Here is a 144,179-nt window from a genome sequence, read left to right on the forward strand (position 1 = left end):
TTTGACAAAACCCTGGCTCATTAACTTTTTTTGCTCAGACACCGATGACGTTTTACAAAGTCTGAGTAGCATCTGCGAGCTCTTGAATATCGTATGAGTGGAGAAATGTATAATCCATACGCAGATGAAGTAGGTACATTGCTGCTAAGGTGAGGAAAGTTCATAATTTCAAAATTGAAATCGTCTCGTTTGTCATAGATTCTAGTACTGAGGTGACCATTGTAGTCAAATTCGAGGTATGAAGTTGTATTTATGGTCTCTTTAAACTCTAGTTCAGGAGGATATATTAATAGGACCAATCAGAAAAGTTTTGATTGTTGATGAAAGAACATTATCAATATAGCTATATGTGAAATTAAATGATCTTGATTCTTTGATTTTATTTTTACAAGTGTCGGAAGGAACTCCGAAAATAGGAAAAAGGTCGGTCAGGAGATGTTCACAGTTGATTCCCATAGGAGGGCCGACCACCTCCTGGAAAACTCTACCTCCAAATTTAACAAATATGTTGTCAATGAGAAACTCCAGCATACTGATCACTTGTTTTTCCATGTAGCATGTTTTATTTTCGGGCTTATTTTAAACAAAACTTGCCTAATTATAACACAAAACAATAGATTTGAAGCGTATGGTTCACCTTATATTCAGGAAAGCATTTTGAATAATATCTTTGCAGGAAGGAAACGTTTGCAGGGAAACAGTAAAGAAACGCAAAATGAAGTTGTCAGGGAACCATATCATTTTCCTTCATCAATTTTCCTGTGACGCCGTAAGACGGCAAAACTCATCAAAGATAATGGGCTTATAAAAGGCTTCCTTTGCTTTTTGTGTGTTTTTTTGCTGCACATGTACTGACTTTGTGTCATGGATGGATACCCCATATCCTTTGTTTTTTCTATTATAATTTGTTACGCCCGACGCTTAAACAAAAGCATTTATAAAAATATTGTTTTGCTGCGGCTTATGCCTAAAAACTTTTCAAGATAATTGGCAAAAACGCTTAAATTGGAAAAAAAATGTAATTTAAGGGTTATAACTCCTATAGGGAGTTAAATCGGTGATGGTTTGAACTTTCATATTGTTATTTTTTTTAGAAATTGTATTGATGATCAGTGTTGACGTTTACACCGTTTCTTTCTGTATCACATGTTTAAAGTAAGTAAAAACAACCGCTAAAATTGGTTAAATTTCGACTATAATTAAGCCAATGAGGCGCCTGACAATATTGCTAGAACCGTAAAGTAGTTAGATCATAATATTTTAAATGTGTAGCGTTTTATCATGATTCCGTCCGATTTGTTCGTTATCTATTATGATTATTAAGATAGGCTTGAATTTTACCCTATGACTCTACTGGTTGTCATGGAGATCATGTTGTTTTGTTGGCAAGGATCATTCTGAGTGACAAAGTTTTTTTTTCTTTGAGAAAATTTTAAGTGTAAACGATTACATGAAAGTCTTACTGTAAATCATAATCATTGATAATCAACAGCGTGTTTATTTTAAATTTTCAACTAAAATCTCAATTGACTAGTTGTATAAAGTCATGTAAAGTGGCTGTATGATAACTTGAGTTTGCAAATTAAAACCATATGGGTCAGGCAAAAACGAAATATAACACAGTACAGTGCGAAAACACAATAATTATAGAATATTTAACAAAAAATAGTCATATTAGTGTGTGTGTTTCTTTTATTGACATGGGCCTCATTTTCGTGAACCCAAATATTTCTTATAAAGTCACCAACTGCTGACAAAAGTTTAAATTCAGGATTTAGCTTGAAAAGTGGTTTTTATGACTTTGCATTCTTATTCAATTTTAACGTTTTTATGTTGATATTTTCATTTTACATTTTGTTTCGGACATGCGTTGGGCAGCGCATTGAAAGTAAAAACAGAAAATCTCGTAAAAAGAAGCTGCAAGAAAACAAACAGAAAAAGGCAAATATTGCCCCTGAGATCCGCGGTGGTATGTTATATCAGAGACATATCATCCGTAATACAATGCCGCCTGATTATATGTTTTAAAACTTCCGTTTTATCTCAGATTTTATCTTCTGTAAATAAATGCCTTTGACTCGACTGTCTGTAATAAAATCGGTGTATTCAAGACCTTTTAAGTATAGACGTCAAGTGATATCTGTTTTAATTTCATCCTCAATGATTATTTAATTTTGCTAATGGTTTAGTCATATAAAGTTTCGGAGCAAAATCCTATCTCTTTTAAGGTAGCACAATACAAAGATTGTATACCTCCAACTCCCCAGTTTTAAAATGCTGTAACTTTCTTTATAATGCTTGAAAATTTATAAAAGTGGTATTTATGGATAGCTAACAGATTACTCTTTCAAATTAATGCAATGTTAGTATTATACAACAATTATGTAATTAATTATAATTTTAACTGTGTCTACAAAATTTTACAAAACATTTCCACTTTCAATTGAAATTATCTTCTTCATGGATACCCCGAGAGGGTTGATTTTATAATATATTGTTCCTAGAGCCATTATCTACTAAAGGGTTTCTCAGATTTTGGATAGAATGTATAGATCAAATTTTACACCTAATCAAATAATCTCTACTTTTATGTGGTAAGGATGTTTACACTAATTACAGATTTATGAGAGAATGGAATACGATAGCGATAATTTGAGACACCCTTTTGTAGCTCCTGCTGTGTTGATTAAGATAACGTTAAAATTTCTTGTGTAGTTATAGAGATGTCAGAGCTAAATTTATTCAAGTGAACTGACTAAGATTTTGCCATTAATTGCATAATAATTGATTTCATAATGATTGCATAACAAAAATATTGCATTCATTTAAAAGATTAATCTTTTATCTATCTATATATACCTCTTTTATTAATTTGTATGCAGTCATAAGAAAGTAACATCATTTTAAAGGTTGGAGATTGGAAGTAAAAAAATCTTTGTATTGTGCTACCTTAATATATTCAAAGCAAGTTTATGCATGCTTTAATTAAGCCTTATGTACACCTCTGAGGAGCCAAAAATTTCTAGATGATTAAACTTTTTTTCTTAACCTCATTTTTGGGTTTATATGACTGTTAAAAGATAATTGGTGATGAAAAAAATCATATGGTGGTGCACTTCTTTTTTTGCTACAGCCATTTGAAAGTACCCAATTTTGATGATTTACCCATTTTCATCAATTTTTACCCATTTAATTTTAGGCTATTATCATGAAAAAAATCACAGTTTCACAATTAAACTTTTTTCATACTTTCACTAAAGATGAAGTGGACCAATCTGAATAAATTTAACTTTAAAAAAAACTACAGGTAGGTGTTAATATAAGAAAGTTTTATAAAATTTTGATGCTTTTTCGTGTCAAATTTACCATGTTGTCAATTTTGTAAATTTGGGATTTTTCTCTCTTTTTAGAACAAAAAGCATATTATTTCAACTTCTTTGTTATTAATGATTGAAAAAATACATATCTAAGAAATTTGAAAAGAAAAAATTGATATGAGATGTACATGCATCTGGTAAAATCATTTCTTGTACCCTCACCCATTTTCTCAACATTTTGGCTAATGAGACTGACTTGATTGGTCACTATAAAATTTGAAAATTTTATTACTCAAAAACTACTTATTGTAAATACACAATTTTTTTCACAGAGTTAAGTTTGATTATAATATTTTTAAATTCATTGATTATGATATTTTCCTCTCAGTGTATCACATGTTTTGGAAATAATTCCAGAACGAGATTTCAACGAGACTGAAATGTCAGAAGAATACATCCTTAAGGGTGTAAATTATTGTCCCGTTCCAATTTTCAAAAAGAGTTATTAATCTTAGCGATTTGTTTTTAATATTTGTTTATAGAAAACGAACATTAGACAATATTGTCTGTTAATATTTCACAGCAAATCCGGAAATTAGTCCGGTACGATTTTTGACTTGAACAACCCAAGAGCATTTTATCGTACCCAAGCAGGTGCCATGACGATTGTAAACAATATGGTGGTTTAAATTATCCTTCTGACTCGAGGAGTGCACTTTAACAGATTAATTGAACAAAAATGGCAGACCAAGAAAAGATACTTGAGGCTGCAAAGGCAGAAATACAATCTGCCATGAACAAAGCTTTTGAAAACGTGGCTGGTGATGGGGAACCCAATAAAGCTGCAGAGTCAGGCGGACCATCAGAAGAAAAAGATTACGTTGAACCGATCCAAGATCCTTATGGAAAAGCAATCAAATATCTAGAAAAGCATAACGTTATGCAACTTTTTCAGGTAATTAGACAAGTTTTAATCTAGATAAAAAAATAGATTACCCAACAATTTTACAGTAGCCCATAGCATAGGCATACATAGCTGCTAAACCTTAGCTCATAGGTCTTTATGATATTTTTTGACAATTTGCGGACAAATTAAGGACTTACAATAGTCTTTCTATATAAATCATTGGTAAATATTTTTTTTTTACAACAATAGTTATATGTTTGAAAAGGTTAATACCTGTTTCCAGTCATATATGATATAACGAAAGATTTTGATTGCCAGTTTATAGGATTTTAAAGGAGACTTTGTTTCTTTAGTTATAAAAGAAATGTTCAGTTTCAACAGTTTAGAATGACTCAAATATCAAATCAATGCATGCACTGGTACATAGAAAACCCAAAGACATGCTAAAAAACATGAAAACAATATTTTACGTGGTCTAATATTGTCAACTTTGATTAAAAAAAAAGACAATTATACAGCGATACATGTCAATTTTACTTAATTTGAATAGTATTCTTTTTCTTTCATGAAAACAATTGTTTCTCTTTATGTAGGAACATGACAACATGTAGTAAACAATAGGTAAAATTGATTTTATGATTCATTTAGGAAACAACTAGCTGTGTCAAGCAGCACATACATGTACCTTTTTTTTACTGATTTGTAAACAATCAAGTACATATATTGTAAGTGTTTCTATCTTTTTGTACTTGCAGGCTTTGACAGCTAGCATTGTATACAACAAACCAGACGACCCACTGCAGACAATGATGAAAGAAATAGAAACAATGAAGAAACAATCGGGTTAACAGACTTTTATGGAGAAGTTGTGTGTGTGAAGTGCAATCTGTTTTACAAGAGATTTATACCACTGTCCTTCAGTTGTTGTTTTGGTTCAATATTTCATGTTGTTAGCATAATAATCATTGAATTTATAATTGAACAGTATTATGTAAATGAAAATTACTGCCTTATTTGTATATATGAGTTGATTGTAATTTTAAATACATTGACAATCAAACATCCTGAGTGACGTTTTTAGATGTAAAATTTCAAAGAGTAGTTCAATTAATAGTGTATTGATTTAAAAGTATAAATCATACATGTATTACATTATTTTTTCAACTAAATTTAAAACAAACCAGACTACTATATTTTATACCATGAACAAGACAGGTCAAAATTACATTTCAGTTGTGCAATTTACCTAATTAATTTTTTATAAGTATGCATTTATTCTGTTTTGCATTCTACTCTAAAGACGGTTTTTCTTTATCTATAAATGAGGTCGATACTATAGATCATTATAATTTTTCACAACATTTCTCACATGTGATCATGTGACAGGAGGTTTCAACACTACAATTTTGAAGAATTTTCCAAGCAATAGTTCACTGACCCAATTCAACACTGATGATTTTATTTCATGAAAATAATTAATTTGATCTTGTGGAAAATATTGTGCTATTTTTATGATGCCACAGAAACCTTGCCTAAAGAGATGGTCAAGTAAACAGAAATTAGAAAAAAATCTTGTTTGATATTAAATTATGTGAAGCGAAATCTGTGATATAGTAGAAATTAGTTTTATTTTTATAATCAGCCTTATAAGTACCCAAGCACTTACAAAATTTAAGCTGAAACCAGACTTATGTTGAAATAATTTAATTGAAAAGAAACAGTATTTTCTTTTATCTTCAAGTACTATTTTTAAAATCCATTTCACATTGTTAAAGATTTCTCAACATGATCAGAATAATAAATGGAACATTATTAGATGCTTGTACATGTAACAAATTCAAAAAATTAAGCAATACTATATCAGTGGTGCTTACAGTAGGTGGGATAGAGTGGGTTGGATCCTAGCCTTTTTTGAATGAGATAAAAATTGACAAAATTCAAGGCCTATTCAATAGGCCTTAACCTGGAAACTCTGCTTGGTCAGAATCTAACCATAAGTGAGCTTATGGGTGCTTAATTGATTTTAGACCATAATATAAGTGAAGGAGCTTATTAGGCTGAGTACAATATATAATAATTATGTATTCTGATTTATTTTTGTATATAGTCAACCTTAGTTAAGCATACAGATGTGCCAATATTGTAATGTTGTAAAAATTGTTATTTTTTATATTGTATAAAGTTTGTGTGCATTTGAAAATATATGATCTATACACTATTGTAAAGTTGTTGAATGACATCAGTCTATAGAATAAAATGATATTTTAAACAGATAGTATAATTATTTCCTTTGAAAATTGAAGAAAGAATACATACAGTTCAATACATTAATAAGTTTGGAGGTTGAATTCTTACTTAAGTTTTGTAGAGAGATCTATATGTATTTAATAAAAGTGGAATTTTAGGACCAGTTAATAAGGTGTTTCAGACTTTAAAGGTACATTTTTGGCTTATTGAAGCAAACACCATAGAAAAATGGTTCTTATGCATGAAAAAAAAAATAATTGGCTAAAAGAATAAGCCTTTTATTTTCTCCACATATAAAAGCATTAACCCTTATTTATAAATGAATAATATTTATATACAACGAAGTAGAATACATATGATAACTGGTTGCCACATTAAAGATCAAAAGTGCTGATAGTGGCGTTAAACCCCATACAATCAATTGATCGGTCAAATAATCTGATAAAAAACAGTGAGAAGTATACATTCTAAACTCCTACTACTATGGTAGAGATATTTAATTTCAAATTTCAAATGGATTCAACTGTTGGAAGATTTTCCAATTGCTTTCTAATTTATTCAATGTTGTAGTCAGAAAACCAACTAGTTGTTTGTGTGGTAGAAGGTTCTTCTCAATTGCTGGGAGTGTGAGTTCAACCCCAAAATTTGTACATTTAGTTGCAAGTATGAGCCAATATGGGTTAGTTTGGAGTCAGAATAATGTGACAGAGTAGGGTGGCAGCCCCTAATTTGTATATCTTTGAAACACAGATTCCATTTAGTCATTTTTGCTTGCCCTCCCGAAGCACTTGAGCTCACCCATGGTATTTGAAGTGGTTCATGTTGCTTAGTCTTTAAATTTCTATATTGTGTATTGTAGACTGTTGTTTGTTTTTTCCTGTTTTTTTTTTGTTGCCATGGCATTGTCCGTTTGTTTATACCTTTGGTATTTTTGCCTCTCTTAAAACAAATGTCTTCTTCGCGATAAAGTGAACTCAGTTGACCTTTGCAGGAGTAAACTCATTTGACCTTTGCAGGAGTAAACAGTTACTAATATTTGTTCAAGACTGACTCTTATCAAGATTTTCTTGATAAGAGGTCTGCTACTTACTAGTAAGTTATTGAACCAAGGTTTTTAATGGTTTATTTGAAGCTATCCTTTTGAAAGTTTTACAAACGTAATCAGGGTTTGGTTGACCTTAATTGAAAATTTATGTCACATATGACTTTAATTATGTTTCAATTGTTATAGCCTTTATTGAGATATCATTGAATATACCTTATCACCAGAATTATACTTGCCTTGAGCAACATAACAGGTGCAACTAATGAGGCAGGAACTGCTTAAAACCATTCTGGAGCATGTGAATTTGTCCATGGTTTATAGAAGGGTTCGTGTTGCTCAATCTTTTCTGTGTAGTGTTTTTTGGCCAATTTTTCTTCTTTTTTTCTTTTGCCATGGTATTGTATGTTTTTTATTAAACCTTATTTACTTTTCCTTTTGACAAATTTAGTGGGTGTTTTTTTCAGTTACTGTTTTGAGTGGCTTTTGTCAACATAATAACAAATCGAAACAACTTGAAAGTTTATATTTTAATATAAACATACTAATAAATAAATGTCTGATAAATAACAAGTAACTATATTTTTACTACAACCTCTTAAGTAGCTACAGCTCTATCAAATTGAAATTTTAATTGGTCACATAACATGTAAGAGAATTAACTTTTAAATTGTCAGCAGAAAGTATAACAAAACAAAAATGTTTTGATTTTGCTGTAAAGGTGTGACCTACTTTCAGCATTCCTCAAGTTGAAGGACATAAAAAAGCACTGTTGTTTTGATTTATGATTTTCCAGTACTTTACATGCTTGTTGCCTACTGTATCCTAACCTCATAGCAGTTTTTTTTAACCTATCAAGGATAATTGTGAACTCCTGGATGTTCAAGACATAAAACATAAATGTCTTAAATAAGAAATGAAATATTTTCAAACATGCAAACACTTACTGCAACTAGAAATTTATCTACATTATTCCTTTTTTTTAATATTTGAAAATTGGTTAAAAAGTCCTATTTGATGTACTTTCTTTATTAAATAATTTTCATTTGATATGTGGTCACATAGAAAAAAAATCTTTTTAAACACATGTGATGTTTTAACATTTGGTCTTCTGAAATGCAAAGTTGCCATTTTCATTTTCATTGTATCGCAATGACAAAGTTAAAATATGATACCAAACTTCAATGTTTCAATGGAATTTAAGTACCGGTATTTAATTAATGTTAGGGAAAAAAAGGAAGCACAAATGGTTCATGAAACAGTAATTGGTTATAAAAAGTACAAATCAGCAAGATTAGGAAAAAAAGACAACATATTTTTTTACCGTAAATATGTTTCAAAGATCTACAAAAGCACATATAAATGTTACAGAATTTGCATGGCACATTCATATAGGTGTGCTGATACACATATGTAATAGGTAAGGCTAAATCCTATATAACTGAGACATTCCCAGACAACTAATATACTATTTTCATCTAGATATTCTTAGTAAACAATTAATGCACAATATAAAAGGATAAATATCAGTACAAAAACTAGGCAAAATAAATTAATTGTTTAGATTCTCACCCACCTACTAAGATATGTGATGTAGAGCTTACTTATATTTTGTTGTTGATATATATTCAATCATTAAAATTGCTAAGAATTTTAAATGTATTTGAAAAATAACACAATGGATGAAAATGAAGGAAAAATGAGATGGAGGAGGAATAAAAATCTAAAAATTTAATTCATTTGGCCTTGTAGAAAAAAATGCAATATAAATGTATATGTTGTAAAAATGTATAGAAATTTATCACAGATACTAGAAGAGATTCCTACAAACATACAACCAGTCAAATTTTACCATGAAATAAATCATGGCTATTTCACATAAAATCTATTTATGTAAATATGACATACATACAACCCGTCAAAACTGCCCATGAAATAAAAACAAATTGTAGCTTATTTCAAAACATAGAATTAGTAGGATATATACAACCAGTCAATATTTCATGTATAGAAGAGTATGTTAATAATACAAAACAAAATCCTTTCTGGACAAATATAGGCTTATATACAATCGAGATAGAAAAAAATTCATGATCAAATCAAAACGTTTTGTCATAGTCAACAAATTTTTACTGTAAATGATATATATGATATGGCGAAATCTCAAGTCTGCTTACAACCTGATCGGTGATGACCTTGTATCTGGTCCCAGCTTGAATTCCTAGATATGACTAACAAATTTGGTATGGTATAATTACTTATGGTGGGATGTTTTTATTATCTATTGATGTAAATGTAAAGCCAGTTGAAATTCAGAAGTTGATTCAGTTTACACATAATTCTTAAACCTAAAAATGTCCATACTTTTAATCAATAAATCCTAGCATTTATCAAAGAAATTGTTAAAGTTTGTTTAAACCTTATTTTGACTTATTGAAGTCTTTTAAGTTCTACCATACTTGAGCATACACAGAAAATGATCCTAACAATGTTTAAAAATAACAAGAACAATAATATGCTGCCATAAAGCTATAATTTCAGTTCTTTTATACAAGTCTGTTTAAAAGGCAGTGAATATTTCATATCCCATCAAAAATGCCATTTCTTCACAACCATATGCATTCTGGAAAATAACATCTGGAGGGCAACTTGTTTTTCAGTTTATCCACACTTTTCCTATTGTCTATACACATTTCCATACAAAAATACTGAAAAAATAAGGTTATCTGTGTTATTAACTATTAATATCATTATAACATTTCAAAAATATAATATAGAAAGATAGAATTTATGACACTCTTTTTGCTAGGACTATTCTAGAAGTTATTTGTGGTCTTTTAGGCACTTGGATATAAATTTCCATTGGTGGTTAAGTCTACCATTAATAAACAAACATGCATTTCAATAAGAAATATTAGTAAATGAATCTAAACTATGATTTCTATTTTTTATTTCACTTGTGTTTTGAAATGCAAGACATTTTTACATTGACTTTATAGTGTAAAGTAAAACTTTTTTTCTTTAAAAGATACCAAGGTCTTTCACATCTATATCTCAGATGGTAAATTGCTCTACATTTAAACACCAATATACACTGAGACATTGAGAGACTGGATTTTTTTTGGGTGTCGGCTAACACGGTAGTGATTTGTAGGAAGACTAGTTTTTGTATGTACTTTAAAATGCAGCATGCTTAGTTGGAATTCAGCAATACCAATAACAATCTCCCACACTAAAGACACCATCACAAACACACACAGATGGGAGCAGCTAAATATAAATAAAAGGAGTCGGGGTAAACATCAATGACCCAGCAACCCAATGACACAAAAGATCATATGATCTTCAACAAAAGAATACTGTAAATTCAGAAATTATTGCGATGTTTTTATTATTGCGAAAAATGCAACAGGGTTATAATCGCAATAATTTAAACTCGCATTTTAAATTTTTTGATATGAATTAAACAGGATTTTTATTTAAATCGCATTTTAGTCTAAAATGACAAAATCGCAATAATAAATGCACGCAATAATTTCTGAATTTACAGTAGTGTCTACACAATAGTCAAGCTCTAAATTGCCTCTCAGTTAGTATAGATTTGAATAAATTTTACATCAAAGACCTGACATCAGAACGAAATTCCATAAGTGAAAAAAACCCCACTAAGATATCACAAAGGACAACCAATGACACAGTTCCTGCCATAAATTTGTGGCAGTGTTAATCTTTCAAATGGGAGTAAAATAATTTGATTTCTCACCAGCAATCATCTCCTCCAGTGCTTATGAGATATTTATCATCTGATGTAAATCTCACATTGGTTACATCAGCAGAATGGCCTCCATACTTCTTACACTCAGCCTGTGAAATAAGGAATAATTTGGATATATATTATTCACAAGTCAAATTAACAATTTACAGATCACATTCACAATTTAAATCTATACCTTAATGTAAGAGGGACTATTCTCACCAAAACTGAACTATGAAAATCTGTTTTGATATAAACTGAAAATTAATACTGTCCAATCATTTTTAAAAAGGACCTTTAGTTTAAAATTTGTTGATTATTCAATCATTTCTTTTGGAGAAAAGTTCAATCCAAATATTAAAACAAAAAAATATCAACATTTGAAATATGACAATCATATGTAGAACTGTAACAAGGTGATCATCTAATAAACATACACATATTATAAGCGTATTTAAGAAAATTTCTCAATGAATGATGCCTGATGCAATATGATGACTTATGGAATAAGAGCAATAAAATTACAAGGACATCTATAAATTTTTTTCTAAGTCTTCAAATAATCTCCATTAAATTAAAAGAATTTCCTTGCTAACATGTGCAATTAAAGGATAAACTATTCATGTGTTAAGCATTTTATTACAAGTGGTTTATTCTATTTCAATTGTATGTAACTACCTGCAACTGTTTAACATTTTCTCTGTATTTCAAAAACATTAGTCAGTTGAAACTCAGGTAAAGCTGAAGCAAGAGGTTTTACTTTTGCAATATTGCTTTCATTACCTAACATTTGTTTATTTAGTAGTAGGTTAAAGTTCTGACTGAACTGGCCAGTTTTAAGATATATATGAGTTTGTGTGTAAAAAGAATTAGTTGCAATTGAAAGTCATGCAAAAGAAATTAATGCTTCTTACATGTTTTTCTCTGCAGGGGAATTCAAACAGTTTGACATATCCAAAGTCATCGCCTGTGGCTAGGGCGTTACCATGGTGAGACAGGTGAGCACAATTAACATCAGCATTTGGAGAATCTTTTGGCCAAATTCCAAGTACCTCTGGACCAACCACACTACAAAACAAATAATATATACAATACATTATGATAAAACTTGTCTTCCGTACAGCAAGAAGAAGGGTCAAGGGAGATAACAGTCTCATAAAATATTGGAAAATTACCACTGTTTAGCTATTTCCCTCTTGATTTAAATAAAGCTTATGCAGAAGTTAAAGTTATTCGTATATAGCAAATACCAAGTCTTATATAACACATTAACTCTAATTTCTTTACATAAAATTCTCAATCGGTTATGGATTATAAAGAATATTCAAGGCTAAACATATTTACATTTACACAAAAGTGTTATCATTTATCAGCAAAAAGTTCAGGTTTTGGCAATTAAACCAGAAAAAGACAAGATAGTAGTGATTCATATTGTCATACAAAATCAGTGATAAGGTATCAATTTGATGACAGAAAAATAGAAGCAATTAAGATTTCATTCCAAATCCATAATCACAAAACATCTTCTGAAAGTGTTACTGCATCTGGAAAATTTGAGATAAAGATACTATTCCTGTTTTATCAAAACTAATTGCTCTTTTTAGAACAAGAGAAAAGATAAAATTATTATTTATTACTTCTGGGTAAATCAGATGTAGTTGTCTCATATCTTCTGGGCTGAAGCCCCTCAGATATGAGAAGACTACATCTTATACATTAATAAAAAGCATATAATTTCTAAAATGAAGTGAAATTTTTGTACCTTGTCCAATCAGCCCATGTGATTTTATCTACAATCTCTGGTTTCTCTACTCTTGATCCACTTGGTACAGCAAACACTCTGTGTGTGTAATCTCCTGAACTAACCTTATGTGTAAAAACATATATGATCAGATGCAGATTGTTTTAATAAATGACATTTTTTGTTAGAATTTATCAATTTATTCAATTCCGTAAATTTTACCCATAAAGGATATGTGTCAATAATTTTTTTTAAATATAAATGAAATTCAGATGAAATTACAATATTTCTTGATTTTTACTTTAATTATACAAATATCAGGCCTCTTCTAGGAAAAGATGAATTTGAGGGTTGGGGGTTTAAATGTCACTCCTTTTAATGACCAACCTCAAATACAATTTTCAAAAGTGTAATATATAGGTTTTGCACCCAGTTCCCCATGTATTGTCATGTAAAGTGATGTCCCACATATCCTCGCATAAGTAATCCTAAGTATTCTAAAACTTGATAAGTCTTTTTAAAAATCTTGGAAAAATCATATTTTCAAAAATATGGCCATAACGTCTGCTTCTCTAAATACGAATTAATCTTGTGTGATTAAGAAGTATACAGTACTTTCTTTCTGAAAGTAACTCAAGAAAAATTTAATAATGAATACTAATAAATAAGATATTCAGCTGGTTGTCTCCCCTGATGAAATTTTCACTGGTTTTCCATAATCTTTAAAGTATGTAAATTGAATACAAGATTGGCACTAAAATCTAGACTGGGTCACCTGTCTTTTCTGTATCTAGGCTTTTACATATAAGGGAGGAAATTTAAAAGCCATCTTTCTCCTCTAGAATTTTAAATCATCATTGGGAGCATGACCTGAAAACTTACCCTGATGTATTTGCTATCTGCTGAGAAATCCATCTGGATAACAAAACTTGGTATTCCTTTACAATAGCCAGCTCTATTAAGTGTTGGTCCTTGGGACAGATCATAGAAATCTACTGTATTTTCCTCTGAACCAACGGCTAAATATTTACCATCAGAACTAAATCTAAAAATATGTATAAATAAAGAATAACATAAATTTGCATTCTACCGTAATATGCTATCCCTCGTGATAAAATATTAAACATAAAGACATGAATTATTTCTTACCGTCTTTTGGTGTATATAGTACAGGGGCTTTTACTCTGAAAATAATTTCTGAAAAGGGGGACTCGTATCATGTATGGCTACACTGTTCTTGAGATTTTTTAAAATTATTTTTAACTAACTATTATCATGATGAACATTAAACAGTTGATTCTAACCATTTCAAGTGCTGTTATCTAAGTTAGAAGTACTTTCCTTGTGTTTTATATTATTAAATTACTATTTTCATGATGAGCATTAAACAGTTGATTCTAACCTCAACTTTGAAAAAGGAAAGTCCATTCTGTGTACTTTCAAATATAAATGGACCAGTTCCTTTTTTGATTGTTGTTCTAAATTAATTCAAAAGATTTTCTAGACTCATGCCAATGTATTCCATAAAACGATTGTCTATCATTGACCTCTTAATGTCTTTTGTGAAGTTTTTCTGTTGTTGGGTTGCTCATCAGGAGATAACTATTGTATTTTAAGCTCCGACGGCATCAATTGGTGATTTGATGGTTGCAAATTAAGTTTACTGGCAATGCGTTAGCATTGCCAGTAAACGGGTATTATTGTCAGAATTTTTTCCAGTTTTTCTTTTTAAAATTACACCAACAGAACTGAAGTAAATGTACAATGTAGTAATATTTTATTTTTATGATATCACATTATGTTCAGTGAACAACTTTGCAAGATTATATCATACATACTTGACGTCACTAATGGCACCAGATCTATCTCTCCTCTTTCCCCACATCTTCATTCCATTGACTGTTAACACCATCACTTCACCATTCTTCAAACCTACAGCTACTAATTCTCCATCTCGACTAAACGATGCTGACTTAGCTGCTCCTACTTCTAACCTACCTACCATGGCCTAAATGGAAAAAATAAAACATACATCTGTCTGAATTTAAGCACAAATGCCACTTATAAAAGATAACCATCTGCAAATAAGAAAAAGGATGCAGCTAACATCAGATAAATTGTTTGAATTTAAGGAGACATGCCATCGATGAACTAATAGTAATGATAATTATAATCAATTTTTTTTCTATAGATATTGTCAGTGAGCTCATAAAATTATACCTCTTGCTCTGTTTCCCTTTCAAGATGGGATGTTCAATTATCTCCCTTTAAAGATAACTGACTCTATTTATTTCCCTTCATGCACATCTCCATATGGTGTAGTACCTTTGTGTAAAGTTTCATTGAAATATGACGAATGGTTAAAGAGAAGTTGCACTTACAAGATGCATGGACAAGACAGACCCCAATGACCATGACCTATAGTTGTTTACACCCCCTTCTTTAGGTTACTTGTGTCACTGGCTATCATTACTTGTCTACTTATTCTTATATGGTGGGTGATTCCAATATACCCATTAAAATCATTTGCAGGGGAAGAGGTTTAACAATGAAAATTCTTCAATTTTTTACAGAACTTCCTGCATCAGCACCACATGATTACACAATCCATAGGGTAACAATTAAATACTATAAAATACTAACCTTGTTTGTAAGATCCCACAGTCTAACTGTTCCATCAAAACTGGCTGTAATAAATCTAGGAATAGAAGGATGACTATCCAGACCCCACAACTCTCCTTCAGCATGAGCAGATAATAAAGTCTGAATGTTGCCATCTTTTTCTCCGATCTCTATCACAGAATTCATCTTTGTTCCTACTAATATTTTACCCTAAAACAAAACATTTCATTTCAAAATATACTGACTGTTAATGACATCTTTAATCTAAATCCATTGGATGTTGGATGTGTACTGATTGATATTTAAGTCTTAGATACATGATTATTTTATTAGGTGTTATTGGCTTTGAACTAGCTGTCAGTAACTGCCAGTACTCTCAGATCTGTAATTAGTGTCTTTTTTGTTGTGGTGATGTATAAATACCCTGCCATGTTCGGTCTGTGTTTTTGTTACTTGTTTTCTGCTTTGTATTGATCTGATGAGTTAACTTCTTAATCACACAAGATTAATATGTAACAATAATCTATTTATGGTGATGATTAAAAGTAAAGTTATTTTTCAAAAATGTAAAATTAAAACATTTGTTGTTAAACTTTTTTAAAAGCATCAATGCTTATTTGCCATTTAAAAACATTGTTTGTACCAAAAAGTTGGAAAGCTCAAAATTTTTGTTACTTATTTCATTTACTGTTTTTTCTCTCTAATCTTTCAAAAAAGTATAAATATATCCTGGAACATATCAAAACTTGCAGTTTGGATTTTTATGAAAGGTAGATATATCATGTAGACTATAATGCAAAATAAGGGAAAGTTTTCTTTTCTACCTCACCTAGTGATCTCCCTTGTAAGAACTGTACGTTTGTTTAAAATTTTCTTGTAAAATTTTGATGGACAATTTACAATTTTTTAATTACTTTTTTTATATGGTTAAGATAACAAAGACATGAATGATTTTAAACAAATAAATCTTGAAAAAAGAAACCGTGATAAGAGTAATTACCTTTGTCCTACACACAGATTTAACAACATCTGTTTTTGTCCCTGCCTCATGTAATGGGAAGGCCCTTCTTCTCTTCATTTCCTGGTCCCAGAGTTTAACTGGACCATTGTCTTTAGATCTATAAACATAAATAATAAATTCTAACAGTTGAAAGTGCTAATCCATCTCAGAAATGTTTTTTTTTTTTTTTAGAAAACTCTTTGACCTTGAAGCATTAAGTGTATCAGAATATCTAGGTTGTTGTTGACAGGTAAAACAAGTAAAACTGCGAGCTACTGCTCACTGATATTACCCCCGCCGCAACTGGATAATTTTATTAGTGTAAAAATATGTAAGTGTTCGGATAACAGGAAATTGTTGAGTGATGAATCTGAAAACGCATCACAAGGTATAGCTGATTTATATAGACCCTGAAACCAAATTTCAGAAATCCTTATGATGTAGTTCCTGAGAAAGCTGTGACGAAAAATATTCATGGGACGGATGGACTGACGGATGGACAAATGGAAGGAAGGACGGACGGACGGACAGACAGACAGAGGTAAAACAGTATACCCCCACTTTTTTAAAGCGGGGGTATAATTAAGGCCTGACTTTCTCTTTACACAGGTTTGTGCCATTTATGAAATTTCATGTACTTCAGAAAAGGGTACGGCATTACTTTTTACAAGGCCAACAATTATCATTCTTCAACATTTTGTTTTTGTCATTTTGAGCTTTAATGATATACATTTATCTATTTTTTTATTGGGAAAAAAGTCTAGAAATATTAAGAACTAGTCCTTGGTAAATTGTGTTGATGGTCAAATATTGATGTGCCTAGAATTATGTAAATCAATGCAAGACATCAAAAAGCAACAATTATAGAAATATGTCATTATTATCAGTAGCAATAAGACCACCCCTAACCCAACACACAAATCAGATGGCACATGACAGCCATTTGTAATATTATTTTGATGTCATATTGTATTATCTGAAATAATGTGTGTCCAATTTTCACTAAAGACATTTTACACTGAAATTTTACCCTACATGAATATCAAATTTCTGAAAGGCAAAAAATTAACACAGCAAAAATTAAACTGGTTCTTTTAAAACTTTGTACAAACTGTGAATAAAACCTGACATGAACATAACCTAATATACCATATTATCGCTATTTTACAAAATTTTCCTTTGATCTTACTGACTGATAATTTCCTTTCTCAGCACAGTAGAGTGATGTGAAAAATTACCGCTAGAAACTAAGGGAGCGCATGTGCCATTGTCAATGAAATTAACAACGTTGTCATAGGTAAAATAACGATAAACAGATTATCATTGGTCATCTCAACTTGATTGCTTTTCTCACTTTCGCCGTAGCCGTCAAGCTAGAAAATCAATCCTGTTGAGATGACCAACGATAATCTATAAATACTTACGGAGGATCCTTTCCACCAGTAACAATAAAACCATCCCTGAGTGTAGTAAACATGGAGAACACAGGACCAGTGTGAGCCTTTGGTACAATTCTAACTAATGTTGTTTCCTGCCATACATAGACATCTCCGCTCATTGCGCCAGTGTAGGTTAAGTTGTTCTGAAAACAAAAATTAACTTATTTCATAAATTATCAAATAAAGACCAAAACCTGTGTAAACAACAAAAAAGAAATATCTTGTATTCAAACTTTGGCAAACCTAGAAATAGCTTGTATGCAAACTTCAGCAAACCTAGAAATAGCTTGTATGCCAACTTTGGCAAACCTAGAAATAACTTGTTTGCCAACTTTGTAAAACCTAGAAATCAAGTACCTCTGAACCTACAATTTATTCTCAATCCACAAAATTGGTATCTTTGAAAATGAAATGAAACCACAGTAAGTTTTCTATAGTTATCCAACTTGTGTAAATTGATCTTCTTTTCCATTCCAAAGGTGTTCAGTTTTAAAACGTTGAAGAGATACATCTGAAAACAACTCACCGCACCAAAAGCAACACATAACATAGTCTGCATCTTTTTAGATTCGACTCCTGTTCCAGCACTAGTTAAGATCCCTTTCTTCCCTGTCAATTCACTACCGGTAACAGTCCAAAATTTAACATGTTTCACACCAACAGATACAAATTGACTATCAGAATCTGGACGGAACTCAGCACTAAATATTCTCTGTGTGTGGCCTGGAGCACTGGCAACTTTAGAACCTGAATAAAAAATTGGTTTCTTCTATAAAATTTCATAAATTTAAAAAATAACATATGACTTAGACATTTCTTTTTTTTTATATTTCAACAGCTTTCTCAAGTTATTGAAACACTTCCACAGAGTCATCTCCTCTTAATCAAGGTATCTAAACTTTTGTCAGTTCTATTGTTCCATTGTATAAATACAATAGCTATTGTTCTCTGTGTAGTTTATTCACTGGGATCTTTTAATTTCTTCTCAGAGAAATCAAATACATTCCAAAAAGAAATAATACGTTAGAACTTGAAGAATATCTATCAATTTGAAATCAAATGAAATTCAGCGAAAATACATGAACGATTTTGGCGCTTAAACGGCTAAACGTGACGTCATACAAATGACAACGTTCAAACTGAAGGTTATTTCGTTACTTCTATGATTCAATTTTGGATTAAATCTCATCAAAACGGCATTTTTGGGGTAGGTGTTGTTTTTTACGATTATATTGTAGTAATCAAACATTTGTTAATCCAAACACTTCAATATGGGGACTCACTCCTTAGTTACAACATGTCAACCATGGTATTGGGCTAAATTTTAGCCAATGAAAAAAATGGTTACATAATAATTGCATTAGAATATCTGTCTTGTATCTCTTTTAATAAGGTGAATGTTTTGGAAAGCTTTATTATTATCACTGATATCTAAAACAAACAAGTTGATCTTCAGTCTTTGTATTTGAAGGAAAACAGAAAAACAAGATGTCAGAAACTATAAACAGGTTTTTTTTGTAGCAATACTAACCTTCTTGCCACCTCCAAACAGCAATAATATTATCTAATCCAACAGACAACAAAAATTTCCCTGAGCAGGAGAAATCTAGGGAACACACTCCACGACTGTGACATCCTCGTAGAATAGATTTGGTTTCCTTGGTAACAGCATCCCAGACATGGATTGATGGTGGTTCACCTATCTGGCCTGTAGCTATTATATTGCGTAGTTTTGGATATTGGTTAACAGTTAAACATAAAATATCATCTGTGTGTTTTAGGTAAAAACTTTGTTGTCCTGAAAAATAAAACTTTAATGTTTATCCTATTATTCTTTAAATTTTTATTTTTTTTATATTAGAATTCACAAGTTTTTAAAATTCATAGGCAAAGTATCAATTATGCTTATTCTGTCACATGTACCCAGGAATTATTATACTATTTACGGTTACACATTATTATACTGTACACCTGAAATATTTGTGGCTCATCTTTACAGCTCATTTACATAAATATTGAGATGATGAATATAGTAAAAAAAAACAAATTTCCTTGCTCTGAGTTAAGTCAGCTGCAAAAGCTTTAAAGTTTAAACATAACTAGAGGCTCTAAAGAGCCTGCGTCGCTCACCTTGGTCTATGTGCATATTAAACAAAGGACACAGATGGATTCATGATAAAATTGTGTTTTGGTGATGGTGATGTGTTTGTAGATCTTACTTAACTGAACATTCTTGCTGCTTACAATTATCTCTATCTATAATGAACTTGGCCCAGTAGTTACAGTGGAAAATATTTTGTAAAAATTTACAAAAATTTACAAAATTTATGAAATTGTAAAAAATTTACTATAAAGGGCAATAACTCCTTAAGGGGTCAATTGACAATTTTGGTCATGTTGACTTATTTGTAGATCTTACTTTGCTGTACATTATTGCTGTTTACAGTTTATCTCTATCTATAATAATATTCAAGATAATAACCAAAAGCTGCAAACTTTTCTTAAAATTACCAATTCAGGGTCAGCAACCCAACAACGTGTTGCCTGATTGGTCTGAAATTTTCAGGGCAGATAGATCTTGACCTAATGAACAACTTAATCCTCGTCAGATTTGCTCTAAATGCTTTGGTTTCAGAGATATGAGCCAAAAACTGCATTTTACCCTATGTACTATTTTTTAGCCATGTCGGCCATCTTGGTTCGCGGGCCGGGTCATCGGACACATTTTTTAAACTAGATACCCTAATGATGATTGTGGACAAGTTTGGTCAAATTTGTCTTAGTAGTTTCAGAGGAGAATATTTTTGTAAAAGATTACAAAAATTTACGAAAAATTGTTAAAAATTGACTATAAAGGGCAATAACTCCTTAAGGGGTCAACTGATCATTTTGGTCAAGTTGACTTATTTGTAGATCTTACTTTGCTGAACATTATTGCTGTTTACAGTTTATCTCTATCTATAATAATATTCAAGATAATAACCAAAAACAGCAAAATTTCCTTAAAATTACCAATTCAGGGGCAGCAACCCAACAACGGGGTGTCCGATTCATCTGAAAATTTCAGGGCAGATAGATCTTGACCTTATAAACAATTTTACCCCCATGTCAGATTTGCTCTAAATGCTTTGGTTTCAGAGATATAAGCCAAAATCTACATTTTACCCCTATGTTCTATTTTTAGCCATGGCGGCCATCTTGGTTGGTTGGCGGGGTCACCGGACACATTTTTTAAACTAGATACCCTAATGATGATTGTGGACAAGTTTGGTTTAATTTGGCCAGGTAGTTTCAGAGGAGAAGATTTTTGTAAAAGTTAACGACGACGGACGACGGACGCCAAGTGATGAGAAAAGCTCACTTGGCCCTTTGGGCCAGGTGAGCTAAAAATCAAACATGTGTAATTCATTTTCCACATAAAATTTGATGGGGCTTTTTTAATTTGTTTTATCAAAGTTCAATTCTATACCATCAATCTAATTTAAGGTTTTTTTTACAGAGTATTTCCCTCTTCTTATCATGCTTACCTGAAGACAAATTCTGTACAATTCCTGCACCAGCAGCATGGAAGACAATATCTGTACCATCATTGACATAGTAAAGATTATTACGAGAATCAAAACCACGGTAACCATAGACAAAATCTAATTTCAAATCCTAAAATAGAAAGAATGGAAAATTGGAAAATATAAATTACTCAACCTTTATAATAAGGAATTCTGCATAAGGATTGCACTGAACTATTACACCACTCCTAAAAATAATTAATAAATTGAAAATATCAATTCAAAACAATATTTTTTGTGTATCTTATTTCAGTCAAACCTTCATTAGTTTCAAGAAATTTTATTTGACAAATTGGGAGTAACATGACAGGTGTCAAACATAAAGCAGGATCTGCTATCCCTTCAGGAGCACCTTAGATGTCGTATTTTGTTTTTGCCATGGTATTGTCAGCTTCTCTTTGATTTGTGAGTTTTAAATGTCCCTTTGGTATCTACACACATTTAAAAAAAAAAAAGGTAATCTTAGCATTTTTTATGCATTTTTCTTCTGAACATTATCTTTAGCACTCAATCTCCCAAGATGAGAATTGAAGGTGCCATTCAAACTGAATATCAAGTATATTTAAAAGGAACAACCATAGATAGAAAAATCAAATAGAACTTACAGTAACTTGTGTCATTTTCTTTCTCTTTGATCCAGATGATGGCGGTTCTGCTCTTTTCACTTTAGGAGGTTCTGGAGCATTTCTACTGACACTTGGTCTACAATATAAAATAAAGTTTTGTTACTAAGTATTTCAATTTAATCTTATGAAATAATAACAATTTTACAAGTATCATGAAATCCTTTTTTTATGTTTGGCTCAGACATTTTATATCCAACACATATATACATTTGATCTTTTTAATTCATATCCTGAGAAACATTAAAACAGAAGTCAACTAAGGCATTGTTAAGCAGAGTAACCTCTCAATTTTAAAACATCATATACAATGTTTCCAATACTGCTTCATTTTGTAATTTAACAATCAACATCTGATCCCATTACAATGATCAGGCATAGTACCAAGGCTGAAGAAAGTTTATTGCAAAGTGTAAGCTCTTACCGGTATATGCTTAAAAACTTTTTTCTACTGTGTAAGAAATTTTTTCAATCTCAAAATATCTAGGGACTGTTTAACTGACAGGGAGGCATGAGCTTTTGTTACATGCTGGGATTTTGAAATCACCGATATAATAAATAAAGATCTGTTCCCTTGCTCTGGGTTTTTGTCAGTTGCATGTGGGGATTTTGATGTCATCAACCAATATGCCATATCCCTTTTTTGGGCATTTCAAATAGCATTTTATGCATGAATAGACAAAGAAACGAATGTGCAAGTCTGCAACTTGTTGCCAAAAATGTATCTTAAACTTACTTAGCAACTTGAACTGTTTCTTGTAGATGTGGTTTAACACCGTCTCTTTCTTTATTTGTGTTGGCATATATCTTTTTACCATAGTCCATATTCTTTTCTCTCTCTACATCGCTATCATATCCTGGGTTGAGATACAAGAAGAAAGATATTAGCATGTTTATATTGAAGAATATTATTGGTAAATAAAAAAGTCAATTTTTTTTCCTTCAGTGTGTTATTTGCACAAAATCATCATCAAGACCAGGGTGTTATTTTTAATTTTTCATCTTCCAGGCCAGGGTGTTATTTTCACATTTTCATCATCCAGGCTATGGTGTTATTTTCACATTTTTATCATCCAGGTTAGGGTGTTATTTTCACATTCTCATTATCCAAGCCAGGATGTTATTTTCACATTTTCCTCATTCAGGCCAGGATGTTATTTTCACATTTTCATCACCCAGGCCAGGGTATTATTTTCACTTTTCATCATTCAGGCCCAGGTGTTATTTTTACATTTTCATCATACATACCAGAGTGTTATTTTTACATTTTCATCATCCAGGCCAGGTTGTTATTTTCACAAGCATACCTGAAATTTGTATCATATCTTTATATTCTTAATGATAGTTTACCTCCTTCCTCTTCAGAATCTGTATCAGAGTCATCACTTTCTCCATGTACAAAATGTTTATCTTCTGGAGAGGAACAATTCCACACCATCACTGCAGTATCGGCACCTCCTGTTGATATCAACTTCCTGTCACTAGCCGTCCATCTTACATTAGTCACATGGGCACTGTGTCCAACATATTTTTTGTGTTTGGCAAATTTTCCCTAAATATAAGAAACATATCATAATTTAAAAAGTTTTGGAGAACACAATAATGGAAGAATTTTGACACTAATCAATTTTAAAATACATAAACTTTTGTTTGAGTGCAAAGTTTTTAATGTACTTTATGTTAATCATTAAATGTCTGTAACAAATGCTTTTTGGTTTAATCCTCTTGTTTTGAACTTTACTATTGAAATGACTCTATAAACAAAAAAGTTTTGGATAGCTTATATTTGTAAAATGAAATTATTTTTATATGATACATGCCTTTACTGGATAAACAAATAATTTTACAAATCCAAAGTCATCAGCTGTAGCTAAAAGTTGTCTGTCCTTTGTGAGACAGGTGGCATTAACGTCTGTAATATCACTTTTTGGAGGCCATACACCTTCACATGTGTCACCAAGGACAGAGGTCCATGAACACCAATCAAATTTCTCTATTTCTTGTTTCCTTAATGTGATACGACTGCCTCTTGGTGCCTCATAGAATAATTGTTCTTTGGCTCCTGAATTTACCATCAATACCTTTCCTGAAATTAACAAAATCATGCTCTCAAATATCTTACATAAAAGTTGTCTCCAACATAGAAGAGTCCTTTGATTGTTGCTTACTTAATGTCACATACCTTCGATCGAGTCAATTTAGTGAAAAGGTAACATTCTGAGTTCCCTTTCACTGATTACTGTAAATTCAAAAATTATTGTGTTGTTTTTATTATTGCCAATTATGCAACTGGGTGAGTCTATCAATAACAAAAACTCGCATTCTGATATCGGATACATTATCTTAAAATTTTCCAGAAATCACAACAATAATTAATCTTGCATTTTTGTCCTTACTTCATAAATTGCAATAATACATGCATGTAATAATTTCTGAATTTTCAGTATTTTAGATAATTTTACTTTTAAAAGAGGTGTGTCGCTTGCCGTCTCCAAATAAATTTTAAACAATCCAAATGCCATTAATACAAATACAGGAAAATTCAATCTCAAATAGGGCAACTAATTCAGATTGTACCTGCAATTATGACTTTTTCCTCTAATTTCCTTCACTGAAAGCTAACTGTTTACAAAAGTCTCACGACAAGTCTACAAATATTCTCTTGACCAGATGTTTCTGTTTCATTTGCATTGTGAACAGTTTCTAAACATTGAGTATTCTGAACAGCTAATTCACTTCCTTGTTAATATGTTTAACAGTAAGCATGAAGATTTTATGGCTTGAATACATTGCTTACCATTTTTATCCCAATCAACATGAGTGATATAACTAGATGCTCCTTTACATGTGCCTACTCTTTTCTGAGCTATGACATTGTATATATCTACAAAGTTGTCATGTGATGCTACTGCAAGGTATTTACCAGCATCTGAAAAAGATTTTTATGAAAAATATGAATCAAAAGAAACAAGTGAAACTGCGAGCTACTGCTCACTGATGATACCCCAGCCCAAATATTTCGGTAAACAGGAAGTTTTTGAGTGATGAATCTGAAAACGCATCACACAGTATAGCTGACTTATATAAACCCTGAAACCAAATTTCAGAAATCCTTGTATTGTAGTTCCTGAGAAAGATGCGACGAAAAATATTCATGGGACGGAAGGACGGCCTGACGGATGGATGGACTGACGGATGGAACGACAGAGGTAAAACAGTATACCCCCACTTTTCAAAAGCGGGGGTATAAATATTCTCTTTTGCTCTTAAATGAAATTTTCACACTGTATTCAATTTCCAAAGGATATAGATTTTAACTTATCAAAATTGGAAAACTGCAATCTTGTTCAATTTAAATATTCTTGTATTTGTAATTTATTTGTATTTTTGCAAAAAATAAGTATATGATATATATACACATATGTGAATAAATCTAATTCTTATATGCGTACTGCTAATAATTAACTACTTAATACATCGATTATTTAATACAACATTAAAATGAGTGCATACATTAGTTTTGATTGCAGAAATATGTATATAAGTACATACAAAAAGTACAAATATACAGATACAAAATTTTATGCAAATAATGTAAGTGGAGTAATAAATTGTATTTATCATCAAGTTCTCCCATATCTCTGATAATCATCATTTGGATGGGTATCTAATAAAAGTTAGAACTGGTACCTGGTGACCATTTGATGTCTGAGATTTCCTCCTTCCTGTGATGGAATGATGTAACATCTTCTAATGTATCAGTCTTCATCACAACAAAACTACCTGAAACATTTCAAATACATTTATAATTTACAGAGTTTTTACTTTTATTTGTAAACATCCTCAAGTAGAAACCTTAAAAATCTCATTAATTTATAACTTCCAGCACTTCAAACTTCATTTCAGCAAAAGTTCATACTTCTAAATTATTCATTGTAGTAAATAAACTATTTCCAAGACGTATTGGCCACTGCCATTCATCAGTTTCTCTGTTATTTCTCTTAACTACATGGTAGATCAATCAATTTTCTCAATGCCTTTAGAAGTTAATATTACCAACGAATTTGTGAAAATAACTGATCGACCATGTAGTTTAGAGAAATAACAGAGAAACAGCCAAAGGCCAGTGCAAACAGGTTATGTTCTAGAAATCAGTCTGAATAGATATGGGAAGAAACTGCAGACAACAAATTTAAACAATGTGTGGTGTACCAAAATTTATCAAACTGGTCAGAACCGGTTTCAATGCACACAAAGTTAGAGAAATTTTTTCCAGACTGTTCAAGATGATGATGGATGGCTGCTTAACAACCAGCGGCAAATTAATATGCATATTCAGGATGAGAACATGTAAATGTAATATGAATATTAACCCTGCTTTGTACTAGACCGACACACTGAGCCGGATTTTTAACTTGCTAGTTCACAAAGTAACAGTCCGCAGGAAGACATGTCACCTTACCCAGACATATTATTCTGACTCTGAGACGACCAGTCTATGCTCTTACTCTTTAATACCACGTGCTTAGCAGAGAAGCAGCAAATACCAATTTTAAAGTCTTTGGCTTGACCTGGCTGGGGTTTGAACCCATGACCTCCCACACTCATGGAGAACACGCTACCATGAGTTCTCCGAACCGTTCAAAACTATAATCTGTCATATGTTATTAAACACTAACCATCTTTTAGACCAACTGCTAAATGTTTTCCATCTGTAGAGAAAGTAATACATCTTCCAGCTTGTTTTAATTTCTTGATGCTCAACATTTTATGTTCATCTGTTGTATTCCAAACACGGACAGTTTTATCATCGCTGACAGTGGCAAATATATCCTGTGTTGGGTGGCATGCTAATCCCCAGATTTCACCTTCCATGTGACCCTGTTAAGTAATGTAATTTTAAAAATTGTATTTAATGGTAGTTTTGTAAATAAGCATTCAACTTAAAGTTTTATGGTATGATCAAATGTAGAAATATTTATATTTTATCATTATTCTAATATCTCAAAAAATATGATATAATTTTACAATCTCCCATCTGCATGCCTTATGCTGTATCCCACCCATAACTTATCTTTGTATTTCAAGAGCTCAATTTTTTTTTAAAACAATTTTACCATTCTCCCTTACCCCAAACTGTAATCTGACCATTGCTCACCTGTGTAAGTATACTGAGAGGTCCAGCTTTGTCAATTTCTATAATTTCTCCATTTTTTGTTCCCACCAATATTTTCCCATGTCCCAACACTATAGCCCTGACAGTAGGTGAATCAGCCATTAGCATGCCTCTGGATTCTGGTGACACAGAGTCTTTCTTAATTGAGTAGGTCTTCAGACATTGTTCAAACTGGTCATTCCATAAACCAACCACGCCATCTTTTCCACCTGTTACAAATCCCTGAAATTAATCAAAGCTGGTAATCAATCAACTTATTTTCCTTTTCTATGGCTCATCTTATTCAATTTCTTGAAACTTTTATAAATTTTTCTTCATGGAAAGGTTGAAGGTGCTTATGGTTTGAATATTAACATTAATTCATGCTTCAGTGCTATGGACGAAATGTACATCGTCTTAACCTTTGAAAATTATCAATGACCTAAGGAATAGCCAATGGAAATGTAGTTATATTGTCTCATGATGCTGGATAAGCCAATCAAATTAACACAGTTTTTGTATCACATTTTCGTATCACACTCTGTGCAGTGTAATAAGAGATATATCTCTTTGTGCAAGAAATAGATAACAGGCCATAACCATAAGAGAAATAAACTAAAAATATAGAGAAATATGTTCTAAATATAATTCAAATACCTTATCTAGAGAATGCATGGCAAACAGAGGACCTTCATGTGCTTTTACAGTTTTCTGTAGAGTAGTACCATTCCAAACAAACACATTACCATCACTGCCACCAGAGTAACATATGTCTGCTGCTTTACCATAAGCAATACACAGCATGTCACACAGCTTGGCTATATTACCTAATGTACCTCGTACTGAGGTAAATCCACCTCCTACAGAAGAAATTATTGACATGTAAATTAAAAAATTAACTATAGTACTGAAGGATTCATTTATCTTATATCGATACATTTTAATTAAATGAATTCTGACAACACAAAATTATTAAATCAAATTGTATAACCAATTTCCAAAACGCTGGGTCCAATTGCAGACTTCAAAATCCATGAATAATGCAGCTTTTGGGAGTAAGAGCTGGCTTGTTAGCTAAGATTAGGAATAATATGGACAAGTTCGGCAACATATGTCCTCTGGACCGACTTCTTGTAAGCTAGTATGTTATAATTCTGACTAATATAATAAAGAGTGCATGATACACCCGTCACTTTTTCAATGAATAAAGTTCAATAACTCCTCAATGTCAAATCAGAAATTTATAAAAACCTGAGGGAGATAGATATAAAACAGACACCAAAGTTTCAAGAAAACTGCATAAAGCATTTTTGAGTTATTGTCCGAAAACTGGAAAATCACCCTTTTATTTTTTAATAAAATCACATACATTTGACATAACTCGGAAACATAAAATCTAAAATTAAAAAAAGAAAAAAGGAGGTTACGTCAAAAGATATAAACAATTCACCAAAGTTTCATGAAAATTGGTTAAAGCATTTTTGAGTTATTGTCAAACATGTTGAAGACGGACCTATGGACGGACGGACGGACGGATGGATGGACGGACGTACCGACAGATGGATGGACAACAGTATACCATAATACTTTTGATAAACTGGCATATAAAAATATGGAGATGTTGTCACATTTGTGCTGGACATTTAGCATCAATTATTCTATCAGTCATATGTTATTCTTGAAAAGGTAATTTCCCTCCTATTCTATATGTTTCTACCTGTTTGTGTCCAGAATTTAATGTGTTTCACTCCAACAGTAACAAGCTTGGTATTATCAGAGGGATTCCACTTTATCACAAATATTTTGTCTTTATGACCTCTGAAAAATAAAACATATATATATGCAGATTTAAACCAACTAATTTTTCTTAAAGAAATTTCCTTTCAAAATAAATTTTAACCACAACAAATTACCAAATGCAAAATAATTTCAATAATCAAAATGTGCATTGTCTGGTAATTGAAAAAAAATAACAATGACTTTTCTATTTGTATTGGTACTGTGGATTTGTTATTGTTTCTTGGATAATAATTTTTTGGTAAAGCTGAGCTACAAAATGAAGTTTTCAATGATATAGATATTTCCTTTTATCTTAAGGTGGTTCCAAACACCTTGACTAAAATTAATTTGGCTCGTTTAATATTCATAAAATTTTGACAAAATATTTACTTTGACCGTTTGACAAAAATATAAAAATTTCAAAATACTTGAACCATACCCTTTATCGGAAATATTTTATTGGATATATAGCAGTTTGACAAACACTAATTTTGATCATTGAGAAGCTTTTATATTTCCTTAACAATAGAACGTGATTAAAACATTGAGCTGATTTTTACAGAGTTACCTCCCTGTAGGGTTATGTACCACCTTAATTAAAAGGATAACAACTTTCATATTCCCGCCTTGTCACAGATAATTTCAAAAGAGGAGCCTAAAACAAAGTAGTTGGAAAAAGTCAATCTTTATTTTAAAATGTCCAAAATTATTTTTATGTCCTATGACCTAACATTTGAGCCATTGCCGTTAAATCATGACCTACCAGAGAATTTCTACATGTTGGCAATCCTATGAATTACCCAAATAAATTGTAATCTGACTTTTACCTTGTAGAAGCTAATTTCTCTCCCTTTCTCCAGTCCCAAACTACAATAAGATGGTTGTCATCCAAACCAACTGACGCCAACTTTTTACCGTCACCTAAATAAAAAATATCAAACTTTTAGGCTATTTTCATAAAACAGTCTATTCTTTTATGTTTGAAATTTTACCTTAATAAAAAATGCATATATTGAAAATTAATAAAATGGTTTACAAGTGTAAATGAGTGCTCCCATACAATTTCAGTTTAATGTAGCAAATATGCTTAAGTCCACTTTTCCACATCTACTGACAAAAACTATTTCTTCCCCAGTTAAATTCCTATCCCAAAATACAAATTTTTTTTTTACACTAACATCTTTTATTTTATTCAAGTAAAATGAATAAACATTTACCTGAAAAATCTACAGCACAGACACCTCTCTGATGTTGACCTTTAAGTACTGACAATGTTTTCATGGATTCAGTATCCCAGATATGTATAGTTCCATCTCTACCGACCTGTTGTATAGAAAAATTCAACAATCTATATGGCTAAACAGGTATTGTTGTACATGTATTCCCTTATTCCTGGTTTTAAAAAAAATATATTGATCTTTGAGAAAATTGAGTGTGTTGCAAATCAAATCAATAAATCAGATACATTGTGTAGGGCATTTAAAAATAACAAACAAATTAAAGTACTTCTTTAGCAAATCTTTTTATAAAAATTGAAGAAATTGGCATGTTTCAAAATCACTGTCAAATGAAATCAATTATTCCAAAACAATGAGTTGATCTTTAATTAACTTTCTGTAGAAATCAACATGTTTTAAGTATTGCAGGACAATCAAATTTAAATCTACAAAAAAAAAAATTCAATTGAAATTTACAATACTAAAAATATGCTCCTCTAATATTGTCATAAGTGTTCTTAATCTACTACTATATTGTTTGAATGTATATATGTGCTTAAATACCCTGATAACCCATTTGAATGCCTGTTTTGAGGTGTTCTGTTTATATGATAAAGAATTTCAAAATTCAGGTCAACACCTCTCATGGGGGATATCCCTCATAAATCAGGATAGTTGGCAGGTTTTTTTTCAATTTTAAAACTCAGAGCTAAGTATATGATGTAACATGATATTATTTCCCCATGTCAATAACGTTATAGAACGGGAGACATGAGAATAAGCTGCAAGAAATGTGATCTTCAGTCTGACTTACTGATTGACTGAGAGTCACAATTTCTGTAAAAAGATATGACAACATCACTTTTCAACATAAAATTTGAATTTACAGATAAACAGATGTTTCAATTAAAAATTCTAAAAAACACAAATGCAACAAGTTGAATTGTGAGCTTTTTCTCACTAATTAGTCCCCTTCTATAAGTATACGGACACAGGAAGTTGCACAACAATGAATCTAAAAAAAAATGCATCACACAGTAAAGCATGCCCACATGAAGCTTGATACTAAATTTTAGGATTTTCTGATTTGTAGATTCTGAGAAAATTTAAACCAAATATATCTGGGACAGACGAGAGAACGTAAAACTATTTTTTTTTACCCCCTCCTCCTTTGAATCAGAGTATAACTAGCTTATAAAAGCAATTATTAGAAACTCTTAAAATGTTGTCTACTGCACTCAAACACAAACTGTAAATCTATAACACTGACCTGTCCAGTGGCTACTATATCCTTGATAGGATGCAGACAAAGACATAGTATATCATCAGTATGTCCCAAATAAAACTTCTGCGTTTTCAGTCTGTCAAAAACTATACCCGTGGCTGCTACATGATAAACAATGTCTCCATTCTGGAGATAAAATAAGTTGTTTCTGCAATCATAGCCTCTGTACCTGAAACATAATTAGCAAACATTGCATTTTTTTATTTCAACACTCAGAAATTAATGTTGACAGACTTAACAGCATGTATGGAAAAAGAAGATATTCTAGATTTATCTTTACAGATAAAATTCACCACTTGAAAGTCATTAATTTTTTTTCTTTCACACTTGATAAAAAAATTAATGGAATATCCTTTAGTAAGCAAGCCATGCATAAAGTTGTATTATATCGAAAAATAAAAGCTGTTATAGAGAATGCTTACCCATGAACATATTCCAATTTAAGACTGGATGTTGGGCCATGTTTTCTTTTCTTCCCTCCTGTTACACCCTTCTCTAGCTTCTGTAATTTAGCTGCATCCTCTCTATAAACTTCCCGATCATATCTAACCTGTTTCTCCTGTTCAAGGTCAGAATCAAGGTCACCGACATCAGATATATCTGTATCACTGTCTTCACTGTTAGAATCTAAGAAACCTACAATCAAAAATATAATTTTAGCATGAGTGTAGCTATGGCAAAATAATAAGCAACCCTCTTTCTCAAACACAAATGAATCTGTGAAAAAGATAAGATTTGGCAAACAATAGATAAATGTGCCTGCCTTTTGCTAGACAATAAAAGTTCATATCAGCATTTTGCTATACAATTAAAGTTCATCCCAGCCTTTTGTTAGACAATATAAGTTCATACCAGCCTTTTGCTAGGCAATTAAAGTTCATACCAGCCTTTTGTTAGATAATTAAGTTCAAATCTATATCACTCTGCATGCTTGTAATAAATTCTTAACAACAATACAACATCTCGATAGTTTTCATTTAAAAAAATTGTGAGACATATCTTAAAACACTTTATGAGATTCATCATCCAAAAGTCAGAGTGAGGCTGTCAATATGGAGTAAAAGCTGACTGCAAATTCAAGATGGCCCCTAGCTTCAATTCAAGCAGAACTATTTGCTAGATGTCGATATGTCTACACAACAGTCATTTAGTTTTTGAAATGCTAAATTCATGCATACAGCTCCTGTCATAAATTTTATACCTGATTGAGGATCTGGTAAATCACTAGAGTCTGATGATCCGTCTGGAAGAAATCTCCACTGAAACACAGCATGATCTGCTCCTCCTGTTGATATCACACGATTTCTGTCATGTGAAAATCTGACATTTGTCACATGGGCAGAGTGTCCTATATACTTCCTGAATTTGGCACCTGAATAGAAAAAAAAATGTTGATCAACATATCATTCCTCAAGCTTTGTACTGTATATACCATTTACAGTAAATTCAGAAATTATTTGCGATATTTTTATTATTGGGAAAAATGCAACAGTATCAGGTTTCGCAATTGTAAAAACTCACATTCATAATTTTAGTAGTGATCTTCCTTCACAAAATGTTTGCTATCACATTAATTAAGATTTTGCATTTTTAACCAAAAATCAGTGATTCACAATAATAAATGCACACATTAATATCTGAATTTACAGTATCTGCTTCAATTACACATTTAATTTCTAGCTATATTAGTATTCAATGGCTCTTTACAAAAAAAAATATAGTGTAAATTGAAATGTTCATTACATACGGGTATTTTTTCTCATTAGATTTTGTGTATATGATAGTCACAGCTTAGTAGCACGGAAATTTAGAGCAGTAAATATTTAACTGCACACATTAAATGCATTTGGCATGTCTAAATAACATGAATTATAAACCTGTGTGAAAAATTAACAATGCCTTTTTACTCCACAAATGCAAATCAAAGCTGAATTCCTGATGTATTTTTAGATGAAAAAAAAAAATGGAAATGAAAAGAGGATGAGAATCTAAAAATTATTATTCTGTGCCCTTACATTATACTATTACCTTTTTTGAGAGAAGGAAACTTAAACAATTTGACAAGACCAAAGTCGTCGCCAGTGACAATAACTTCTGAATTATAGTTAGCATCTGTAGCATTGACATCGTTTGTGTCTGTATACTTTTCCCATATACCATTAACTTCAGCTCCTAAAACTCCAGTAAAGGTGCACCATCTAATGTTGGCTTTCTCTTCTTTATTTGTTACCTGTTTTCCACCTATAATATTAAAAATATGTAAATATTGATAATAGTACCCAGGTACTGTGAATATATTGTCTGATTTTTACATCGCGATGACCTTGAGGTCATCCCGATGTATTGCTATCGCCTAGATTTCCATTATGTAAATTAGTTTTGGGTTTGTAACCGATCTATAAACATGATAAATACGCGCACATAAACGAGTGCAAAATAACATTCCTTATCGTTTGATATAAATACATCTCTTCAATGAATACTGATAAAAATATTTTTGTTTACAACATAAATTGATAATATGAAAATGTTTTGTAGTTAGATATATATATATAAGTAAAAAATCATTGATAATATCAATGCACACGTACCGAAAAATTGTGTTAAAGCATGCGGAAGAATATCTCAAAGAACGTTTTGTGAAAATACCGTCAAGGACCGGTAACTCTGTAATTGATTTTGCGGGAAAATATGAATGCCTACTCGTATCCAATCTTAGAAAAATCGAATTTTTACAGAAAAGTGTCCACCATGCACTTGCATTGCACTATTTTTAGAATAGTAGAATAGAATGATATACAAATGGATTCAAATCATATATATATGTAACTGTTATTTTAATGTAATATAAACAACAACTCAGTGTATACTGATTTGTATCACTACAATATAATAGTTATTACGGTGAAGTTGAATTTCCTGTCATTTATTCATCATCCACGCACGAACTTGTCTCAGAAAAAAATATATCTCTACATTAACCTCAGTTTTAGGTAAAGAGATATGTTGTTTTTTTCTGAGACAAGTGCTTTTGACCATCCTCAAGAACTTGTGGTCATCCGATGTTCAGTACTTCAGTACTTTGATTTTTGGCTGTTATAGGAATGGATGCATGAATGGATTGTCATTCACAACAGTGAATGATATCAACTTAAAATTGAAATGAATAAAAGAAAATTTTGGGTAAACCTCGATGAGACAGCAACCTAACAAAAATGCAGATAAAAAAAACAGAGATTCGAGTCTCATGTAAAAGTTTTACTTTATCCTTGACCTTTTTTCTGTGATGTCAATTTATCTAAATATCTCCTCAATTCAAATCCAAATTTCTATTTGAATTTTCTCTATTTTTCTTTTTCTATATTTAGACTCAAGATTCTTATGTGCATTTTTGCAAGTCTTAAAAGCGTCTTTACATAAATTTTATATCTAGGAATTTTCTGGGACTAATACATTTATCTATTGATCCATGGCATTTTGTGAATAAGAAGTGTAGCAGTTCCATTGTTACATTTTAAACACAAAAATATTTCAACCAATAAATGCACTTACTAGGCATCTTATGAATGAGTCGTTCTGCAGCTCCACTATTTGTTTGTAAATATTTACTATCCTCCGACCAATCAATATGTGTTATAAAACTTGAACTACCACTGCATGTACCAACATGCTTGTATCGTTGATCTGCGGCATAAATGTCCACAAAATTGTCATTTGATGCCACTGCTAAAAAATTTCCACAAGGTGAATATTTCATTTCATGTAATACTTCCTTTCTGTCCTTTGTTTGAAATACTTCTGACAAATCCCTGTAAAAGAAAAAATAAAACTAAATAGTTTCAAAAGTTCCAGCAACCTCTATCAGCAATAGATTATATAAGAATAGAAAAGAATATAAACACAGGTACCAATATTATTATAAACCCAAAATCCAAACAGAGGCAACTAATTGAAAGTAAATACATCAAATATCAAAGGGTAAGTTAAAATTTTAAGAAAAACAAATACACATCTGTTTTAACTGTAGTCTCTGATGCATGATTTTTTATTGTTAATTGATTTTGGCTTTTAAATAGCTTGCAGTACTTGCGAGTACTTTTAAATCGTACTTTCATGTTAATTTGACCTGTTGACACAATTTGTAATGCATTTCTGTAATTCAATGTTTACTTATTTTGTGTTATATCTCGTCTCACTATTTTTAATATGTACCACCTTTGATAAGTATTTAGTATTACAATAAATTTTCACTACTGTACTCATACTCTGAACAACATATTAATTTTGTAAAAAATTTTTACTTCCGTACTCCTAACAACAAAATTATTATATTTAAATTCACCTGTGTACGTTTTTTTATTTAACACCATTTTGTCCCAGAGTTGTCTTATTGATACTCTTCCTAAATCTTTTTTATTACTACCTGTAACGTTTATGTTATATAGGCACCTACGTTTCAATATTGTATTTATATTGTGTCATAGATCAAACTTATTCGTTCAGTGTATGTTTACTTGTTTTAGTGTGTCTTTTTATGTTGTAATGTTACACTACTGTCTCAGGTTAGTGTGAAGGTTGGCGCCTGTCCTAATTCAGGAGCCTGTTGTTCAGTTTTGTTGGTGAGATTCATAGGTGTTTCTCGTTTATCGTTTTTTATATAGATTAGAACATTGGTTTTCCTGTTTGAATTGTTTTACACTAGTCATTTTGGGGCCCTTTATAGCTTGCTGTTCGGTGTAAACCAAGGCTCCGTGTTAAAGGCCGTACTTTGACCTATAATTGTTAACTTTTTATACATCCTGACTTGGATGGAGAGTTGTCTCATTGGCACTCATACCACATCTTAATATTTATATCAAATGGATGATAGCCACTCCCGATTGAGTTATTAATCCAGTAATAATTTTTATGAGGAAAAACCATGAAAATTTTCCCTTTTTTAGCAAATATTAATAGTAGCAATTTTCAAGTCACGTTTTTACTCATAAACAAGAGCTTTTTGTTGTAACTAATTAATCTGTTATTTATAAATTCAATATGATGTAAAACTTGATTTAAATTTTCATATTAATGCAACATACCTTGTTTTCAGGACCATGAAAGAGCCATCTGTAAACCCCACAGCTAGATGATTCCCTTCATTGTCAAATGTACAAGATCTGATCTTTTGTTCAAGTGTTGTTTTTGACAAAATTTCAAATTTGTTTAGGTTCCACAACCTATTAAATATAAATGTAAATGAGAGGTCAACATTGAAGCAAATGGAAAAATCATGCATCAGCAAAATTAATGGATAAACACATGTTTCTTAGAGTATTTTCAATGGTTAGCCCTTTCAATTTGACGTTGTTTTGATATGTTTTTGCCGTTTACTAATTTTGTTGACGTATTTATATAAGAGAAGATTCAAATTTGAGATATTCTTGACAATTTATATTTGCATTATAATTCTACTTGCAAAAGTCACTTAAATAATATGATTATGATAATATGATGCTCTATCACCCATAAGTTTTTAATAACTATATATTTTGAGATATTTTTCATTAATATTCTTTCTTTGAAGTGTATCAAATCTTAGGTTGAAGTTAATAGACAATTTACCTTATTCAAGCTTTTTTCAACTTTGAGAAGCAAAACTTGTAGCTACTAAAATATTTCAGCAATATATATAGAATTCAAAAAGAAGCACAAATTGCTTGCTACTTTTTTTTTTTTTTTAATTATAATTTATGTATTGTAATTTGAATGCATGTTATGCAGTTTTTTCCTCAACCAATTTTTGTTAGCTTTCTTCTCTGTACCTTCTGTTTTCCCATTTTAAGTGGAAAGGTTGAATACACAAAATATAAGAATACCGGTAACCTTTCCTTCTATTAATGTGATTGACCAACAATAGGAACTTCATCATCATTTTTGTTTATCTATTTCTTAATGCTTTAAGATACTCAAATCAAGACATTCAAATGTATCAATGACATTGACACAAAACACGTTCATAATCTATATCAGACCCTACCTGACTGTCTGATCATCACTCCCTGTGGCAAATATTGGTTTCTTCGGATGCACTGCCAAGGCCCATAACTCTCCTTCAGCATGTCCTTGCACCAGACAGATAGGTTTGTCTCGATCCCTGACACCAATTTCAAATATCTCGCTGTCCTGTGTCCCTACTAAAACTCTATCTCCTCTCCAACATACACTTCTCACACACAAACCTGACAATATAAAAAAATCATCCATGTTTTATTGACATTTAATTTCAAGGATTACTGTGGAGTTATTTATTTTTCGTGGGTACCAATTTTCGTGGATTGAGGAAAACTTGCATATTCGTGGATATTTAAATTCGTGGTTTTCGCAAAGTCTGCATTCAATCCTTTAGAAAATTTGTATTTCGTTGAACATTTAAATTCGTGGTTCCCCTGTACCCACGAAATCCACGAAAATTGGTATCCAACGAATATTAATGAATCCACAGTAACTTATATTCTTTCATTGTTTCAGAATTCCAATAGGGAACATATCTTACATTATTGTAGTAAATAAACCATTTTTTTAAGACGTTTCGGCCAATTACAGAAGATACATTGAAGCACAGTGGATGCAAAGACTAAATACAATTAGGCCATTTGGCGTCAACATTATTAAAAAAGATTAACTTTCATTAATCTAATTCCATATACTTAAACTTTCATTCATAAAACAACATTACGACGTCATGTTATTGTGATGTCAAATTATTTTGACATCATAACATCACCAAGGAAGTAAATCTATAACATTTTAATAATTGTGAAAGTAAAATGTCTATCATGTAGTGAAAAAGGATAATAAAGAAACTGAAGAAGGCCAGTGGCGGAAACGTCTTAAAAAATGGTTTATTTACTACAATAATATATTCTTTCAGGCAAAACTTTTAAATCTATGATTGATATATTAAGATACATAGTTGAACCAAACATTGTAGAAACCCCATATAAACAACTGTGGATTCATAATTAATCATTAAAATACTAATTAGGTGGATTTCATGGAACCACAAATTAAAGTCTTCATAGAAGTACATGTTTCTTGTATGCTTGCAGGCACAATTAGTCAACCCATGCTATCAGATATCTTTAAAAATACAGTTTTTCATTATTCCAAAAAAACAAAAACAAAAATCCCCAGTTAATGATATCAGTGAGAATCAATACTGTAAATTCAGAAATTAATGCGAGGTTTTTATTAATGCAAATATTTCGACTCCTTGATTATCGCAATAATAAGAACTCACATTCTGATACTGTGGATTCATTTATTTTCATGGATACCAATTTTCGTGGATTGAAGAAAATTTGTATTTCCATGGATATTTGATTTCGTGGTTTAGCAAAAATCAGCATACAAGCCTATAGAGAGTTTGTGATTCGTTGATCATTTAAATTCTTGGTTTACCTGTACCCAACGAATAATAATGAATCCACAGTATATGATACATATATATGTAAGAAACTTTTCCTTAATCAATAATTAAACTCGCTTTTTTGTTAATTCTTCAAAAATCGCAATATAAATGCACGCAGTAATTTCTGAATTACAGTATGCAGACACACAATAGTAATATTTGTTCGGGTGCCCATTCTTAATCAAAGGCAGATAAGTTCTTCAAAAGCAATTATTTCTAAAAATCTAGTTTGTTACAATTTTTTGAAAAAAGGATGAAATTTTTTGTCATATTTTCTTTAAATCCATGTCGATTGTTACTGAAATTTGTATATAAAAAGTAATTTGAAGTCAGAACCCCATTGTCTGACATATTACCTTTGTAGCCCTCAGGACTGTTACCAATATTGATAGAAGTGATACTTTTGAAATCAGGATCCCACAGTTTAACACATCCATCTTTTCCTCCTGTAGCATATCCACTCTCTCCTATATCTAATGTATATATAGCTCCCTGCAAAATAAGTAAAGGTGGGTCAAACGATTATCTCCCTTGTAAAAAGCAGTTAATCCTTTGTTAATTTTTTTTAAAAATAGGAACTACTAATCATAGCTCAGGCTCTCAAGTGAAAGCATTTGATTTTATATGAGGATTTTTTTTAGTTTCAATAAAAACTAAATTGATATTCTAAAATAATTTTAAGGAAAAGAACTTGAATGTGACAAAATATTGAGTATGCATGTTAGATATCAAAATTTAATGATGAATGTCTGACATTCAAGGGGAAAAATAACTAATGCTTACTTATGAGGGGAAACAGTAACATGGTAACAAAGTCCAAATATGTACTTAATAATATTAATTTTGAAGGTTTACCACTCTTATTGCTGTCTTTCATCTTGTAAGATGTTGGAAGATCTGTAATAATGACAGAGACTTTGCACCTTATAGCAAAGTAAAGAAGTCCTTCATCCTCAAAGAATCACGGTTTTCACAGCATTTAAAAAAGATATTTACCGGTATATTTAAATTTAAAAACCTTCTTTAATACTAAATTAATGCCCTTACTTGATGAGCTCCAGCAATAACATTATCCAGATTATTGCCTCTCCATATATAAACATCTCCACTCAGGGTACCAGAATATGTTGTGTCATCAGGACCAAAGGCCAAACACATCATGGTCTGTATCTCACCAACTTTACCAAACACACCTTTCTTAGGAGTGAGAGCATTACCGCACATTGACCAGAACTTGATGTGCTTCACACCACAGCTTACAATTGTGTTATCTTTAAACAGGTGGAATTGTACGTCGAAAACCTGAAAAGTTAAAGAAAAAACATATAAATTAATAAACCATTATGAAGTTTTCTTTGCTTTTATTTCTGTAAGGTTGAACCAATCTTTCAGCACATTTATATCATTGTTAATTTTATCAGTGGAAAAAATCAGAATGCCTAGCATAAAATGTGCTAAGAACATACTAACAGTAAATACCAATCTCTCTTTAACTATTACATTTATTTCTTTCAGTTTGTATAAATTTTACAAATCAGTTTTGCTTTACTACAACAAATTTCTATTCTAAAAATTTGTAAGTAGATACTATCTTTTGATTGTAAGAAGTTTCTGTTCAAGTTTGGTAAAAATCCAAGAAGGTTTATGAATCTAATAAATGTTTTAAAAACTTTAACTGCAGACTGTACGTAATGTTAACTGGAATAAAACTAAAGTTCATTTATAAGTAATATACGGAAAAACAGGAAATAAATTTTTACAAAATTTCCTTCTAGATTCTAGCTAGATCATAAACAAGCTTCTGTCCAAGTTTGGTACAAATCCAGGATAGTTTAAGAAAGTTATTAAAATTATGAAAGCTTTAACCACAGAGTGAATGTAATGTTAACTGGTAGAAAAACTAAGTCCATATATGAGTAAAATACGGATAAACAGGATTTTTTTTTACAAAATTTTCTTCTGGATACTACCTTATGATTATAAAGAAGCTTCTGTCCAAGTTTGGTACAAATCTAGGATAGTTTAAGAAAGTTCTTAAAATTTGAAAAACTTTAACCACAGAGTGAATGTAATATTAACTGGCAGAAAAACTAAGTCCATTTATGAGTAAAATACGGATAAACAGGAATTTTTTTTTTACAAAATTTACTTCTGGATTCTATCTTATGATCATAAACAAGCTTCTGTCCAAGTTTGGTTGAAATGCAGGATAGTTTAAGAAAGTTATTAAAATTTCAAAAACATTAACCACAGAGTGAGTATTTGTGGCCACCGCCGCCGCCGCCGACAGAATGTAGGATTGCTATGTCTCGCTTGTGTGACAAAAGTCGCAGGCTCGACAAAAATAACATATTTGTAATACATGTATCTCCTTTGTTTCAGGTTTTTGCATCTATCATGTCTTTTTAACTTATCTCCCTTGATTTCTTGTGTTTTCTGGGTAACCCTTAAAAAAGTCCTTGTTTGATGTTGCCTACCCATGCCTTGTAGAGTTGGATAGGTAGGTAGGGGTTTTATTTTATTTTTTTGGCCAACAACATAAGTTACATGCTTTAGACAAAGAAAAGGACGTTAAGACATGAAAAAATATGTGAAAAAAAAAATATGAATCTATTTGTGTCATAAAATGTTTATGAGGGTAGGCTGCTGTTTGGGTGGGTAGGTAGGAAAAATCAATCAATTTGAATTTTATTTTTGGCCCTGTAGCAATATACATTGATTACATGTATCTACATGCTTTTTTCTTCTATTTCTGAGTCATCAATTTAATGTGTCAGTTTTTGTTTTAATTATTAGAAGTATGTTTTTTTTCCAGGAAGTATTTAAGATTTATTAACCAGTTAAGAAAGTTGACCAAGTTTTCTTAAAAGAGATTAAAGTACATTATTTCACTTCAAATTTGAGTTAAATTAGTAAAACTATATGCGCAAAAGTCAAAAGTATAAAACTTATCTCATTCATATTTACGACATAATACATTTGTACTTACAAGGATTCATAAGTGTGTACTACATTTTAATACCTTAACAACAACACAGCAGTCAATGGAATGCTGTATAAACACTAAAAGTGTGTATCAAACAATAAAATAAGATTGAGACCATAAATGCGCAACAATTATGATAGAAAATTCTCTGCCTCAAAAATATATATAAAACAAACATAATTTGTTTCACATTTTGTTATGTCAGGGCCATCTATAGCTTGCTATACACTGAGTATGGGTTTTGCTTATTATAGAGAGGTTGTACAGTAAAATATAATTGCTAACATCCACATCATTTGGTCTCTGGTAGATAGTTGTCTCATTGGCAATCCTACCACATTTCCTTATTTCTATAATAATCACAATGATAATGAGTGTTTTTAAACACGAATAAGACAGCAATCAAACAACACACTTTTACCATAAATCTTCAGCAATTAACCAGTGCCCAAAATAATACATTTAACATGACAACCTCTAATTAGTCCTTAGTCTAATCAAGCTGTGAATGAATTCAAGAAGATAACTTACACTATCTGAGTAACCTCTAACTGATACTATTAATCTTAAAAAGATTTGAATAAATTCAAGAAGACTACTTACTCTATCTGAGTGACCTCTAACTGATGCTAGAATCTTTCCTTTCCTCCAGTCCCACACATTTATTGTGGAATGTGTGTCCAGGCCTACAGAAACAACTCTCTAAAAATAGAAATACAATTTTTAAAGGAATAATATTCACACATGATACTGAGAAACAAATGAAAAGAAAATTTTACAAATTTTGGTGGAGGGACGAGGCCATGCCATGATACAAATAGAACTTCTGACAAAATATAAAATACAAAATCACAAACGCATTGTGTATCAGTAAAATGTTTCTGCCTATTTCATATATTACAGTGTCATGAGTGTGGTACATGTATCAGGTAATCTTTGTATCATTCCATAATAATGTATTTTCAGTATTATTTTCTTGTGTTTTTTATTCATACACAGATCTGGCCTATGTAAGACATCCCATACCATGAACACAGTGCTGTCATAATATTTCATTATGTTAATTTCAAAAAAAAGATTATCTGACTCTTTTATCTAGAACTGCACTTTGTACATTTTTAGTGTAGAATTCAGTCATATTCAATAAAGGTGTCACCATAATAATATCATAAAAGTGCTGAATAAAATGGAAAACAATATCTTTATTCTACTTAATTCTTAAATTTACAAAAAAATTGATGAGCAGCAAAATATAAATGAGATATCAAATGGTATACACGTTTTTCCAAAAAAGGGAGAGAAAAAAAGAAAAAGAAGAGGTGTTGTACCCAAATTTATGTAACATTTTTTTAAAATAATTGATGGAATTTTATAATTAGTAACAAGCAAGTTTAAAAACCTAAATAAAAACAAGAAGATATGACCTTCATATAATCATGTCAAGTGATTTTAAGTGTTTCCTTTTTATAATATTTTTACAACACTTTGTCTGTCTGATTACATAATATTATGTTCAAATTATGTCAGGACTAAAATAAGACTCATTACAAACAAAATTATTTCATAAGAAAAAGAATAAATATAACACATGGTTCAATTCAAATTCTAATATGACGTCCTATTATCGTCAACCAGTATAATCACAATATATCTACCTTTAGCGTAAACGCAGTAATACACAAAAACAGCTGTTCCGCGTTACGACCAACTTATTTATACTACCAGATATTCTCAATTTTCTACATCAAAACCCCAAGTTTACGTAGGCCAAGATTCAGATACAATATATTTATCTCTATTCTACAGCAAAATAAACAAATCAGTTGATTTCAATTTATTTTTCATGGTAAAATTTCATAAAACGAAAATTCCGCAAAATGATGTTATTGTCTTGGCATGGCAACGAAACAAGGTGACGTCACAAGTATGTTTTCGTAAACAAAAAATCAAATGTAAATACCGGGCGTTTTAAAGCTTCTTGTATGCCTCAGAACGAATAAAATTACATTGGAAGAAAATATATAAGTGAAAAATGCGATTAAAAAAAAAATAATCATTGAATTATATAATATTACTAATATTATCAAAATTGGGTAAAACGGAACAGCCAAAACAATATTGTATGTATAGGGCTTTCACGGTTAACAAAATTACCGAATTTGTCCTATTAGAATCGAAATAATTCATGGCAGCCGTAGATTTGTTTTCATTTAACCATGGGTTGGGCATTTATATTCGATTATTTTACCCTCAGCTAACGCTAAAGCTGAGGGTAAAATAATCGAATATAAATGCCCAACCCATGGTTAAATGAAAACAAATCTACGGCTGCCATGAATTATTTCTTAAACAATTCAAAACATACATGTATGCTATAATTTTACATACCCCACCATCTTTATCAAAACCAATAGCAGCAATACCATTCTGGTGTCCATCTTTAAGCATGGATAAAGTTTCCATATTGTTTGTGTCCCATACACAGATGAATGGACTCTTTCCTGTCTGTCCTGTGGCAACAATGCTCCTTTCAGGATGCATGGCAAGACTAAAGAAGAATTTAGACAGTGTAAGACATATATGTCTTTTAGGTGCATGAAAACATCATGAACAATTTCCTCAAAGTTTGTAAAGTCAATCATTCATTTAAAGAAGGTTTAAAAGTTCATTATAATTATGGTTTCATAATTATAACAGTGTGTATTTGTGTCAGTAGTCATGATCAAACACAAGCCTTCAACCCAGGGCAGTTAACATCTCTAATCAGGATGACCAATCAAATCAGTGATCTCCAGTAAAAATTCAAAAAGTTTATTTTGGAATTTTAAAAACTTTTATATAGAACCTGTTTCCTGAAATTTAAAGCATCAGAATTTTTTTTTTGTAATCAAACCTCAGTCAGTGCAAAAACGCTCCAACCTTAAAAAAAATCAGTTTGGGAATGTTCAAAATATACGTTAGATGTATGTAAGTATTTTCTTGAGATGGGCTGTGCAGCTAGAAGATTTAAAAGTTTGAAAACAGACTGAAACCTAAGAGAATTTCAAACCTGCTGCTCAAATGCCCTTCTGAGAATATTTTTTGTAATGATGAAATTTAAAAAAAGATATGTAAATTAATTTAAAAAAAACCTTTTTCATCCCCTTAATGGTCTTATTGTCAAACAGGAAAAGTCTAAATGTTCATGACAGAACTTATATACATAAGTCAAATCCTTTAAATGCAGTGGTGCATTTTCTAAAAATAGGATTGTGCAACAACAGAATCACAACTTTATGTTTATGAGGGTATCAATTTGAGGGAGTTAAAAATAAACACGGTGTTGCACAAATTATTCCCAATCCTAGTCAAAAATATATACATAGATATAAGAAGATGTGGTATGAGTGCCAATGAGACAAATCTCCATCCAAGTCAAAATTTATAAAAGTAAACCATTATAGGTCACAGTACGGTCTTCAACACGGAGCCTTGGCTCACACCGAACAGTAAGCTATAAAGGGCCCCAAAAATTACTAGTGTAAAACCATTCAAATGGGAAAACCAACAGTCTAATCTATATAAAAAACGAGAAACGAGAAACACTTATGAACCACATCAACAAACGACAACTACTGAACATCAGATTCCTGACTTAGGACAGGTGCAATCAAATGCAGCAGGTTTAAATGTTTTAATGGTACCAAACCTTCACCCTTTTTCTGAAACAATAGTGTAACATCACAACATAGAAAAACACACTATAAAATATCAACTGAAATAGCTTAACTCAATCAAAGGACATATTAACACCAGTGAACAAACACTGAACAAATAAATTTGACCTATGATACAATGTAAATACAAAATAAATAAACTAAGGGAAGATTAATAAAAGTAACATGATTTATCGGTATGAAATGTTAAACAATTTAAGAAAAACAATAAGCTCGAACAAAAATATAAGCCATTTGCAATAACTTTAAACACAGGTAAATGAAAATAATTTTGTTGTTAGGTATACGTGTACAGTTCCAATAGAGAAAGGAAATATTTTTACAAAATAAATAATTTTGATGTTCATGGTACGAAGTGAAAATTTATAGTAATACCAAACACTTATCAAAGCTGGTATATAGACCAGATATAACCCTGATTACATTAAATAACAAAAAAGCATTACAATTAGTATCAACAGGTCAAATAAACAAGAAAGTACGATGTGAGAGTACTCACAGTTACTGACAGCTAGTTAAAAGCCAAAACAGTTAATAATAAAAAATCATGCATCAGAGACTAAAATCAACTAAAACACATTCCAGGGATTTAGTATTTTAACGTCATGGACAGTCAAAGAAGACATGACTATAGTGCAATGCCAAAAAGAAATGTATCGAATGTATGTATTCTTCGTCTGTTGAAAGGGAGCCTGAGGTAATGGTCTTCCTCCAAAAGAAACTTCATTACAACCAAATTAATATTGCGTAAGGGGACTATGATTCTCCACTCTACTTACTGAAGAATTCTTGGGTATACATGTACATGTAAAATGTATCTGTTGCAATGAACAAGACTGTCTTAAATTTTCCAGATTAATAATATTGACCTGATTCTTGCCAAAAAAACTGGAATTGCTTATTAATTACAGAAAAGTCCAGCTATCAACTGCTAGAATTTGTTTAAAAAAGTAAACATCAGTACGTTGATGGTTTTCTGTAACTGAAGAAGAAGATGCACCAACTTTCAATTAAACTTCTTAGCTTTATGCTGATGCAACTGAATGGCCAGAAGCTATCTGAATTTTTTTTTATTTCTCTTTGATTAATATGAACTGAATTTATGATTTTTTAGAGTACTGTCAACACTTATTAAAAAGTTTTAATACCCTTATTTAAAAAATAACATATATGAGGTATGAAGAGACAAGTCCAAACTTGTTTGATAATTATAATTTTTCACATATTTATTTTAATTGATAAGCAATGCTAAACGGTTATATTATGTGGAAATACTGCATTTGCTGCTATGCTTACCATAAGATATCATCATCGTGACCTAAATAAAACCTTTGCTTGTGTTCTGTTTGGTTGTATACTATGCCAACACCCGCAACAAAATAGACGATATCTTTGCCAACATTGTAAAATAAATTATTTCTGCACTGGTGTCCTCTGTATCCATACACCCATTCAAGGCGCAATTGACTTTTCGGTGCAGTTTTTGATGTCATAGCTGGAAAATGTTGATATCTTAAATTCTAAACAAGTTCCAACAACTTCAAGAGTGTTCAGCCATTTTGGACGAATGCCGCCGACAATCACGTGATACCAACAAACAGAAAGTGAAAGTACACATAAGTTGGGACTTTAGTTTCCGGATTCCCCTATTTCAAGTGGTACATATTCTTTGGGCACAACGGAATGGTTTTCACTATTTAATAAAAATATTTACTAAAAAAAAGAACTTTAACTTTACTTTACACCTGAGACTACGATAACACTGTGTTATGGTAGTCTTACTAGTTTACACCAGAGACATATATATGTCTCTGTTAATTTACACACAATTTTTCATTATGAGGAACGCTAATTTCCATTTCTAAATATGTTTGTGGACAGTTTCTATGTAAGATACCGCGGCGCGTTCGTGTGTGTGTGTGTGTTAGAGGGGAGGGGTGTACGTTAGGCGGCAAGTGCCGGCGTACGTGGTGGTAGTTTTGTAAGTGTTAGTGTTATTGGGTTGCTGTCTCATTGGCCTATATCTACGGCGACAGTTTTATTCTCGTTGATAAAATAAATTCAGAGAAGCGTTCTTACCGCTTAATAATGATATCTTTAGAGTTCATTAAAACAATCTAGCAATGGTTTGTTGTCCAACAATCAAGATCGAGTTACTTGCAACAATGAATCTATTTTCCAGAATGTGTATCCGACAAAGGTTACACTTTTCTTGGACTAGAGTTCTTAACGTCTTTTCACCATTTTCGCTGAAAACGTGATCATTTCTGCGACAACTTTGAAATTTCAGAATTATACTAGCGAACGTGGTTCGATTTTTGATATGTATAACTTTCAAGATTGGTTTTAGCTGGGAACAGTATATCTAACATGTTCCTGGTCTTAGTAATATCAGAATAAGTTAATAAGATTCATTTTCATCATACTGACGAAGGATATCTGTAGCCTGGCATCCTGACCCAATTTAATACTTCGTCGACTGTCGAGCAGTGAGCCAGGATCCCAGGCTAAGGATATCTGTTATCCGAAATATTTATTGATACCTGTTTTTACTGTTTCTTTTTTAATATTGGTGTTGTTTGGTACACTTTTTTATGCGTATATTTTATTTTTCTCACTCAGTATCGTTTTGATTTTCATAACGATCCAGCGCCCTCGTAAGAAATTTGTTGAGTAATATCTAGATGTTTTATATATATAGATATATAAGAGCCTAGAAAATCAACCTAAAAATGTTAGAGTTCTGATTCTTTACTTCCTCCCCGACCGGGGCTGGAGTCTGTACTTTTCACTTCATACTTCTACTATATATATATAAACATTAATATAAGACACACAAAAGCAAAATGTTAATTACAGGATAACTTATCATATGATTTTTTGTTCATTAAATAAGATACATGTCATGAGCGGGATATATTACATTTGAATTAGTCTGTACTGGGCACCGACTTAATATGATATAACCAGTACACGCAGCATTTCTTTTTATTGATATGAAAAACTGGAGATGATGAATAAGGATGGGGGAAGGGGGGGGGGGGGGGGGAATCCAGATAGATATTCCCAATCAAAGATTTCTCATCAAACTGGTTAACAAAATAACGTTTTCAATTACTTTCTGCATTGCATATTTTGTTTGAAAATGAATAATATATTTAAAGGAGATGTATATTGGGAGGGGGGGGGGGGGGGGGGAGAGGACCTTTATCGGGACTCCGGAATCGGGTGTTTTTAAGCTCGGGATTTCGGGATTGATCCATTCGGGATCCGGGAATTCTTTTTTCGAATTTCGGGATGTCGGGATTTAAATTTTTTTAAATTCGGGACCTCGGGATTCCATGTTTTTAAGCCCGGGATTTCGGGATCAGGACCCCTCCTACCCCCCTCTACATTGGTTTGAGGAAATGATTACCAGTTGACGGATCATTCCTTTATCCGATCAACACTGTAAAAGGACTTGTAATTGAAAATGTAGTGTTTTGGTGAATCCACTTCAAATCGAAACACATTAAGCTTTGAAAAGAAATATAAACGGCATCTTTTACAATAAACACTTCTTTTTCTTTATTTGGCGTAATGATTATAACAGAAGAATGTATTTCTCTGCCTTAATGTGGTGCTATGTCAGTTGAAAGGTCGAGTCTTTTTTTCTTGTCTTAGAATTTACAAAATGTATTTCAGTTAGTTTATTTTTTTCCCATTTGTATCACGGCCGATTGACATTAAGACAAAAACTAGGTCTTTGGTACTAGCACGATACACATGATACTGGTTAACTTATTGCATTTTGAATCTATAAATAATGCAATAATGCTAATTTAGATTAAAATTGCAAGTCACTTAGTAAAGTTGACCTTCACCTTTTTGCTTGGTATTGCTAAGCCCTTTTTCGTTTAAGCTCGTAAACTTTTATGTATTTAGCATCCAAAATATTTTTTGCGAGCTACCAAAGGAAGATTTTTCCAGAAACATGTGTTTTGTATGGTTTACAAACACTGGATATGAAATTCCGGCTTGCAGACTATTATTTCCAAGGATGCTTCAGTACTTTGTTCAAATGGTATTAGTTTTGAAATTGCCATGTTTGTTACTCTTCTTTAATTGAACTTGTTACTCTCTCAAGCAAAGATGATCTTTGGCTGTATTACTGAGGCCCGCTTTCTTTGTGTGCTCCAAAACTATTTATGTACTAGTATATGGCATACTAGACTTTTTCTCGAGAATATTTGATTACTTTTATTAAAAAAAAAAGGAAAGAAACAAGAACAAAATACAGTCACCGTATTCAAACGGTGCAAAGGATTTTGTTTATTATTCATTTCAAGGAAATAAAGAACTATAAAATAGCACCATATATATATATATATTGTCTAAAACATTTAATATTTGATCAAAAGGATCAGGCCATTTATACAAAGAAGACGAAAAAGAGAATCGAAACCACGTTTCATTTCGTACTAAGCAAAGCTTCACCCAACACTAGTAAGCAATTGAGATACAAAAGGAAACTAATATTCCCCAGCCATGCTAACAAAGTTTAACATTTAGATGTGCGAATTTAGTCATCTCATCTTTCCTCATGCATGCGTCCAACTATTACCAAGCATTTACCGCATGCAACTATCCCTACTGCACAAAAAAACTATTAAACTGGAAGTAGAGCATGGTTTTCTCCCAAAAGCAACCATTGTATCAACTGCCGATCGAAGCCGTTTCCCCTGACGCAGTAAGCCAACGCCCAAATAGCTGTGCTAAAAGAGGGTGCAGCTAATAGAGGCCAGTTATCAATCTACTAGATCAATGGAAGCAGTGTTACATTTCCCTTACAGCAAGTGTTATTTTACCATAATGACGATATCCGACATTAAACCCATGAAAATACAGATGAACATGCGACTCTTTCTGACCAAATCAAACTGATGAGAATAAACAAAATAATAATCTGTGTGGAAGTTAATAAAAGGATATTTGGTATACACAAGCAATAATGCAACCTATCCTATGAAAAAGTGTGACGGAAATATTTTTTGAACGAACGAGAACGGACAAACCCACAGACGGACAAGGTGAATGCAATATATCACCATTCTAGGTATTATTAAAACATATTCTCATAATAATTTACATTTTATCTATGTTTTACGTTCTTTTCCCAAATAAATCATTCATTAAATAAGGTATTAAAAGCATGAAAAGCCTGTGAACTTTTATTTTTGTATTGACAGATATGTACATGTTTGCTTCACTGACAATGGTGACTGCACTGTTCTTATTTGCTTGGCTCTGAAACTCCAATGAGTTAAGATAATTATTAAAAGTTGTATCATAGTTTTTTTTCTTAAGTAAAGTAAAAATGTTTAAGTAATTGTTGTACACATGACCATTTACTAAGTAATTCACACGGGTTTACTCTACCAGATTACATGTATATTCACCCCCTAATCTTACTAGTTAAAATTTACCAAGCAGGAAAAGGAAAATTATCTACATTTGCAATTTTGTCTGAATTAATTGAAGTTTACAATTATTGTCTCTCATCATGACTTCTTTTGAAAATTCTCCAGTATTAAGATAGTTTGGAATGCATTACACATAACTTGCACTTTTTGTTGAATCAGATGAACCACTAGGCATAGTTTGAGTTTCTTCATGAGTACTGTCACGAGACTTTGACCCCATACCGGGAGAGTTCAACAGATTAGCTTCTGCTTCTGATGCACATCCATTTCGTTGGAATGTCTTTTTCCGAAAAATACATTGTAAGAATAAATGTATTGACACAACAGCATATTTTACTGTTGTCATGTAAATGCTTTGAAAAGTAAAATTTGGATAAAATTATCAATACCCTTTTCTTTCTCTCTTCATGTATCTAGATTATTTTTTCTGCTTTTTTGTTCGTGCATGCAAGTGCTTCCACACCAGCCTCGTGTATATACATGTATATATTTATCAAAATAGCATAGACCTTATGCCTAGACATAGTCCACTCGTCCACACCAGCCTCGTGTATATACATGTATATATTTATCAAAATTGCAAAGGCCTTATGCCTAGATGTAGTCCACTCGTCCACACCAGCCTCGTGTACATACATGTATATATTTATCAAAATTGCAAAGACCTTATGCCTAGATGTAGTCCACTCGTCCACACCAGCCTCGTGTATATACATGTATATATTTATCATAATTGCAAAGACCTAATGCCTAGATGTAGTCCACTCGTCCACACCAGCTTCGTGTATACATACATATATATATTTATCCACAGGAAAACTTTTTTACTGCTATAAATATTGATGTAGGCACGGGGGGGGGGGGGTTACTTCGATAAACTTTTGGTAGGGCTGTGCCATTTTTGCCTCAAAATACGTACGGTGTAACCCATTTTAATATAACATTCACTGAAATTCAGTACCTATGGTTATATAAATATTTAAGAAAGAATGACCTATACTTATATACAATATTTGAAATATTACCCATGCTTATATAAGCACTAAATCTATATCATCACTCGTAATTCATAAATATACAGCTTCCCTTTAGTTTTTATATATGAATTGACATCCGGGGTTCATTTGGGAACTAATGTGAAAGTTGAACTTTCAAATGAATTGATTTAATTTAATATAATAATTGACCATTAATAATGTAAGATTCTCAATAGCATATTTATATATGATATGTAGATGATACCCCAAATCAATATACAGTTATCAAACGTAAATGCATTTTAATATAGGATGTCATTAAAAAGGAGGGTCATTTTTATATAAAATCTCGCAAAATTATGACCCATATTTTTGGCACATCCCCGTATACCCAACAATAGAAAGTAACCCCCTTGGATGTAGGTGCGAAAAAATTGCATACAGCCATGCAACAGTGTATAATATTTGTTAATTATATATTCGTAAAAAAGTTACACCTTTTTGGCACAATTTCACAGATGTAAATACATGTACTAATATATATATATTGATTCAGTTGTGACGGTAATAGACACTGAAAACATTTGATAGTTTTGAATGTTTTTTTCACCTGTTTAAAATGATAAGGTGGAAGTTTGTTCGTATTTCAAGAGAGGGGCACTCAGCATATATTTATTTGTGCATGTAGTTACATCTACTTGCTTTTTACTAACTATTTTTACCACAACTTTGTATAAGTTTTATATACTTTTTATTTACATAATTGACTTGTCTATTTTCAGGACTTCCGATCCGTGTAGTCTAGCATGTTTGTTAGCGGTGTTCATAAAGGGCCATTCAGGGGTCACCACACTTCGGAATTATAGGGAGAAGTGACTTCTACCTGGCAGCCAAACAGTGAAGACCCAACAGGGAGACTTCAGGGAGAAGTGAAGCCCCAACAGGAAGACGTCAGGGAAAATTGAAGGATCGCATTAATACTTTTTTTAAGAATTAAATTTTCGAAGCATCTGTACGTTTTTGTTAATTTTCAAAGCATTTTGCATGACAACTGTTAGGGTGGCATTTTCTTACCTTGCCATGCTTGTGGTCTGAATTACATGTGTACCTATGGACGCAAAAAATATCATAAGGACCATAAGAGCTACGGTTCTGCAGCTAGGTCTGAATGAATTGAAGAGTTCACATTGATCAAATTTTGCTGCATCTCAAAGATTTTTCAAAACGAAAGTCTGTTTTGAATTGCTCACAATTGTATTTAATAACATGAAATAAAGCAAGAACCCTTTAAAAAAAATAAAAATAATCAATTGATAAGTAGTTTAAATATCTTGAATACGGTTTCACGGTCTTTCATTGCCAAGATCATGATAAATAAAATTTGTTCTTTAAATTATTTTTAATAGGAATTCGAAAAAAAAAACTGTTTGTCACTAGTAGAAGTATAAAAACATTCTTTTACCGTGCTGAAGAAAACAAATGGTGGAAAATTGGGACATAAAGGGTGCTGGTAGTAATTTGACTTCATTTTGACAGTCGGTTGACAAAGGTAGTCTTATTTCGGGTTCTTGTGAAATTTTTCATTCGTGACAGTATAAAAGACTTGATCACCAAGTAAGTCTTATACGGGTCTCCGGTTAAAACTGATTACGTACATGTAACTGACGTACTGAACACTAGTGGCAGTAATGCAAATTATAGATTTACTGTACTTTCTTCTACATCGTCAAAGTCATTATGATGTTTAAATTTGAAATACTCTTTAACCATGTGAATAAATTTAAAATGAAAAAAATAAAAGTTTTATTAATTAAAAAAACGAAAATAATTATATTCAATTGTCAACATCTTCATCAGGTTTGCTATGACAACAAAATAGTTGACAGAACCACCGTCGAAAGCCCATGAATCCACTGTTAGGTTTGGATTGAAAGTCAACTTCTATATCTATTGCAGATTCGTTTGTTTTACTAGTAATCGCTGAACCACGTATTTCTTCCAATACTGGTGAAAAGAATGGCCGTAAGTGTGGTCTTGGAGATTCTTCTGTGTCACTCAAACTTATACTGAACCATTCACTGTCTGATGTCCTTGATGTGTCTGGTATATCTAAAAGAGAATGAAACTTTATTACTATATAGGAACAGTGAACATTTTCTTTTTAAATGCTCGCCTTTTGCAATCTCTCATCTTAAATTATAACAAAACGACTTTGAGTGTGAAGGTTGAGAACATAATTCGTATACGCCGGGTGCCACATGTGGTGCAGGATCTGCTTACCCTTCCGGAGCACCTCAGATCACCCTCAGATTTTGGTTCGGTTCGTGTTGCTCCTTCTTTCGTTTTATATGTTGTGTTTTGTTTACTTTTGTTGTTCTTTTCGTCGTTTTTCGGGTTTTTTTTGCCATGGCATTGTCAGTTTTTTTTTCGACTTATGAGTTTGAATATCCCTTTGGTATCTTTCGCCTCTCTTTTGTAATATTTTCAAACAAACAATTTGTATTCAAATTGATAATTTCATAATTCAATTAATTAAGGTTTTCGTGAACAAAAATTGCATGACTATCCACGATGATATCCAACATTTGGCAAGATTCATTATGAACTGAAAAGCCAGCAAAGTGATAAAATGGTAACTACATTAGATAGAAAAATGTGATATGATATAATTTACCTTGATCCTCTATTTTGTCATCTAATGTCGACAGATCTAACTTTAGTTCTTCTTTTAACGCAAGCTGGTTATCATTGATATCTTTTGTTGGAGACTTGCTTCTCTGAGAAATAGAGAAACATACAGTGTTATCATGTCCTTTTAGGTCAATCATGATACGGAAATTGAGATGAACTTCTTTTTTGAAAGACCACCTCAGTAATTCAACAAGAATAAGATATTCGTCTATTTAAAGTTATTTTGAAATTTTGTTTCAACGTGACTTAGGCTACTCGACAGCACACACCAGTATATGTATAAAATTTCGTTTCTTATTTTTTTTTTAGAAATAGTTGTGCATTACAATATCAATTTAATTTACCTTAAATACATTTTTGACCATCCGTTGAAGAGATTCCATCTTACTGGTTACAGTTTCACTAATTACAGCTCTGTCCATTTCTCCTGAAAAGCACAATTAGAATGTTCCTCAGTTATAAACTTGAAAATTAAATAACACACACTATTGAAACACTAACAATTAGCAGGTGCCTTCTGACGAAAAATTTATTTTCAGTATTTTTCGTATGACCTATACTATACTTTTGTATTTTCAAATATGTTGGACTCGAAAAACACTGAAGAAACATTAATGGTTGAAATGCGCAATTGGTGCAGTATACTTGAATATTACTTGATGAAAACCTTTAGCTTAAATAGACCAGTCAGAAGGGAATCTTTTTTCTTAATATGAAATAAGAATTAATTAATCATTGAATAAAAAGTAACTAACTGGTTGATGAAAATCATAAATTATTATGTGTTATCATTAATAGCAAAAAATACGATAACAGGGTAAACAAAAACCCACTACTTGTTTTATTAAGGCTTTCTATACAGAACAATCACCATGATTAATTTGTTGTTTTTTCCCTTTAGGGCAAGAAAGTTATTTATATTTTCATGTGTGTTTCTTGTCCTTGTTTAAATCCCACATTTTCGTACTAGGAGATAACTTTTATATGTGCTTACTGCAGGTCTCTGAATTCTTAATGTCTGTGCTTTGGAAGCTTTGATAATTGTAATGCTGGTCTCTCACAAATGATTTTATTCTTTCTTCTTTCACCGGTGAAAGGAAGGGTCCTGACAGTTCTTTCTCTTCTCGTACTTCTTTAAGATATAGTTCTTGTGAAGTGCAAGTCTTCTCGTTACTGGCACTTGGCTCCTTTAAAAATAAATATATGTAGACAATAAAATTACAAAAAGTAGACAGTTTTGCTATCAACGCACAATATCAAAACAGAGCATTTTTGATTAAAAAAATCCTTATGAGTTACTGATTGACAGGACGCTTGCTTATAGAAGAGTATGATTGTTCCTAATATTGACACTATACTATATCATTTTGTACACAAAAATAAACACTGCTTCATTTTTTAGTGAAAATACCACGTTCCTAAGCACCCAATAGTCAGACGATCAAGTGGTAGAAGCGTAGAATTAAAAAAAATGTAAATACCTCATGAAAAGCATGCCGCTGAGCATCAAGTTCAGTGGCTGGTTTCCAGAATTCATCAAATTGTTTCTTTATCTTTTCTTGTTCTCTTGTTTTCCTACTTCTCTCATTTTCTTCTTTGATTATCTTTTCTCTGTTGTATGCTTCAACAAGTTTATTGTATTCAGCATCTCTGACGGATTTGTAAAACGCATCACATTCCTCATCGTCTGCCATTTCCTTGAATGATACTAATTCCGGTGCTTCTATGAACTCTTTTTCTGTATTGCTGCTTGCAGTGGTATGCAACATGTTACACTCGTCATTATTGGCAGCATTGACCAGCGATAGTACCTCAGTCTCAGCAGCTGTTACTTTTGCTAGAATTACCTCTGCGTTTGTTGTTTCATTTTTACCTTCACACAGATTCATTGTGTCATTAAGCTTGTTACATTCTGTGTCTCTTACATCTTTCAAGAAAGCGAATAGCGCCTTCTCGTTTGCCTCTTTTTCTCTTTCTATAATATTCTGTGGTATCACCATCTCCTTACAATTAACTTTTTGTGCACCAGACAACAAATTTGCCTCTATTTCGCTGAAAATGACACCAAGGATTGATTCAGAATTAATGCAACACCTTTCACGAAAAATGATTTCCCATTTAAGAAAATACACGAAACTATGAAGAGGACATCCCCAAAAAAGCAGAAAGGCACACTGAATGATATTCTTTTTTAATTAGAAAATGTTTTGAAATGTTATTATAAGTTTTACTGACATTTTTAATTTATTGGAGTTATAAATATTCAATAGTTCTTAAATTCCAGAAAATAATAAGTAATGGTAGTGATTACCTACCTAAAAGCAACGTGCAATAACGACAACATTAAACTACGGACATTCCGTTCAATACTGATTCTATCGGTCTCCATTTACAATCTGAAAAAAAGAAAGGGAAATATAACAGTACAACTGGTTTATCAGTTTTTTTTCTTTATTTTCCCTAATTTGTAATTAATCTCTCTCTCTCTCTCTCTCTCTCTCTCTCTCTCTCTCTCTTTGGTGTGATCAAATTACACATTATTTGGTTCATTCATCGAATTATTCGTTCACTCAATATCTCTACAAACTTATCAAGTCTCGATAACGTAATCTTGTGCAAATGGGTTTCTAAGTTTTAAATTTTCAAAAAGCGTGTACACTACCGCAGTTTAGTTAAAAAACTGGCGACGTTGCCAAAGAAATATCATGATTATGACGTTATGCCGTCAAAGGTCGTGTGACATAGTCATGTATCTCAAAACGTGTTTGAGCGTTACTGGTGAAGGTAAATCAGAAGGGCGCTTCGGACGCACGATGTTTATAAAGTGTTGTTTAAATGTCAACATGTACTATCTTTGCATACTTGTGTTAACTAATTACATTTTAATTCTATGCATACTTCTGCTATATAATAGACTACCTTCAACTAACTGTTAAATTATTTAACACGTTTATGATGCACTAGCACAACTTTACATTCAATAATCATCGTTCCAGCCAAAAAAAAAAAAAAAAATAAATAAACGAATAAATGAATGATACTGTAGGCAGTGGTGGAATTGCTTCTATTTAGATTTTTTTCTTGAAATAAAAGAACCTTTTCACACGTTTATTTTATGTAAATGGTTCTTTGAAGCAACCACTATTGAAATAGTTCACTTATTCTAACTATGCAGCCTTGCTGTCAATTTGAATGATCGGAATAATATAGAGATTCTACTAGCGTCAGACAAATGTAAGTTAAAAGTTTCAAAGTTGTGTAAAATAAAGGTAGGAGAAACAAGAATTTGATAAAAAATTCTAAAAAAAATCAAATACACCAAGAGTTTTCGTTAATTTTGCATTGCATTTGCCTAACTGCCGCAAGTATTACCCTTAAGACAAAAAGAAATAGTCTTACCACACTTAGTTAGAATCCTACAATCTTCGCCAGAGCTGTAAAATTCAATTTCAGATCTTCAGAAGCATAAATACTGCATACAAGTAGGTAGCAACGTTCTCATCTGATACAAGGTTGCCAGAGAGGTTTATGACGTTTCAACGTTAGATATCATGTGGCAACATTTGCGTTAACTGATTGGTGGTGCATGGCCTTTCAATCAACCTATCCAGTGCAGTTCAATGATGAGGTGGTTACTGTAATTCCATATTTTTATTACAATCTGGGATCTCGGAATATTCGTCAATTGTGTTTTTACCACAAAAGGAGTAAAATGCACGTCTTATTTAATATCTATTTGAGTCTTGGTGAATATTGCCGAATTGGTAGTATTTGCTTTGCCAATGGAACACAAATAAAGTAAGAAATATTGCCTGCAAAATTTGAATGTAACCAGTGTAGTAAATTTACAAAATTAGAAAGTATACGAGGAACACTGTCTTGCGTCACACACCTCTCCAATCCCCAAGTGTGTAGTCTTAATGTTGTTTGTTGTACTATATTTCTGTACAATGTAACCAGAGAGCATGATTTTCATTACAAAATCGCCTGTCTCCTCCGGGACTCGAACCCGGGACCTCTGTGTTAAAGAGCTAAAGATGTACTTCCTTAGCTCAACCGCTTACGGCTGACTAAGTATCTAATAATGAAGGGACGCAATCTCGTCACACAATTATACATAAATTACTACAGTAACTAACTTCTTGTTTTATCTTATTTACAATTGTATTTTATATTCGTGCATTTACGGTATTAGCATTTTTTTATTACAATAATACCATGGTTGCGCTGGAGACTGACGATAATTTTCTGCATAGGCATGAACTCAACAGAGATAATGTACTGGGAACACTCGTTGTTTCAAAGACATAACGTAATCAAATGTATGAAGAAATGTTTTCACAGACTCTAAGAACAGTTAAATCTGTAAAAGTTTTGACAGTCTGGGAAAATGAACTACTCCTAGTTATCTTGTGTTTCTTTTGTTTTGCTATGGTTTTTTGTGCTTTAAAAGTGGCGTTCTGGTGAATTAACTCTTTTCTCACTGATTTTTATAGTTGTGCTCTTACACAACTATCCCAGATGTTTTTGAGTTTTGTTTGGGGGGGGGGGGGGGGGTGTGGTTAAGCGAGCAGAAGCATTTTTAATAACCCCGCCATATTCTGTGCAAGCTGTTTTCAAAACTGGGGCTTGTAACTTATTGGTTATCGTTGGTTGCAGTCAAAGTTATTTGTTTTTCGTTTGTTGCTTTTATCATAAATCGTTGGTTTTCTCTTTCGAATTGTTTCATGCTTTGTCATGCTGGGACCTGTAGAGCTAACTATAGGGGTTTCGCTTATTGTTGAAGGCCGTAGTGTACTCTATAAGTTTGCATATCCCTTTCCGTTTGACTCTGGTGTATACTTGTCTCATTGGCAATCGTACCATATTTTTCATTATTTTGATATTCTTAGATAAAATAAACAAAAGGGATTTTCAAGGTAAGACACCATTTTTGTAGATAGGATTTTGAAGCGATTTGAATTGCGCAATCACTTTTGCATTTTATCACCCATATTTGAAATACCAGAACATGATTAAAATGAAAGCTGATACATACGTCATTGTCACTAAGACATGCAACAGAAAAATACATATAGAGGTCACCATACGGTCTTCAATAATTGACGATTTACATTTCATAATAATAACGGGATTAATTGCCTGTATACATCAGTATTTTGTAAAAGTTAATCATTCGCTTAACGCTAGTAGTAATTACAAAACCCGGTATAACAGGTACTTTCAGCTTAGACTCTTAGATACGGCAGTGACACAACAATTCAACGACAAAAATAATCACAAAACATCTACCTAGAGGGCAATATACAGAAGTCAGCAATAGACAAGGATCTGTGCAATATGTGAAGCACTAAATCATATAATATATTTATCAAATTGTCGAAGAATAGGACTCCCAATTTTTTTATTGTTAACTACTTCAGACTATTTCTGTCGCTTATGTATCACAGATAACAAGATTCGGTTGTCTAACTGTTCGAAATGCACCTAAGGTACGTAAAATAAACTCAGTATCTTATGATTTTTATACTCAATGACGAAAATGTGCCAACTTTTAAACGTTGTATTGTTGGACACCTGTCTTACCTCCATGACAAGAACGTTGTTCTCGTCCCCGCAGAAAAAGACCAAAGCAAAAGTGTATTTGTGTATGAATCGCATTGTATACTACTTAATTGCTTGATAAAAAAGAAATTAGGTATTGATAATTCACTTGGACACCAAAAATATATCTGAACTACAATTACTACAGATGTATGTTTTTGATCTTTTAGAATTTCAACCAAAGTTTCAGAACTGGTCTTCCTTCACTCTTCTGGACACCAAAATTACACACAATGTTTTATTGCTGTATCTCTTCCAAAAATTTTAAGATTTTATGCCTCCATTAATCAAAACCAGGCTTAAGAATCTGGGGTGTTGTGAATCAAATTTGGATTTAACAAAATTTCAAAAATCTGTTAAAGAAGATGCAATTAAAGTCCCCCCTTTAAGAAATAGTATTAAACATTTATCTTCTCCACCCTAAATACAAGACTTTAGTATTCTTTAATCTAAACTTGTACATATTAAAATAATTAGTCCAACTTTGTATCATAGAACGATTGACCACAGCAGATTCAAATGTATTGTTCAAGGGAGGAGCTAGCAATATTTTGTGAAAAAAAAACTTCGATTCTAAGAAAAGGTCCTCATAATCTGACATATGAAGATGCATGACATTTTGATTGAAAACATAGATCATCTGTTTCGGTTCTTGTACACCCTTAGTTGGCTTTCAAATATTTGGGCGTTCCCGATGAAGGTAAATCTAGAAAAGCACTTTGGACGCATGAAATTCGTGCTGTTTTCATTTTTTACAGCACTGGGACGATACCACTGTTGGAGGGCTATCAGTCCCCGAGGGAAACATCAGCTCAGTAGTTCGAACTTCGGATCTGACACGATCTATAACAAACCTTTCTAAAATTGTGCATTTATAAATTTTGAAATTATCAAGAAACTAAGGTTACAACTCCCTCAGGCAAAGTTGATCTTAAATGGATTTTGGCTGTTTTGTATGTCCTTTTGATCATAAATATAGCTCTTCAAATGTTGCGGATCTTATAAATCCTTGGCATTCAAATATTTGTCTTTGAGCGTTCCTGATGAAGGTAAATCCAGAAAAGAGTTTCGGAAAGCATGAAATTTATAAAGAGTTGTTTTCATTTTTTTTTTCCATTTTGGTTCGGGGTGCTTTTCAGCAGACAGCCTTCATTACTATAGCGACCATCTGTGCCTTTCTTCTTGTCTACTTCTTTCTGAAGAAGAATGAAAAGAAGCTAATACACGATCGTTTAACTACTCTTTCCGATGTAAGGAGGATGTCTTTTACTGAATAATTTAAAATCGTTTGCGATGATGTTGATCGAGTCTCTGAATGTGTAGAATATTTCGGCGGAATATGGTTTGATTGGGCTGAGTTAAAATAAGAATTTTTTATTCTAAAATATCGCATCTCGAATAAACGAAGCCACATATATAGTTAGGTCTACTTCCTACCATGACTTGTACACAATGACAAAATGTTACAAAAGTATATAAAAAACATACATAAAAACACGTTAACTCTTGTTAAAACTAATAAACAATGACAAAATGTTACAAAAACATATGAAAAACACACACAAAAGAAATATTTTTGTTAAAACTAATAAACAAAAATGTTACAAAAGCATATGAAAAACACACATAAAAAAGGTTCTTGTTAAAACTAATAAACAATGACAAAATGTTACAAAAGCAAAGGAAAAATATTTAACAAAAGATTCATCTTAAAACTAATAAACAATGACAAAATGTTGCAAAAGCATATGAAAAACAAACATAAAAAAGATTCTTGTTAAAACTAATAAACAATGACAAAATGTTGTAAAAGCAAATGAAAAACATATAACAAAAGATTCATGTTAAAACTAATAAACAATGACAAAATGTTGTAAAAGCAAATGAAAAACATATAACAAAAGATTCATCTTAAAACTAATAAACAATGACAAAATGTTGCAAAAGCATATGAAAAACAAACATAAAAAAGGTTCTTGTTAAAACTAATAAACAATTACAAAATGTTACAAAAACATATGAAAAGCACACATAATAATGTTTATCGGTTTACTGATAATACAGGTTTAATAAAAGTTATAATTCCGTATTTATTCTCGAGTCCCCCCTTTTATCTTTGCATTCTGAACTTTGACCGTGTCTGTCACGTGCATTTAGCATATTGTGACGTCACTTCCAAATTTTCTAACGTTTGAACGGGAAGCTTGTTCAATCCCACCCACCTACCCCGACAATCTCCTATTTTGGATTATTTTTTCTGCTGTTGTTTTTTAATGTTTTTCAGGTATATGCCTAGTGAGTTTAGGAAGGCCGGAAACGGATCAAGCTGGAGACAATTGATTTTCGGAACTAAATGGAGTATGGCAATTATTGTAGAGGATGAACTTTTCGACTCGTCTAGAATAACATAATATTGCAGTGGTTGTGTCCAGTTATATCGTGAACTGTTACTGCAATTTCACGTTTTTACGAATGCTTTTAAATTGAGGATGGAACATTTTTATATAAATACTTGATACTGATTTCAAACAGACAGTGCTAGTTTTTACGCATCTTATAATCTGCTGATGTCTTGATGGTGGACGTTTACTAAGAAAGGAGAAAACTTTAATATCTAGAATTCAACTCTATAAACATATAGATGTGTGCGTTTCCATAAAAGGATTTCTTTTTAATGCATTTTGATATTTTTCATTGTTTTTTAGTATTATCTTTAATAAAACAGTTGTCGCAGTATTAGTGCAGAGGCGGGATCTGGCAAGATGACAGGGGGGTCATGACCCTATAATTCTACGTTAGACCATTTGTTAAAATATTCTCCTGTGGTACCACAGGGAAGTTGTGTTTTTTATAAACGGCTTTCTCTTGTTTACCAGAGCGGCCGGTTCATCACTGTTACCAGTTTTGAATTTTATCCTCCGAGTACCGAGGAAGCGTTATTCAAGTTATGGCCTAGCGTCAGTGTGGGGTCGTGCTCCTCGTTCACTCTGATTTTCCTTAGAGGAACTTTTGTTACTTCTGTTACCAGAAGAACACCTACTTGCCAATATTAAAAATGCCGGCGGTTTGTATCGTCTTGCCAGACCTCGTTTACTGTTTTTCCCTGCGGCCGATTTTATTCCACTTAAGATTTTTTGAATTATTTAGTTTTAAGGAGTTGCGGAATGATCGCCTATGAGACAACTCGATTGTACAAACAACGTTGGTATTAGCATCTAAAGGTAACCGTACAACCTTCAACAATGAGCAAAACATTTACCATATGCGGCCGGTATTATTCCACACATTATTTCTTGAATTATTTTAATCTTTAATTAAAAGAAACATTCTTGTTAAAACTAATAAACAATGACAAAATGTTACAAAAACATATGAAAAATACACATAAAAAAGATTCTTGTTAAAACTAATAAACAATGACAAAATGTTGCAAAAGCTCATGGAAAAAAACCCACACAATAAAGAAAGATTCATGTTAAAACAAATAAACAATGATAAAATGTTGCAAAAGCATAGGGTACAAAAAAACGATTAGGATAATAAATTGCCATTTTTCAACATAATTCTACCATTATTTCAGATTCCGTCGGAATTATCTCCTTTCAGCCATTTATAAAGTATTCTGCAAAAGAAAGAAAAAAATGTTTATAATGATTATGTAACTGTCAAAGAAAAAAGAAACGCTGGACATTTAACTCTTACAGCCGTTAAAAAAGTAATGGATAAACCAAGAACGAACCAATATGTTAAACAAAGGACAGTCTAAACCTTTTAATTTAGATGAAAAATATATTTAAATAAAGACCTAGACCGAATGTTTTCTACTATTTTACAATCTAAGATGACGGAAGACACCAGATCAATCTTTATCTTGAAATTTTTAGATTAAATTAGTACTTACATAGAACCAGCAAGTGCTACGGAAAACATTACCGCCATTATGAGAAATATGAATCCAGGAAACCAATCAACAGACCCCGAATACATTTTACCATACACCACTCCGGATAATGCGGCTTGTAACTCATCTAAACCAGCAATACTGGCAAACAAGAATCCTAAAATACAAAAATCATTACAAACGATAGGATTTCATGTGTATAAGGATTTCATGTGTATAATATAAAAAAACATGACATCAGAACTATTTTGATGCATTATATGTACACTTTGAAATTTCATTTCTCTCCATAATCGGTGATACTGAAAATTAATTATTTGAAATTCGAAAGTTAAGAAAAATACACAAACTCAAAAGATGTACGTGCTCTAATTACTCGGTGATATTCTGGAGAATTGACAAAGAAACCATGATGCTGTTCCTGCTAAGTTTCACATATTTGAATGTCCTTTTGGTGTCCTTCGCCTCTCTTTTAGATCCAGCATACAAGCAAGTCGTTCATTGGTTAACCTTTCTTAAACTAAATGTTTTTTTTAGGGTGTTGTATTTTTACAAAATAAGCGAATGTGAGATAGAAATCGTCGATTTCACGATGATCACAATGTAGTATTTAGGCCTGAAAGGTGCCCTTTTGGTAGTACACAAGGTGAGGAAGAGTATTTTAGCACCAAAACACGTTTAATTATTCCTTTACAATCCTATTTCATGTAAAACTAGTAATGGTCTTGTGTCTCCCTCCTCTCAGTCGTTGTCTGTTGGGATCTCGACCACTGCGAAACAACTAGAAACAACAATAATTCGTGTTAGTTATGGAAACATATCCTATAACTTCTAATACCGAAAACATACACAGACACGTCTATCAACTGGTATATTCCAATTGGTAGACATAATTGTTTATGGACCAGAAAATCAATGGCTTTACTTTGTTGTTTGGTTGCTGTATCATTGACATATTTTATGCCCCGCAATATAGAGTGCAGGTATACAATGATTGCCAAGTTATTTTAATCATACCTTGCTCTTGAGGATCAACTACTCTTGACATCATGGCACGCATGACTGGAAACACGGAAATGGAAACAAAACCAAAAATAACATCTATAAAAGAAAGAAAACACCCAAAATAACACATATAAAAGAAAAAAAAATAACATCTGCAAAAGAAAGAAAGAAATCATCAGCTGTTACACCACTGTCTCAGGTTAGGGGAGGATTGGGAGCTTACAAACAAGCTTTACCTCGCCACATTCTTTACGTGCCCGTACAAGTAAGGAGCCTTTAGTTCAATGGTTGTCGTTGGTTCATGTCTGTCATTTTTGTTTTTCGTAAATTGTTTTGTTATAAACGAGGCCGTTAGTTTTTCTCATCTGAATTATTTCACATATCCTAAGTTGGGGCCTTTTAAAACCGACTATACGGTATGGAGTTTTCTCATTATTGAAGGCCTTACGGTGGCCTATTATTGCTTACTACCAATTAATTTAAACTCTGGTGGATAGTTTTTTCAATCATACCGTATCCCTGTGAAGTATGATGCATTACTCATAAGCTTACATATACTTACGTAAATAAACCATCCAACTGTTCACAGAAAAACTCAATATCAACATAGATGCAATACCAGATATTGAAGCAATTAAGAGGACAATAACATCTTCGGTAAATTTAAGGAACACTCGAACAATGCCGACAACACATATCGTATTAACCGTCGTTTGAATAGCATGCATAACTTGTATGTTAAACTCATTCCAACATATTGGCTTGTGCATCAGGAACAAAGTCTGGTATTCAAGTTTTCCTTGTAGACACGACGATGACAACAAAAACACAAGCAAACACAGTAATAGTTTTCGTCTTCTGTGCTGTGGTGTGTCTCTAATATACAGTTTCAATGGCCCAAGAAGACTCTTTGGTTGAGAATCGTGTTCACTAGATTTTCGAAGAATAAATACGCTTAAAAATATCGTCAACAAAGATATAGCTAAAGCCATAGTAATTGGTTCACTGAATCGTTCAGTCCATATCCAGTATCCCATACCATAATGTGTTATCGCCGCTGTCAACATTCCGCTTGCCTGGACTACAGTTATGCGGAAAGCCCGCTTCTTTCCTGGTGGAGTTATGTCAGAAACAGTTGCAAAAATTTGAACCATTGACCCACTAAACGTACCGGTAAAGGCAAAACCTATCTGCCCTATATACAATACCCAGATGGGTAGCCGTAGTAAAACTGTTAACAGTAAGATTAATTCCTTAAACATAGTTCCACAAATAGATATGATATACATTATTCTCCGCCCAAAGAAATCTGAGAGATAACCCAGCAAGAATATTGGAATGACAGAAGCAAATGTTGAACAGAATCCTAAATACATGATTATTTCAGCAGACTCCTTTTGAATAATACTACTTGTATCGTTAATGTGAGACGTGTTCGTGGTGTTGCCAGGGTAACAGGACTTTTCGGCATGCCGTACAATGTGTTTCTGACCATGCCTTTTTGCCGTCTCATCGATGACGTAGAAGGTTTGTACTGGCTCCAGTGCCACAATGGCTACTGTATGTAAAACAACTAGCAATTCCACTGGAGTCCATTTGAAAATCCATGACAATGAACTTCCCTCATCGTTTTGAGCCACTTGTATTAGTGGTGTTCCCTCTTTGGGGGAATTCATCGCTCCACTTTAAAGTATTCCAGAAATTAATGTTTTTAATTCACATATTTATCCTACTGTTGATGCAAACATTGATGGAAGTATAACGGTGATGGGAAGAGGAAGATGAAAACTATTCACACCAAATAGTTTGCTCATGAAGTGCCTGTAATGAAAATTAAAAAAGTTTTTTTATTTCCGTTAGTCTACATTATATATATAGTACGCCTTTTGCGAATTAACGTATTTAATTCACGAAAAGCGTAGCTTTGAGTGGATTAAATATGTTAATGAGTAAGACGTGGCTATATATGATTTGTAACATTAATGGGCGATGACACATGTCAGGGGTTAAACTTAACTATACTTTTCATGAATTAAATATGTCAATCAAATAGGGGCGCTTTCTATGACAAAATATCTCTAGTTTTCAGAAAATGATCTCATGGATTGGACATTTTAGTTGGATTTGATTTAATGATAGATCTGTACATGTAAATGAATTGTTGCCGTGATACTTTCATCATGGTTTAAAGACCACAGAGCGATTTATGCGTTATTGAAGGTCATCCCCTCCCTGGGCGAAAATTCTTGGGGGATAGATGCAAAATATTGTTAGATGAAAACCGTGCTGCCTGCTTTCCAAAAAAATCAGGACATGTAGTTTCAGTAGAGGTAAACGAAGGAAAACTTTTAAAACGTATTGTGAAGGTATTCTGTCTTTCCCAACACCATGAAAATGATCGATTAATAGATGGGAAACAAGTATCCACCAATTTATCAATATCGCCTCTTTTATTATAGACCACGTTATTCCTTTTTGTAGCTTTCCTCGGGCATTCATTTGTTTCAAGTACAGGAAACCATTTTTAATTGAGGGTTAGGTTTGCAAGTTTGGCTAGTTTTAGGGTAAGCCCCCCCTCTTTTCCCCCGATTTTTTTTTTATTTACTTCACGTGGCCAAAGAGGCGGAGCTAGACAGTGAAATAACAAACTTGAGATGGAAGTTAGAGCACTGGTCTAAGCTCCTTTCATTCTTTGCTTTTCCTATGACAAGCGACACTCGGCGGGACTGGAGAGTGCAATACTGACTAAAAAATCATTCAGTTGACGCACTCCTCTAAAAATAACCGAAGTTAACTCACTCGATGATCAAAGGAAAAATTACCATTCATGTTACAAATAAGTGTTATTTTGGTTCTAAAAATTAGACATTAACTTCCGTAAATCTATATATTTGGTGTCTCTTAAAAAGTTCATGATAAAATTTCACAATAAAATGTCAAGATCCCGGACATGATAAATTAATGTTCTTAAATGATAACAATCCCTGATTAGAGAAGGTTATGTAATATTAAGATACATTCATTTAAAACAACGTGTAACAATGACATGATGTGCACTTGATTTTTTAGATTGTTATATAATATATATACCAAGTGACAAAAAATCTGTGGTTTCTTCATTCTTGATCTAAGTGTCATATCTTATTTATTGGTTGAAAAACTCGAAAAAACAAATTTACGTTGAATTTAACTCTTAACATATACAAACTAACTTTCATTTTTCTTCGTTTTAAATGATCATAAATGGGGATAGGAATTGATGATAATGCACATTAAAAAGTCTGTTGTTTGCGCTTGCTTTCATTATATTCGATCATTCGTTGTGCCTGTACTTGTGCTTTGGCAATCTGTTATACCGGTATATTAGAGTTCAGTGGTTTTTTAAATACTATTTTTACTGATCGTCCTTTTATGTATACCCCTTTTTTATTCCACGAACCGAGATTAAAATGGGGACTTTAGCGATGTCTAAGGATATACAAACGATATAGTTTTGATTACACGGTGATTTATTCACGAATGTTTTCATACAAGCTACTTTTCACCTAGTCAATTCAGATATGTGATAAAAATATACCTCCATGTGCTACTTTTAGAGATAAATGGGGTCGAAATTTTAGACATTTACTGGAAATTTCAGTTTCTTGGACATTTCTATCATTTAGAAAGACATACCGAACTTTCTTGTTTTAAAAGATAAACACAAGCATCTGGGATATCTGCTTTTTATAAGTGTGCTTTGAATTTGTGAAACAATTCTTTGGAAATTATTCTTTTTTATCACATTTTCATGGTTTAGTCAAAGAACGGCATTTTTTGCTGTATATTTATCTAATTTAAAAAAGTTTCATCGGTGATTTGTTCATGAAAATTGGCACAAATAATCTTCATACATAATCAAGCCAAATGTCATTTTCAAAAAGAGGGGTCCATGAACGCGTTTTCAAGTTAAATCAGTCTGAATGATTAAAATCAGTCGAAAATACATCTTTTCCCGATATATCAGTTAGAAAAATAATATTTTACGTTAGCAACGTCTTTCCTCTACTGTAACTGTATCGTATGCCCTTAATGAACCCCGCCACATGCTCATGTGCCTGTCCTTAGGCAGAAACTTGCCAGCCTGAGTGTTTGTCTTTTGTCTAAAATTTTAATGCTGTTATTTTTTGTGTTTAAAAAAAACCTTTTATGGAATTTGATGTAAATGGCAGATCTTTGATAGATTCTGTTACATTTATTCACAGCTTTTCTAGACGCGAGGCGATTATTGTAGGGTCTGGATGGGGTCCTTCATTTTTTTATTCTTTTGCCTATTTGTCTCCCTTTATTCTGCACTTTTTGTCGTCCAGTATTCTCTATTCTGTAGACCCCACCCAGAACCCTCATATTGTAAAACCGTATTTGGCCTCTAAGTGTCTTTTGGTGTTTTATGTCGTTGGGCTGCTGTCTCACCGACGTATCACTAAATCTTATTCTACTATCCATGTAGACTACCAAATAAGGCGGGATAAATCGCGAATACATGTTATACATCTAATACCTTACATAATTATATATTAATAAAAAATATTTTTAGCGACAATGTCATCGATTTCAAAATACATTGTAAAATACGATTTAATTCAATGTCAATCAAAACGATCAAAATTTATTTCAACTGATTTTTACAGACCATCTTTGGAGTTGTTTGTACTGCTTTATATGAAAACAATTAGACCTTTTACCTCATAGTATAACTCCTATATTTGCTTAAAACATCGTTTTAAGTACAATATTGACTAATATTAAATCAATACTTTACTTTTCAATCATAACTAAAGATAGACTTACCTCATTCGGATAAATGTTTAATTTCATATTTCCTCAATTTAACTAAACAACATTAAAAAACTGACACCCCTCTCTTCCAAAAAAGAAACAAAAAAAAAAACAACAAAACAAACGAAAAAAACTATTGGTGGTCTTCTTTCGAGAACGTGCTTTGAGTACGGGTCAAATACATGACAATTAGGAGGACGAGCAAACGAACATTTTCTAATGGGGTTGAACAAACATGTCTTCACGTAGACTGTTCCTTTTAAAGTTTATGAGTTAGCATAACGGCTAAGTCTGTTGGTCTAGTACAAATCAGGATTATATTGATTTCTCATTATTATGCTATCGCCGTAATCACTCGTGAAATATTAGCCACTAGACGATTAGCATTCATGAATTTATCAACCGACATCAACAAAATTATGTTGTGCGCATAGACTATTGCTTCATATAAATGGAAAATCTAAGAACACTTGATTAGCTAATGGATGTTCAGCGGCAAATATCAATTGCATATTCAGAATGATAACATATAATACGAAATTAATATGAACCATTTATCACTAGACCGAAACTTGGAACATGACTTTTTACAATGTATGCCATCATTCCTGGTCAGATTATTCTGACTTCAAGTCAACGAACCTTTGCTCTTTCTGCTTGCCGGAAAAGCGGCAAAAGTCAATTTTAAGCCTGATTTTGGTCCGACCATCAAGGGAGCACACCGATCTACGAAACCATCAAGGCGTCCTGGCGGATATTTCATATTCTAGAGTAAAAATTACATGATATTTTTGTCAAATAATAATTTGCGTAATTTGTATAAACAACTGATATACACGTTTCACAACACCTTAAGTTTGAAGGCGATAAATAGATCACCGTTAGTTCCATTTTCTCGCAATATCAAAATTTTATCCATCTTTTAAGAAAGTGAGTTTTACGTCGTGCTTAAATTTAAAACAAGATTTAATATCTTACCATATTACATAACACATACCAAAACCAATGTGTATGACATCCTCCGATTAATCAAAATTCCCGATTGAAAAGACGGTATGTACACATACAAGGAAATAGCAATAAAATTTCACAGGTATTACAATGATCATATTCCAAATATAGAAATGCACATGTGAACCTATCAAAGTATTACTTTCCATCGATTTTCTATTTTAGTTTTAGTTGTATGATATTCAAAAGGTAAACTAAATGACCGACTTAATAAATTGCCCTAAACTAGATGTTTAAGTGTTTCTTAAGCTGCTCACTTACAAAAATGTCCGATCTTTAATTTCCACATTCAAATGAGGAATAAGGAAATGGGTTTATAGTCTATGTTGAAAGGTATATATAACTTATTTCTGTCTCTAAATTCAACAATATAACTTTCTTCCTGGTTAACCGTTTCTTAACTGTATTCCGATTACAAAAAAAAAAAAAAAAAAAAAATGAAAAAAGTTCCATATATCTTATTAATCGAATATGATATATCTAAGTTTTGTATAGAATTTAAGTAAAATTCAACTCAAGTGTTTATCTCCATTCCTGTACACTTAGACTAATTTTAACCCAGAGATATGTCTATGTAACCTAATCACAAACTTTACCGATTGTCGACGGGGCCGACGCTGGATTCGGTCTTTCCTTCGCCATTATCGTCGCAGGCGAGACAAATATATCACTATTCGGTAGAGAAGGAGGCACATTTTTGCAGGTTAAAAAAATCTGATTAAAAGTTTCCTTCACCACAAAATAATCATTCATCGCACCCCTATGAGACTATAAATGAGTAAAACAATATAGTAAATTGACAGTATCATTTAACTGTTTATTGATGAAACAGTAAAAATTGTAGGTAAAAAAGATTTTGGAACAGGATCAAGCATTGGCGGATTAGCGGAAGGGTTCCGGTTGCTGGACTCCACCGCCCCACTTACTTTTTTTCCGGAAAATTAAAAATAACTACGAATAAAAATTCGATTAAAGACTTGTGTCCCCTCTCCATTTCGAGATTTCTTTTCCATCAATTTTTTGAATTTGCAACATGAATTACAAATTTTTCTATTAGGACTGATTGATGTGCCAATTGTATAACGAGAAATTACTGATTACAGCCTAATTGCAATAATGGCATAGAACAGAAATAAACAACTTTTCAATTCGATAAAAGTTCATAAGTCGGAAAAGGGAAAACAACATTATAAAAAATAATAGTCCACACAATGACACAATGTACACACAAAATAGCAATAATAGTCCACATAATATTATACAGAGTAAAAAAATACTAGTCTAGAAATATTATACAGAAAACAAAATTCTAATCTGCCTATAAATGAAGTTTACTGTAACATAGAAAGTTAAAATCATCAGAATTTCTTTTCGTTTAGAAATTCTTCATTTCTTTCCGACTGAATGTTCTTCTCTCGGTTTTTAAAGGATTTCAATTTCCATTTTTCGTCTCTCATTCCCTGTATAGCACCAAATATACTCTTTTAGTTAACTGCATGTAACTTTGATACTTAATTATATACATTTCATATTCAAAAGATAACTTATTTCTCGGTTAGCGGAGAGATCAGCAGAGGAAGCACATTTAGCAGTACAACGGAAACTATGATGCTTAAATCTGTCTTATATAATTCGAATTTATTTAAATAAAATTTATACATCAGATACTTGATAAGAATGAAATTCCTTATCACTGACCTTGTAAGTCTAGAACAATATCGTCATTATGAGACTTCCACTAGTCTGCAGTCTTTTCCTGTGTTTTATTCTCCAAGCAGGCGCAATTTTAAGTGACAGTGAAAAATGGAAACACGTAGAAACCATTTTCACTGAAATTCAACGACAACAATCAGAACTTAAGAAAGTCAACAAACAGTTATCAGATACTATTGACCATCAGATCCATGTCATTAAGAAGCTTGAAAACAGAATTGCCATCTTGGAATCAGAAGATTGTGCATGTAGGAAAACATTCGTTGGTGTAACAAATAACAGAACAGATAATGTTTCGGTTTCACAGTCATTGGATGGTCTTACTGTTCCTATTCGTCAACCGCAGCGACGTATAAGTGGTAAGTTTGTCATATGTTCTCTGACAAGATTGTTTTTTTTAACAGGTGTACCCAAAGGGTCTATTGCCAAGGTTTTCTTGCTTATTCAAAATATAGTGTAAAAAGAGGAAGAATATACCAATAGGCAATCAAAACCCGTTATTCCAATAAAACAAACTACACCAACATGAAAAGGAAAAACAACAAAATGACATACAACAGTCAAATAAATAAATTCACAAAAAAATTAAGATGGGGCGCATGCATGTGCTCTAGGAGGGCTAGCACTTCCTGCTTCACCAGAGGCATGCCCGCAATGTTACTCATTGTAGGAAAACAATTGGAAGATTTCACAATCGACGAAAAGAGCACGGAATTTGGACACGGATATTCTATAACGGTAAAACAAATGATGATGGCGACCGTTAAACTTTCGAATGGATAACTTCACCTTTACATTTGGAACCCTTGGTTCAATAGCTTAATTGCAGCGACCCTCTATCAAGCAAATAATGATAGGAAATGCAAGCCTTGAAATATCATATTGATTGGGAGATACAGACACCATGAGCAACCGCTGCTGAAATGTTACTACACCGAAATAGAAATTTAACATTGGCAAAAATTGAAATAAGCCCTTTTGTCGTAGTTCTCAACATACCACCAAGGTCAATTTCTTAAAATTAAAGTGAAAGTCAATATAGTTAGCAGTCTTTACTGTATCTGTGGTATCCTTTATTACAAGTTCGTTGAAATCAACATAGTCACCAAACTTTGAATTATTCTGTGAATTCGAAAGGGCATTATCTAAGCACCTATAAAAAACGTATCGCACAAACCTAAATATTGTAACAGATTATATAGTGTATGGCTCCAAAAGTATATAAATAATGCAATTATGTTATTGAAAAGACCATAGGCATATAGTAAATAAAAGGTTGAAGGAAATAACAAATTTGTTTAAGTACAATGTTTGTCAAACAAGAGGATGTGTCTAAGGTACTAAAAATGGACAACGTTTAACTTTGGCTGCTTACAAGTAGATTGTTCAATAGCACAATTACCTTTGTTTGTTTGTTTCTCACAAGTCGAAAATAACTGACACACCATGAAAAAAAAGAAAACGACCAAAAGACAAACAACAGTACAGAAAACACAACATAGAAAACTTAAGACTGAGCAACACGAACCCCACCAAAAACCGGAGGTGATCACAGTAGCTTCGAAAGGATAAGCAGATCCTGCTCTACATGGTGCACCCGTCTTGTTGCTTATGTAAGTACAAACCCGGTGACAAGTCTAATTCGGTAGCTCACATTCCAGATTAGAGGATAGGATTGTGGTAACGACAATTGGAACATATCCGTCGTAATCTGTGAAACAGGTATTCCATTACGGTCAACCAACTCGTTATAGCTACAAACACAACAAACACAACAATGATAATACCGATTGAAACCGCTATTCCCACAAATCAACGATGTTAACCGTCTTCTCATTCCATTAATCAAACGTTCAATTGGTTGCTGTGGTAGTCTTTGCCATTCCTGGTGCTAAAATAAATCAAAACAAACACACTCCAATATTACAAATTGTACAAAATAAATGTGACCTAACTCCTACATTTTTTGCAGCCAACCATTGCCACAAGTAATTCATATTGTCGTTCAGATTGGATGTTATAAGTAGTAATAGTAAGTTTGGAATATTATGTTTTAACTTACATAACCTTATAGTCTAATCTTAACATCATATTCCACTAATTTAAGTGCGGCTGATATTGTACATTTAATTTAACTTTATCTTTATATTCAACAGGCAGTCAAACTGTAGGAAACATTGCCTTTTATGCCTACATGCCTTCAAATGAACCACTTCCCGCCCTGAATCATATATTAGTTTTCCGCAGTGTCCAGACAAATGTTGGTGGACATTACAATAAATTTTCCGGAATGTTTACAGTTCCTGAAAACGGAATTTATGTGTTTACATGGACAGTTGTTTGCGATAGTCAAGGAGACCGTATTACACAAGTGGTTGTCAACGCTGCAGTGGTTGGAGCCGCCATGTGCGATGCGCATGGAGGTACTTATTATAGGACAAAAACAGGTTTAGTGGTCGTTGAAGTCAATCAGGGTGAAGTTGTGTTTATTCGGACTCATCCGGTTTACCTCGGTGGAAAGGCAATAATAAGCCATCCAGACTTTCATCGTACAACATTTAGTGGATGGAAGCTTTATTGAAACGAATTTATCTTCAGATTAAATATTTGCTTGGTTTTGTTGTGATTTATAATCCCGAACCATGACAATGATAATAATTACCTTTCTAACCCCTTATAACCTTTCTAAATTTTCTTAATGAAAAATTTACTAAGCTTTGGTAGATATAATCTTCTGGCTCATCGAAAACTTTTGAAACATCGAATCATTTCAAATTATTAATGTTTTAAACCTCTGTATATTGTTTGTACCTTTCCTCATCAGTGTTTTATTTTTTGATTAACCATGAGGGGTTGCTTTGGGCTCCTCTCGTAATTGGACAAGATTTGATCACATGACAACACATCATTGCCGTTAACTATTCAACTATTGTAATTGAATACCGGTTGACAAAATGTACGAAAGTACCGACTTTGCTGTATTCGATATACCAACATTTCGATATTTAATCAGAAACATCCATCGCCAAAAGGTGTGTAAACTTTCTGTGATTATTCAAGACTATAGGAGTTGATTACACAAAACTGATACGGTCTTTTCAGAATTTTGATGAAAAACTACTAAATGTGGTATGGGTTTTGTTCATGGTTGCAGACCTATAGTCTACGTCTTTTTGTTTCTGTTGCAAAGATGTCTCATTAGCAGTCATACAACATCTTCTTCAAGTTCAAAGTCTGAAAAAAAGGGAAAATCTCTACAGCAACTCTATATTAACAGATTCACAACTTCAATGTGTGTGCATCTTAAATGCCCAGTTTTGTATATTTGCTCATCTAATACTACCTTGTTTTCGTGTATTGAAAATATAAGGAAACAATACTAAAACAATTCCATAATAACAGGCGCACACTTATAGGTGTGCATTTTTTTCTGTAAAATTTCGAGGTCGGAGTTGAAAACTGTACGAGGAGTTTATAACACAACAATAATGCAAGTGTTGTCGTGTTGAGCATATCCCTACTCGTAATTAAAAGTATTGAAAAAGAACAGGAAGTAAGTAGTTTGACAGATCGGAAAAACGCACACACGTAACAAATCATCACTATTGAACTGCTGACAAAATATGAATTCATTCTGCTCTGCGGTTTCCGAGAAAATATGACATGCATGCAACATTTTGAAAAAAAAGTATCGTAAAACAGAAATTAAGTATCTGATAGATCCAAAACATAGTGTTCACACAGTTCAACTTAACTCTGTTAAGCTGCTGACCAAGTATGAAGTCGTTCTATTCGGTGGTTTTTAAGAAAAAAATTGACGAAAATATTTGTTGGATGAACGGACAATGTGATTGCAGTGTATTTGCTGAAAAGAAAAATTGACAAACACACGTCTGTGCAGGGCATGTTTGTTTTTGATATTTACTTTATCAGCAAGAATATAAAACGCACCTATTACGGCAAGCGGATGAAGCCAGTATCAAAGAGTAAATTGCCATTATTTTTTTATTGGCAATTTGTCCAAACAAAATGTTTCTTGCGATAAAATCTGAAGTAGACTGCTAATAAAACTATATGTAAGCGTACATCAGACTCGGACTTCTCTTGAACTGAATTTTAATGTGCGTATTGTTATGCGTTTACTTTTCTACATTGGCTAGAGGTATAGGGGGAGGGTTGAGATCTCATAAACATGTTTAACCCCGCCGCATTTTTGCGCCTGTCCCAAGTCATGAGCCTCTAGCCTTTGTTAGTCTTGTATTATTTTTAATTTTAGTTTCTTGTGTACAATTTGGAGTTTAGTATGGCGTTCATTATCACTGAACTAGTATATATATATTTGTTTATGGGGCCAGCTGAAGGACGCCTCCGGGTGCGGGAATTTCTCGCTGCATTGAAGACCTGTTGGTGACCTTCTGCTGTTGTCTGTTTTATGGTCGGGTTGTTGTCTCTTTGACACATTCCCCATTTCCATTCTCAATTTTATTGTAAAACCAGTATAGAATTATTTGACTTTTCTACCCCTTATACTAGTATTTCTCATTAACTGACAACATATGAAAAGAATTAGTGCAACTTTGTTTCATTAAAAAGACTGGCCATCTTAAATACAAATATCTTGTTTTAGGAAGAGATAATTCATATTAAAAAAAAGGTTCTGATTTAAACAAAAACATCGTTGAATCTGACATTATCAAGATGCTTGAATGTTTGGTTAACAACATATATTTTTTCGTTTGGAGAACGTGTTTTCCAACAAACAATCGGTGTTCCTATGAAAATCAGCTGTGCTCCTCTTCTTGCAGACTGATTGCGTTACTCGTATGAGGTAGACTCCATACAGGAGTTTCACAAGAAAGAATGAAAAGAAGCTAGCATTATACTTTAACTTTATGTTCCGCTATATAAATGATGTCATCTTACTACATAATTCAAAGTTTGGTGGCTATGTTGAACAAAAATTCAGCTTCTCAATTGTGAACTTTCCATTTCTATGTAGTAACATTCCAGCAACAGCTGCATATAAAATATATATCTCCTAGTTGGACATTTATTCCAGAACTTGCGTTTCCAATCATGATTCCCTGAAAGCGGATTGTTGTTTTCATAGAATCTACTGAACTAAGGATTCAAAGTGGTAAAGCTGGTGTCATCTTTGAAAGTTTTTATTGACGCCATCAAGAATTGGTTGACCCTTATGGAATATATGTGTCACAGATGACCACGGATATGTTCCAATTGTCTTGAACCCAATTCCGTCCTCTCTTGATGACATTACCGAATTAGACTTATTTTCCTGGTGTTTTTTTTTACTGCCATGGCGTGGTGAGTTTATCTCTGACTTATGAAGTTAAATATTCCTTTGATATTATCCGCCTCTCCTTCACTTATCAAACATTTATTATAATGTTATTTACAAACAAAAACGATATTGTTTAGGACTTTGTTTGTGGGGCAACTCTAATTTTGGAGAACCCAGTGGTTAGCAACATTTAGATCTTTCAAGATAGTTGTAGCACGAGTTTTCAGACACATTTTTGCCTTGATTTGTATCAACAACCTCAGAAAAATTATCTACATACATTGCATTCATTTTGTCAATTTTCTGGCATAAACCGCAACTGTAACCCTTAGTAATTTAAAGTTGTTTACAGTTTATGGCTTTATGCTCACACTATTTCGAGTTGGCTCTCACATTTCATAGAGATGTGTTATTGATTTCGTCAAGAAAAGCTTGCAAAAGCGTCATCAGGTGGATAAAATTGTAGTCGAGAATATTAAGATCATATTTGTAGTTAAACATGTTGGTCGCAAAAGTTGTGGTATAGGCTTATTAGATACTCAAGTAATTGAAACACACCGATCTTTCAAGTTAGGAGGTACATGTATTTTAGATTTGACCGATTTTTTACTATGGATGTTGACTAAATAGAAGGCAACAAGACCTTTGTTTTCAATGGAAAATTTTAGAAAAGATAATTAAAGTTCGTTAATAGATTTTGAAGTTATAAGAAACTAAGGTTTCAACTCCCTCAGTCAAGTTAACCTTAGATGGATTTGGCTAAGTTTGTAGGTATTTTTTTTTGTCATATAGCTCTTCAACTGTTTCGGTTTTATACATCCTTGGCTTCAAATATTCGGCTTTGTGCGTTCCTGATGAAAGTAAATCCAGAAAAGCGCTTCGGACGCATTACGTTCATAACGCTGTTTTAAATTTTTACTGCACTGGGTCGATACGTCTGCTGGTTAACTATCAATCCCCGAGGGTATCATCAGTTCAGTAGTCAGTACTTCAGTACTGATATGATTTATAACAAATCTTTCTGAAATTGTCCGTTAATAAATTTTGAAATTACATGAAACTAAGGTTTCAACTTACTCAGGCAAAGTTAATCTTAGATGGATTTGGCTAATTTTTCAGATATGTTTTGGTCATATAGCTATTCAACTGTTTTGGTTCTTATACTTCCTTGGCTTTCAAATATTCGGCTTTGATCGTTCCTGCTGGAGGTAAGTCCAGAAAAGCGCTTTGGACGCACATTTATAACGTGTTGTTTTAATTTTTTTAAGCAGTATTGTGCTTATTAGTGGCGGTCAGTTTTTATTGGCGAAGAAATCCGGAGTGCCGGAAAAAACCACCGACCTTCGGTAGGAAAATTAACAATCCTAGTCATTCAAGATTGGAGTCTTATGCACCTACCACGTGAGGGATTCGAACTTACAACCTCAGTTTGATACGCTAGTGATACAGTAGTTCGACTACTTAGACCACTCGGCTACCGAGGCCCTTCTAAAAAAATACTGGTATGAACGCTTACAGCAGAAAATAAAAGCAATGTCTCATTTTTGTCTTGATGTTTTCAAATTATAAAACCATGATACCAGCTTACAAAACAATCGTCAAATCCAAGATTGTCTTACCATAGGTACTCAGGTGTTTGTATTTAACCATCTTATCATTTTATCAAAATGTGTTTGATTACGAAAAACCACAATGAACTATAATTAAAACACTAGCCAGTAAAGTAAAAAAATGTGTAGTGGAAGTTGTTCATTAAATATGTGTTCTTTTGCAAGTTGTGTCGTTACAGAGACGTGTTTGTTGATAATCTAGGTTTGGCAATGAATCCTATAATTAGTAATCTCATTTTCAAGTTCTTAACTATAGTTCCTTTTTCGTAAAACAACACTATTATTCGTCCCTCTGTCAGGAGAAATTATCAAAAAGAAAACACACTCCGTTATAACACAAAATTTACATAATATATGAAAATAGCATAGCTTACTCCTGAAGCTTTTTATGTCGTTATTCAACGTGTTTGTAATGGATATTTATAGTAACTTCAGTATTTTATGTTTTGATAAAATCCATAAACTGGTCTTGACATCATATGACACCAATTTTGTTATGGCTGCTATTGTACCTTCAATTTGATTTTATCTTTATATTAAGAAGGCAATCCAGTTGAAAGGCATATCACTTATTATGCATACATGACTTCAAATCCCACTACCCGCCCCCAAGATCATATTATAATCAATTTCCTATGTACAGACCAATGAAGTTGGACATTATAACAAGTTCTCTGTTAGGTATATTACCGGCCCTGGAAACGCATTTATGTTTTTACATGGGCAGTAGTTAGCAAATCTTATGCAATACGTATAACACAAACAGTTGTCAACGCCGCTGTGGTTGGACCCACCATATGGAAAGAAAAGGAGGAAATTATTATAGGAACACAACAAATTTGGTTGTTGCTGAAGTCAATCAGAATGAGGTTGTGTTTATTCAAACTCATCCGATACACCTAGATGGAAACGCAATATAAAGCCATTCAAACGTTCATCAAACCACATTCAGTGGTTGAAAGCTTTATTGAAACGAAGTTTTTTTTAAAGATAAAAATCTCCATAGTTCCAAACACATGACAAGAGCTGTCATTACTCTATAACCCTTCAATTGTTTACCAAACGAGAAGTCAATCAGGCCTCGTTGTGATAATCTGCTGATGATGCATGTGGTAAATTGGCGCATAGAAAACGTTTGTCGCATTGAAACATTCAAAATTAGCAATGCGTTATTCTTATCTATTTTTTTTATAATTGTTCCTTCCATCGTCCATTATTGACTGTTAACTAAAAAGTAAAATAACAAAAATACCAAACTCCAAGGAATTTCAAAACTTAAAGTTTTTTTGATCAACTGTCATATTCCTGACTTGGTAAACGCATTTCCTTGTATAGGAAAATATTGGTGGATTAAACCTGGTCTTGTAGCTAGCTTAACCTCTTACATGTATAATAGTCGCATATAATTCCATTGAAAATGTGTGAGCAAAACAAACAGACGTAACAGGTAAACATGTCAAAAATTGGGGTACAGCAGTCAACATTGTGTTATAATCTTAATCACTATAAAACAAATAACTATTTCAGCAAAGAAAAACAAAATGGCATATAAACACCCAATAGACAAAGTACATAAACAAAAAGGAAAGACATGAACATAAAAATGACCATAGCACTATTGCACAATGACTGGATATATAAATACCGAGCCACGTCAAAATTATATTACAAAAAAAAAGACTAAACAGTAAAGGTTAACAATATACAAAGACAAATAAAAAGAACACTATACACATAATTAAGATGATAAACAACGTCAGTACCTAGAATCTATACCTCAATAAAAACATAGTGTTTTCATGGTCACCTTTCATAATTGTCTAAGATTTGATAACAAGTCAAAAGGTCTTTTCCGGCAACCATGCATTTTGCAGTTGTAATGGAGATTTCGTTATCTTTCTTATCACTTTAATGAGACTAAAATCTGTAATTTTAATTACTATAGTATGTAACAAACAACTACTAGTATTACAAAAGTTTCATTTCACAAACTGATTTTTACACTTTTTAGATCTGTGTTTTGTCGTGTTTCCAATGAACCGATTTACGTCAATACTGTAACATGTCTTCATAAAATCTAACATGAAAATGACTTTCATAAGTATCAATATAATACAACATTTTTAATGCCGTGCATCTTTACTGTGACTTGTTTATGGATTAATTACGAGTAATTTGAAATGTTTTTCATAAAATTCCTCCTAAGAAACTCCTGTATGAAGTCTGCCTCACATAACTAAAGGAACCAGTCGGCAAGAAGAGGAGCGCAGTTCAATCTCATTGGAATACAGATTTTTGTTGTTGAAAAACGCTTCCTCCGAACGTAAGAAATATGTTGTCAATCAAAAATAAAGGAATTTTTTCAATCAAAACATATAACTCCGAAATATACATGTTGTACCAGATGACTATCTGAATAATTATTTTATCACACCTATAATGTCAATCAACAACAATGTACAATCAAATCTAATTTTAGAAACTATTTCTTTATCTGTAATGGAGCGATAACTTGATAAATTTATCATTGAAAACGAATGTCTGATTGCGATGTGCACATATACAAATAATTCTATAATGATTATCTATTCAAGTTGATAAGATCAAACCTGCTAATGAAAATTTGTTAGGTTGAGTTGGTGGGTTCAGCTAGAATGGCCACAAGCGAGTACATATTTGACAGTATATATTGAAATTTATTGTTGGTTCTGTTGAGGCTTGGAAGTTGCAAACATATAACAAGAGATCACCACCATAACACGTGGACAAAGGATGATCAATGATTAGTTTCTGAAAAGAAGTATGAGTTTCTGAAAAGAAGTTCCATCGTTAAAATAGAGGGTTATTTCTGACTTCAAGGGAAAACAAATGCAGAAGGTTCCGGAGAACGATTTTTACAAAATAATCAATCTCGCATTTATGTCAATTCTTCAAAAATAGTAATAATTAATGTACGCAATAGTTTCTGAATTTTCAGAACCCATTTTCCTTTCGTCAGTCTCTTTCTAATTAAAAGAGAGTGGGAAGATACCAAAGGAATAGTCAAACTCATTAGTCGAAACGATTGACAACGACATGGCAAAAAACAAATACTTCCAAAATTTATTCCTACTCCGACACTCCTGTATGAAGTCTGCTTCACATAATTAAAGGAACAAGTCTACAAAAAGAGGACAGTTCAATCTCAATGGAATGTCTATTTTTTTGGGGTTTAAAACGCTTCCTCAGAACGCAAGAAACATAAAAAAACAACAAAAAAAACATGTGAATAAAAAATAAAGGATTATTTTCAATCAAAACATACAACTCCGAAATATACATGTTGTGCCAGATGTGCTGATAATTCCCCACAGGAGCAACAAAACACTATAATAATAGAATTCACTATAAAAAAACCTTGTTTCATATATCAGGTATATAATGTTACGGCATATTACGTCATGCTACACAATCTTGGCATATAGATAAGAATCACAGCACACCTAAAAACTTTTGTGCAAATATTAAATAAATTTTATTTGGATAATTTTAAAAAAATTATATTGAAATCAAACTGGTTTTAATAAAACTATCCAGCGTGCTGAAAAACATCCAATCAATGTTTAAGCCAAAAGAAAGATAAACTTTTTTTCTCTTTCATAAAAAATCATTTAGACATCACAGATGCTAAGACAAAAACAACTTACAATATTTCAATGTCTTTCGAATTTTAAAAACTTTTTATTTTACATCGACGCCGACTACTAGAGTAATTTTAAAGTGATAGAAATAAGAAAAAAATATCAAACAAGTTCGATGAAAATAGAAAGCCGTTAATATCGAAGGTAATCTGTGTACTTAGCCTTCCCTTTCATGCCTTTTCTCACACAAAACACAATTCGTCATGTTAATTGAAAAATTTGGTCATTGCACCTTTGAACACCTGCTGAATATATTTGTGAAAGAACAGCTATCAAACCTGAATTATCGGTATGAACGCCTAGTTTGTTTATATCAGTTATATTATTGCTATTACATTATACTTAATTATTGTCAATGAGAAGAAAAGGGGGGGGGGGGGGGGCGTTGGATGTCTCAACATATGAATTTGGATATAAACGTCTCGTTGGGGTTAAAAACCACCCCAATCAATTTATTAAATGATTTCTGTGAAAATCTACCATATTCGCAGCCCGTCTATCAGACAAAAAACCTGTGACATCTTAATTAGGTACTTATGGAATTTCTATTCATTTCTATCCATTGTTACATTACATTACTGAAATTGCAGCCCATTGATATTTGATGTTGATATTTGATATTGATGTTTAAAAAAGTGGCCCATACCAGTGACACACCTGTGTATACCTTTATACAGGAAGAGACCCCTGTTTGGTCAATATGGCATTAAATTACAGTATGAATTAAAGGGGTTGTCACTGAGACAGCAACCTTGCATAAAGTATACATACACATAGAGACCAAAGTGCAGTCTTCGTCGTAACACCGTTGGCATGGTTGTAGATCTGTGCTATTTTTGACTCTTAACCAATATTTACTTCATCCTGTTCTTTTACTTGAGATGTAATATACTCACTAAATTTAAAAATATCAAACCAAGGAGCATCAATGTCATCATCATTTATTAAGGACCTATTGATTTAATCTGTAATCTTCAAACACATATGGAGTCAATCTAATTAAAAGATTCTTTTGAGTTGAATTTGCGTTATATTCACTTAAATGCAGTCACATAATTTATCTTATGTTTCCTCATTAAACACATTTTCGGGTAACCAGGATATATATATACATATATATAAAGATGTCAAATTACAGTAATCAGGGTAAAACAGTTTTAACAAAGAACAATCTCCTGCTTCTTACAGAGTAAAAAAAAAGAGATCCTCCTTAATCCCCCGAAAAGGTACAAAAAAGTATGGAAACGAAACAAATCATCGGTGTAAATCAATCCACATAAAATGATTACATTTCAATTTTAGTAAATAAAATACCGATAGCGATAACTTCATTATTTTATCACTTCATACGATAGTGTCTGATTGCACTCTGTATAAATATAAATATAAAATGATACTTGTTTCACATAACTTTATCACTTTTGCAAACAGGATAGTCAAGATTTCTTAGGCTAAGTAAGTGTAATAAATCTGCTTTAGACGATTACTAATGTATATTTGACATTGATTTTACCTACTTAGATATACAAATTTATACGTTAAATACTTATTTTTTTTTCATTTTTTGACCACGGTAAGGACATTATCAGACAAAAGCAAGCAAAGTTTTTCAACAAACTAAAAAATAATAACAAATTTGTTTTACTTGAATACTGTTAATACTTAAATTTAAAGGAACATTATCTACAATTTAGACAAAATCTAAAGTACGATTTTTTTAAAACTATTATTTCATTATTAGCAGTCTTTTTTGCTGCAATTTGTCAAAATAAGCCAAAAAATATCGCTGATGTGTTATTGACTTGAAAGTCAAAATTTTAACCTTCTTGAACCTGTTTTTATTTGACCTTTTTATTAACTTCTAAGCTAGAAATGGGTCATGTATGTATTATATGATGTATTCAGCTATTACAAGAAAAAGAATGTCAACATTGAGAGTGAAACAAATGTGAACCATTTAGTTGACAGATTCGATCCACAAAATATCATTCTTATACAGGCGTATTGTTATGCGTTTACTTTTCTACATTGGCTAGAGGTATAGGGGGAGGGTTGAGATCTCATAAACATGTTTAACCCCGCCGCATTTTTGCGCCTGTCCCAAGTCAGGAGCCTCTAGCCTTTGTCAGTCTTGTATTATTTTTAATTTTAGTTTCTTGTGTACAATTTGGAGTTTAGTATGGCGTTCATTATCACTGAACTAGTATATATATTTGTTTAGGGGCCAGCTGAAGGACGCCTCCGGGTGCGGGAATTTCTCGCTGCATTGAAGACCTGTTGGTGACCTTCTGCTGTTGTCTGTTCTATGGTCGGGTTGTTGTCTCTTTGACACATTCCCCATTTCCATTCTCAACTTTAAAATTTGATGAACATATTTTTTTAACCTTTAATATGAAATCAAACAGACATACAAAAATACCAATTGCACGTGCTCGCATTTGAATGCCCCCTTAGTGCTTTGCTTCCATTCTATTTTTAATTATCTGCCTTTTATTTTTATATTCAAGGGACAATTAATCTTCTATAAAACAAAAAGATCACAGATTGTTTGGAATTCAGGTATACCTGTTGCATATTTTTACTATATTTTCAAAAATAAGATAATACTTTATAAGCAATCCTTAAAAAATAGTTATAGTTGTTTCTTTACATTTTCTAGCGTTTTCATAATTAATTTATTTGGATCCTTAGCCTTTGCAATGTTGGTAAATCCGTAAACGTGGTCATACCAAAGTAAATTTGCCTTGATTGTACTGATAAACGGGAAAAAAATCATTTATATCACGTATTTCACGGCACACATAAAGACCTGTTAATATTCATTTAAAACATGCTATGTCAGTATGAGGCTATAATTATTATTTTCAGTAAACAAATATTTTTGGAATTCGCCTTCAACCAAAATGAAAGAAGAAGAACAGCCAGTATTAATTTGTCCTGGGTTCTATAGACTCAATCTGAACTTCATGCATATGGAAGATATAGGTCAAATTGAAAAAAGGAAAGAAATGTTAGATGAAGCAAAAGTTAAGGAAAATTTAGTTGTACATAACGCTGTTGATCTTATGGAAAATATGATTGACAATCGTTTTTCACGTCGCAGTTGTTTGAAAATAAATATACAAAAAATGAAAGACAGCTTAAGAACTAATCCAAATCATCTAAACACTCTTGCGGATCTTGGAGAAATGCACAGATAAATGAATTGATATGTAGAAGCAAAAATGTACGATGATGATATTCAAAAAGTCTTAACAAGCAATGATTTACATGACCGTAAGGAAATTGCTAATTGTTTATTAGAATAAGGCTATGCATGCCAATTTGAAGACTTCGGTTACTACGAGATGAAAGCGCGGTTAGGCTTAACAGATGTTTCAAAGCAGTTGATTAAAGAAGTAAGCATTGCAAGTGATGAAAGAAAACAAAGTCTCTAAATTGCAACACATAGAAAATGGAAAGCTCAATGTCTACTTAATGGTATGTGTAACCAGCCTATGAATCAACATTTGTTCGAAAAGCGCCAAAATAGTGTTGCGTTTTTACAGGAGGGAATCAAGAGGCTGAAAATCTTATCTGTAGCTAAAACGGAGATAACTTTATGGAAATTTTACCACGCAATGGCTTGCAGTAGACTGTACAGTTCCTTCTCGAGATCTAAAGATGATAGCACCAATACGAAAAGTGTATTGTCAAAACTGACCAATGATTCATGTTGCTTATTTTTAGAAGTTAAAAATTTACCACAGGATATAAAAGATTTTGCCTATTACAGAGCTCGATCGTACGCATATATTGCTCATATTTTGGTATCAAGAAGAAAAGTCTTGCATGACGGTTTGAACATTAACGTGGGAAGGCTTGAAAATGGAAAAGATGAATTTGAAGAGATGCAAAATGATGCAGAAAAGGGATTCCTAAATGCTGTACGCATTTACCCGAACGACGAAGTAATTTTACATCGATATGGGGAAGCATTGTGGATATGGTCAAAATCTATATCCAATAAACATGATAAACTAAGCACGTTAGAAAAAGCAGAAAAATTGCTAACAAAATCTATTAACCAAAACCGAAGGACACATTTAGATGAATATGGTACGAGATTCATTCTTTACATTGATATGTTTGACCTGAATGAAAAGTTCAGGAGGTCAGGAAAAATGCAATACATTTTTATTAAAAGCACGTGAGGACGGTCTTGTACTTGCGAAAGAGCACTCTTTTGCATTTAATTCTTGTGATTTAGCCATGGTTTGTCAGTATCTAGCCAAATTTCTGTTATGCAAACATTATGGAAAAGAATTTGTGAAAGATGTTGAATACACCAACGAAGCTCTAGACCATGGAAATACAGCTCTTCGTCACATAGGGCAAACATACGCATTAGCACATAGATTTGAAAGTATTTTATTTGATTTAGAGGAATATGAAACTGCAGTGGCGTGGGCAAAAAGGGCTTTTTTATTATCCAAGATCCAAAACAACTCAAATATTAGAAGTATTTGTCAATACATGTTAAAAGGAATGTCAGGTTTTGGAGACATATTTAATGTGTTAACATTCTTTGTCAGAAAATATGAAAATATAGAGATTATCAGTGATGCTTTAACAACTAGTTTGATAGAGCAAAAATGGGCAAAGTTTAGTGATATCATAACTTATCTGCATAATATTCCTCTCAACGAATATCAATCATATGTTGCCGAAGCTTTTACGAACCGTATTTACAGAATGAAACCACCCACTACACAACTTGACCCAAAAATCCAGAGGTTTATGTTTGAACGAACGAGAGATGTTTCTTTGATATATACACAAGCAGATATTGCCAAAGTCATTAAAGGAAGAGAACAATGTACATATGAAATCGGAGAACGATGCCAGGTACCAAAAACATTCGAGTACGATTTTTCAGCAATCATTGGAGAAGATGATGTTGAATGGACTAAAAGTTTTATACTTGATCAGCTATCTTTACAGTTGTTCGATGACGATGTTGCTCTAAAGGGTAAAATCTTAAGACAGGACTGTTTTAATGGTAGTACTAGAATAATAATATGCATTTTCACATGTTAAAATAATTTCTTACCATTTTTTATATATTTGTACAGTAGTCGTCTTCTAAAAGTTAGTCCAAATAAACGATTAAACGATCTTAATTACTCTTACAGGGCGGCCTCTGTGGGTTGATCATGACTTGTACAATTCGATTATTCTGGATGCACTTGATGCCGCTGATACTAGTCGTAGGACACTGATGTTTGTCAGTGGCTCTTTTCTGGAGCGAGAATGGCCATTGCTGAAGACATATATATTGGATCTTTTGCAGACAAGACCACATTTTCTAATTTTACTTGTCCTTGACAGTTGCAATATTCCAACTGAACTCGAACAATTGACGTATATTAATTTGACAAAACACGAGCAAATTCCATTTGAGATTGACAATCTGAAAATAAACCTTTTAAGATTAAAGTTTTTGTAGTTTAAGATAATAACACGGTTAAACATTGAGTTTTATTAATGTCAACAAGAATAGCTATACAGGTCTTTAGTAAATTTCAGATCCTTAAAGCAGTACTCAATTTTCAAGTTGAATTCATTTACTGGAGCATCACTATTTCGCCAAAAAAAAAAAGAAGAAAAACCATTACCTGTTTTTGGTTGCCGCTAAATCGACTTGGAATATAAAAGTCTGTGTATCTTTTGATTATTTGTATCGTTGGGTTTCTGCCTCATAGACGTATCCGTCAAATTTCCTTTTTTTTCCAAATTGTAATGTAATTTGGTCATAAGATTTTATTAATGGAATAAATTTAATGTATATTCCTCAAATAATCCTTATCGGAACTCACCATTACAGCTAACCATAGTTAGTTCCTGAGAAGAGAAAATTTAATAATTAATATCAGGGCTGCATGTGTGGTCAATTAACAGCCTGAGACATACGATAACAAAAAGTTGTTTGATTTTGTTTCCTATCGTGACGTTTTGTTCAAACTTTTAATTGAATTATTCATTTAGGCATCGGGTTTTGGAGATATTTGTATTAAAAGCGTAACACAGTATTGTTTTTTATTATTATATTTTTTCTCGCACCTCAAATCTTATATTTTAGAATCGTTAGTCAATCTTGCTGTATGTTAGTAAGGCTTACATGTCTAGTTGTCTTTTCTGTTATGTGAATTTGTTTGTGTGTGAAGGTTTTTTATGGAGTACATTGAGGGACCGTATAAAGAGTGGAGTTTACTAAAAACACTATTGGAAAATTATTGTCATGTTTAGATATGTTGTTTTAATTTTAGAATAACATAATCGGTATTGACATGAGGTCTTCAGTGATTATCATGGAAGGTTAAATGGATAAACGACATACTTATTGCTTATGTATTCATCTATGATTTGTTCCCCTTCTATCCGTTAGAATGTGTTCACATATCTAAAATATAGTTGAGGTCCATACTCCTATAATCATATGTCCCGATGTCATGAACAATTGAAATATGAATGGGATGAGTCTATAGGGCTGTTCAGCCCATGTTTTTGAGAGGGATTTGTACAACTGGGCAATATTTGAAAATAGAATAATAAGTCACAATGAAAATTTAGTTATTGTTGATAACTGTTAAGTAGTACTCCTCTTGCGACTATTTAAAGGCATACGATACAGTTACAGGTGAGGTAATGACGTTGCTAACTTAAAATGTTATTTTTGCGACGTCAAACTGCGACATACCGCGAAACGATGCATTTTTCGACTGATTTTTATCGTTCAGACTGATTTAACTTGAAAACGAGTTCATGGACCCCTCTTTTTTAAAATGACATTAGGGTTTGATTACGTATGAAGATTATTTGTACCAATTTTTATGAAAAAGTCAATAATGGAATTTTTTTAAATTAGATAAATATTCAGCAGAAAATGCCGTTTTTTTCCTAAACCCATGGAACTTTGATAAAAATAAATTATTTCCAAAGAATTTTTATCCAAAATTAGAGCATACTTATGTAAAGAAGGTTTTCTAGATGTTTCTGGATTGCAGTTGCGGTGCATTTCAATAAATGGTGAAGAACTTCTATGACATTTGGTTTCTAATTGGCAATCATACCACATCTTCTTATTTTAATATAATATATAGTACCAATGTTCCATTTTTTTACTGCAGCTCCTGTCTGCATTAAATGGTAAAATGAACTGACATTTTTTTTCGTACCACACAATCATCAATTTGATTTTTATTTGTCACACGAAGCGGGGAATTTTTGTGAAAAAGAACTTAATATTTAATCAATGAAAAACACTCTCAATTAGAATTTGTTTTATTTTCTCCCTGATCAAATAATTTTGCATTTCAATAGATTTTGGAATCAGAATATTCTTTTAGAAAATAATTATAAATTAGATAGTCATTTCCTTGATATAATACTAAATAATTACATTACATGTATGTTTCATTATAATACGTTATTTTGATTGGCTAACAGCAATCTCGCGTCATTCTGAAATTAACCTTCTTTTCAAAATGAAATGTAACATTCATGATGAGACGAGATTCCACAATAAAGTGCACAGGTAAATAAAAGAAAAACTTGATAGAACTCGTGTTTTCATGATCCTAGCAAAAAATGTAATTATAAGTATTGAATGCTTCTTTTAGTAATTTTATAGGGTTGTTTAAGCGTTGACCGTGCGCACATTTTTAGAATGAAGCGCTTCTGCTCTTCATACAAAATGTACTTCGGTCAACGCTTTTACACCCAAATAAATTTACAAAAAGAAACATTCAATTCTTAAATAGTTACATTACATAGACGTTTCATACAATTCCTTAATTTGAATTCCAAAAGTTATGTGTTTTTCTCAATAAAATGCAACATCTATCACAGTATGTGCTATCCTTGACAACGTTAAAACATTTTTTTTAATTTTATATAAAAAAACGAAAGGTTTAAAATAACCATTAATTTGATGATACTAAAATTCAATTATAAGAATTGAATGCTTCTTTTTAAAATTTTGTTGGTTGTAAAATTGTTGAACGTGTGCACAGTTTTAGTCTAATGTGCGCCCGTGCTTTCAACAAAATCGACTTTCTTAAACGTTTTTACACTGTAATAAAATTACAAATAGAAGCATTCATTCTTAAGTACTCCACCAAAAACGAAACAAAAAAAAAAAGCATATGGCAATAAAAGCTAAAATACAGACACTAGTAGTTCAGTATTGTTGAAAAACTACATTCGTACAGTGGAGATCACTTCTAACCTCTCGAGAGCGGGAGGTCGTTTGTTCGAATCCCGACCGGGCCAAAAAAAGACGTTAAATTAGTATTGGCTATTTCAACGCTTAACACGTGGCATCATAGAGAAGGAGCACAGACTGGTCGGCTCAGAGTCGGAAATGTGTCCGGGTCGGGTGACTTTTCTTCCTTCGAACTAATATCTTGGGAACTTACGTGTAAAAACACCGACTCAGCGTGTGAGTCTAGTAACAAGCGGGGTTAATACTCGTATTGTATTTACATGTTATCGTCCTGAATATTCTTTTTATTTGCCGCTGGTCGTCATCCATTATCATCATTTATTTTACCGTTTTATTATACAGTGAAGTGTTTTTCTTCTACTGGTTTATATTACAACTTCTCAAACTTTCACCGATCAGAATTAAAATAGGGCAGGTGAAATTTTAACCAGAGACTAGTGATTGTCGGGATATCTTTGACGGTAAATAGTATTAAAGCAAATGTGACTTTTGGGATATATAATATTTGACGGTAATTATTATTGAGTTAACTCCGTATAACTATTTTTAAGTCATTGGGCGGTTTTCACTGATTATTTTTCTGTATACGGATCTTTCTATGACAAAGACTGAAAGTTGGCTATAAATGTTTTGATATGTCTGTGTATTTGTGTTGCTCTCGCATTAATGTACAGTATATCTTTATCACCTTTTATCCAAAATCAAATGATTTACTTGGGTATAGAAATATTGACATCTCGAGACCTCTCCCGTCCCACAGTATACCCTTGCTAAATGGGTGCGTTCGTTTGGCTTATCGGATATATAAATAGGCAGTTTTGTCCCATCGAAATAGGAATGTATATCCGATTCCTGGTGTAGTGAGAATTTCACGCTATCTATACGTTAAAAAACATTAGGGGGGAAAACGATATATGCACGAGTTGAATGATCGAAATGTGTAATCAACAAGAAAGGTCTGCTAAATCTTTTCAAATAAGTCGCATGGCTGATTTTAACACATTTTTTGCGACTTTTGCTAGGACAATTGTAGATGAAAAAAAAAAATATAACGAACCGATTAGCAAAACAATATCTAAAAAATGAATAAATGAAACGCCCAAAATAAGTTGAATCCTATAATGAATTGTTGTCAACATTTTTTTATCCATTTTTGTCGAGCCAGCGACTTTTGTCGCAAAAGCGAGACATAGCGATCCTACATTCCGCCGGCGTCGTCGTCGTCGTTGTCGTCGGCGGCGGCGTTCACAAATATTCACTCTGTGGTTAAAGTTTTTGAAATTTTAATAACTTTCTTAAACTATCCTGCATTTCAACCAAACTTAGACAGAAGCTTGTTTATGATCATAAGATAGTATCCAGAAGTAAATTTTGTAAAAAAAAAAAAATCCTGTTTATCCGTATTTTACTCATAAATGGACTTAGTTTTTATGCCAGTTAACATAACATTCACTCTGTGGTTAAATTTTTTCAAATTTTAATAACTTTCTTAAACTATCCTTGATTTGTACCAAACTTGGACAGAATAAAATTGAGAATGGAAATGGGGAATGTGTCAAAGAGGCAACAACCCGACCATAGAACAGATTACAGCAGAAGGTCACCAACAGGTCTTCAATGTAGCGAGAAATTCCCGCACCCAGAGGCGTCCTTCAGCTGGCCCCTAAACAAATATATATACTAGTTCAGTGATAATGAACGCCATACTAAACTCCAAATTGTACACAAGAAACTAAAATTAAAAATAATACAAGACTAACAAAGGCTAGAGGCTCCTGACTTGGGACAGGCGCAAAAATGCGGCGGGGTTAAACATGTTTATGAGATCTCAACCCTCCCCCTATACCTCTAGCAAATGTAGAAAAGTAAACGCATAACAATACGCACATTAAAATTCAGTTCAAAAGAAGTCCGAGTCTGATGTCAGAAGATGTAATCAAAGAAAATAAACAAAATGACAATAATACATAAATAACAACAGACTACTAGCAGTTAACTGACATGCCAGCTCCAGACTTCAATTAAACTGATTGAAAGATTATGTCTTCATCATATGAATATCAGGCACAATCCTTCCCGTTAGGGGTTTAGTATCATACCATCATAACATATATGAGAAGAACATAACCCGTGTCATGCCAACAACTGGTTTTTAAACAAATGTGTTTAGTGCCGATGCAAAGACCCTATAAGTGAATCAATATTAACGCCAAAATATGCAATCTTTAATGACCTAACAACAGTATCGTAACTATATCCCTTCTTAATAAGTCTATTTAAAGGTTTTGTTAGCTTCAGAGGTGAATACTGACATTTTTGTGCTTTATAAAAAATATTTCCATAAAAAATTGGATGTGAAATACCTAAACGTATAAGAAGTCTGCATGTTGAGCTATATTTACGAATGATGTCCTTATACCGATGATAAAATTTAGTAAATGTTTTGACTAGTTTGTGATATCGAAAACCCTGGTGTAATAATTTTTCAGTAATACATAAATTTCTCTCGTTAAAATCTAAAACATTGTTACATACACGAGCGAATCGTACAAGTTGAGATATATAAACACCGTAAGATGGTGACAAGGGAACGTCACCATCTAAAAATGGATAATTAACGATAGGAAATGAAAAATCATCTCTTTTATCATATATTTTAGTATTAAGCTTTCCGTTAATGATATAGATATCAAGATCGAGGAAAGGGCAGTGGTCTTTGTTAGTATTAGCTTTATTTAAAGTAAGTTCAACAGGATAAATTTCTTTAGTATACATACTGAAGTCGTCATTATTGAGAGCCAAAATATCATCCAAATATCTAAAAGTATTATTAAATTTGTGTATCAGATGTTGTTTCGATGGGTCTTTGCTGATTTTTTTCATAAATTGTAACTCATAGCAATACAAAAGAGGGACGAAAGATACCAGAGGGACAGTCAAACTCATAGCTAGATCGAAAACAAACTGACAACGTCATGGCCAAAAATAAAAAGACAAACAGACAAATAATAGTACAGATGACACAACATAGAAAACTAAAGACTTAGCAACACGAACCCCACCAAAAACTGGGGGTGATCTCAGGTGCTCCGGAAGGGTAAGCAGATCCTGCTCCACATGTGGCACCCGTCGAGTTGCTTATGTTATTACAAATCCGGTAAATAGTCTAATTCGGTAAGTTACATTCGTGAAAAGGGAAGGGTATTGTAGTTACGACATAAGGAACATATCCGATATCATCTGTGAAACGGTTATTCCATAACGGTCAACCAACTCGTGATGGCGTCCGTAAAATTTACAAAGGGATGACTTCAACTTCAACATTTGGAACTCTTGGTTTAATAGCTTCCTTGTGAGCAGCAATCCTCTATCAAGGAAATCATGATAGGAAACACAAGCCCGGGAATATCGTATCAATTGGGAGATATATACTCCGTATGCAGGCGCTGCTGGAATGTTGCTACATAGAAATGGAAAGTTCACAATTGGGAAGTTGAAATCATCTCTTTTGTCGTAAAGTTTTGTTTTCAACCGACCCTCATTGTCAATTTCTAGATGTAAGTCAAGATATGAGGCAGACTTAACTGTATCTGTAGTATCCTTTATCTCTAGTTCGATGGGATAGATTCGTTCAACATAGTCACCAAATTTTGTATTATTTAGTGAGAGAACATCATCTATATAGCGGAACGTAGAGTAAAAGGATATTTCTAACTTCTTATCTCTCTTCCTAAGAAGCTCCTGTATGAAGTCAGCCTCATAATAATAAAGAAACAAGTCGGCAAGAAGAGGGGCACAATTGGTTCCCATTGGAATTCCGACAGTCTGTTGAAAAACACGTCCTCCAAACGTAACAAATATGTTGTCAATCAAGAAATCAAGCATCTTGATAATGTCAGTTTCAGAGAATTTTTTGTTTGAATCAGAGTGATTCTTTACAAAGTAGGATTTATCCCTCCCCAAGACAAGATACTTGTATCTAAGTTCGCCATTCTTTTTAATGAAACAAAGTAATACCAACTCTTTCAATTTGTCTTTTAGTTTGGAATGGGGAATACTTGTGTAAAGTGTAGAAAAGTCAAATGTTTTAATACTATTGCAAGATGAGAGAGTCTTAGATTGTATGTACTCTAAAAGATCTTTGGAAAAAAGGTCCGCAATCAGTGGTGCACAGTTAGTCCCCATTGGAATTCCGATAACCTGACGATATACGGAATCTCCAAAGCGAACAAAAATGTTATCTAGTAAAAATTCAAGGGCATATATAGTATCAAAGCATGTCCAATTGACATAGTTTTTTTGTTTATTGCTACTAAAATGACCTAAAAGAGTTTGAACATATATATTCACATTCCGACTTTTTAAATGCCCATTTTATTAGGTGTGTGAATTTTTTTCTTAATGAGAATGTGGGGCAATGTGGTATATAGGGTAGAAAAATCAAAACTTTGAACAGATTCAAAATCACCAATATATGCATGCAATTTATCAAGTACTTCCAACGAGTTCTTGACACTCCAAAAGTAATTAATTCCACTATTTTCGAAGGCCTTATTTGAACAATTTATTATCAGGTTTTTGATTGTACCAAGTGTACTGGTAAGAAGAATAGACAATTTAGTAGTGGAACAATGGCTTGAAGACGAAATGAATCTATATTTGTAAGGTGTTTTGTGTAGCTTCGGAAGCCAATACATAGTTGGGACTTTCATTGTATTTGGTTCTGCTTGTAAAGCGGTAGCTAAAAGTTTATGTTTGTTACAGATGTCGTTTTCTGAAAATGGAGTCAGTTGGAATGTTGGTGAATTGGTGATTTCTTTTCTCAGAACCTCAATGTAAAATTTACGTCAAACAATAATAATATTATTAGCAGCTTTATCGGCCGGGACAAAAACAAATTCCTTGGCTAGTTCTTTTATTTTATGTTTGATACGAGAAATAGGTTTATTGTGGTTATTGTTAAGAGTAAAATGTTCTTTAAAATGTTGAATACGTATATCAACTATGTTCATTACTGATTTAAAAAAAGAGTCCAAAGATTTTTTGTCAGCTTTTTCCCGTTTTATCCATTTCAAACAGTAAGTATGGAGTGAGTCGTGGATGATATTACGACACTCATTCCAATTAATAATTGACGGGGGACGATATTTAGGTCCTTAACTGAGGAATGATTTTAACTCTCGGTCTTGAACGATGTTAAGATCTCCTGTTATAACATGGGAAATGGGTCCATAAATGTATTCGGAATTACTGCAATTACATGAAGTAGGTGTATTTTCACTGATATTAACATCTTTACACAATTGGCTATAATTAAACACAAATTTGCGGGTAGATATCTTGTAAATATAACAAATAAGAGGGAGCTCAGTATTATCAAAATATCCCGGAATTTGTTCTTTAACAGAATGGTCGTTAAAAATACCGGCAATATTTACAAAATCAAAACCTTTATTGACATACTTTATTTTAATAAACTGTTTTTTATGATCTTCAGGGCGATCAATTTTGGGAAAGAGTTTAGAATAACAATATGCCATTATAATTTGAACGATTTCATACTTAGGACTGCTATATGAAATTGTGTTGCAATCCTCTAAAATTTTATTTAACTTATGAACCGGTAATGAACAGATCTTTGTTAACAGATAATGTCTGCCGTTGTTTTTTGAAATAGAAATTAGGTCCGAAATATTGGTATGATTGGTCCGAAATTTTCTTTGATTGCGATTTTTTCTACGACCATGAGAACGGTTTTTACGAACAGTTTTAGAAACTATATCCAAAATGCCAACAGAGCCGGTTCTTGATACATTACCAATTCCCATGATATTATCATTAAGACCGAGAGGGTAGACTGTCTGTAATTTTTTAATCCAATTTAATTCAATTATTTTCCGCGATCGTACAAACTTTGAATGAGAATCACCAGGCTGCTTATTTACTACTTCTAAAGGTTGAACTGCTAAGTATTTAATAGGATGATTGTGCTTCTTAAGGTGTTGATAAATGATACTTTTGAATTTATTGGGTCTTTTAAAACGATACAGATGTTCTTGAGTGCGTTTAGATAAATATCGTCCAGTTTCACCTACGTACTGAATACCGCATCCCGGTTTGTTTCATGTGAGTAAATAAATTATACTGTTTGTTTTTCAAGTTATATCAGTTTCAAAATTTAAAGAAAATGTGCGACCATTAAACGTGGACCTTACCGTATTGTTGGTGGAAAGACGGGGACATGTAAGTCATTTTTTGGCATGACACTTATCGATAGAAGGGTAACCACGATTTTTATTGTTAAAAATGTTAGCGATGGTAGTATTTTTAGATAAGCGATTTTGAAGATTGAGACGTGTAGATACCCTTTGAACGAGTTTAGTATTTAATATTTTTCCATTTCCAAGCTTCATATTTGTTTTTTGTTTGTGAATTATATTAGAAAGGAGTAAAGACTGGCGTCCAGAATATGAACCAGCATACAATGAATTAAATTATGTAAAAATGATAAATCTGTTCGGCTAAAGATGTCAAACGCTATCCGTATTAATTACCCGAAAAAGAAAGGGTATATCAGGGTAGCGACTGACGTCTGACTGAATAGTAGAATGGGGCTGAATATTGAAATACTACTTTTTGATAAATATTCCTAAAGTAATGAACTAGAGAAGTTCTCGCTCGGACACACACTCCATAATCTAGTATATTATAAGAGCAGAAGCTTGTTTATAATCATAAGATAGTATCCAGAAGAAAATTTTTTAAAAAAAAGTCCTGTTTATCCGTATTTTACTTATAAATGGACTTAGATTTTATGCCAGTTAACATTACATTCACTCTGCGGTTAAAGTTTTTCAAATTTTAATAACTTTCTTAAACTATCCTGGATTTGTACCACACTTGGACAGAAGCTTGTTTGTGATCATAAGATAGCATTCAAAAGTAAATTTTGTTAAAAAAAAAATCCTGTTTATCCGTATTTTACTTATAAATGGACTTAGTTTTTCTGCCAGTTAACATTACATTCACTCTGTGGTTAAAGTTTTTCAAATTTTAATAACTTTCTTAAACTATCCTGGATTTGTACCAAACTTTGACAGCTTGTTTATGATCAAAAGCTAGTATCTAGAAGGAAATTTTGTAAAAATTTATTTCCTGTTTTTCCGTATATTACTTATAAATGGACTTAGTTTTATTCCAGTTAACATTACGTACAGTCTGCAGTTAAAGTTTTTAAAACATTCTTGGATTTTTACCAAACTTGAACAGAACTTCTTAAAATCAAAAGGTAGTATCTAGAGGAAAATTTTTAATATTTTTTTCCTCATTTTTGTTGAGCCTGCGACTAACAGCAAAAGTAGGCAAGACACTGGGTTCCGCGGAACCCTTACGAATTTTTGCTTTTATGGCAACTATTATACCAGTCTGAGATATAAATAAACTTGAAACAGCAAATGTTGACACGTAGACGAGACAGCCGTCATTGTTCGCTTCAATATATGAGTTATTGGCACTCAATTAAGATCGTTTTTCTGTTCTTATCCCCTCTCCAATTAGTTTTGCTAAAGGATACAATGTAACCCCTGATATGTACCACGACAACGTTTTTGTAATGTTTAAAAAAAAGTTCAAATGCAAAGAAAAAAATGATGGAAGAAAGATTTACTCTTAAAATTTCATACTTAAATAAAAATGAAATATAAAAATTGGAAAACTGTTTGAGACGATTATTTATTGATTTATTGATTGTTGGTTGCTTAACTTCCAGTGGCAAATATTTCATGAATGTTCATGACAAAAATAAGTTAACAATAAATACAATAGGTAGGTTTTGTAATAATAGAGGCCATCTGGGATGATGGTCGGGGAAATTTGGACTGCCACTGGACACTTAGGATATATTGGATAGAGACAGAAATTTTGCCTTGCAACAGGCCACCTACGGATCCCTCAAAGAGTTGTTGCAAGGGTTCTTAACGTGCAAAGAGCGTGGCACTTTCTGTACACGAGGCATCGGATTTAACGTCCCCAATCTGACCGGACGTGGCTGCAAACTTTATACATCCCGCACAGCCAAACGGACGCCCCACTTTGGCAAGCGTTTTTCTGCCAGTCGGAAAAAGACCAAGTGACCATATTTCTATTCCCCAGTCACCCTTGGGTGACGATTATTTACTGAAACCAAATGACTATACGTCACTAAATGAAGCTGATTAATTAACTGCTCCTTTATGTCCAGTGGCAAATATGTCATGCATATTTACGACGAGATGCAAAGTGGATCAACCTGAGGCAAATGCTTACAATTTTAAAGTGGTACTTTTTACAATAAGGCTAGAAGTAAAACGTATGCCGAAAAAAGAATACAGTTGAATCATGATCGAAGTCGTAAGCTAAGCTATAAGCCCTCCTTCCCTCTTTTTTCTCCACGGTAGACGAATGCCAAAAAAACAAAACGTCATGAATTTACAAACAATAACGGCCACTATAAGTAAATGAGATATGGACTTTTTTATTTAAATAAATTCCTATTCCAGCCAACATCTCTCGGTTCGGGGCAGGTTAGTATTTCCACCAATTGATTATTGAACGGAGATATTAAAGCAACCAAAAGCACTTTGAATCAAAAATTTTCAAAAATTGTAAATTATGGTATTTTGCTGGGTGTTATTTCCCGATCCCCTGATTTTAAGAGGGCGTATCTAATTAGTCATGCCCGATTAACTTTAAGTAAATTGAACCTCAACTTAAAGACCTACACCGGGTATTTAAGTTCGAGGTACAATAAGTAGACAATAGAAATCCTTTGTGAAATGAGATCGTCCCAGGTATTATTATAGATAATTATTTTGCGTTGAATAACAATGAAAAATGCACGAGCAGGTTTGTAAGAGAAAAAAATACTCCCACATTGTGATCATTAAAGAGTAACCTACTATTTATTCAATGCATAGGATTTGTTTGTGAAAAGAGTTCCGGACGTTGAAAAAAAAATCATTTTTTTAACTGGATAATTTTCACATGGATCATCGTTTGAATCATTCAGTCATCCAGAGAACTCATATGATTAGTTTGCCTTGGATATTCCAGTACTACACAACTCAATTGCCTCTATTTATGTATATATCTTTATGTATATCTACTTAATTAAAAGACTTTTCTGTTTGTATAATGCTTTTATGTAAAGGGGAAACTGTTACGCGTGTGTGTGATCCTTTTTGTCTCTTTGACCAACGTTAGTTAGTCATAAACTAAATTGCAGTAGTCGTCGATATATCATTCTTGTATCACACGAATTTGGGTCTTTTACTTACAAAACTTAATTTCTTGTAACGTATTTTATTGTTGAAGAATGAATGTTGCCCGCTTTTTAAATTTTTTTGTCGTTTGTTTATGTCTCATTGACATACAACCGGATCCTCTTTTCTTCATATTTAAAAACATACAAGATGACATCAATGAGGACAAAGTTGATATATAAACTGCCGTCAATTATTGTGTGTGTGTGTAAATTGGGCCGTTTAAAAAAATGATTTGATTCTAAAAAAAAATTGAAAAGGAAAAAAAATACTTTGTTTCAGAAAAAAGAGGAAAAAAACTAATGGATTTACGTTCAAAATTAGGGACGAAAAAAATACGACACTAAGATTAAAAAAGTAATGAGAAAAAACAGCCCCCCCCCCCTTTTCACAAAAAAAAAAACCCAACACACACACACTCAGAAGAGGAAGAATAGTCGGTGCATAATCATTCTGCTCCCAAGGGGTTTTCACAAGTATAGTAGTTAGCAGAAAAGTTCTAGTTTCCAAATTACACCAAACTATACAATTTAACTACTAGTATTTCGTGATGTAAAAGCAAATTTCATAAGGCTTGGTCCAAATAGCTTTTCACTGTCTAATATCTTGCAAGAACGACAAAGACCGTACGAAAGTATATTTTGTCTATGTTTTGTAATTGCACAACTATTGAAAGTTGATCATGCATTCGTTCTAAAATGAAATTTTACGCAAGATAAAAGTTAAAAGATACTAAGTGAAAAAATTAGACAACCGCAATGGGTTAAACGCTTTGACGTCCGAAAAAGATAATAGCCAACACATACATTGTGACTTTTAAAGCTAGTTAAATTAATTTTTATGTTTAAAAAACGTGCGATATCATAATTTTTTTTATCAAAATATAACAAAAACGCAAGTAAAGAACGTTTAAATATTCAATATTAATCAAACCACAAAGGTTATTCCTGTACTAGTTTTTCTAATTATTTGATTTATGCGTTGAGAACCTTTGGTGACCCCACAGTTTAAATTCTATAATAAATACGACGTGATAAGTGGGCGTTACAGACGAACGTTCACCTAATTAAATCCAGTCAATGGGAGACTTGAGCGCGCCAAAAAATTGTCTCGTCCACACTGTTATGAAAACGATACTATATTTGCCTTCGGGTTTATATAATCCGTTCATCCTATTTCGATTCTTCAAAATTTAAGAGTCTATCTTATATTGAGGTAAATTATATGGTCTTAATTCCAAATACCGTTTAAATTCCTAACATCACTGAAGAGACATTAATTGTCGAAATCCGGATATGGTGACAAATTTTTGCACCTCATGTTGTCGGTATACCAACTTTTCCGCAAGTTTATTGTGTTTGGTTTGGTATTAAATTAATAATTAAGATCAATTTCGTTACATCTGGTGATCCGTTTATTTGGCAATCGCGGTTTTTATCCAACGAAATCATAGGTTTGAACGTTGTTTAGACTTGCATATATATATATATATATATATATATATATATCATGTGTATATATCGCAAAATGCATTTTTGAGTTCAGCCTTTGCAGATATTTAAATATTTAAGACAAGATCTCAAAATGATGCTATTTCGACAGTTTTTGCAGTTTTGCACTAATTTAAAGAAGTTTGAAGCCTCAATGCAAATATGTGAGACTAAATTCAAAACTATGAATGCTGATATCTCTTAGACTTATGTCTAATAAATACCCGAATGATTTATTTGGCAGATTTATAATACTTTTTGATTTTCGAATCCAAGGGAAAGAAAGTCGGAATTGGTTCAAATAGACCAAATATATTCAATAAGTGTTTTTGAACAGACACCGACAAGATATAAATGTATTTTGCAATCATACAAAATTATATTCAAAGACCACATTCTGTTGGATTTTATACTTAACGTATAAAATCATCTGACAACAGAAATACGCAGAACAAGTCAAAAGGATTGGGTGATGTACGTGACAAAGTAGAATTTAAGGTATGTAAATGCCACTTTTTGTCATGTTTATGATATTGTATGTTCAGAGTATCAATAACGTACCTGGTCACAGTGTTGAATTATTCCCTGATATAAGTTAGTATGTCGATGAATAAGCTTTTTGACGTAGGACTGTTGCTTATCTTTTTGGGAAATTGTGAACTTTTTTTTTCTATAACTATTGTACAAATCTATAATTATCTAATGTTGTTGTTGCATGTCTTTATATCTATATATTATATCATATTAAATTTAGGAGAGGACTATCTAAGTTGTGATAACTTGTGTCTGATCCTTTTAGTTATATGTAATAATATATTAAATGTGTTTAAATGAATTATTTACTCTATAATTTACGACTTATAGAGATTTAGTCTACAGGAGCTTAGACCACGGAACCTTTTTATCTATTATGTTGGTGCGTTTAAGATTTATGGTATTTCTGATAAGGTTCTTTTTTAGTTTTCTTCATTTTATGTGTTCCTACAATGATAATAGTTGAAACGTGAATACATTCCACTCTTTTGATGGCATGTGAAAATACTACAATTGAAGGATGGTTAGAATATGAGCAAAACTCTATTAATATGGAAAAATAAAACTTACGTAATAGAGAATTGCTACTGAATTTAAAACGGTTGTGCGTTAGATTTTGTTAACAGATGGTATGCATTATTGATTAATTGATTGATTGCTGTTTCACGCTCGGCGGCAAATATTACATACAGATTTAGGACGATAACATGAGATACGAATGTTCCCTGTTTTGTACTATAGACAATGTCTGTCTAAATAAGTCGTATATTTACGCGCCCGCGCACTAGACAATGTGTACAGGACGATACACCACCCTTCTCAGAAACAGTTTTCTTACTCCGAATCAACGATTCTTTTGTTTTTCGCTCAAATGGTTAGTTTTTTAGCAGTGGCATATGCCAATTTTTAAATACTAGTCGGGGACAAGATGTGTGGACTGGTAAAATATGTAACAACGTTCCATGTTAGTATCTGAACAAGAGGACTGACAAGTTATATTTTCCTACGCATCAAAAATTTGAATGTAATTGTAAATATAAATAGCAAATTATTCACAACTATTTTTCTGTTTCCTTACATCTATTTTGATCAAGTTTATGATACATGATTGATGCTTTAAGATTTTTGAAATTGTTTAAAGAATGACATTTATTCAAATTTAAATAATACCGCATTTCTTAGATTATCAGACTTGTCACGTATGAATTGAAGGTGTGTGGTATACATCAATGAGACAGAAATTAAACGACGCAAGTTAACACAAAAAAGACATCTAGCGGTCTTCAATGATTATTCAACAAAAACAGGTGTCAAACTCTCAATCGCCTTATATCACCATACAACCGACCTATGTATCATTTATTTTAAAACTCGACGGATACGATCGCACATTGCTGTATACTTAAAGAATGTGTCGAGAAGTCTGTATTCAATTCATTTTAGTTTCTCTTTAATAAAAAAAAAAAACTATTGAACGAACCGTTCTATTTTATATTTTTGCCTTAACGGACATTTGTAGCGATACAAAATGAATGTTGTTTTTGTCTTGTCTTTCATCTAAAAACTGACAGGATGTTTTGTATGAAGTGATAATGTGATGTTCCCCGACTAGTTATAATCACAGATCGTCCTATTTCAGCAACCAATTAAGATATAAGCTGACAAGTAATATTTGTATGATATCGAGCTTTTAAATATATTTGACCATTGTCATTGTAATTTCCTTTCTGTTACCGTTTGATATAAAATGCAAACGGAGATTTAGGGTACATCATGTACTGACAAATTTAAGGACCGTTTATGATGTATCATTTCCGCCAAGGGCTATAGCTCGTAAATTTTCTTTCCTACACATTACTGCTTCAAATTAAGTCTTGAAAATTACACATACTATCTATGAACTATTTTCTTTTGTTTTATTTTCATATTAAAAATTCGTTTGAGGTTAACAAAAGAGAATTAAAAAAACAGTATAACATATATGAAAACGTTCTGTATAGCTTACTATACGGTATGTGTATTGCTTATTGTTGAAGGTCATACAGTGACTTTATGTTGCCTATATCAACGTTATCTAGTTTGGTGGATAGCTGTCTCATTGAAACTCATACTCGAGCATCTTGTTATTTTTATATCATAATCATTTACTATCCCATCAAACTTGAGATAAAGGATACAACAGATACAGTTATGTCTGCCTCATATCTTGACTTAAATCTAGAAATTGACAATGAGGGTCGGTTGAAAACAAAAATTTACGACAAAAGAGACAATTTCACTTCCCAATTGTGAACTTTCCATTTCTATGTAGCAACATTCCAGCAGCACCTCCTTATGGAGTATACACAAGAGAGCTATTAAACTTTTTTATTTATTACTGTTGTTTGTCTTTTGGTCTTTTTCTTTTTATTTGACATGGCGTTGTCAGTTAATTTTATGAATTTGGATGTCCTTTTGGTATCTTTCGCCTCTCTTGAGTCATTTCAATAATATGCATAAATTAAAACAATACACCAATCTCGAGTAGTTTTCAATGAACGAGTAATACCGGTTGACCCGAGGTCAATATGTGAAAACGACGTCATCGAACAATAAGTTCTCACTGTGACATAATAACATATGGAGTATATATCTCCCAGTTGATACGATATTCCGGGGCTTGTATTTCCTATCATGATTCCCGTGATAGTGGGTTGCTGCTCTCAAGGAAGCTATTAAACCAAGAGTTCCAAGTGGTGAAGTTGAAATCATTCCTTATCAAATTTACGGACGTCATCACGAGTTGATGGAGCAACACGACGGGTGCCACATGTGGAGCAGGATCTGATTAATCTTCCGGAGCACCTGATATCATCCCCGGTTTTTATGGTGGGGTCCGTATTGCTCAGTTTTTAGTTTTCTATTTTGTGTTTTGTGTACTGTTGTTTGTCTTTTGTTCTTTTTTTTTGCCATGTCGTTGTCAGTTTATTTTCGACTTATAAATTTGGATGTCCCTTTGGTATCTTTCGCCTCTCTTGAGTCATTTCGATAATATGCATAAATTAAAACAGTACACCAATCTCGAGTAGTTTTTAATGAACAGGTTATACCGGTTGACTTGTGGTCAATATGTGTAAACGACGTCATCGAACGATAAGTTCTCACTGTGACGTAATAACATATGGAGTATATATCTCCCAGTTGATACGATATTCCGGGGCTTGTATTTCCTATCACGATTTCCGTGATAGTGGGTTGCTGCTCTCAAGGAAGCTATTAAACCAAGAGTTCCAAGTGGTGAATTTGAAATCATTCCTTAGCAAATTTACGGACGCCATCACGAGTTGGTTGAGCAACACGACGGGTGCCACATGTGGAACAGGATCTGATTAATCTTCCGGAGCACCTGATATCATCCCCGGTTTTTTGGTGGGGTCCGTTTGCTCAGTTTTTAGTTTTCTATTTTGTGTTTTGTGTACTGTTGTTTGTCTTTTGTTGTTCTTTTTTTTTACATGGCATTGTCAGTTTATTTTATGAATTTGGATGTCCCTTTGGTATCTTTCGCCTCTCTTGAGTCATTTCGATAATATGCATAAATTAAAACAATACACCAATCTCGAGTAGTTTTTAATGAACAGGTTATATCGGTTGACCCGAGGTCAATATGAGTAAACGACGTCATCTAGCAATAAGTTCTCACTGTGACGTAATAAAATTTGGAGTATATATCTCCCAGTTGATACGATATTCCGGGGCTTGTATTTCCTATCATGATTTCCGTGATAGCGGGTTGCTGGTCTCAAGGAAGCTATTAAACCAAGAGTTCCAAGTGGTAAAGTTGAAATCATTCCTTCGTAAACTGACGGACGCCATCACGAGTTGGTCAAGCAATCAGTGTAAACGACGTCATCGAATAACATAAACATTGTGATATAGAAATTTACGGGAAATTGCACGAATTCGAAAGCCGTCTAGTAACAGCATATTTGATTCAAGAAGTAAAGACATAAAAAATAAATGAAAAACTATTTTCTTTGTGCTTTAAGACAACATCGGCTTTTCAACAAAATAAGAAGGATCGGTAGTACTGTCAACGTATATTGTTCCACCTACCAGAAGTTCCTCTGGAAACTTTGTTATAAACAATCCCATAATATCTGTTCCCTTTGGAACAAATATTCAATACCCTTTATTACGTTTGGAACAAATACTGTGTAAAACCTCCTATTTGTCAATCTAGACCATACATAGTCAAGACAAAAGTCACGAAAAACCTGCAAAGTGCAGCTCCCAACTGGATGACCACTAAGTGGAACAAGGAAAGATGACACTTAATATGTTTCGAAAACAGGTTGAAAATTAGCTCAGTACCACAGGAGTGGTCATTTTAAAACTAGTTTATATAATAATTGATAGCTGCAAAAAATGAATTGAAATATATGAAAAGGTCTTAGAAGAGAAATGAATAAATCGTAAGTTTTTGATTTCAGTGCTCTTTAAGCATATCAGTAACGCCAACAGACATTCTCCACATAGCTTCCAAAATCGTCTTAAAGGGAAGAAATTTACCGCTTGTCAAGGTTGTAATTTTCAAATTGATTCCAGTTGGATTTACAAGACCATGCTAGGTTATTACGAGTATGAAACTAACGTTAAAAAAGTAGAATGCCTTTTGTTACATTGTTACTTTGTTTAGTTAAATATTTGAATTACACAATGGACTGTAGACTTCTGTGTCAGAAATATGTGTTTCCATTTGCAGACATGTTGATAAGAAATTTGCGATCGACTCATAAGAAAAGTTCTATTTTTGTAATTGTTTCTTAAGCAAACAAATTAATGACATTATTTTCGATTAAATAATTCTATGATTAAAATTGATTGCACAAATGTTATTTTGATAGACATGACAATCCCTTTGTACGCAAGACTCAATAAGGTACAAAGCACATATAAGACAAAAATGTTTGGTCGACTGAAGTATCTTTTTTTACTTTTTGTTCTACACCAACAAGACAAACTGATCGTGCATGGCATCGGTAAGTGATTTTTTAATTCTTCTAATTATCCGTGTGAACGACATGCACCGCATCTAATGATTTACCACTATTCTGATAATGTTTTTTGCATTTTCATTGACAGCTCTTGTATTGGACTCCATTTTGGCTTTATTTTGATTTTTTTTAAACCTTTCCAACAAATAAACAAATTCGTTTTTCTGATTTTTGGTTAAAGATTTTCGTAATTATTTTAATACTCTTTCTTCATTATATGTATTTGTCGCCATACCAATTTTGAGAAAATTCCACAAACATTTTAACTATATTTCTTGATTACTTTATTATAATAGTATTCATTGTGCTTTTTAATTAATATAATTGTGAAAAAAGGCTTGTAGTGATATATTTTCTTTTCTTTTTTTATTAATGACAGTACTATTGTAATAAGGTATGAGCTTTTGAATGTTTCCGGTAAAGTTTTTTAATTTTTTAAATAAATGTTTATTAAAATTTGGATAACCTCTTTTGGGGGCGCAAACGGAAAATATTTCGGGATTTTGAATTGTGATAAACTGTATGCCGGATGTTTTATTAAATTATTATTTGCATGGAAAATGCGGAAAGTCATTTGAATTCATGATCAAGGTTGCCATATTGTAAATATTCTAAAATACGGGACTTCTAAGTTAATGGTGTCGCAGTAACCGGCGGTCATGAATATCTACAGCAAGTGTTCTCAATTGAACTTCAAACCTTAAACGAAAGTAGTCTTTTAGTTGATAAGTTTATTTCATGATTAATATACATTAACCACGATGTGTGATGATTCTAGTTACTTATGACGAATAAGAATACCTAAAAGCAGAAAAACATGCATACCCCAGTTCTCAGATGATTATGGTGGACTGTTATCCTTGTTTTATTGACATCTCTATTTTGATATATAAGAACTACATAAAAAAGGATTACAGAACTTATCAAAAATACTGAACAGTAGAACGGAACACATCCAATACTAACACTGCTTCTCCGAAAAAATAAAATACACATAAGGACAAACAAGAACGAACAACAAATGGTCTAGGTTGCCTGACTTGGAACAGACACACACTGTGGTGAGGTTAAACTAGTTTATGGATTGAACGCTCAACCTCCTTTACATATCTAGACTATTTAACATAAAATCAAAACACACAATGAAAAACGTAAACAGTGCAGCTACTAACAGGATGACCACTTAGTTAAACAAGAAATAACTTAAGAAAGAAAAAACGCACATAAATTCGAATGCAGAATCAAAATAATTGCTCGCTACTACAAGAAGCTAGATAAGTTAGCAACAGCAGAGTTTTTGATGGATACCACCGCTCAGGAAAATGAAAAAAAAAAAAAAAAACAAAACACAGAAACAACACTTTTTACATTTTACATTTTTATTATAAAATTTAATGGAAATCTGCAGTATTTGCGAGAGACAAGTAAAAAATTGTCAAATCATCGGTAAAGAGAAATCAGTTTACCCTCTTGCTGCAGCTAATTCTATATGGTTGCATTTCGTGTACAAGAAATTACGACAGCTGCTGGACGTTTGTGACGTCACATGATCAACAATGCCGTCACGCTCTAATGAATTTACATTGGGGGCCTATTGAAGAAAAATATTTCACGGTTCAATCTTCGGTATTTTATTTTAAAGTGATACAGCAATGAGTAGAAACTTGCATAATTAAACATATGGACATATGTATCCCTCCGGCACTGCCGGTATGAAAACATGTGTCCCTCCGGCTGCAAGAGGGTTAACAGAATTTGTTATTATTTCGCGCATGTTGCCCTTGTTGTTTAAAGAAATCTCTCAAGACTTTAAAAGTTTAGGTTCTTTTTAAGACATAACAGGATAGGTAGAATTTGATATTTACGTCTAATAGTAATTTCTACGAAAAACTTTAGCCTACGTTTACTAATAACATGAATAAGATGCTGATAACGGCTGTACATTTCTAAAGATTGAGATATCTGTAATCCTGTAATGTGAAAGTAACTTTTGTGTTAATTTTAGATGTTTTTTTTTAAATGAGAGGGTGTTTCTCTGCTTCAATCTCGTCGAAGGGCGACATTCGTGAGACGAGATCTGGCCGAGAAACATCCTCGAGTCTGAAAGACCATTGATAATCTATTGATCGCTATTTTGCCTACGATGTCGTTGTCATTTACATTAACGACGGCACGTGAACCTTTAGTTTCGAGGAATAATTTTCTATCTCAAGCGAGTAGTATGATATGCATAACTTTAACAAAAAAGATCATAGGAAACATTCACAAAATAGCGATAATACACATTAACAACGATAGCAGGTTTCGACATTTTTTGTTTTGTTAAATTTTCATTAAAGAACTAAAGCTTTATCAATATATATATATATAGGTGGCACATTCCCTTCAGACATTATCACAGTTATTCAATGCATGATGGAAGTGTTCAAGGTTCTTTAGAACGTTTAAGAATGATCGTTATCATCATTATTTTATGTGACTTTATTATATTTTCCTCACATATAACTACTAGTCTTATCAAGATGCTTTAATTTCTGTTCACAAGCTTATAGTGCATACTTTTTTTGTGTACAAAGTACCTGTATAGATGATTGATGACAACAATAATAAGATTGTGTTATACTCTTACCAAAGAGTGACGAAAGATACCAGAGGGACAGTCAAACTCATAGATCGAAAACAAACTGACAACGTCATGGCCAAAAATAAAAAGATAAACAGACAAATAATAGTACAGATGACACAACATAGAAAACTAAATACTAAGCAACACGAACCCAACCAAAAACTCGGGGTAATCTCAGGTGCTCCAGAAGGGTAAGCAGATCCTGCTCCACATGTGGCATCCGTCGTGTTGCTTATGTTATTACGAATCCGGTAAATAGTCTAATTCGGTAGGTCACATTTGTGAAAAGGGAAGGGTATTGTAGTTACGACATAAGGAACATATCCGATATCATCTGTGAAACGGTTATTCCATAACGGTCAACCAACTTGTAATGGCGTCCGTAAAATTTACGAAGGGATGATTTCAACTTCACCATTTGGAACTCTTGGTTTAATAGCTTCCTTGTGAGCAGCAATCCTCTATCAAGGAAATCATGATAGGAAATACAAGCCTTGGAATATCGTATCAATTGGGAGATATATACTCCGTATGCAGGCGCTGCTGGAATTTTGCTACATAGAAATGGAAAGTTCACAATTGGGAAGCTGAAATCATCTCTTTGTCGTAAAGTTTTGTTTTCAACCGACCCTCATTGTCAATTTTTAGATGTAAGTCAAGATATGAGGTAGACTTAACTGTTTCTGTAGTATCATTTATCTCTAGTTCGATGGAAAAAAAGTCACCAAATTTTTTATTATTTAGTGAGAGAACATCATCTATATAACGGAACGTAAAGTTAAAGGATATTGCTAACTTCTTATCTTTCTTCCTAAGAAGTTCCTTATGAAGTCAGCCTCATAATGATAAAGAAACAAGTCGCCAAGAAGAGGGGCACACTTGGTTCCCATTGGAATTCCGACAGTCTGTTGAAAAACACGTCCTCCAAACGTAACAAATATATTGTCAATCAAGAAATCAAGCATCATGTCAGTTTCAGAGAATTTTTTGTTTGAATCAGAGTGATTCTTTACAAAGTAGGATTTATCCATCCCCAAGACAAGATACTTGTATCTACGTTCGCCATTCTTTTTAATGAAACAAAGTAATACCAACTCTTTCAATTTGTCTTTTAGTTTGGAATGGGGAATACTTGTGTAAAGTGTAGAAAAGTCAAATGTTTTAATACTATTGCAAGATGATAGAGTCTTAGATAATGTATTGAGATCCACATGGTTTATTTTTTCGTTTATAGTAAATTGTCTTTGAAAAGAAATTAGTTAAGGATTTTAATACAGGATATATAAAAGTTTGTGCAAAAACTAATAACATACACTTCCATTTCGAAGGTTTTCCATTCGTTTGGTGTGATTGAGCTTTTGATTTTGGCATTTGTTAAAAAACTTTCCGTTTTAAATTTTTCTTAGAGTTTTGGATTTTTATTATTTAACTTTTTTCTTTAGTTTTGGATACAAAATTATATTTCGGTATAGCCAGCCGCACTTTTCTTCTTTATACCTCGATTACTATACATTGAAATCTTACCCTTGTGGTTATTCATGCATAATTACTAAGAACACATGAAAGTTATGTATACTATGAATCTCAGAAGATAAATCCAAACAATTTGATTGGACGAGAAATTGCAAATATGTGATAATTGAGGTTTTTTTCAGCTGTTCTGGTTGCAAAGTAATCAAGTTTGGAGCATTGTTTGAAATTCGAATATTTATCGTATTTGACAATAAATCGACAGAAATAAGTTATTTCTGATCAAAAGTTCTAAATGAAAATATACTGAGTATTATTGTTTAATTTGGGAAAAGGACAAGATACCAAAAGAACAATCAACAATCATAAGTCGAATAAAAACATTCAGTACCATGACCAAGAAAAAGAGAAAAAAAAAACGACAAAAAACAATCGACACCAAAAATGCTTCATATAAACAGAACTAAAGATTAGTCACACGAACATCGTCCACTTATGGACTAGCAATATTGATGATGCGTGCAGCAATCAGTATATAAGTCTCATTCACCATTACCACAATGAAAGACATTGTGGTTACGATAAAGATATCCGTGGTCATCTGTGACACAGTTATTTCATAAAGGCGTCCGTAAGAAATACGAAGGGATGATTTCAACTCTATCATTCGGAACTCTTGCTTCAATCACATGACTTGAAACGCCTGCTCTGGATTATGTTATCAATAAAGAAATTTCGTTTTGATTTGTATGAATTTTTCAAAATTCGTAGATTTAACATTGAATTAAACGGAATACATCTTTAATAGAGTGTCAGTTGATATAGGTTTCTCACGCGCAAAATAGTCAAGACATCTTTTTTGGCAGACATTATTTCTTTTATTTAAAGTACAGAAAATTATAACAAACAATTGAAATACCATGAGTTAAGACTTTCTAAACTGAATTTTATAGTTCGTTCTTATGCTGTACTGTTACACCACTGTCCCAGGTTAGGAGGAGGGTTGGGATCCCGCTAACATCTGCCACATTCTGTATATATGTGCCTGTCCCAAGTCAGGAGCCTGTAATTCAGTGGTTGCCGTTTGTTGCTGTGTTACATATTTGTTACTCGTTCATTTTTTGTACATTAATTAGGCCGTTAGTTTTCTCGTTTGAATTGTTTAACATTGTTCATTTTGGGGCCTTTTATAGCTGACTATGCGGTATGGGCTTTGCTCATTGTTGAAGGCCGTACGGTGATCTATAGTTGTTAATTTCTGTGTCATTTGGTCTCTTGTGAAGAGTTGTCTCATTGGCAATCATACCACATCTTCTTTTTTATATTCAGTTTTAGAGAAAGCTCGATTCATAGAAACCAGTTGGCAAATTTAGTCATACAGATAGAAACAAAAATATATGTTAATGCATCTCAACATTGATTATACCTGTATTAATTCCTGCTTTTTTTAATTTATTTTATTGTATTCATATGCTATGTAATTGTAACATGTATTTTATCTAATCGTTTTTAATTAGTCCTAGCTATAAACCAATGATCTGAGTTAGATAAAAGACAAACTACCTCAAGAAAGAAGTTAAGAAACATGCCCGAATAAAATTATGTCTAATAAAGTGTAAATTTTCTAGTTTTCAGAACAAGTATTTGTTTAGTTGATTAAAATTGAATATAAAGATGCCGGGTTCTTTCACGAATTATCAATAATGAAAACTGAAGTGTTTTGTTTAACTACTTAGTAGGCTACCTATTGTTAAAAATCTTGAAAATAAAATGAGTAGTTTCCTTTATCTAAATGAATATTTACATAAACATTTAAAAAAGGATCTATTTATAAACCAGTGTTTTTCTTTGGAGACACGGTTATATGTAATAAGTTTGCACTAAATGTTCACCCACTTTTACTTATTTGTTCTACATGATCTTTTCTTACACCAACAATTGAATGTATTGTTGTTGCATATTCTAATGGTCATATAACCCATGCAAAGATTCGTATACGACCCGTGTTTGAAAGAGTGCATATGTTATATTTATACTAAATAACTTAGAATAACTTAGAATAACAACCTTTAAATTTTGTAATGAAGTGTCAATCTTCCTACGAATCAGGCAGTGATGGAAACATGACAAACAAAAACCCGCTCAATTTACATTAATTTAATTTCCGAATGTATACTGGTACAAAAATATATCATTCGTTTCTTTTTCCTGTGATGGTATTTCAAAATACATTTCGGTTGAAATGCACTAGAAATAAAACAATTCAGTGGAGATAACTTCTGACCAAAAGTTATCTTAATATTTCTCGAATTACCAGACACGCAGAAACGAAAGACCTACCATTTCTTACTTAGGATGTGAGTACTTCAAAATATGATGGTTTGGTCGGCGGGTTTATTTTCGGCCGTATTTTCAAAGTTCTTCTAAATGGCCTGACTCTTACAAAGACTGGCACTTAATATGTCAAGCGGAGGTTATCCAAAAAAATCTCAAACGAGATCAACATTTCAGAATATGGTTTCACTTATTTTTTTTTCTGTCAATTTGCTTATAGTTCATGTTATGGACACTCTTCCGAAATTTTTAGCAAATCTATTACAAATGGCATTTCATTATCATTATCTGCATTATAGATATTTTCAATATAAGATATTTTCTCAGCTTATTTTTAATTATCGAATAAGTTTTTTTTCAATTCCTTATACATTCATTCATATGGAGCAATTTATTTGTGGTTTTATAAGAAATTGATGCTCTTGAGATCCTATATTGCACCCATTGAATTATGTGCATTTTAAACAATAGCCACTCTCCAATATACCCATACATATACCTATACCAAATCTATTAACCCAAAATATTGTAAGCCTAGATTCAACATTGGAAATACAACTTTATAATACAAATGGATTCAGCTAAGGATTATGCAAGACAATGGACTTCACGCGAAGAAGACGTAGATAATCTTTCGAAATTGGTTCAGGTTTAGAGGTCGTTGAGACAAATAAGATTTTAAATTGAATGTGCCCATGAACACTTATGCTTTATTATTCTTCCATTGCCCAAATATTGCTTAGAACCTGTCCCAATTCCTTGATAAATATGTTGTTGTCCCCGCGTATAAAGCTCCAATCAACATCGTTTTTGTGTGTAAATCACGTTACATGTTACATAAATTGTTTGATAAAAGAATCAGGCACTGACAATTTACTTGAAAACAACATATAACTCCACTACACTCACTACAGAGGATATCTTAAATAAACATTGATCTGTTCTATGTTCTATGTAAAACATATAAATTTCTTTATTTTTTGCAATTATATCGACACTTTTGATCTTTCTATGCTTTACAGAAGTTATCCCTAATCCCAATTTCAAGACAGATTAAAGAATTATTCCAACTTTGTTTCATTCGTTGAAAGGGCAACGTAAATGCATATATCTTGTTTAAGGAAATGATTAATCCTACTTTGTAAAACAATAATTACAATAGGTAGGTCCTGTAATAGGACCGTTACGGATGAAGGTCGTGAAATCTGGACTTCCACTGGAAAATGAGGGTATATGTGATAGGAACATAATTTTTGCTGTGCAACAGGTTGTGTACGGACCCATCAAAGAGTTGTTGCAAAGGTTCTCAACGTGCAGAGAGTGTGGCATTCTCTCTTTAAGAGGCACCGGATTAAACGTTTCATTCTGAACGAATATGGCTGCGTATTTATACATCCCTAGAAGCTAAACGGACGCCCAATGTTGGCAAGGCTATTACTGCCAGTCAAAAGAAGAATAATAGTGATATTCTACATTAGCTAGAGGTATAGGGGAAGGGTTGAGATTTTACCAAACTTGTTTAACCCGCTGCATTTTAGCGTTTGTCCCAAGTCAGGAACCTCTAGCCTTTGTAAGTCTTGTATTTATTTAAAAAAAAAATTTATTCATTTATATATTTCGGAGTTTAGTGTGACGTTCATTTTCGCTGAACTAGTATCCATTTTTGTTTAGGGACCAGCTAAAGCCCGACTCCAGGTAAAGGATTTTCTCGCTGTGTTGAGGACCCATTGGTGGCCTTGGGCTGTTTTCTGCTCTTTTTTTGGTTAGTTGTTTTTTGTCGACGATTTCCGTAGATAAAGATAATTTTCTTACATGTTGGTAGCGGAGGTATGCGTCACTAAAATCTGGAAATCATGCATCTATATGACAATTAAGCTGAATTTGTGCAACATTTCCAGAGCTTGATTTCATAGAAATTTTTTCTCATTGATTATGAGTTATTTTTATTTTAAGGACTGTTATACCATGCTATGCATAAAATGGTTTGATTGAACAATTTCCATTTAAAAATGCTAGCTTGTACTAAAGCTGGAGTGAATTACCGATTTTTTTAATATACTAGTCCAAAAAGAAACGATACAAGGCAAGGTATTTTCCATATATAATGAAATTGGATACACTGTACCAAGGTAAAAAATTGCCTAATTGGTTTAATATTTACATAGTGTTATTTTCTTATCAAAACCATTGATTAACGGCAAATACGCGATTTTTTTTGTTTTTTTTTGTTATTTAAAAAATCGTAGTTTCACCCAAAAATTCAAAAATTGATATTAGAACTTAAAACTTTAAAACTTAAACATGGTCTGCTTAGAATTTTGAATGCCTTTGCAGATATTTGAATACTTAATTCTCATCTTCGAAATAGCGTGCCGACTTTTGTCATCATTTTCCGCAAAAACAAATTTGACCCCTGTGTTCAATAACACGGTATTTGTTAACTTTTCAATTTTGTCAGATTCTTTTAATCATATGCATTTTCTATGCAAATGAAGTTTTTTATTGGACAATTTAACAGTTTTTCCTATTTATAATATTTTAAGATAAATTTGAGTTCAAACTTGTGTATCGTTATTTTTGTTGACTAGTATAGTTGATATCTAAATGTGTTTTATTTTTCTTTAAATGACTAAATGTCTTTTATTTTTCTTTAAATGACGGTGTTGTTGGATTTTCTTGGTTAAAATTGTTTGGAATGCTATTTATGCTCGAACATTGATGTGATAATCTATGGATACACCGTGTAAAAAGCAACATGTTGGGTGTTGGCTACATATTTTTGACGCGTTTTTGCGGTTTCGAAGTGGAAAAAAAAGATCAGTGTAGTTTCCATAGGTTTTCAGTGGAAACTATACCAACAATGGTTCTTTATCGATACTTAATGTAGACAGTTAGAGTTGGTTCTCAAAATCATCAATCCCTTTAAGTTTCAATTCGTGTAGTAGTATTAGAAGAGATTTTTTTTCAAAATTAGCCAATCAGAATAAAAAAAATTCAGCGGCCATGCTTTTTAATCCAATCAAAGGCGACGTTTCATATATAATTTTTGAAAAATGAGTAAAGAGTTTTCTCAAAATTATCTGAAAATGTGAAAAACGTTCACTGCCAATGGCGGACGCCAAGTAACGGCATCATATTTAAATATATGCCTCACCAAATTATGAAACATTATTTTCATAGGCAAAGTTGGAATTCAGAGACACTGTAAAACTACCTGCTCTAGGGGCGGTATGATTCAGATGTAAATACTGAAAATATCAAAAATCTGTATAGTTCATACATATCAATGTCGGTTTCCAATAGTATAACAATTTGACGTATTTTCCGTTTCCACTTATATAACTCAATCTAAATTTTAAAGGTATATGAAAATTAGTCCGACTTTCTTTCTTAAAAAGAATGGCTAACGTAGGTACACAAATCTCGTTTTAGAAAGATTTATAAATAACAACTCTGATTAAATAGATGACTAAAACATACGTATAATGTTTGTTGGGCGTGTTTTTCAAGTGCAACGACAAATCGGCATTTTATTGGAACCAACGGTGCTCCACTTTTTACCAAAAACTCTTCATACCAATGAGGCAGTCATCACACATGAGCTTCTGAGGAAGAATGAAGCATTACGCGTTAACTTTAAAGTCCGATATATAGATGGTGTTCTCTCACATGTACTAGTATTTCAAACTTTTGTTACCACATTTATTGAAATAGAGGATACAATCTGAGAAAAAAACTTTACAAAAGATAGGCGAAAGATAACAAAGGGACATTCGAACTTCTAAATCGAAAAAAAGAAAAAGACCAAAAGATTAACAACAGTATACTAAATACTAAATAGAAAACTAAAGATAAAGCAACACGAATCATACCAAAAGCCGGTGGTGATATCAGGTGCTCTAGACGGGTAAGCAAATCTTGCACCACGTGTGGCATCTGTCGTGTTGCTCATGTAAGTACAAACCTGGTGATAAGTCTTATTTGGTTGGTAGCATTCGCGGAAAAGGAGGATATTATTGTGGTTACGACGATTTGAAAATATCCGTCATCTATGAATCAGATGTTCCATAACAGTCAATCAACTCGTAATGGTGTCTGTATAAAACTTTTGAAGGGATGATCTCAACTTGACCACTTCGAACTCTTGGTTAAATAGGAACAAAAATTTCAGCTTCTTAATTATTTCCTTTCCATCTCTATGTAGCAACATCACTGCAACAGCTGCATATGGAGTACTATTTTTCAAGAGCTAGTTTTTCCTATCATTGTTTTCTTAATGTTCATCAAGGAATTGAAAAATATGGCACCAAAATACACCAAAAAAATATACTATGAGTAGAGACAAAATGATGCGTCTATGAAAATTTTGAGGCATGGCAGGACCTCGATATATAAAAGTTATATGTAGTCTATGTTTCAGAAAATTAAAATCTTACCTGGATTTTGATGTGCCTTTTGTTCCAGACTGCAGAAGATAGCAAAACAAACACTTCAGTTTCATTTGATACGGTCCACTCCGTTACACAGTTTAAATCGCCTATTGTTCGCAGATGCCTATTTTCCATTAATTGTCCATTTAAACCAATACTACTTACAACATTTATTAAAATGCATTTAAAGTTTAATTATCTAGTTCCTGTCATGCCTTAAAACATTTCCAAGTGCACAGGTTTGTCTGTATTCAGAGTAAAATTTGTGGTGTAAATACGGTCATATTAGCCAAAAGGTTATGATGAACCTTAATAGATGGTTGCTGCTGGAGAATATTTAACCAAGGGTTCTCAGTGGATGAGTTTTTCTCAAAAAAGATGACGGGGTTATGGATACGACAATTGGAACGCATACGTTTGTTACATCAGTGACAAAGAGATTCCATAACGGTCAACAAACTCAGGATGGCCTCCTTAGATTTTCAAAAGGATGACTTCAACTATCTGTTGATATAAGCGGTATATGGTTGACTTGATACGTTAGTTTTATTTTGTTTATATTATTTATTATTTATGATTTTAGAATTAAAAACAAAATCGATATATACAATTCAATGTCGTTATTACTATGATATCATAACGAAAGGTATAACCAATGTTTTTTCAACTGGTCGGGCTGAGCTTCAATTTAATTTGCATAAGGACAGTCTTTTTGAAGATGTGTGTGATAAGGATGATTCCCGTTATCATTATTATTACTGATTTCTAATCACCTATCAGTGTCACGAAACTAATATGCACATCTACAAAAGACTTGAGTCTATGACCATCGTCACAGTTATACGTTCATGTCCACAATTTCCAAAATGTGACAATTTTACCATGAATTTAAACTCCATTTAAAACTGGTTTTAGAATAGATGTGTTTATTTCCGATGCAAAGACCCTATGAGTGTATCAATATTAATTCCAAAAAAGCCATTTTTAATGACCTGACAACAATATCGTAACTATATCTCTTTTGAATAATTAGATTGAGAATTGTAATGGAGAATGTTTCAAAGAGAAAACAACCCCACCAAAGAGTAAAAAAGGCACCAAAGGATCTTCAACACAGCGAGAAAATCCCGCACCCGTAGGCGGACTTCAGCTGGCCCCTTACCAAAAATTGTACTAGTTCAGTGAAAAAGGGCGTCATAATTAACTCCAAAACATAAAAATGAACTAGAATTAAAAATAATACAAGACTAACAAAGGCCAGAGGGTCCTGAGTTGGGACAGGCGCAAAAACGCGGCGGGGTTAAACATATTTTGTGAGATCTCAACCCTCCCATATACCTCTAGCCAATGTAGATTAAACAAACACACAGTAATACGCACAGTTAATCTCAGTTTAACAGAAGCCCGAGTCTGATGTTGGAATATGTAACAAAAGAAACTAAGCAAAATGACAATAAACAACATAAATTAACATAATAACAGTTACTGCCATGCGAGCTCCAGACCTCAATTAAACTAATTGAAAGATTATGTCTTCATTTTATAAAAATGAGGCACAATCCCTCCCGTCAGGGGTTTAGTACCATACCATCATGAAATATACGAGAAGAACATAACCCGTATCATGCCAACAACTGGTTTTAGAACAGATGTGTTTATATCCGAATCAAAGACCCTATGAGTGAATCAATATTAATTCCAAAAATGCTATTTTTAATGCCCTAACACTATCGTAACTATATACCTTTTGAATGAGTCTAAGGTATGTTTTGGCATTGCTGAAGGACCTATCGTTGCTTATATCTACACCTATGTCATTTGGTTTATGGAAGACAGTTGTCTCTTGACAATCATACCACTTAATCTTATTTATATAAAGTAATTTCTTAAAACAGTAATGTATCTATTTCCAAAATGTGTAAAAGTCAGGAATGTAAAAACCGCCAAGTAAAGAAAAAAACAAAAACACCAATACATCCTTTTAATACCCAAACCTGACTGCATAAAAAGGAGTTATGTCTTTCAGACATATCTTAAACTAAACACTTTCTCAAGTCATCTCATATAGTCGATGGTTATTTTCTATGAATGAATTTGTGAAAAATGAATACATCAAATTAAAAGCACTTAACTGCAAGTGTATATTTTTAACAGGCATAAACGGATGTGTTTGTTTATAAAATTCAGCCCAGCAGTGCAAAATTGTGCCTTGCTCCCCTAACACAAATAAAGCAAGATTTGATAAATTGCATATTTCTCTTTTTAGTCTATACTTTGAAACAAAATCATTTTGTTTTATCCCACATTTGGAAGAGTGCTTTTTCATAGTCATTTTGCTTAGTTTCTTTTGTTACCTATCCTGACATCGGACTCGGACTTCTTTTGGACTGAGTTTTACTGTGCGTATTGCTATGTGTTTCTTTTTTCTACATTGCTTAGAGGTATAGGGGGAGGGTTCAGATCTCACAAAACATGTTTACCCCCACCGCTTTTTTGCGCCTGTCTCAAGTCAGGAGCCTCTGGCCTTTGTTAGTTCTGTATGTTTTTTTTAATGCTAGTTCATTTATATGTTTTAAAGTTTAGTGTGACGTCCATTTTCACTGAACTAGCACACAATTTTATTTAGGGGCCAGCTGAGGACCACCTCCGGGTGCAGGATTTTCTCGCTGCATTAAAGACCCATTGGTGGCCTTCGGGTTGTTGCCTTTGACATATTCCCCATTTCCATTCTCAATTTTATTACAACTCATATATCCCAGTGAACATTATATTCAGGATACTACCGAAAGTATAAGGTTGGTTTCGTATCATATCATTATAGTCGTCTGCTCTGTACTTTAACCGATTTAGTGGAGTGACCTTAGCCATTAAATTAGATTTTTAATGCACCCACCTAACACACGGCTTAATTATATATCAGTCGAAAGCTCGACGTCTGTCCTCTCTGTTTTCCTGGTCGTAAAAAAATCGTACAATGCAACTTACGTCAAATTAAGATCAAAGGTCAAGGACGAACAAGTGCAAATATCCAAAGATGTCAGCTTTAATGCATTTGTATCCTTAAAATAAAATCATGTATGCAAATATTTTAAACTTTTTGAAGAGAGATTGACCGTATATTATCAAGCGAACTATCAAATAATTAAAGCTTTTTTTCAATAGACAGCACATATTTCCTGAAATTCGAGTAGAAGTGATAAAAATGAGTGAAAACCAAAACATGTGTTTGTAATTCAACAGCTAATACCCTAAATCCAAATAAAACCCTGTTAATAGTGCTGAAGAAGTTTTTGAAATCATCAATTTCCTATAGTAATGCTTTCTTTTAATCATACAGCTGTATTTTTTCTGTGCTGAGTGTTCTTGCGTTTTTTTTTAATTAGATTCTTGTCACGTAATGTTGTCATTTTAGTGGTATGTTTAACATAGCTAGCCATAAAACCAGGTTCAATCCCTTTTTTTCTTAAAATGTTCTGTACCAAGTCAGAAATATGGCAGTTGTTATCAAATAGTCCGTTTCAATGTATGTTGGCGTTAGTTTTTATTGCAGTTCAGTGTTTCTGTTGTTCCGTGTTTTCCTCTTATAGTTGACGTGTTTCCTTCGGTTTCAGTTTGTAACCCGGATTTGTTTCTGCTTAATCGATTTATGACTATTGAACAGCGGTACACTACTGTTGCTTTTCTTTATATCTTTCGCCTCTGTTTTGGTAATGAAAGTTTTACAAATTGAGGTTTAATTTATGATTACGAATTGATTATATATTCCCGTGAGCAAATTGACTTATTTTTACTGATATTATGTTTTGCGTTTAGTCATCTTTTTTTACTGTGAGGCGATGTTTTGGCGATTTTCACTGCAAGGTAAAATGATACCTAGGGAACAATCTCAAATCATGAATCAAAGAAACTAAGATAACATCATGACCAGCAAAAAAAAAAAACCATAAGGTCCAAAGACAAACAACAGTCCACAAAACACAGCATCAAAATGTAGAAAAAAACAAATAGTACCGAAAATCTTGAATGATCTAATGAGGTCAGAAAATATTTTCAACCTCTTATATATGCAATAACATAACTACTAATAATGTCATTACATACACAATTATCTGCATTTGTGTTATAAAAGCTTATAATGAACTCAATCAGAACAGATTTCATTCGAATATTGAACTTAATCATTCGAATAGTTAACGAGATTAAACCTCTTTACTCACTTATCATGTCTAACAGGTTTTTAAACCAAAACAAAAAGCAGCACCATTATTTGTTGGTTCTTTGTTTTTATCATGCAAAAGACAACAAAGTGTTTCCAAACGTTGTTTCGAGGTTGACCACCGATTTATTCGCAAAGTTATGTTTGCATTTCAACATGTCTTCAAAAGGTAAATTAGTTCGACTTCGAAAAATCATTTTTTACCCAGATTAGCTCGTATATTTCTATTCGAACTTTAAATGCATTTCTTTCAATATGGAAAATTATCGTCTTCCCTGATATTTACAATTAGCAATGTGCTATCTTAACATAGAAACGCAAAATGATCGCTATTCGCAGATGGCAGTTTTTTTGGGCAAGTGCAAACACTTCAATAGAAGGCTGTTTCCAGAAGAATATACATTAGTTTCATCTTGAAAGTATAACAAAAAAAATCTTGACCTACGAACCATACATTTATTTGATTTTAGAGCAAAGAAATATCGATTCTCTAAGATATATTTTGCTTTTAAGGTATTTTTTCTCATTTTTGTAGAAATTGTCCAGAATTGCAGTTTTCTGGAAATATTGCTCATCTAACCTCTTAATTATTGTTTGATTTGGATTTACTAATGTCTGTTCTTTCAGGCTCATATCATCTTTTTGGAAAATTCCATCGTAAAAGAACTAGAAAATTATATTTTTTTCTTAATTATTGCAAAATTTTGAAATGTTTATTCTTGACCTTTGGCCTTGATACAACGAGATTTACACCGTACAAGTCTTGTACGACCAGCCAAAAAACAAAGAATAGATTATAAGCTTTCGAATGATATATAATATAGCCGTGTGTTAGGTGTGTGCAGTAAAGTCCTTAACTAAGAGGCTTTTTGAAAAATGTCACTCGCCTAATTTTGACATTTTGATTGAGGGTGGATATTTCTGAATAGCTGTAGACGCTTACTGTGCCGACGCACCTGTTCTCGCTCCTTTCGGAGATGATATGATTTCCTCATTTTTGTTTGTTACCAATAATACTTACAGGAAAACAGTACATGGGATGTTATTTTGACCAATCGACACCAAGAACCTTACCGTACGGAAAACTTGACCTCTCCACTATGACCAATGATAAATGTGAATCACATTGCTGTTTATTTTTGCATGACGCTACTTACATGGGAACTCAGGTACATGTTAAAAAATAAAGCAAATGTGTATGTAGATATTTTTTGTTGTTAAAAATAAATTTTCTTCATGTGTTGAAAGAAAATAGTTTATCTCTTCCCAATTTATATTTTTATTATTATATCATGGTGTTATATATCCATCCAAGACTTTGGAATGTTTTTATTTCACCATTGTGGTGTTTGCTATATATTATCCATCAGTATATAACTCTTTGTGATCACCATATAAAACCGACTGAGATTAAAGGGGCATTAGCTGTCAAATTCATGTTCCCCGATTTAACTCACATTTCTAACATACTTTAACGTATATCCAAATTATGAAAAGTCTAAAATAAACAATTCACCATTCATTGGCTCGATAATTTGTATCAGCATTTCGTGTGTATTTTGGTCTAGACGGGATCTAATAAACTATCGGGATGACCTCCGAAGACTGCCGACATTCATATAACACGATATTAACATAAATATAGATATAAATAGATAGCGAACGTGTGCAATTGTAAATTTCAAGGTCTTCTTGATTTCATATTATAGGTTAAAAATATATGTTACTCATCGTTTTTACCTGTATAAGAATGATAAGTTTTCGTGGATCGATTCAGTCGACCAAATGGTTTACCCTTGTTTCACTTTCAATGTTGTTCTTTTAATAACTGAACACGCCTAATTCATGCGTAACCCATCTCTAGCTAAGGGGTTAAATAGAAGGTCACATGAATACGGATTCAATGAGGTCGAAATAATTCATCAGCGATTTTTCCTAGCTTATTTTGACAAAATTGAACGAAACTTGCTGCTAAAAGCAAATTATTATTTCACTATTTCACTTTCATTAATGATTGAACAAAAAAAAACATATTTTATCTTTTTTATATCTCGTAGCTAATGCCCGTATAAGCTTAGTATTTTGAAAGTTTAAACAAATGTGACGATATTTCATACTTGTAAGACTATATAGTTTTAAAAAAGTAGTATTTTCAAATATGTACTTACAAGGATATGTCACACTTGCATGTTTTCATATTAAAGATGTTGTAAGATCTTATATGTTGCAAGGAAAGTTTACAATCGTTATAGATGAAAAATAACAGAAAATAACTAAAAAGTTGAGCAAGACTATGTTGTTTTAGTGATATGCTACGATTTCTGAACTGTTATGTTTTGCCTTCTAATTCAATTACTTCAATTCTGAATATTTCGTAGAAGAATATAGCAAACATGCAAAGCTATATTAAGCCAGAGTAGCATATGTTTATGTTTAATATGTTTAATTATAAATCAACATGACGATTTATTACAGGCATGGTACCAGTGCTTTTGTACAAATGTTACTAACACTGACAATTTTGTACAAAGAAACTCTGCTGAATGTAATATGGCCTGTGGTGGAAATGCAGGTGAAATGTGTGGAGGTTCATGGAGTTTGAGCTTATATAAGATAGGTTAGATATCAGTAATATGAGATTATTGCCTAGGTATTGGTGAATATTTATATATCAGTTATAGCAAATTGACCTCATTAAAAAGACAATCAAAATTTAAAAGTGAAAGGCAAAAAAAAAAAAGAAAAAAGACGAAAAAACAAACAACAGTTTACTACATACAAACCTACAGGCTGCGCCAAACGAATCCCAGCAAAACGTTGGTTTTCAAAAGGGTAAACAGATCCTGTTCTGCATGTGATACAAGCGTGCTACTGTAGTAAATTCAAAATTCCGTGATTGTCTATTTGGTAATGTCACAATAAAGAAAATAAAATTTTGACACGCAAAGCAAGTTTTGTGATAAAAGTTTGCAATTAAAAATTTGCATGTTTTAGAGTTATTTCTAGAAATATACAAATGTTTATAAATTATTATTCTTATTTCATATCGTTTGTATATATAATCTTTCAAGTATGTCATTTAGCAGATAAGTAGGACAAATCGAATTTTATGCAAACTCCAACGTTCTTTGGTGTCCGCTGGATAGTTTTCTCATTTTGGAAATCATTGAAATTTTGATTATATGATATTCGTTTTAAGGCAAATGAATAACCAATAAGATTTACATTCACCTATAATCATATACTTTAAAAAAAGTTTTTGATGTACGTGTGGAGGTTCGAGTACTTTACTTTTTTTCTTAGTTTCAGTTTGTTGAACAAAAAATATGTATCAGTCTAATCAAAAATCGTGCTTCCAAAAATATTTTGAACTTAAATTAGGTGCAATGGACCCCTTATTTTGATCATAGCCTGTTAAAAAACATAAAAAAAGTTGGAAAATCGAAAGACATTTGTGAGACAACAATAGGTGGTGTACATATATAATCATATATTTGAATTTGAAATATAATCTTAGTGTTTGGGAACAAATTACGCTATTATCAACCAAGCAGAATTTGTCCATTCCGTGAACCAAGATGTTCTTTGCATAAGACAATAGTTGGGTTTGTAAATATAAATTAGTGAGGAATATTTAATGTTCATCAATATACCGGGGTTCGGTTTACACATTTTGCAGTTTATACAGGGTTTGGATTGTCGAATTTAACATTACAACAAATGTCTAAACTTTCAGAATGTTTAACCGACACAACGATAGCTAGTTATTCGCCTTCTACAAGCTACATACCCTCAGTGACTACAGACATTACAACGGAATCAACTTCACCATCAACTACCAACATGCTAAAATTAACTGAAACACCAAGAGTTGCAGATAGATGTTCCGAATGCTCATGCGCAAACTGTTTGCACATAAATAGCACTGTCTGGACAACGGAAGAACTAGCTGAGAAACTTACATTGTTGAAGAATGCAATTTCTATAAACAAGAAAGAAACAAGTTTATACAAAGCCACTAAAAAATCTACATATGATCCGCGAAAGTCTTCAAGAAATCTTGGCATCGTTGGTGTCACTGTACTGATTGTTCCTGTTATATTTGTGATAGTTATGGATATTCAAAGGATCTTTAAATGATGACTTCTTTGAACGATATTTAAAAATCAATTACTGTAGATTCATTATTATTCGTTGGATACCAATTTTCGTAGTACCACCACGAAACTAAATGTCAACGAATTACGAATTTTATATTAGGTTGTATGCAGACTTTGGCAAAAACCACGAAATCACATATCCACGAAAAAGCATGTTTTTCGCTATCCACGAAAATTGGTACCCACGAAAATAAATGAATCTACATGATTTAATGAATAAAAATTGTAGTTTAGTAACAGTATCTATACATTTTGGAATTGAAGAATATTGTGGAATAACTGAATTAAGAACCTTTGAAATCCATATGTATATATTTCTTGTAGAACAATTAGTGTTATTGACATACTATCACATAGATCGGAGTTGGAACTGTCAGAGAGTAAATAGATTTACCATCACGTGGAACGCTCAGAGTACTAATGTGAACATCTTTATCTGCGTGAAATGTACTTCTCCAAGGTTTAACTTTTAAAATTTCAACTGGCCTCAACATACAAAAGTAGTTTGAATTTCATAGAGATGTTAAAAGGTGTAATACCACCAAATCATTGTTCGTCACATCCGGTTGCATACGAAAAAGGGTCGATAAAAATATTCCCTTGAAATTGACAGTTTACAATACAATAGGAAATTAATCCTACATTTCATTGCAGTAAAAAATTTCATAAACATATATCTTGGGTGTTTCAAAGCACCCTCATTCATTAAGAGCAAAAGTGTCAGCGATCCCATGAAAGGCTTAATGTAAATCATAATGCACATGCAAACCCAGAGGGTTGACTGGGATAAAAATAAAATACCCTTGGTCTTTTATCGATCAGCAGTCACTTAAAGTGTGGCGTCCGTTTGGCGGTGCGGGTTGTATAAATTCGTAGCCACCCCAGGTCAGAATTGGGACGTTAAATTCGATGTCCAGTGTAGAGAGCGCCATGCTCTCTGCACTATAAGAACCATTGTAACCATTCTTTGAGGGGTCCGAAGGTGGTCTTTTTCAAGGCTAAATTTCTGTCCCTATCCAATCACCCTCATTTTCCAGTGGCAGTCCAAATTTCCCGCCATTTATCCGATTAACACCAGTACCTTATTGTAGGGTCTAACTATTGCATGGAATATTTACCACTGGACGTTAAAAAACAACAATCAGTCATAATGAAAAAAAAACAATATTCAGGAACATGAGCTTTCTATTTGAACGTTGACATTCTAAATTGCATGGTTACCCTTATTATGTAGACAATTTTAAGGATTACAGATGTTTGGAAAGTCAAACTTGTTATGTTTCCAAATGCTTTCAGTTGTTGTCTTTAGTAATGCTAAGTTTGTATTTCGACAGATATCAAACCACACTTTTACTTCGAGCGATAGTTCATTCGAGTAAACAAGTACGAGTTTTAAGAATCGAGTTTTCGGTTATAACGTGTGCTTATGGGTTCTTCATATTCATCTTCTAGAAGAGCCATAACAATGCTAAGTCTATTTAGAGTAGTGTGTTCTTCATATTGGGGCTCATTTATGGTTCTTTATGAAGGAAAAGGGGTAAAACACGTAAGAAGTCACAATTTAAAGCAAACTTATACAGGATGGGTATAGACTTTAATATGGTTATATTAATCAGAACGAATGACGATTTGGACATCACACACCTCTGCAGCAAAAGAACTGATTTAGTAATTAACGATGGGTAATTTGTTACATGTTCATAGAATAAGAATGTATTTCAGCCTTAATATAAATCTATTGTATCGAAAATAGAGTGAGAAGTTTATTATTGGTTATAGACAATGGTAAATTAATCAAAATTTGAATTCGCTGCACCATTCTTCACAACCTCACTGTGTCACATGAACTCGGTGACACCCATTGGATCCACTCTGTCCAGATGTTTAGCCTGGTATTCTTAATGAGTTTATTCATCACTTTACTGTATTGTTTACTTGCTACTCCCACGTGTGTTTCCTTGAAGATTTTGAAAGCGAATACATGTATCAATAAATATCGAGAAGTGTCTCTTTTGTAGTTGCTTAAGTCAATCTTCAGTGAAGTAGCTTGGTCCTTATTTCAAGTGAGTCCAGGCATACTGCCTAGTTCATAGCCCGCGATGCAGCTTGTATGTAACCATAAATAGTTAATAAAGGGCAAAACCGTCGTCGAAAAAGAATTTTCGGCATGTTCAGGTTAAAAAAGCTGAAATTATAAGGGGATTTGATTTGATGATTGTCCTTTGCTTAAGGCTGGTGACAAATATGTCATGCATATACTCAGGACGAGAACATATTTACAATACATCAATAGAGTTGGTCGACCAGTATGAGCATAATGAAGGACACGCATTTGAAATGAATCTCGAAAAAGGAATTTTGTCTTGTAACAGGCTACCTGCAGACCCTTGAAATAGTTGTTGTAAGGGTTTTGTAAAGCTCAGAGTGCCTTCCTAAACAAGGCAAAGCTTTAACGTAACCATTCCGACTGCAAGTGGCTGCGTATTTATACATCCTGTACAACAAAGTGGACGCCCCTCTTAAACATGAGTTTAACTTCCGAATGGTAGAGTTCTATGTATAATCATATTTCTATACTTCAGTCTATCTTGTGGTCATTCTAATGTTGGATATAAATAAATTTACTGATTATATTTTGTTGTTGAAAAAAGTTGACAAAATTGATAACGTGTTGTTTGACAAAATGGAGTTTTCATTCAATTACATGATGATCAACTAATCATGAAATATGTCTGGCGTACTGCATTATAAACTTGGTATCATTGATAAGTTAATTACTAATTGTTTTACACTGTCTAAAGATAAAAACGAGGAATGCGTGTGTAAAGGGTAGAAGGGTCATATGTTTAGAACCATTTTTATTCTATACAGTAGCTATGCAATACACTTTGTTCATTTAATCTCTCTTAATGGTCCTTGTTATATATTTTCTTAGGAAACATTCGGTGAGGCAGTTACCTTACTGTCTGAATTTCTAGAAGCTTCCACTCTGACTTTGAAAAGCTAATGAATATAAGAGAACCAATATGCATTTGTTTTGTTTAATAATACTGATTGTGTCGTACGTTACTTTTATGTTTTTGATTTTTGCTGTTGCAGTATTTGAAATTTAGAGGACTGTGATCTAGTAAACCAGTTTAACCCCGCATCACGTTGGGCCTGTCCAAATCTGAAACACTCTTTAGTGGTTGTCTCTTGTCATATATTTGTGTATTTGTCAAATAAAGAAATTTGGTTTTGAATAAAGGTTTTTGTTCGTCTTTTTTTTTTTTTTTACCAATATCGCAATGAATGATTTATTTAATATCATAAACCATACCAATTTTACTACACAAGATGCGCATTACGACAATCAATGTATTTTTATTGATGCTCGTGGCCAAAATATATGAAAATCCAAAAAATAATACAAACGTTAAAGAGCTGATTAACCTATCAAACACTAACAATTGATACTAATATTTAGTTTTATATAAACAAAAGTAAAATAACAAAAATACTGAACACCAAGGAAAATTCAAAACGGAAAGTCCATTATCAAATTGCAAAATCCAAATTTCAAAAACATAAAACGAACGAAAAACAAATGTTTGTTTTGTTTGTGTTGCAACGATAACTTGATAGATTTATCATTGAAAACGAGTATGTCTGATAACAATTTGCACAAACACAAATAATCATATAATGATTATCTATTGTACTTACTTAGCTCCAGCTTTTGCAAGCATGATGATACAGATTTGATAGTTTTAGGTTTGTAGAGTTTAGCTTAGATGGCTTTAAACGGGTACATATTTGACAGTGTTTATTATAAGCTATTATTGACCATACTAAGTTGAAAAAAGATCAATTGTTGGTATTTTCTAAAAAGAATTTACAATGTAAAAATAGAGCGTAATGTATGCCTTTCGTGGGAAAACTATGGAAAAGCTACAGGAGGACGGGTGTTCCCTTCCTGCAGTCCCTTTCAAATCCAAATATTTAACACTAACAATTATATTTCACCAATTATGATGATGATATCACAACAGTAACGAAATGCTTCATTACATACCTAAAAAAAATATTAACAAAATTTCAGTGCATTGTAAAAAACATGCTGTTAGCTCAAACTGTTGGTTAAACAAATGGAAGGCTTTTGCTTTTTTGAGTTGTATGTGGATTTATTGTACAAGCTAACTAAAATGATGTCACATAATTTATCTTATGCTTCTGCCTCCTCATCAAATGCATTTTTGGGTAACCAGGAGATGCAAGACCAATCAAGAACTGAGCAAAGTTATCAAATTACAGTTTTCTGAGTAAACACAGTTTTAACAAAGAACAATCCTCTTTTTTTTCTACATAAAATGGGAAAACAATCCCTCCAACTCAACCCCACAGCCTTCAACAGAAGAAGAAAGAAGAAAGAAATAAAAATAATAGAAATCATAACCAATCCACATAAATTGATATCACATTCAATTTTATAATAATAGAAATTAACGATAGCGATAACTTTATTTATTTAACACTGCAGTGTCCTATTTCATTTTGTATATATTTACAAATATGAAATGATTATTTTTTCCACTAGTTCCACATAACTTGATTATGATAGGTCCTTCGTGTTGAAAACAGGATAGAGAAGATTTTACAGGTTATGTTAGTTTAAAAGAACTGCTATAAACGAGAACATAAAAATGTAAACTTCACAATTATTATTTGATAGGAGTAGACATTAAATTGTACATGCTACAAATTTTTATTCCTCCTTTTGAGCGCGTTAAGGAATTTGTAAGGCAACAGCAAGCAAAGTTTTCCAACAATCTTAATCATACATTTGTATTACTTACTGTTGTTTTTTTCAACCTATGTTAAAGGACCGTACTCTATGTTATAGAAGTAGTAGTATCAGCTCGAACTAATATTCATTTCGCTATTACTCATGAATATTTCCTCCTACTAAAACAGATGTACTGACAATATTTTTAACAGTTATTGCTACAATTTACTTTTAGTTGAATAAAAGGGAGCAAATGTATATTTCCCATTATATACTAGTTTAAGTGAAAACAAAAAAATTCTAACCGACATAAGGCCATAAATAATTGATTTTATGCAATCTACACGTATATATAATTATGGGACGCATGTCTGTGATAGGAGAAATGATAAACAACAACAAAACAACAGAAAACCTTTTTTTTTCAGACGAAACATGATTTTTCCTCGGAATACTTTTTTTCCCTAGATATCCGTTAAAGTTTTCCTTTGAAATAGGTATTTCTTTGTCAAAAATATATTTCGACATAAAAAATTTCATTATAATTTCACGATGGTCTCTAGCATCATCGAACACAGTAAGTTCCTCAACAAGTTCATCTCGAGAGACATTCAAACTCATAAGTCGAAAATAAACTGACAACGCCATGGCAAAAAAAAAGAAAGGACCAGAAGACACACAACAGTAAACAAAACACAATATAGAAAACTAAAGACTGAGCAACACTTACCCCACCAAAAACCGGGGTGATCTCAGGTGCTCTGGAAGGGCAAACAATAGAGATATAATATTAACAAGTACACAATCAATTGGAAAATCAATATATATTAGTTGGATAACTTGGAAGGAAATACGGTGTGATTGATTGATGTTTCTTGTTGAACATACAGTGGTAATATATCATGCATATTAAGGACGAAAACAAAAGATGTCTTCTGTAAAGCAAGTCGGCAAGTTTATATAAACTGCCTCTTTTAAACATATTAAAATAGGGTATCTCATGTGCTCCGGAAGGGCAGCCAATTGCCTTGCAACAGGCCACCAATAGCAGATCCCTTATAGAGATACTAGTATTACAAGGACTCTTTAACGTGCAGGGAGTATGAAATTCCCCTGAATGAGGCATTGCATATAACTTTTCTATTTAGACTGGAAGTGACTGTGTATCTAAACATCCAGCAAAGTCGAACATTCTTTAGTGAACTGTTCATATTCTTGTTTGATTGAATGCTGGTTGCTTAACGTCTTGTGGCAAATATTTCATACATGTTCAGGCGAGAACAAATTAACAATAGGTAGGTCCTGTAATAGACGCCCTCTGGGATGAAGGTCAGTGAAATTTTTACTACCACTGGACAATGAGGATATATTGGATAGAAACAAAATTTTTGCCTTACAACAGGCAACTGACGGACCCCTCAAAAAAAATTTGCAAGGGTTCTTAACGTGCAGAAAGCGTGGGATTCTCCCTTTACACGATGCATCGTATTCATCGTCCTCATTCTAACCAGATGTGGATTCGTACTGAAAGGTGAAATCACAAAAATACTGAACTCCGAGGAAAATTCAAAACGGAAAGTCCCTTATCAAATGTCAAAATCAAAAGATCATACACATCAAACGACTGGACAACAACTGTCAAATTCCTGACTTGGTACAGGCATTTTCTTATCTAGAAAATGGTGGATTAAACCTGGTTTTATAGCGCTAGACCTCTGATACATCCCGCACAACCAAACGGACGCCCCACTTTGGTAAGGGTTTTATTGCTGGTCAGAGAAGACCAAAAGTGACCATATTTCTATTCCTCAGTTACACTAGGGGGTTTCCTATTCTTGATTTCTCCATCGTAAGTTAAAGCAAGATTTAAATTGATTTGAGGGAGAGGAAGACCACGTTCAAATTTGACGATGCAGTTGTAAATATTTACTGAAAATTATCTTCCAAAAATAGAACTGTTTAATGTTTGGTACCCACCAAATCAGACGCCATCGATGTAGCTCTATGTAAACGTCCGAAACAGGGTTTGTTACTTAAATTTGTGGGTTTTTTTTTCTGTGCCAATTATTGACTTATTAAATATTATTCAGTATTTACACTGGTAAATTCAAAAAAATAAAGTCTACTTATATAAAACACCGTCACTGTCAACGGGCACACCGTGTTTCCTTGTGTCAATATAACAAAACTTCTAATAACATCTGTCTAAAAGACTTGTTGTTTGGCTGTTTTGTGAATGTGTTGGTTGATTTTAACCAAATATATAGCAGCAAAAATGTATAATATCTATGACGTTTACATAATGATAATGATAAATCTGTTTAAAGTCTGTAAAGTGTTTCGATTTGGATGACAGATTAGACATTGGAACCGCGACTTGAGGAAATGGCATATCGGAAAGGAGAACAAAGTTTGCCTTGCATCACGACACATATGGATGAATGAATAGCATACATGTCGAGGAAATGTTGATTCTAAAATAACCAACATTTATAGTAATTCACAAATAAAGGGTTAAGACAAATTTAATTTTCACTTTTCAGGTTTACGTAAAAAAAGATATATAAGACAGATAACAGCGTATAATTAAATATAAAAAGAAACAACCTTCCCTCTAGGTAATCCTGCATGGCGTAGATTAAGGAATTTAAGATATACCCCATGTATAGTTTTACACAAATCATTACTTTCAAATCGATTTTCGCCCTTTATATGAACCAAAGATTTGGGAAAACAGCTACTCATCAAACATTTGTTTTACGTACGTATGATTAATCTTTTAAACTCTCCTTAAAAAAGTACTAAATGTACAGTTTTACAAAAATAAATGAACATATGGCTTTTTAAAAGGCGTGGAATGCATTTACTTGAGGCTTTTATTCAATCACAACTAAACACGGAATATTATTTGTACTAGTAAGCCCCGATGTATTGTCCTTTTAAAATAAAAAAAATTCGATTGAATTATTTAAGCTTAGAAGCGGATTTAAGGTGTTGGAGGTCCCCCTTATAGTGCTACATATTTAGTTAATCCATAGACTTTTAACACGTCCCACTCCGAAATCATGTCGTCTTGCTGGTCGGCCCTTCTTTTTAAAATCCTGGATCCGCATCTGAAACTGAGTGCGATATGAATTTTTTACCAGTTCATAATTAATATTTTAATGTTCATGCAAAAAATTAAGAAATTGATTTTGAATTGGCTTCAATAATTGTCGAAGTCCTTTTGAGGACAACCATTTGATTCTAAAGGTTGGGCCTGGCAGATTTTGTAAACAAATATTCTGGCCCCCATTAAGTTTGAATTAAATATTTTTTTTTATCACACATGAAAAAAAATACAGGCAAAAAAATATTGAAGATATTCAAAATAGTGTTGGCTCGCTTCTCTCGCCGAATCTACTAAGGTATACAATAGTTAACGAAATAATGGCAGTGGAAAATTCCAAAGGCAAAGAGAGCGTATCTGTTTTGCGTACCTGTCCGTTCGTCCGTCCGTCTGTCCGTCTGTCTGTCTGTCTAAATAAATATATCAAGATAAATCTTTCAATCCATTCCACAGAGTATCATGTGTTATTGATAGAATGTTGGATAATTTTATATTACACTTGATGAATTCTACCAGTTTCAAAATAGATAATGACAATATGATGTGATAAGTTTTAAAATCAGAGGGTTGTCCGGCGATTCTTTATAATCTACCTGATTCATACATTAAAATCTACCACTATAGTTTAATTTAATCGATTATTAAATATCACTCTCGTTCTTTGGTCTATACATTATTTAGGTTGTGCCCTACAACTACCTACCTTAGTTTGAATATGCTGTATCTGTATTTAGTCTCTTTTGTAACAAATCAAGGGCAGATTAAAAAGGAAAGTTCCATCGTGATTCCTTGTATAGATTCTTTTGCTAATGGAAGTCGTGATAAGAAAAGATGACAGCTGAGAGATAGAAGCTCCAATTTTTGATTAACCGTCTTTAACATTTGCGTTCAGCTTTGTTCTTTGGTTTCCAATGGGCTTCAGAAGGGATAAAATTTGACAAAAAGATTTTCAGGTTAAGCATGTGACTATTTAGTATATCATTGGAGAATTCACATACTCATACATTCCTAAATTTAAAAGGGCGGATTATATTTGTTTGGAATCAGGTGAGCCATGATGCTCTGGACATAAATGACCTTGTCCAATCAAAGTTCTAATTACAAGCGAATTGTACTAGAATGTTCCTTCAAGCTGTTCATCACATTCTCCAGCATTTTCATAATTAAATAATGTTCACCCTAAGTCATCCTAATGTTGGTAAATCCTTAAATGTGTTTTCAAACAAAAAAAGTTTGCATAGTTGACTTTATTTATTCTATTGGATGCAAAATAAAAAAAAATAAACATAAAGAAATGTATTTTAAAAGGCATATTAGATAAATGTTTACAATTGACAAGTTAGATTCGATAGTCTAAAGTCGAAATATTTAAATAAGGGATCGTCTCAAAAGTATTAATTCAATTGTTGCTTTAATAGGCACATCAATGTCAGTTTTATAACATAACTTCGAATAAATATAAAAACATTGTGAGTGAAGGTTTTTCCACCTTTTATAACATGGTTATTTATTGGTTTGTTGGTTGGTTGATAAATTGGTTGCATATCATAATTTTTGACGAATTTCACATTTATTAATCAATGAATGGTTTGGTTCGTTTTCTTGATTGAATGATTTATTGGTAGACAGTTTCGTCATATTAAACATGTTAAAAGACGCATAGTTCATATTAATCTATTTATTGATTGATTGTTACGGCAATGTCCAATGACAAATATTTAACGCAAATTATTTACTCATGGAATGATAAATGCACCGTGTTCCAAAACAAAGAGGAAGTGCGGGAACCAGTTCTTCGATAATAAAAATACACAGGGTTGGAGTCCTATGAACAAGCGAAACAAAAAGATAGGACCTAGATCCCTTTTTTATTACACAATTTCGGGTCAGTTCAACATGTTTATTTTGTATGTAGATCATGGTATTTCTTTAAGAACATTCAAGTATGTAATACCTTCTCCTTTCCCCTTCCAAAACATTTCCTTGGATTTTCCTTTATGAATTTCAAAGGGAACATACAAGGATTAACAACCCCTAAAATATCATTTTATATTCCTTTGTGAATTTCCCTTTTTCTAGGGATCGTCGGAATTAATTTTTTTATATCTATTTGTTGTTTGTGCATTTTGTTTTCATTGTTATTAAAATCGGACCTGGATCTTAATTTTTTTTACATTTCTATGTGAATCTGAAAATTCCCTCTTATTTCCTTTTCCGCTTTTACCTATAGACCCTACCACGTGACTTTGTGTATCTAATTGAGGAAGTGATCACCATTCTGTCTCTTTTTGTAGGCGATGGATGGGGACATTTAACCTGTTTCTCTGATAACAGAATGCTCGTTAAATATTCGTCACTGAACGTTTAACAAACAATCAATCAATGAGATATTCAATATGAAATATGTGTCTCTTTACGTTATACAAACTGTAAATAAATCTCAATAAATCATTCTATCAATCAATAAACAAATCAAACAATCAATCAACCAATACACATACCGACCAACCAACCCATCTCAATGAAGAACTTGATCTCTGATATGCAAACAGTTTATCAACCAATCAACAAATCACGTATCAAAAAAAATGTTTAACTTACGAAAAAGACCTTCTTTAACAATTGTTTGCTGAAACAGCTATTTGCTTAAACAATTATTTTACATTTATTGGTAGCAATGTTATAAAAGCTAAAATGTTACGCAGTAAATCAACAATGAAGTTAATACTTTTGAGATGATCCTTATTTAAATGTCTCAACTCTAGACTCTCGACTCTCCATTGTCAATTGTAAACATTTATCTAACATGTCTATATTTAAATGTATTTACGTTAGAAATACTTTGCCGATAATCAAAGTTCAATATCAATATTTTAGAAAGAAAAACATATTTTATTGATACACCTTCAAATGAAATGACAGAAGAATAGGCAGTATCAGTTTGTCCAGGATTCTACAGACTCAATCTGAACTTAATGTACATAGAAGATACACGTACAATTAAAAAAAGAAAAGAAATATTAAAAGAAGCAAAAGTAAAAGAAAATGCAGTTGTACATGAAGCTATTTTTCTTATGAAAAATGTACTTGCACATTATTTTTCACACCGCAGTTGTTTGGCAAGAAATTTACTAAAATTAAAAGATAGTTTAAAAATTAATCCGAAACACCTGAACACTCTCGGAGACCTTTCCAAAATGCACAGGAAAATCCATATAGATGAAGAAGCAAAATTGTTCGACGATGATATTCAAAACATTTAGATAAGCAATAATTTTGAAGACCGTAAGTAAATTGCTTATTGCCTATTAGAGCAAGGCTACGCATCACTGTTTGAAGATTATGTTAACTACGAAAAGAAAGCGCGTTTAAGCTTAAAAGAAGCTTCAAAGCAGTTGATGGTAGAAGTTACAAATGCCAAAGATGACAGGTAACACCGACTCCAAAACGCAACGCAATATACGTTGAAAGCTCAGTGTATACTTAATGCTATGGCTTGTAAGCACAAAAATGTCAGTATTCACCTCAAAAGCTAACAAAACCTTTAAACAGACTTATTAAGAAGGGATATAGTTACGATACTGTTGTCAGGTCATTAAAGATTGCATATTTTGGCTTTAATATTGATTCACTTATAGGGTCTTTGCATCGAAATTAAACACAATTGCTTTAGAACCAGTTGTTGGCATGACACGGGTTATGTTCTTCTCATATATTTTATGACGGTATAATACTAAACCTCTAACAGGAGGGATTGTGCCTGATATTCATATGATGACGACATAATCTTTCAATCACTTTAATTGAGGTCTGGAGCTGGCATGTCAGTAACTGCTAGTAGTCTGTTGATATTTATGTATCATTGTCATTTTGTTTATTTTCTTTTGTTTCCTATTCTGACATCGGACTCGGACTTCTCTTGTACTGAGTTTTACTGTGCGTACTGTTGTGCGTTTGTTTTTTCTACATTGGCTAGAGGTATAGGGGGAGGATTGAGATCTCAAAAAACATGTTTAACCCCGCTGCATTTTTGAGCCTGTCCCAAGTCAGGGGCCTCTGGCCTTTGTTAGTCTTGTATCATTTTTAATTTTAGTTTCCTGTGTATAATTTGGAGTTTAGTATGACGTCCATTATCACTGAACTAGTATACATATTTGTTTAGGGGCCAGCTGAAGGACGCCTCCGGGTGCGAGAGTTTCTCGCTGCATTGAAGACCCATTGGTGGCCTTCGGCTGTTGTCTGCTCTATGGTCGGGTTGTTGTTTCTTTGACACATTCCCCATTTCCATTCTCAATTTTATTAATGCTATGTTTGAACAGCCTATGAATCATCATTTGCTAGAAAAGCGTCAAAATGGCGTTGCGTTTTTTCAAGAAGGAATCAAGTGGTTACAAAACTTGTCTATTGCTAAATCGGAGATAACTGTTTGGAAATTTGACCATGCTATTGCTTGTAATAGACTCTACAGGTCCTTGCGGAAATGTACAGATGAAAACACAAATACAAAATTGAATAAAGTGACCAATGAATCCTGTTGTCTATTTATGGAAGTTGTTATAGATTTACCAAAAGATATAACAGATTATGCCTTTTACAGAGCTCGATCGTACGCCTATATGCAGATATTTTAATATCAAGAAGGGATAGCTTACATGATAGTATGTGCATTGACATGAAAAGCATTGAAAGTGGAAAAGGTGAATTTGAAGCAATGCAAAAAGACCTAGAAAAATGCCGTAAGAATATACCCAAACGACGAAGTAATTTTACATCGATACGGCGAAGCTTTATGAAAGTTGTCCAACAATAAACATAATGAGTTATGCATGCTAGAAAAAGCAGAGAAATTGCTAACAACCGCTATTGACTTAAACCGAAAGACACATCTAGCTAAGTATGCAACGAAAAGCAGTGTTTACATTGCAATGTTTCACTTACTTGAAAAGTCAATTAATTTGATTATTGGCTGAAGGTCTTTACAAATTTGGAAATGTTAGTATAAAAGTATAAAATTCCAAAATTAAAAACAAAACATGAATGATGTCTTGAAAATTTGGAGCATTCAGAAATGAAAAATAGATAGCACCAAGGATGATCGAAAATTAGAAGTCCAATCAAAACAGACAACACCATAGCTCAAAAATTAAAAACGACACAAATATTATAAAACAAAAAATAGAATAACCGGGAAACACGAATCCTATCAAAAACTGGGGTGGATTCAGGTATTCCGGAAGGGTAGTCAGTTCCTGCTCTTCGTAAGGCATCCATCGTGTTGTTCAAACTTGTAGAAATCCAGCAAAAAGTAGCTTTTTTCTTAAAATGTCCTGTACCAAGTCAGGAAAATGGCCATTGTTATATTATAGTTCGTTTCTGTGTGTGTTACATTTTAATGTTGTGTTTTTGTTGTGTCGTTGTTCTCCTCTTATATTTGATGCGTTTCCCTCAGTTTTAGTTTGTAACCCGGATTTGTTTTTATCTCTATCGATTTATGAGTTTCGAACAGCTACTGTTGCCTTTATTTGATAATGTCACATTCGAGGAAAAGAGAACATTTCTAGGTAAAATAGTATAATTTAGCCCGAAGTATAGAGTATTTTTTAGTATGAGTATGATTTCGAAGAAACGTTAAACTTTCATTTTGTTCAATTAAAAGTAGAACTAGGATAATTGTATACTTTTTCGTTTGTTAATATATTTTTTGCCGTCTTTCTATACATTTGTAAAGTATTTGTCTCTTTGTTTTCCTACTCTCATTATTCTCCTAAAAGAATCATCTATTTTGATCCATGTTTTGTTACTTTTTGCCGGATGAATACTCAAACTTTTTTTAACAATTGTTTACAACCAACTCTTGCGTATTTACTAAACAGTGTAATTTTTTTTAACCAATGCTTTACATCGTTCTAAGATAAAACAAAAAAATAACAAAGAATAAAGACAAAACTCTTGTATGTTTGAAAAAGAATCAATCAAGCGTCCATGATAAGCATGTATATGAATGCCAAGCTACATACTTAGTGTTTCCTATCTGACTATATCATTTTCAAGTATACACACATATAAAGGTGTAAAGTAAGACAAGAACTGTAAGTTGAAAAAAGATACTCCAACTTTTGACTATTTGTCTGCCAGTATTGAATAAATTCTTTCATATGATAACAATTGTTGTTCATGGGTATTTCTATTAATGGGTAAGGGAAATAGTATATTGACGGAAAATATCGTTTCACAAGGCATGTATTTAATATGTCATCAAAAGCAGCCTTTTTAGAAAAATGACGATTATTAAGCTACTGTTTATAATTTTTTTTCAGGGAATTTCGTTAATATAACCCGGGTTCGGAACATTTTTTATTACAAAAATTATCTAAATAGAGTGAAATTTTTTGAGACTTCCCTTTATCGTTCACGTTAGTTGTTTTCCTTTAAAAAGCATTACATAATCTATACTTCGTTATGTTTCACATCATAAAATGCATAACACTTTCCTATGTTGTTCCTCATTTAAATTTTCACTTTTTCGTCGAAAGAATATTTACATCATTGTCGAATCCAATTCTATTGAACAGACAAGTAATTTAAAAAAAATCTTTGAAATTTATAAATGATTGATTTGACTGCATGTGATCATTGTAAATCTTGCGATAACCCCTAATAAAAAAATGTCTGTAGTCCTAGGCATAGGTGTAAGATTTTTGCCTTATAGATATTATTCATATCACTTATAATGCATATTGTATTGCAGTTTGATTATGATATTTATCTAATGTAGAGATTTAAAATGTATATTCAATACTACTGTGTATCGAGACCTGTACTGTTAGAGAGTTGTCTCATTGACACTCATACCAAATCTTCTTATATCTGTACTGTTAGAGAGGCCCAAAGACGATACATTTTTCATTAATTTAAAATTTCTAATGTTAAGAGCAGGGGTTTTAGGATTTTCTACTAAGGGGCGCATATTTGGTTAATTAACCGCTTCATATTCAGGTTAACTGTTAATGGTTCAGTTTTGTTTTACTATCATGGCTATTTCTGTAAAGAATTAATTGGATAATTCGACCAATTATTGGGTTCGAGAGACTTTGTATTAACATCCTAAAATTAAGATGACAGTAGTTTACCGATGTTCAAATCATTTTAATTGATTGGGAAGGGACAAATCAAAACAACATACACCGAGATAATTTTTAAGACAGTATTACTTGATATTATCAGAGTATTTCCTCGATATTCAACTTTAATATACAGAAATCGCTAGTCAGATGAGCTTGAAGTTTTGCCGTATGTTAGGCTTACGTGTCTATGTGTGCTATGAGTTATGATATTTTATTTGTGCATGAGAGCATACTTATGAGTACTTTGATGGACCATAAGAAAGGTTGACTTTACTAAATAACAGTACCCTAATATTCATATCACGTTTAAACCTATGGTTTAACTTGAGTAACAGTAAGTGTTATTGTCATGAGGTCTTCAGCGATTTCCATGGGACCATATGTCGAGAGCAATTGAATGATACATAAGAATCCCATTGTGCCATTTTGTTCCATGTTTTGAGAGGTAATTTGCACAACTATGCAATATTAGAAATAAATAATTAACAATCAAAAGTACAACTTCTATCTTTTGTATATAAAATGGCGAATAATCGGTCTTCAGCCCAATCTGCAAGTAAACTTCGTTTGTATGATAGGTAGTAGTTTTGTTTTAGGAATGGAAGTGCTGTGCATTCTAATAAATGGTGACACTTAAACTACTTGTATAGTACCATTGTTCTATCTTTTATCCTACTGCCCGGATCTGCAGAATGAATTAAATTGTTACATGAATTCCTAGTTCAATTAAGTACATAAGTATAGGCAACAGTAGAGTGTCTTTGTTAACATCTCGACAATCCATTTAGAATATAAAAACCGGTTATCACTTCATTACATACAAAACTAAAGACTGAGCCATAGGGACTCCGCCTAAACAGGGAGTGAACTCGAAGGTCCGGAAGGGTTAGCAGTTCATGTTCCACGTGTGAGACCCGTCGTGTTGCTCGAGCAAGTAAAATCCAGTAATAAGTCGCTTTAGGTTTGGTTAAAAAGGAGAATAAGAGGACGGGATCTAGGATGTAACAAATAGGGCATATCTGTAGTCATATGTGACACAGATAGTTATGTCAACGGTCAACCAAACTAGGAAAACTTTTGAAGGAATGACTCCCACTTTACAACTCGGAACTCTTGGTGCAACAGCTTCCTTGTAAACAGTAAACCTCTTTCAAGGAATTATGATAGAAAACGCATGCCCTGGAATATCGTATGAACTAGGAGATATATTCTGCGTATACAGGCGCTGCTGGAATATTGCTTTACAGAAATGAAAGGAATACAATTTGAAAAATTAAATCATCTGTTTTGTCGTAAAGTTTAGATCTTACTCGAATGTCTCGATGTAAGTCAAGATATGAGACAGCCTTGACTGTATCTGTTGCATCCTTTATTTCAACTTCGTTGGAAATAGTTGCAGCCAACATATTCAGGACTGTTGAAAACTACATCCGCATGTAATGTGGACATTTATAATCTTTTTTCAACAATTATTTAGACAGACCTTTATTTTCGATATATGTGTCTATCGTTTTATGTCTTTTGGCTTTTATTAGTTTTGCTAAGTTTTTTTCGTGTTGGTCCTTTAATGTTTATATTGGTACTTTTAAGCATTCTTAATCTTCACACTCTTACTACGGTAGTATGAGCGTTAGGCTTTCCGTTCTGTGTCCATCCTTTTATGGTTTGTTCGTCCGTCTCGGTACATCTGCAAACTACTG

The 144,179-nt window shown here is 32.6% G+C and overlaps 2 protein-coding genes across 3 annotated transcripts; both read right to left on the reverse strand.

Annotated features, from left to right (window-relative positions):
* Positions 1-8,028: 8,028 nt before the first annotated feature.
* On the reverse strand, positions 8,029-47,428 carry LOC127698848 (echinoderm microtubule-associated protein-like 6). Its single transcript, XM_052202535.1, has 36 exons — positions 47,146-47,428; positions 44,522-44,681; positions 42,737-42,835; positions 40,195-40,449; positions 39,504-39,639; positions 37,714-37,915; positions 36,776-36,913; positions 35,247-35,503; positions 33,723-33,935; positions 32,896-33,066; positions 32,117-32,330; positions 31,680-31,863; positions 30,410-30,515; positions 30,020-30,113; positions 29,131-29,231; positions 28,071-28,273; positions 27,417-27,656; positions 26,938-27,139; positions 25,949-26,041; positions 25,056-25,187; positions 24,079-24,344; positions 23,609-23,810; positions 22,995-23,115; positions 22,241-22,337; positions 21,597-21,726; positions 19,601-19,867; positions 18,596-18,816; positions 18,055-18,212; positions 16,631-16,748; positions 15,652-15,840; positions 14,847-15,016; positions 13,891-14,053; positions 13,030-13,133; positions 12,182-12,335; positions 11,277-11,377; positions 8,029-10,221 (listed from the first exon to the last, which is right to left on the reverse strand). The coding sequence occupies exons 1-36, from the start codon at positions 47,340-47,342 to the stop codon at positions 10,197-10,199; spliced, it is 5,883 nt and encodes a 1,960-aa protein (XP_052058495.1). The 5' UTR covers positions 47,343-47,428; the 3' UTR covers positions 8,029-10,196.
* Positions 47,429-61,941: 14,513 nt separating this feature from the next.
* Positions 61,942-71,514, reverse strand: LOC127698884 (proton-coupled folate transporter-like). Of its 2 annotated transcripts, none has more exons than XM_052202603.1 (5): positions 71,305-71,514; positions 66,052-67,310; positions 65,502-65,585; positions 64,485-64,641; positions 61,942-64,205 (listed from the first exon to the last, which is right to left on the reverse strand). In XM_052202603.1, exons 2-5 carry the CDS (start codon positions 67,163-67,165, stop codon positions 64,160-64,162), a joined length of 1,401 nt encoding a protein of 466 aa, XP_052058563.1. In that variant the 5' UTR covers positions 67,166-67,310; positions 71,305-71,514; the 3' UTR covers positions 61,942-64,159. The 2 variants fall into 2 exon arrangements, with proteins under 2 accessions (XP_052058563.1, XP_052058561.1); XM_052202601.1 differs by having other exon boundaries at positions 71,286-71,514.
* Between the last annotated feature and the right edge of the window lie 72,665 nt (positions 71,515-144,179).

Source organism: Mytilus californianus, unplaced genomic scaffold, assembly GCF_021869535.1.
Source record: "Mytilus californianus isolate M0D057914Y unplaced genomic scaffold, xbMytCali1.0.p SCAF_4, whole genome shotgun sequence".
Classification (NCBI taxonomy): Eukaryota; Metazoa; Mollusca; class Bivalvia; order Mytilida; family Mytilidae; genus Mytilus; species Mytilus californianus.

What these genes read in the sequence shown, in the direction of transcription:
- LOC127698848 (XM_052202535.1), bottom strand. Translation starts at nt 47,342, where the DNA reads ATGACATCAAAAACTGCACCGAAAAGTCAATTGCGCCTTGAATGGGTG. An exon ending in ATATAGTAGCCACTGGACAG is followed by an intron (nt 30,516 to 31,679) that starts GTCAGTGTTATA and finishes TCTATACAACAG; the next exon opens with GTCGGTAGAGATGGAACTAT. An exon ending in AATCTGTGTGTAGGACAAAG is followed by an intron (nt 15,841 to 16,630) that starts GTAATTACTCTT and finishes GTTTTGTTTTAG; the next exon opens with GGTAAAATATTAGTAGGAAC.
- LOC127698884 (XM_052202603.1), bottom strand. Translation starts at nt 67,165, where the DNA reads ATGAATTCCCCCAAAGAGGGAACACCACTAATACAAGTGGCTCAAAAC. An exon ending in AGTTGATCCTCAAGAGCAAG is followed by an intron (nt 64,642 to 65,501) that starts GTATGATTAAAA and finishes TTTGTATTTTAG; the next exon opens with GATTCTTGTTTGCCAGTATT. An exon ending in GTAGCACTTGCTGGTTCTAT is followed by an intron (nt 64,206 to 64,484) that starts GTAAGTACTAAT and finishes TTTCTTTTGCAG; the next exon opens with AATACTTTATAAATGGCTGA.